The sequence below is a fragment of the Rhinatrema bivittatum genome, chromosome 7 (genome assembly GCF_901001135.1).
Source record: "Rhinatrema bivittatum chromosome 7, aRhiBiv1.1, whole genome shotgun sequence".
NCBI classification, from domain to species: Eukaryota; Metazoa; Chordata; class Amphibia; order Gymnophiona; family Rhinatrematidae; genus Rhinatrema; species Rhinatrema bivittatum.
In genome coordinates this window covers 177,095,390-177,217,285 of record NC_042621.1, presented here as the reverse complement: position 1 = coordinate 177,217,285, position 121,896 = coordinate 177,095,390, and the positions used below count along the sequence as shown (strand labels likewise).

The following is a 121,896-nucleotide window of genomic DNA, read 5'->3' as shown; positions in this document are numbered from 1 at the left end:
TTGTAAAATTCAAACATCCTAATTAATTAATTATATGCACTGATATATAAAACCAAATGCCTTCACTTTCTATACCAAGTTTAATGAAAATGTCCATAAGCCCAAGCATTCAGAGACATGACACTTAATGGGCTATATTTTCTACTTCTCAGGTTATGTTATTAGAAATATTTAATACAAAAATACACAATACCCAAAATATGAATGAAATATTTTTATTAAATACAAACAAATTAAAAAAGAAACATGTTTACTATATACAATAATCTATTCCCATAAAGACAATCCTACAATATTTTTTACAAGCATTTAATAATGTGCAAATTATACAATTTTTCAAAAGAAACTTTCACAACACATACATACATACCCATTGTTTCGCCAATGCCTATGGCTTCATCGGGGATATTGACATATATGCTTCCTTACATTAAAAATGAGCTTCTCATATGTTTACAATATCATCATATGTTTGTATAATCACAAAATTTTATTAAGAATACCTAAAAATGCAGAGGCAAATGTTTACCACATTAAACTGGTTTCAAAGAATGTATATGCAGTTAGCTGGGGTTGATGCACCGATGATAATATCAGTTATTCAATACTTTGTGGTCCATTCCCCTTATCATTTTGGTAGCCCTTCTCTGTACCTGCTCCATCGCAATTATATCTTTTTTGAGATGCGGTGACCAGAATTGTACACAGTGTTCAAGGTGTGGTCTCACCATGGAGTGGAGTTTGCCTTATAGTTTGCTCATATTATTGATTGTTTTATGTTTTATGTTTCCCTTATTTTTGCTCAATGTATCACTTATTATTTTCATGTAATTCACATTGTGTCTTACCTAGGAAAAGGTGGAAGATCAAATTAATCTAATTAAATAACATTTATAAATGTAGAAAATATCACTAGCTCCTCTCCTCTCTTACTCCTTTCTTTCAGCTGAAGACTTCCCGCCTTTCTTATCCTTCTCTACCTATACCAAAGTGAGGCAGATGAGTTACTTCTCTGTCTCTGACTCTCCATCTCTTCTGGCTGCACTGGAGCACATGGTATCTGTTCTTTTCGGTTCTTCTCTTCTTTGGCATTGGTGGAGCAGGTAGCTTCCTTTTCTGGATTCTCTCTCTTTCAGCAGCAGTGGGGCTGGTGGTTTATCTCTCTGGCTTCTCTCTCTTCTGGTGGAGCTTGAAGTCAGTGGTTTGCCTCCTTTTCTATTCTTTATTCATTTTGGTAGTGAAAGGGAAAGTGGTTTCCACCATTTCAACTGGGAGTCATAGTCCAGGAGGCTTACCTCTGTGGTTCCTCCACAGGAAGGAATGGAAAGGTAGAGGCAGATGGCCCTACTCAGCTCTGCCTCCTTTTTTCCTTGAGTGGGTGGATGAATGTAGAAAGCCCAGCTGGGCTGGTTTCTCTTTGGAAGTCATTTACTAAGCCATGGCATATTACCAAGTATTACAGGTTTGTGAATCCCACAGTATTTTTCTCAGTGATAAAATACTGCCAGGAAAAATATCATAAAAATCGAAAGAACTGGTAAGGTATGTGATGTAATAACACTATATCAAAAACAGGAATCACATACAACAACGTTATTATTTATAATCGGACGGGTTTACCCTCATAAGTGAGTGAATATTCATATATACCAGGACTGGTGTTTCAAACACTCAAGCACTTTAAAATTTATGTGTAAGCACTCATGAAATAATCACAGGGTATCCCAAATTCTCTTTTTTTGTTAATTTTTCAATTTTTAGAGAGTCCTTCTGTTGCATAACATGTTGAAAAAATGCCGTATTGAAATACATATACACTGTTCCTTCTTAATTTTAGCGAAGGTAAGCTTTTTTTGCAGAGTGAACTATTAACACCACTTAGGTATGGAAAGGTCTACTTATCTTATCTTTTCCAACGTAATGAACAAGCGGCTCCTCAGCCTTGTTCAGTCAATGCGCCTGACACCGCTGGTGTTTCGAAAAACTTCTTCAGGGGCCTTAAAGTCTGAAAAAGTGTAACGAAAATACATTAAACATTCATGTCATCGATCTTCACCAAACACATTGTCCAAAGACTTACGAGTTAGAAAAGACGACGCCAACTCCTATAGCGTACGGCATAGAGCAGGATCCGCCATATTGAAGCTGACATATTTGAGGCTACGTACTGCCTCAAAAGTAACCAATCAGAAAGAGTCTCAGCAAAACACAAAGAATTGATTGGAAAAAACAGCCCTTTAAACGAGTGATGTCCACTCGATGGATTCATTCATGCCGTGGGGAAATTCCGAGCCCAATTTAAAGATCCATCTTTGCTCCTTATAATTCAGTAAAGATTTCATGTCTCCCCCCTCTACTGGTGGCAAAGACTTGATCCAAAATAGTCCACCGAAGATCGGGGAACTCACGGCAAGCTGTCAAACAATGTATTACAATAGGAGCTTCCATATTGCATGTGTTCAATCTACTTCTGTGTTCTCTCAAACGTATTCTGATGGGTCTTGATGTACGACCAATGTATAACAAAGGACAAGAGCATTGTATCAAGTACACTACATCACGGGAATCACAATTAGTGGAAAATTGCTTACTGTATTCCAAATCTGTGAGTGGATCTTTCCAGGCCCCACCTGTCATAGCGAACTGGCACATATCACAGTGCCCACAAATTCCATGATAACCAACGGGCTGTGTAGAGACAGACATTGGAAGCGCTGCTCTTACTAAATGGTTTTTAATATTTTTGCCTCGTTGGAAAGAGACAAGAGGTGGTTCCTTAAACTCAGGATGTAGTTGGAGTACATACCAATGTTTATGGATACTTTTGACGATCTCTGGTGCTTTATTAGTAAATTGCAAAACATATACATCCCGAGGTTCACTGTCACGTGATTGATATGTAAGAAGTGCCTCTCTAGGGGAATATAGGGCCCGTTTGTATGCTGTTCGAACTGGATGTAATGGATAGTCTCTCTCGAAGAAACGTTGCTCTAACTCGTATGCCTGAAATTTAAAATCTTGTAATGATGAACAGATACGTCGCAGACAAAAAAATTGGCCTACTGGAAGCCCATTTTTAAACGCTCTCGGATGAAAGCTCTGATATTTCAAAAGGTTATTTCTGTCGATATCCTTACGGTAGAGAGTGGTATGGAGTTGGTTGCCATTCTTGACGATCATAACGTTAATGCACTCAAGCGGAAGTTAGTTTTTCCAATGATTTCTGTTTTCCAGCAAGACATCTATACATTTAGGAATAGGAATAATTCCTAACATCATGTTTGAGTTAGACGTTGTCCTTTGGTTATCTATTTTTATTTTTTCTTCCTTTTATAAAGGCTATTTAAAAGTTTTATTTAAAACATTAAGACATTTACATTTATAATTCAGTGTATTTGTCTAATATATTTATTTATGTAACTATTGTTTAAAAAGTTCTATTTATCTGTTTGTTCAAAAAGTTATTCGTTATATGTAATTGCTCCCAAGCAAACCTTTTAATAGTTCTCTGTAAACCGATTTGATTTGCATATAATGTAAGAAGACCGGTATATAAAAAACATAAATAAATAAATAACATCCAAAAAGGATAATCGATGATTGTCAACCATTGATGTGAATTTGATATCACTGTCTATGGTGTTCAACCATTGCAGCAATTGCTGTAGCCCAGGTTGATCTGATGTCCAAATGAAAAAAAGGTCATCAATGTATCGAATCCACAGATGTATATGCTGAAAAGAAGGGGATTCATAAATCATCTGTGTCTCTAACCTGTTCATTACAAGATTGGCGATGGTAGGAGCAACTGCAGACCCCATGGCGATGCCATGTATTTGGAGAAAACATTTGTCATCAAATGAAAAATAATTCCGCTTAAGGACCAATTCAGTCAATTTAAGCAAAAATGATGGAATGCGGTGAACTGCTGAAGTCAAAATATCTTGTACTACGTCTAATGCCACAGTGTGAGAAACATTTGTGTACAATGAAACAACATCCATAGAGACTATGCCCCAAACTTTGCCAGACAAATAATTTTAATATCGACTTCTGAGTGCAACTAATTTCCTGGTAAAGGGAAGAAGAAATAATTGGATCTCTCAGTGCATTAGGGGGCTGATGCAATAAAGTCGCATAGAAAGTGGGCACTGAACAGTCAGCACCCACTCTCTTAATGCGCCCCAGGTGCCCCCAAGTGGGGAGGGGGGTGCCATGCAATATTTAAATTAGAGGGTCACGTTAGCAAGGATGCGCTTGCGTGACCCTAGCGCATCCTTGCTAACGCGAACCCAATCGGTTTTCGTGACTGCCGTACACCGGTCACAAAAACTGATGCCGAGTTTATCGGCGTTGGTTTTCCTTACTGGTGGACAGCCACAAAAAACAACTGGCAAACAGTAGTCACGAAAATCAACGCTTCAAGGGCGGTTTGGCTATTGGGGCTTCAGGCATGCTCTGGTGGGCCTCTCACATTGGTCCCATGATGAAAGGCAGCAGCATGACTTCTGAATTGGTTGCTTGCTGTGCTGTGACCCTGCGTTCTGGTGAGCGAAGGGCCTAAAGAAGCCGCCGGCAGCCAAAGGAGGAGGAGGAAAGGATACGGACCACTGCCAGAACCAAGGCCGAAGAAAAAGAAGAGCGACATGGCAGTGGGCCACCACCAAAGCCCAGGCCAGCGGGTCCGAATGAAAAGAAGGGAGACTGGGCGGTGAGCAGCCGCTGGAGCCCAAGCCAGCGGGACCAAAGAATGAACAGAGGCACAATTGTGTGAGAGAGTTTGGGAGCTTGTTTGTGTGTGCTTGTGTGAGAGAGAAAGTTTGGGAGTCTGCTTCTGTGTGTGCCTATGAGAGAAAGAGAGAGAGAGAGTGAGTTTGGGAGCCTGCTTGAGTGTGTGCCTGAGAGAGTCTGAGTTTGGGAGCCTGCTTGAGTGTGTGCCTGTGTGAGAGAAAGAGATGGGAGCCAGCTTGTGTATGTGCCCCTGTGAGAGAAATTGGGAGCCTGCTAGCATGTGTGTGTATATGAGAGAGTGTGTGCATGGATGTGTGTGAAAGGGGGAGGAAATAGAAAGTTTGTGCATCCCCCTCTCTTCTGCTAATAATCCAAGTCAATCTTAGGAAGACTGGAAATCAAATATTCCCAGGTACGTAGTGTAGTGACATTTTTTTTATCCTTATTAGTTTTAATTATTGGGTGGTGTTTGATATATCTCCCAAACACTAATAATATTTAAAAACATCAATTAAAAAAAAAATGTATGTATTCCATATTCAGGCACTGAGTGGCTCGGCAAGTTAGCCAGGTAAACTAATCTGGTTAACCTAGCCGGGATATTCAGCGGCACTACAACGCCACTGAATATACCCAGCTATCTTAAATTTATCCAGCAAACTTTAGGACAGCCCTGTGGCCCAACCAGAGTTAGCCGGATAAGTTATCTGGCTAACTTGACACCTATCTGATCTGCCCATTCCCTGCCCAAGTTATCTGGCTAAAATCTTAGCCAGATAAGTTACTTATCCAGCTAAGTGGTGCCTGCTGACTGTAGCCAGATGTTCAGCGGCATCACTTAGCCGGATAAGTAGACTTATGCAGCTAAGTTTTTTAAAATATTGGACTCTAGGAGTTTTCATTTATTGAATATTCTGTTCATCTGCTGTTTTCAAATATTTGCTCTTTGTTTAGTATGGTTTTATTATTATGTTTTATATTTCTTGCTTTTATTGTTTGATGTTTTTTGAAGAATGGTAAGATTTCTGGTTTTCATATACTGTCTGGCTTATTGCAGTTTCCAGTTCAGTTTTTGTCTGAATGTTTTTTTATACTTTATTCTCTTTATTCTGTATTTGATGAAAGTCTGTCTGTATTCTGCCTGTGCCAGACCAATGTGAGGTTTTTTGTTTGGGTATAGTTTGTGTAGGGATCTATAGCAGCTTGGCTGGTTCTTTTTTCTAATAGGAGATGTACTGATGTTTTAGGGCCTGGTGTAATATTTGTAGTGTTACTTTTTCATAGGTAGGGTTGTTACTGTGAGTGCTGGCTGTTACTGCTGTTTTGATATGGGAGGGTTTACTATATTGTAATCGTAATTTACTTTACTCGTGGCTTTCTTAAGGCCCAGCCCATACCCAACATGTGTTACAATAGGGGCCTAATACCATATGAGTTCCAAATATTTCTTTTACTTTTTTTGCAGGTTTTTATGTCTGACATCACAGCAGTGCATGTAAATATAGTTATTTCAGAAGACTAAATGACCTTTTTCATGTAAAATCTTATTACAAATGCATACTTTTCAATTGTCTGGGTGGAGCTGGGGATGCAGGGCTGAAAGGTTTGCCTAGGGTACCTAATACCCTTGCAGCAGTCCTGGCTCCACATGGGAAAGCAGAATTCCATCTGGAGCTCTGCTGTCGTGATCCAGGTTCTCCCCAGTCTCTGCTGCAGCAGAGATGCATTTAGTCTTGGCCAGGGCTTAATCTTCTTTTTCTTAAGCCTTGGAGGAAGCAGGCAGTGGATCACTTCTGGTCTCTCCTGCCTAGGCAGAGCAGAGCTTAGGGAATCATAAAAACAGCAGACTGTGTGTCACAAGGTAAAGTGAGAGTATACTGGAGTGGGAGAAATCTTGAGAAGTGGAGGCAAGCTACTGTCATAGAAAGGGAGGGGGTGAACGAGAAGGAGATGTCTGTGTAGTATTAGTGAGGTTTCTGTCTGGGGTGGCTGGGCTGAGCTTTTAGAGGGGTAGCAGGCTGTGGCGGTGCTGGGGCAGGGAGGAACTCACCGAATGAGCACAAGAGAAGCAGCACAGCAGCAAATGTCTTTGTGTGTGTTTGAGCCACTGGCTGGCATTGTGGTCGTCTCATTACTTGGCAATTGGCTCAAAAGCTGATTGGTTGGCAAGACACTTTACCAGACCAGAAATCCAGGATATATGATGGATGTAACCAAACTTGCATGGATGGAAGGGGATTGCAGCTGCTTGCTCACCCCTGGTCTAGGATGTGCTCTACTTAGATTTTTAGGAAAAAGGTGAAATTTATGTTGGAGATTTTTTGTCTCAGTTCTGTCAGGCTCTAGGTCACATGATGTACCTCTCAAGGATTAGCTCAGTGTGCTTTTGGGAGGTGCTGAAGCAACTGTTGCATAGAAAGCACATGAATGAGTCACATTCAGATACCCTGGGGGCCAATTTTGAAAAAAATTCCTTTAGGCTATTTGCCTGCAATTTGTCTCTGCTCCCCCCAAAAGGTAATGAAGATAGTTCTCAACTCTTAGGCCTAGCTTCTGTGAGGAATGATGGCAACAACGCGAATCAGAACAAGCCTGCCTCTTGGAAATCTCATCATTTATCTCAGCTGCGAAGAACAGAGTAAGTGACTCACTTTTCTTCAGATGAACTATTCAGGATTTTGCCTTAAATGAATTCCCATGCGGACAAGAAAAGGTTGTTTTTGCTACTCACTGCCTGTTTACTGTGGAAGTGGAGCTTGTCATGGACTCTTCATTTTTGTGTTTAATAAATCTGGCATTATTGGAACCACTAATCCATAGTGCGGCCTGAGCTCTTTGTTCCAGGGTTTGGGTTCATCTGAGGTGCAAATGCATGCGACATGGTCTTAGCCCGAAGAAGTAATTTCACTTACAGGCCGATACACTAAAATGCGCCTAACCGAGCGCATTGTTTAACACGCGATTGGACGCACATTTTCGACGCGCCTCCACTACCCCTTATACTGTAAGGGGTTTAGCACATCAAAAACGAGCGACCAACCCCCCCCCCCCCCCCAGAAACTAATAGCGCTCGTCACATGCAAATACATGTTGATGAGGCTATTAGTCATTCGCTGGGATATAGAAAAATAAATGTGCCGCCGATCCGCACATTTAATGCTCAGAAATTGTACAGAAAAGCAGAAAATACTGCTTTTCTGTACACCCTCTGATTTAATATCCTAGCGATATTAAGTCGGAAGAACCAAAAAGGTTAAAATAAATAAATAAATAAATGTGCTGGCCGGTCAGGGTAGAAAAACGGATGCTCAATTTTACCAGCGTCTGTTTTCCTAACCCAAGGCTGTCAGCAGGTTCGGAAAACCGACGCTTGTAAAATTGAGTGTTGGTTTTCTGAACCCCCTGACAGCCACATCTCCTGGGTTTCCGCTGCTAAGGGGGCGCTAGGGACACGCTATTATCCCTAGCACCCCCTTTTTAGCGTGACCTCATTTAAATATAGTATCGTGCACCCAGGACTGGTGGCTGGGCGCGCGTTGGGAGAGCGGATGCTTAACACGGAGCACTCGTTCTCCCGCGCTCCTTACTGTATTGGCCTGTTAGGGAGGCATCAGCTTATTCACAGAGGGAAAGGTTTCCCTGTTCAGGAAAGATCACTCTCTGAGCCTGGTCCACTGCACCATCTCCTCGATGACTTTCAGAGAACCCCAGTAACTAGTGAAAGGTTTGGACTTGCAGCAACTGGTTACACTTTATGTACCTTAACAGGGGTTACATTTATACAAGTATAATCTCTGCTAAACTATTGTGCTGGTTTTCTTTTTATTAATTAGCTGATATAAACTACTAGCAATGTATTATATTTTGGACAAACATATTTGGGAGTTATGTGAGCCAAACCAATAACTGTTGCGCGTCCCGCTCGCACCCAGCCCACTCCCGGGCTCGCTTACTCTTCTTCCTCACCAGCCAGTCCCGGGTCGGCCTCCCTCAAGTCTGCTGCCAGTTCCACTCGGCCTCGGCGTTCCGTGGCGGCATTCCCCGACGCCAGGCCTCACGGCGGGGCTTGGCGTCCTCTGTGGCGTCGGCCCCGCCCCTAGGCACACGCGCAGAATGACCGGCCTCTTAAAGGGCCATGGGCGGGTCCCAGCTCCGCGGTGCACCCGGATTGATTCCTGTATAAAAGGAAGTGCCTCACTTCACTTCCTTGCCTTGGCAATTGGGTTGATCACCTAGTGATAGCAAGTTTGCCTTCCTGTGTTCCAGTCTCTCTGTTCCAGTGTCTCCTGTGTCTCCAGTTCCAGCGTCTCCAGTGTCTCCCATTCCAGCATCTCCTGTGTCTCCAGTTCCAGTGTCTCCTGCTCCTTCGTCTCTCCATCCCTGGTAGTACCCTTCGGACTGATCTCACGGTACTGACCTTTGCTTGTTCTTGACTACTACTTGATTGCTGCCTGCCCTGACCTCTGCCTGGAACCCTACTACTCTCTGATCGCTGCCTGCCCTGACCTCTGCCTGGAACACCGACTACTCTCTGATCGCTGCCTGACCTGACCTCTGCCTGGAACTACGCACGGACAGACCTCTGTTACCGACCCTGCCTGGCTGACCATTCTACGCCAAGACTCTGGCATTGCTTCTCGCTATACTCTGACACTCTTTTCTGGCCTCCTGCGACCTCCGGACTACCTTGCCTGAACACCGACCGTGCACCCTTGTTCATGGTGGGCACTCCCTTGAACTCTTTCTCTAGGAGACCCTGCGAGGCCCACCTAAGACCAGGCGGCCTGGGTAACCAAGGGCTCAACCTGAGGGAACCCCAGGTTGCTATTGACGAAGCTCCAGCTAGCCTCTGTCTCCGCTTGTGCTCCGCCTCCTGGTGGCAGGCGCCCTCCGGGTCCGACTGGAGGGCCGTACCAATCCTGCACCAGGCCAAGGGTCCACTCCCAGCGCAACAATGAGTAACAAAATGTACATATGTCTACATGTTATTTAAGCAGTTATTCCAAACTGAGTGGTGTTTCTTATATGGTAATGACTTAGTAAGGTTAACTTCTTGCCAGGCTGCTCTCTGCCAGACAACACCAGTTCAGGCATAGATAATATATATTATATAGTATACACAATTCGGTTTCTTGAAAGCTGGCAAAGACCCAGGAAGTGGTGGGTGAAAGAGGGTTGCAAATATTACCCATCACACTCATGAACCTTGCTGCACTGCCTTGAGACAGCATCCTGTATCTATAAATGTGACCCACGCTATCCAGTACTGCCTTCCAACTACATATATAGTCGGACACAAAGGACAATTGGGTAAAGAAGTTTAGACCTGTAGGGAAAGATTTCTCAGGATTTGTTTCAAACGTGAGCTGATTTGCTTTTCCTGCACAGAGGAAATTATCTGCTGGACAAGGTCATATTGGAAAGATTTGAAATCAGCTATAAAGATTTTATAGCATGTCAGAAAAATTAAGTACAGGTCAGGAGTCTCTGGCAATGTTGCAAGGCTGCTGTATCATGCCCCATTCCTTGATATCAGTCCAATGTGGCATGCATTTCTTCCTGGAGTCTTAGCACAGCTGACATAGTCCATTTCTAGTTGAACTCTAGGAGGCCTAGGTACTAAGCTACAAAGATTTTTCACAAAAGGGGCCAACATGCAAAAAATTGTGCAAAATAGCCTGAAATTCTTAAATGTTGCAGAAATTTTAGAATTTTGCACTTGTTTTCTTACGTTGGCTCCTTTTGTGAAAAATCTTGCATAATTGCCTCCTTGCAAGTAGTAAACCCTAGTTGTATAGTCTGCTACACGTGAAAATTTAGTGAAATTCTGAGCTGATGAACTACTGTGATGCAATATCAAGCAAAGCAGCACATTAATTCAGATTTAAGCAAAAACTGGCATGCAGATATCTTGGCTAGCCAGTTTTTACAAAAATGATAACTACACCTCAATGAGGTGCAGTTTATGTTTTTCAGCTGGCAAAAGTTTATAACGGAGCTTATTTGCATCTCCAGTAAACTTTCATGGAAACTGACTGCTAATCTGTGGAAAATCCTGCAGGTTAAAATATTAATCTTTAGGGTTTAATTCTTCTGATCCTGCTAAGAACATCTGAAATGCCATGCTGGGTCAGACCATGGTCCATTGAGCCAAGCATCCTGTGTCTCCAGCAGTGGCCAGTCTGGGTACAAATACTTGGTGGATCCCATACAGGTTAACTCGGCATTAGTAAAACCTATAAAGCTCCAGATTCAATCCTTTTATTCTGGCTGCACTGTTAGTATGTTTGATTTTTATGCAACAGAAACACTGGAAGGCTTTTCCCAGTACACAGACCCTAGATATCTAAGTGTTATGCACCAGAATCTACTTTTTGATTACAGCATATCATTGTGACCACTTTATTTCTTTCCATCTGTAAGACACACATTATATGGACAAGCGCAAAAATTTTAAAATGGCTAATTTTATTCTTGCATGTTTACAAACATGTTATAACAAAAGTTTGCCATGACAAGTTTTAATCCACCAACAGTGGGGGCAATCCTAATATCAATCACATCAAATAACCCACAGTAAGAAAATTTTTCTATTTTTATAATTTTCAATTTGTTTAATTTTCAATTTTTTTATATATGTAATTAACTGGATTCATCACACTTATGTATCCTACTGAAATATCTAAAAAAATTTTGAAAAAATGTTTAAAACGTGTAAAGTGATGCTTCATATAACTTCAGGGGCACTATCCAGTGTACCTTACTTGGGCCTGGATTTATCAAAATGCGGTAAGTACCGCATGCGATAGCAAAAGGGGTGTATAGCTAAGTTAGCACAAATTGTGATACCCTTTTCAGATTCTGTGATAAGTGCCAACCTGTTGTATTTCCTGCATTCAACCACTGGGGGACCATTGTTAATGGTCCCAGACATGGGGAGAGAGAGAGAGAGAGAGAGAGACTGGCCATAATGTCATGGCCCATAGGTATGGGCCATGACATTATGGCCCATACCTAGTAACTCGAGGTGGGGATTAGGTAAGAGTGTAGGGGGTTAGGGGCCACTTTGACATTCTACGTGACACCTACGAACAGAACAGTGGTCTCTTGTGAAGATTTGATGGCCTTCGGAGTGAGGAAACTCACTCCAAGATGAGATTTGGGCAAGGTTCTCTCAACCTAGCTTGATGTTACCCAGGTAGAGAGTCCATCAAGCTAGGCTGAGAGAACCTTGCCCAAATCTCATCTTGAAGTGAGTTTCCTCACTCCGAAGGTCATCAAATCTTCATGAGATCACTGTTCTGTTCGTAGGTGTCACGTAGAATGTCAAAGTGGCCCCTAACCCCCTACACTCTTACCTAATCCCCACCTCGAGTTACTGTCCACCAACAATAACTGTTGGTGGACAGAGAGGCACAGTTCACATTAGCAAATCTGTTACATCTGTAAGAACCCCTAGCTTCTGATTGGGGGACAAATATATGTCCTTAAGAGAGTCTCTACCGTCTCTCAGTTAACAAAAAGGAGTGGAGTAGCCTAGTGGTTAGAGCAGTGGGCTGAAAAACAGGAAAGGTAGGGTTCAAATCCTACTGATGTTCCTTGTGACCTTAGGCAAGACACTTCGCTCTTCATTGCCTCAGGTACAAATCTGGATTGTGAGCCCACTGGAGACGGAATTCCACTTTGAAGTATCACATAAGGTGGAATTAAAAAAAAAAATAGCATGGTCCTGGTTAAATGGGAGGGGTTTTTAAACTTTATATAAGGTAGAGGTTCTTGTACCTGCCATAAATTAGCATGCACTGCCTCCAAAGCATGCAAATATTATCTCATGCATATTCATTGTGGATATCCTGAAAACTTGTCTGGCTAGAGGTCCTCCAGGACAGGCTTGGGAAAGTCTGATATAAGAGTTCAAGGTGGGATCCCTAGAGAGGAGAGGGGAAAAGGAAGAATGCAGTTGGGAGGGGAAGGAATTTAACCTTCCTGCTAAGTAAGGAGTAGCAGTCAGTCATTTTAGTTGACCCAAGAAAACTGTCTGGTACCTAAACCTGCAGCGAGAACACTGACAGCAGCCCTGGGAGACTGATCATCCTGGCCTGAGGAGAGGCGAGCCACCCTCACTTCGAGGACTGAAAGTACAGAAAAAAAATATCTAACAGGAAAACAAATTCCATCTCTGCCCCCAAAGGTTTCCTGCAGGCCAGGGAGTTCAAGGAACCCCTGGAGCTTGTACTTGTGACTGCTCTGCGTTATGTAATGAATTACAATTCTGGAAGAAGTAGTTTTGTCAGCTCATCCAACTTTGCATCTTGCATCAGCACATTTTTGTTTAATTGGTGTGAAAAGTGCTCACTTATTTGACTGTTATTCTATTTCTCAAGGGCACTTCCCCCCCCCTCCAACTACCCAGACAAAACCACTGGCGCTAGGCTGTCTGGGTTACAGCAGTACCCATTTGCTTCAGTGAAGCCCATTTGCCAGCTGGATTGGGGAACAGGATTATGCATCTCTTGGCAATTTTGCAGTTCATGCACTTCCCAGCATAACCGATGTTCCTCTTCTACACCAGCTGTTCCTAAGGGCAGATGTTCGGCTGTACACGATCACTGCTGTGTCTGAACCCGAGACCTTATTTACACTCCTCACTATTTCTGCCTGCCCGGAGATGCTCCTGTGCTGCTGCTTTCCCCACTCTCACACCTTTTACCCTTTACATATATTACTGTGGTCTTGATTTTATTTATTATTTATTTATTTATGTAAATAGTTTATAGACTGCCTATCACCATTTCTAGGCAGTTTACAATTTCACATTCATAAAAATATAAAACATAACAGCAAACAAGGTAACTAGGATTAAAACCATAAAAGTTAAAAGTCATAAAACTACCGGTATTTAAAATTAAACAAATCACAATAAAACAGTGAGAAACCATGAGACAGATAAACTTCAATTTATATATATATAAATATATATATATATATATTTATATATATATATAAATTACTGTGTCATTGTTTTTGGTTTTTTTTTTTTTATCAAAAATTATACTTTAAGAATAGTAGCAAAACCCGCTGCACTCCCACCTGGACAGTCTTTTCTTGAATGGACATTTCTTTATTTCTTTGATATGAGCTCATAATTTAAATGCAAATGTGATCCCATCCGCCATGGTGATCATGCTTATGTTCACTCTTGCGTCTCGGAGGATCTTCTCATTCAGATGCTGGATGGCTTGCCAGTCCATGTCCTTTTTGTTTGGCTTTAGAACTTTACCATTCAACAAAACCTGTGGAAGAGAGCACCAGGAGACAATTTGTATGTTCAGGTTGGATCAGATTTTTCCCACCACGGCAGGTGTGCTGCATACAAAGGTTTTGTGGGCTTTCAGTTCCAAACGGATTAGCAAAGAGTTCTGCTTCTGAACAGAAATGATGCCTTAGTACATTTGCAAACTGACAGAGCAAAGGACAAGATAGTTCCTCGTGGCAGGCAATTTATAAGGACAACTTCCCAAGCCATTTACCTGGGTAAAACGGCTTGACTGAAAAATCGCCCTCTTCCACCCAGGTAAAAGAATGCATGGGCTTTCTTTCCCAGCAGCAGGTGCTTTTGTCAGGTTAAAGAGAAGGTAGCTTAGAGGTGTTGCTTAGATCGGAGGAGTAGGGCGGAGTGCTTGTGCTTGACATTTCAAAAGAACAGGTGCCTCTAAGCTGCCCACAAAAACAGCAGGTGGAAAAGTATGGGCCGCTTTAAGCATGCGCACTTTGCAGCTGCAGATTTTCCAAAGGGGGGAACAATGCGCTGTTTCCCTTTGAAAACTGACTGCAATGTACATCGGCTAAAGCGCCTGCATAGAATGCAAATAACATGGGCTATTCAAAATGGCCTCCAATATAACCATTCTGAAAAAAGTAATCTAATATTTCTTTATCAGACTATGAGTAAGGAAATATGGATGATATGGCAGTTTTTCTTCCCTGATACACGGGTTCTTGTGGAACTGTATGAAAACTACAAATCTAGTATACTACAGAAAGATTCTTGGCAGGGCATATAGTACACATAGGGCCAGATCTTAAAATGTACGCCCGATTTTATAACATGCGTGCGCTGCCGTGCGCATATTATAAAATCCAGGCTCAGCATGCGCAAGGGGGTGCACACGTGCACCTTGCGCGTGCCGAGCCCGAGGGGAGCCCCTATGGCTTTCCCCGTTCCCTCCAAGGCCGCTCCGAAAGCGCGTATGTTACGCGCTTGGCCTTTGAAAATCTGCCCCACAGTGTGCAAGGGGAGTAGATATGGTCTACAGCAGGGGTGGGAAATCTGGTCCTCAAGGGCCCTGTAACTACTCAGGTTTTCAGGATATCCCTAATGAGAAAGATTTGTATATAGTTGAGGTAGTGTCATCCACATCAATCTCATGCCTATTCATTAAGGATATCCTGAAAATTCAACCGGTTAGGTTGCATTGGAGGACCACAGTGCCCACCCCTTTGTTTACAAGTTAGTTTACAGAACCAAGATACAGGTGAAATCCTGCCTCTGATTCTCTGTCGGCATGGGAAAGTTATTTTATCTGTGAACCAGTTGTCTTAATCTGGCTTTCCCAATCAACAAATTTTAACAAAAAAACACCATTATGAATACAGTAAATGAAGATGTCATGTCCTGCTGCATTTCATTCTTGATTATGATGCTTTACCTCACCAGCAGTCACTCACTCACAAGGTTCAGCACTATCGTCAGTGCTTTTTAATATTTATTTAGCTCTGATTGGAGCTCTTCTTTTTTCCTTGAAAGTCAAATATTTTATATATGTCGACGACATCCAATTTTTTTTGCCATGTGGTGTAAGTGGTGATGTTCCAGAGGCTTGATTGCAAGACATAGTTAGTAAGTTGCAGGCATTGTTAACAAAACATGTCTTATTTTTAAGCATGCAAAGAACTAAAATTTTGTAGGTAGGTAAAGATTTTGATATGAAGAACCAGGGAACAGTGTGGCTTTCTAAAGACCTAGCCATTCCAGTCCACTCTGAGGTAAAAAGTTTGGGAGTGCTTTTGGACTCTCAATTGTCTATGAGGCCTCAAGTTTCACATATTATGAAAACATTTTTTTATAAACGTAAAATGGTGCGCCCATTGAAACATTTTCTACCTTTGGCTTTTTTCTGTATGGTTGTGCAAGCCTTGGTTTTAAGTCATCTTGATTATTGTGGTGTACTGTATGTTGGGCTTCCAGAAAAGTTGATGTGTTTCCTGCAGTTGGTACAAAATGCAGCAGTCCGAATATGACAGGTTATCTAGGGAGAACATGTAACCCCCAGTATTGAAGAACTTGCATTGGCTCCCAGTTAAATTGAGAGAGTGTTTTAGATTGGTGACTATTATTTTTAGGCTATTGAAGAATCCCTCTCCTTGCATATTAAGGGACTATATTGATCTATATACCCTCGCGAGAGTTCTGAAGTCAGAGAGTACTAATTTGTTGGTCATTCCCCCCGTTAAAAAATTTAGTGGAACCCAAATGAGGGCAAGAACAATTTTCTTAGCAGCAATTGCTGAATGGCATAAGTTGTCAGTTGTGCTTCGGTGGGAACAGGATTTAAAGGTGTTCAGAAAGGCTTTTAAGACGTTGTTGTTGGTTGAGGTATTTGGTGAGGCAGCTTGACACAAATTTTATGATTTTGCACATGTATATTTCATGTTTTAAATATGTTTGTTTTATATGTTTATTTTATGCTGTATATAATGTTTTTATTGTATTATTTCATTGTGGATGTTCAATTGTAATCTGCGCTGAATGTATTCTTTGGAAGTAGCGGAATATATGTATTTTCAAATAAATAAATAAGGCTGTAGTGACCCTTAAGTGAGCAACAACATACTGTATAGTCTGAGGGACAATGGTACCAGAAAAATGAACTCTGTCTAAAATAGAAGCCAAAGTACCCTAAAATATTTACAGTTCCTGAAGTACATACATAAAGAGGAACTTTCAAACATGCGCAAGCACACCCATATACACAGCTATATGGAAGCGCGTGTGCATGAACATGTATTTTATATCGTGTGTGCAAATGCATACACACTGTATGAATTATGCATAAATCTACCCAAGAACGTGTTCACGTGTCAAAAAAATACATGGCATTATTTTAAGCATAGCTAGATAAGTTTTGACTTATCTGGCTAAGTAGTGCTGTTTAAGACTTATCCGACTTTCTTTACGGAGAGTGTAGCGGATGCATTGAACAGCCTTCCCATGGAGGTGGTGGAGACGAAGAAAATATATGAATTCAAGCAAGAATGGGATAAACACAGAGGATGTCTGAAGGAATTAACTGTTGGGTGGATGGGCAGACTAGATAGGCCATATGATCTTTTTCTGCCGTTTCATTTCTAGGTTAAAATATCCCCAATAGATGATTATAATACATATATGATCTATTTGCTTCATATTATGCCTTTTGTTGCCAGCAATAAATGATTAAGGAAGTTTAAAGAAGCTGTGATGATATTCCAATTTGAGCTGAATGGACACTTAGAGGCTGCTGAAAAGTTGAGTTCTCACATTTCTTATACTTACGTTATCAATAGCTATTATTCCCCCTTTCCTCACAAGACGAATACATTTTTCGTAGTACTCATTGTAACTCTTTTTGTCAGCATCAATAAAGGCAAAGTCATAGGTACCAGCTTCACCAGCAGCCAGCAATTCATCTGCATATGAAACAAAGCTGTTAATCTCCTGTGTTTTCAAATTAGCCCATAATGACAGTTTTCAGTGTCTTATTCCAAAGCCAGGAGGTCTATAGTTGGAAAATAAATAATTCACAGAAAGCTGTGGACTTTGGACAAATACAAAAAATATTAATCTATAGTATAGGCTAGTTCAGCTGCTATTATTCAACTGCCCTGCTTCACAAGGAGCTGCCCAAATATTTCCTACAGCTGCTGAAAAACTGCTCACAAATACCTGCAGAATCCTATCAATTTGCACTGTAAATGCAGATACAAAATTACTCTAATGGATAACACTGGCAAGCATCATTACCAGGTTAGGTAACTATGGGCAAATAGAGTTCCACTATGATCTTTCAGCACACACCACAACTTTTCAGTCTTGATCATTATTAGAAGGCCTGGATTAAGGAGTTTTGTGACCCTGGGTAAAACAGATCTTGGAGAACCTTTCAGTTCACAACTAGGTGCAAACTGCCTTCAAATGCACTTCTCTCTAGCCTGGCCCTTCACTTTCCCAGCTACCAAATCTGTATCTCCTGGAGCAGGAGTCCTGGTTGACTCCACTCTTCAGAAGCTATAATCTTCTATTCTTGCCTGCACTTATTTGCTTTCATCTCTACCACTACTATGGCTGGGGTAAAATCAAGATTCTCCAATATTAGTAAGGACAAAGGAACATTTTATATATAACATATATATTGAAAAAAAGACGGGAAGAAACATTCGCATCCATGCATACTGACTTACCAAGTGTTTCAACTGCAGGTTTAATCCGCAAGTCAATTTTATGCTCCACTCCTGCCTAGAATTATGAAAGAAAACTTCCTGAATGCTGGAACTAGTTAGGAACAGAAAACATAAGGTCACTGTTTTGTACAACTTTTATAAATTTATGGAAGTTCAGTGGAATCTTAGGTTCTTTATTAAATTACCGTATATGGAAAAAATCATTCTCTCAAACTCAAATTATTTTTCCTAAAACTAGAAAAAAAATCTAGAACAAAAAAGTTAAATTTCTGAAAATAAATTTTCATTAGGAGAAGAATAAGTACACTTTGGTTTTCATATATTTGTCCAATGGTACTCTTAGGAGGTGATAAAAAATACTTGCTAATAGATTTTAAAAAATTTCAGTGTGAAAACATCTGCATCAGACAAGAATGACAAAACTGAAAGTTTCTTTAGAAAAGGCACATTCAAATGGAAAAGAGAGCTCAATGATGTACTTTGGAGAGACACTCTTCTCCATCTAGCTCATAGATTTGTTGGTTTGCAAGCCGAAATTACAATTTCATCAACTACATCTGCTCTGACTCACCCAGCTGGATTTAGGGAGAGAGAGTTGCTAATCTCATCTCAGCGGCACAATTCTTTACAATGTGATGGAATTCACGGACTATCTACAAACTTTGAAACCAAGGGATAGAGCTGCAAACCACAGTTTTGCATCAATTGAGTTTGCCTATATTTGAAACTATAAAGAAATACAGCACAGGTATTTAAGACTTTTCTTTCAACCACTTGTAGAATACATTAAAGCAGATAAATTTGTGACCACATTTTTGTAAGGAAGTTGCAGAATTGTGTGCAACACTAAACACGGCTGCAGCCAAGTGGCTTGCATTGTCTTTTGAAATATATTGGGGCTGATGAAATAAGCTGCAACAGACCTACCATGGGTTTGTGTGCATAGTATTATGCATGTTTTTCTGCGCTAATTTTCTGCGTGTATGTAATAACACGGTTAGCAAAGAAAAAATGTACCCACAAACCCGCTCAAAGAGCAGTGGCTGGTTTAGCTCGAGTCCATGCTAATGACATGAAAAGGAGGCAATTAACTATTCATGGGCAATGCAGGGAGCTGCGCTGGTGTCATGGGGTATTTTTAAGTGGGTTTTTTAATGCCTGGGTCAAGGCAGGAGTTAAGTGTAAGTGCCTGTCTGGAAGTCAAACAATTAAGCAGCAGAAGCCAGAAGAGATGTCAGAGAGGGAATAAGGCACATGTCAGAAATGCTGAATGCTTTTGTAGCTCAAATCTCTGCTGCATTTTCCCCATTCACCCGCATCCACCATTATAGCTCCCACGTGGTTGGTGACGAATCATGAAGGGGTTAGATATTGCTCTACCCACCTTCAGTTCCACTCCCAGACCACTAACTTACTACTGTCTTAAAAGCTTTCAACCGAGAATCAATCATGGATCACTACATTAATGCAGGTTTATGCACAGTTTATTGCATAGAGAACTTCAGCATGCGTTTTAACAAGCATATCTGCACGGATATTTCTTTTGTGCTGATTTCTGCATGTATCTCATTTGCATGCTGTCCCCTTATTACATCCGACAGAGGAACCAGTTTTTGCCATGCGTGCTAAAAAAATACACGCAGACAACTAGCGCCGATTTCACTGTGGATCTTATTACATCGGCCCCTTTGTGTGTTGAAAATCAGTAGAATCAATGCCACTTACTCATGAAGGGCCTAGTCACCCTTCCTTGATGGGTAATTTGCAATAATCCAAATGTTTTATTAGAATCTTGGTTGCTGGAACAAAGATACATGTCTCAACATGCTATAGTTTTCCAAATATAAATGTCCATCAGAGATCTCAAGTCTTCATGAGGTTTCCATGAAAGGGGCTTCTTCAACCAGAAGAAATGGAAATCGTGAGTGGTGTGTGATCCTGAAATGGATCTTAAAGCTAAGACATAGCTTTCTAGGTACTATTTTCGAAGAGATACTACATTTCAAGGAACAAAATGAACAATCCTCCAAACTTTCATGACCCTCATTACAGGGCCAACTACAGCATCGACACTACGGTGGAATGGGAATGGGAAGGGGCAGGAAAGCATCCACTTATTGGAGTGAGGACTCGGTTCAGTAATAATCCTCTCTTTTTTCCACCCTCCAGTGTCATTCTAAAGATTAGCCCTCTTCCCCTTCCTCCTGTCCTTCCCTCTCCCCAGCTTACTCTATGTACCTGTCCACCCCTTCTCCAGCTTAATCCTTGTTCTTCTTTCTCTCCCGCTCTCCAACTCAAATCTTGGTCCTCTCTTTTTCTTACCACTTGTTTCATGGATTCAATGGAGCTGATTCTTCCAGAGGCAGCAGGTTTGACAGTGGTACCCTATCAACAATCAAGCTGCCTTTAGAACATGTGCTCAGCCGAAAGGACTAAGAAAGAGAGGTAATCTACCTCTCCATCCCCTCCCTATTGATACATTCTTCCAATCACACAGGCAGTAGTAGCCCAGGCAAGTGCCATGGGGAGGAGGGGGCAGGTCACCTCAGGGTCAGTGCAGGTGAAATGTCTTTGTGCTTCCCCTCTCTTCTACACACTGGCTCACATAACCCAGCTATTCTGCACCTCACCAGTGCTCCTGCTACTGACTTAAAGTTATCAGATTTTTTTTTTTTATATCTCTTTATTTAGGGATGTAGCAAGAAATGACATCACACAGAAAGCAAAACAGTAACATCATGAATACCAATAATATAAACATAGAATACAAATGAAATAAGAGAGAGAGAGCGCTGTCAATTGCAGGATCAAAACTGTGGAGTACGTTACCATCTCAATTAAGGCTGCAACAGGATAAAAACAAGTTTAAAGCTGAACTTAAGACATGGCTGTTTAATGCTGCTTACATTGAAAATGAGAAATAGGCATGCACACAAGCTTACTATCTACAGCTGTTTTCTTTTTCTTTTCTTCTTCTTTTAAAAATGCTAGAAACGCTAAATTTGTGCTTTTGGTATTTTTATCGATTTAATACCTGTTTTACTATACTTTACTTTTAATCTTTATTTTAACAGCTAATGTGTTTTTGTAATTTCTATTCTTTTAATTATTTTAGCTGTTAATTCTTTGATGACTGATTGTAATTTCATTGCTTTTATGTATTTATTGAAATGTTAACCGCTGTGAAGGCTATGCTGAGACAACGGTATATAAATGATAAATAAACCTTAAACCTTAAATACCATATCATGAACAATATAATGAATGTAGGGTTAAAAAGGTATTCAAGGCAAATATGCATCACTCAATACATTGCCTCCCCTGCCAGTGCAGCTTCCATATGTTATCGTAGGCCTCCTGCTTGTTGAGAAGCGAGAAGGAAACCTTTTCCATTGTAGCGATAGCTACCACTAATTTCCAGTGAGTAGTTGAAGGAGATGATTTCCAATAATAAGCGATAGTGATGCGTGCAGCATTTAATAAATGAATAGCAAGGAGTTTAGTAGTTTTATGCAAAGCAAATTCATCCCATCTACCCAGCAAACACAATGAGGCAGTATGTTGAAGAGGATGACCCAATATTTCTCTAATCATCAGGTCAACCTGCTGCCAAAAATCACCAACAGTGAGACGGTTCCACCACATATGGAAATGAGAAGCAGATTCAACACAACCCTGCCAATGTAAGGGGCTAGATGCACTGAATTTAGAGAAGAACATAGGATGTCTATATCGTCTATGTAACAGGAGAAACACTAACGGGCCGATACAGTAAAAAAACGCGGAAGAGCACTCTCCTGTGCGCGCGATACAATAAATACATTTATTTAAATTAGCGCGTCCCTAGCGCCTCTTTTTGGACAGGAGCGGCGGCTGAGCGGGTATGACAGCCGACGCTCAATTTTGCCGGCATCGGTTCTCGAGCCCACCGACAGCCACGGGTTCGGAAACCGGATGCCGGCAAAATTGAGCATCCAGTTTTCAACCTGCGAGCCGCGGGCCTATTTCAAAAAAATTTTTTTTTTTTTTAACTTTTTAAAACTTTGGGTAGGCGCTAATTTCTGAAAATAAAATGTGCGGCTTGGCTGCACATTTTACTTACTGAATCGCGCGGGAATACCTAATAGGGTCATCAACATGCATTTGCCTATTGCGGGCGCTATTAGGTTCAGGGGGGTTGAATGCACGTTTTGGACGCGGTATTACCCCTTACTGAATAAGGGGTAAAGCTAGCGTGTCGAAAACATGCATCCAAATGCCGGCTAACAGTGCGCTCCGTCGGAGAGCACTGTACTGTATCTGCCTGTATGTTACCAGATTTTTGTCAAGCAAACCTGGGGTACTTGTTCCCATAGTACTAGCAGTTTGTAAGAACTATGGGAAATGTTCTTTGGAAAAATTGCTACCAACTTAGTCTCAGGAAGGGCAGTAATGATCATGGCTGTGTGGTTTACAGTCCCTGTGTGGTTTACAGTCCCTGTTCTCAAAGGGAGATTCCTTGCAGAGTTTCCCTTCGAAAAATCCAGCTGGTGTGTACAATATTTCCGTTTGGTTCTGCAATCAATCATACTTACCAAAGTAGATTACTGTAACTCGTTGTTGCTTGGGCTCCCAGCTGTCACCATTAAGCCACTTCAGATGTTACAGAACTCAGCCGCCAGGATTTTAACGAATACTAATAAGAGGGATCACATCACACCTATCCTCTACAACCTCCACTGGCTTCCGATTAAATATAGAATCATCTACAAAGTGCTGACCATCATGCACAAAACCCTCCACAAACTTGCTCCAATCGATCTCACCTTCCAGATTCACCCCAATACCTCCACAAGACCTAAGAGAAGAGCTTACTAAGGTACTCTCTTTGTCCCTCAAGTTAAAACTTCTCTAAGGAACAGGGCCTTTTTTCCGCAGGTCCCATTCAATGGAACATTCTCCCACCAGACCTCAGACAGGATCCCTGCCCAATCTCCTTCAAGAAAAAACTAAAAACCTGGTTATTCAACCTAGCCTTTCCAGAAACAGCATCTTAGTTAACACATTCTCTCCTCTTTTCGCAGCATATCTCTGCTCATTCCTCACCTCAAGTTTGGCTTGTTTTATTTCTGCTTTCATATTTCACTTTTCATTTTCTCTAACTCATTTCCCTTGAAGAGACCTCCAGTTACCCTTTGGTCTTATTCTGCCTTTTTCTTCCCTTTTTCCTATCATTCTACACTTCATCTCATTTTCTTCAACCTAATTGAATCTAAGCCCAATTTAATGGAATCAATCGCTTATTGTGACTTTTATTGCTATATAATTCAAATTGTTTTTCCAGGTTCTTCCAGGTTAATGTTCATGGTTCTATGTATAGCCTACAGGCAAGTTTACGTTCTTTGTAAACCGGTTTGATTTGTATCTAATGCAAAAAGATCGGTATATAAAAACCAAAAATAAATAAATAAATATCAGAGCAAGTGCAAAGTATGTGCCTTAAAGTATGTATGAAGATTTGAATACGAAGCCTCTGTATATTCGTTGTTTCTCCTGACATGTACTCATCCCTGAATTTAAGCAGGTAGAAGTATAAGCGCTATCGGCGGTGAGGTGGAGAATTAAAATAAATGCATGTCTACCCACAGAAAAAGTTTTGATTATTGCCCCACCAAATGGGTAACATTTTGATACTTAAAAAACATTCTTTAAATTTTATTATTAAAAAAATTTTAGTGACCCAATTTAACTCATCTGGGCAGAGCCAGTGCGTCCCATTAGGTGAACTAGGTAGTCGCCAACCATTAGAGGGCACCGAAGAGCAGCCATGTGGGGCCGCGAGCGGAGCCTATCCTGCTCGCTTCAGAGAGGAGTAGAGACTCAGCAGGCTGTGAGCGGTGCCCATCCTGCTCATAGCCCAGAGAAGCACACACTCAGGGGGCCACGAGTGGCATTTCAGCGAATGAGGTAGGAGTTGGGGACGGGATCAGGGGGGTGGTGGGCGCAAGGCAGAAGGTTCGCCCTGCATCTGGGACATGTCCTGTCAAGCTGAAAATAGACAACAGAAAAAGCCCATCAAATTCAGAATTTCTAGAACATAAATCTTCTCCATGTTGGTTATTCATGCAGCCCAAAAAAGACCTTGTGTGTAGTAATTTTCTTAGGCTGTGCTCATCAAATATTTATGAATTTGTGTAACCGCATCAGCAAGCCAGACGACGGCAGTGTTATGACTTGCCGTCCGGACCACTCGTCATTTGCGGTATATGCACCTTCTATATATTGCAATCAATTCTTTCAAAAGTGCGATGTGTTCACCTTCAATATATTACAATAAAATATTTCGAAAAACCATAGTCCCAACAGTGTATAAATTTCATCTGTTCCTCAAAAGGATTTGAAGAGGCTACAGATGAAATTTATACACTGTTGGGACTATGGTTTTTCGAAATATTTTATTGTAATATATTGAAGGTGAACACATCGCACTTTTGAAAGAATTGATTGCAATATATAGAAGGTGCATATACCGCAAATGACGAGTGGTCCGGACGGCAAGTCATAACACTGCCGTCGTCTGGCTTGCTGATGTGGTTACACAAATTCATAAATATTTGATGAGCACAGCCTAAGAAAATTACTACACACAAGGTCTTTTTTGGGTTGATATGCTGAGGTGAAGAAGGCTGTTTTTTGGTTCTTTTGTATTTAGTTGGTTATTCATGCAGACCATAATGCTTTGAACTGGATCCCAAGATTCTTTATATCAATTAATCAATAATCTCAGACACTACAATAGTTTTCTAAACTTTGATGTCTCTGGTTTTATTTCTTGCTCTGTGTCTCCCTTTTTTTTCTCATCCTCTCTTCCACTTCTCTCTGGCTGTTTATAGTCTCTCTCTGGTATCTCTCTTCTCGTTCCTTTATATTTTCTATTTCTGTTCTGCTTCTCCTTTCTTTGTCTCTCTTCTTCAGCAAATTCTTAATTCATTTCATTCTCTCTTCTTCTACCTCTTTTCCCTCTACATTTTATCTCCCTTCCCTTTCTCCTTTTCTATCTGCTCTTCTCTACTCCCTTTGTCCTGCACTCACTAAAGGCTAGAGGATGGAAATGAGGAAAAGAGTGCATGGGGGTAACTTGCTGGTGCGGCAGTTACTACCCTTAACCAACAAGCCTTCATCCTGCTCATGCAACTCCATTATTTCTCTCTGCTTTAATGGCAGGGGGAAAAGGGGAATTGGATTCAGCCATCAACCAACAACGGCCCCGACTTTTACAGTCTGGGGAAACAAATGAGCATGGGGGTAACTTGCTGATGCGGCGGTTACTATCCTTTACCTATAAGCCTGATGCTTTTGATGCGACTCCAACATTGCTGTCTGCTTCCATGGCAAAAGGTAATGGAGGATTGGATTCAGATGGCAATTGAGGGCCCTGACTTTTATGGTCTGGGAAACTGATAAGTATGGGGATAACCTGCACGGCACAGCAAATACAACGATAAGCTTACTAGGAAGACTGGATGGACCATTTAGTCCTTTTTCTGCCATCGTTTCTCTGTTTTCCTTTTCTCCTGTACTCTTTCCATGCCCATCTTCTTCTTGCACATTCCTCCCTTTCCCCTGTGCTCTCTCTCGCCTCTTCCTTCTGCTTTCACCACCCTCCCTCTCAGAGCAGCAGCCCTACGGCAACTACGACAGCAGGTCAGGCCTTGATAGCCACACAAAGAAAACGAATCCCTGGCACGTCCTTTGAATCACTTTGTATTTCTCCTATGTACTAAGAAAAAGCTCTTGACTCGCTTTCTGTCTGTATCTCCGACAGGACCCTGAGCTGGTTTAACTCTCAGCTCTCCCCTGAACCCAGGGCTTAGGGAGGGAGGTTAAGGTTCCCCCTGGAAATGGAGAGGCTGGGGAAAGCTACAGATGCTTATCTAATGGACCATTCTCTTCCTTTGCCTGCCACTGTCACTGGAGGAGGAAGTAAAACGTTTCCCCATTTAAGTCTCTCTTTTCCGTTTTAACATTCCATCGACTTTCCTTTGCTGTGACTCTCTAATTGTAGCCCCACGGTTGCCGATTTCTGAAAGGACCCGGCAACACTCTTTCCTAACCGGGACAGCTGGGAGTTAAACTTATCCCGCTGACAGGAGCTTGGAGGACAGAAGGATTTGGAAATGCCCCCCTTGTCCATTCATGATGCCAGGTCTGCCTGTGTACGTCTGGCTTTATATATTTTTTTATGAAAAATATTCAAGGTTTAGCCCCTGTCCCGGTCAGTTCTTGGGCCTTGGGGGCAAATGGGGAGGGTCATTGCCCAGGCCCGGCCTCATGTCCTCTCAGCACAGGGGAGAAAGAAGCAGTTTTTCTTCTCACAGGGGTTCTTCCCCCACACCAGTCCAGAAGTCTCACAAAAAACACCACATGGATTCCAAGGTTGTTCAAAAATAAAGTTATTACTCTCACTGATAGCTGGGGAAAAAAAAAAATCAAAGTCCAGAACATTACACAAAAAATAAACTCAGTCTCTTTTCACAAAACGTTTCAGCACAATTCCAAACAGTCAGCTCACTCGGACAAGGACTCTTCTTCCCTGGGAGCCCTCCAGTACCTGCTTGGTATGGCAGCTACTTCTTCCTTCAAATAAATCTCTCTTTTTAAATCAGCTTCCTCTTTGAATCACTTTCATAGGATTCTTCTCTCAATAGCAGGCCAGTTTCTTTTCCTTCAAGAACTCCCCTCTAGAAACTACACATCTCAGGATGCACTTCCCTCCCTCCCTCCCTCTCTCTCCTGGGATGAATAAGGTATTTCTCCTAATCTCCTCTCCGTCCAGTAAAAGCTAGGACCCCAGCCCCTCTCAGGTCCAGACTTTATTCTGTCACACTTCTCCAGAAATCCTCCTCTGGCAAAGACTCATCTCCCCCGGCTTTCGTTGTGGAGGGACCCAGACCCAACGATGCCCCTCTGTGAAAAAAGCAGGCATACAAGGCTCCAAGATCTGGAATCCTCCACATTCAGCTTCTGCACTCACGTCTCAATTCTCCTCCTGTACCACATGGGCAGGAGTTTTTATTATCTCGCAGGACCACTTCCCTAACACAACTAACACTCTGATCTCACAACAGGGGCAGGGTCTGATTGAGACCCCCCTAAGGGAGAGCACTCAGACCAGCTGAAATCTCTGCTGATGAGTTGTTTTTTTTTTAGCAAGGGGCAACAAGCTGGCAAAGGGCAGAAATGTGATCCCTTTACACCGGGGTACAATAGGTACAAAATCACACAGGCGTCAATTGAACAATTTCAGACCTTCTATGGGAGCTGAAGTTTTAAACATACTTTAATCAGATGTTTATAGGTACCTCTTTCCAAAATGGTATCCCAATACTGACGTAGTCATTATTCACCTCGCAGCCAACCACTTTGCCATCATCTGGCAAAGCCAGGGCCATGTTTAATGTGTTATAACCTGTAAATACACCTACAAAACAGAAAACAGAAGTTGGACACTGAAGCAAAATTAGTTTCTGTATTCCTTAGCTATTCTACAATGGTAGGTAATATCTGTGCTATGCACAGAGCAGGAATTGACTCCATAATGAAGGGAATGAACTACCCAATCACATGGCAATAGACAATTAACAATGCTGATTTTCACATGAGACATTAAGTAAATCTTATCATTTTCCCATAAACCAAATGGTCCCTGTTTGTGTATCCACATGTCTATATTTATTTTTATAGGTCTATCTTACTTTTGGACAAATTTTATTTGTAATGGGGGAGGGGATAGAATCAATGAATTCTGAGGTTCAAACATCATACCACTGTTTTCAACAGTCTCTTAAATTAAGAAAAAAGTTCCCTGCTATGAGATCAAACTACTTGTTCTAGGTCAGATTGAGTTTAGAACAAAAGGAAGACTAAGTTAAGGTCTCCCAAAGAAAACCAGAATCACAGTGAAAAGCAAGTGATTCATTTTGCAATACAAATCAAGGCCTGTATTGATATCAAAGGGTGCGGCGTCTGCACCAAAAGCCATATGAGATGAGACTGAATAACCTAATGTTGAGATTACTTACCTGATAATCTCCTTTTCCTTAGTGTAGACAGATGGACTCAGAACAAGTGGGTATAGTGTGCTCGTGCTAGCAGTTGGAGACGGATCTGACGTCAGCACGGGTACATATACCCCCACAGGAAGTGAAGCCACTCAGTAATCTTCCTTGCAAAAGCTGTTATGGATATATGTGTACTGACCGATCAATTAATTAGTGAAACAGGATTCCCCATACCGATTGATAGACGTTGGAGACCGCCAGCGTTCCCAACCGGAAGACGTCGACACCTGGTAGAGTGGACGCATTCATGTAAGAAGTGATAAGGCTTACCTTGAATCGGTGAAACCCATGTATACTGGCAGCCGGGCGGGATGCTGAGTCCATCTGTCTACACTAAGGAAAAGGAGATTATCAGGTAAATAATCTCAACATTTCCTAGCGTGTAGCCAGATGGACTCAGAACAAGTGGGATGTACAAAAGCTACTCCCGAACTGGGTGGGAGGCTGCCTGAGGACCGCGTCGGACTGCCCTCGCAAATGCTGTGTCCTCCCTGGCCTGGACATCCAGATGGTAAAATCTGGAAAAGGTATGGAGGGAGGACCATGTCGCCGCCTTACATATCTCCGCGGGCGACAGCATCTTAGATTCTGCCCAGGAGGCTGCCTGCACTCTGGTAGAATGAGCCTTGACCTGCAGAGGCGGTGACTTCCCGGCCTCTACGTAGGCCGCTCTGATAACTTCTTTGATCCAGCGGGCGATGGTGGGCCGTGAGGCCGCTTCTCCTTGTTTCTTCCCGCTGTGAAGGACGAACAGATGGTCCGTCTTTCGTACTGCTTCTGTCATTTCCAGGTATCTGGGCAGTAATCTGCCGATGTCGAGATGGCGTAGCAAACGCCCTTCTTCTGATTTCTTCAAACCCGCCGTGGTTGGCAAGGATATGGTTTGGTTGAGGTGAAATTGTGAGACTACTTTAGGTAGGAAGGAGGGAACCGTGCGAAGATGGATAGCCTCAGGAGTGATTCTAAGAAAGGGATCACGGCAGGACAGCGCTTGTAGCTCCGAGATGCGGCGTGCTGAACATACCGCCAGCAGGAACACCATCTTCAAAGTTAGCGAACGGAGAGACAGGCCCCAAAGGGGTCTGAAGGTGGATCCCGCGAGGAAATCCAAAACGAGGTTGAGGTTCCACAGGGGCACTGGCCACTTCAGTGGCGGACGAATGTGCTTGACTCCTTTCAGGAAGCGGGACACATCTGGGTGCGTGGCAATGGTCTTGCCATCCCTCCTGGGACCGTAGCAAGACAGTGCAGCCACCTGAACCTTGATGGAGCTTAGGGAGAGACCCTTCTGAAGCCCATCCTGCAGGAAATCCAGAACAATAGGGATAGTAGTCGCATGTGGATTGGTGCCATGAGTGTCGCACCAGGCTTCAAATACTCTCCAGATCCTTATGTAGGTGAGGGATGTGGAAAACTTGCGAGCTCGGAGGAGTGTGTCTATCACCGGCTCCGAGTAACCTCTTTTCTTCAGCCTAGCCCTCTCAATGGCCAGACCGTAAGAGAGAATTGAGCCGGATCCTCGTGGAGGATGGGACCTTGACGAAGCAGGTCCCTGAGAGGAGGCAGGGGAAGGGGTTCCCCTGTCAGCAGTCTTCTCATGTCCGCGTACCAGGGTCTTCTTGGCCAGTCTGGTGCCACTAGAAGAACTAGGCCCCTGTGCCTCTGAATCTTGTGTATAAGGGCGCCCAGCAGGGGCCATGGCGGAAAGGCGTATAGCAGAGCCCTGGAGGCCATGGCTGAACCAGGGCGTCGATCCCGTGAGAGAACGGATCTCGCTTGCGGCTGAAGTATCTGGGTACTTGAGCATTGGACCTGTCCGCTAGTAGGTCCTTGTCCGGAGTCCCCCACTGATCCACAATCATCTGGAAGGCTGTGGGGGACAGCTGCCATTCTCCCGGATTTAGGCTTTCCCTGCTGAGGAAGTCTGCCGCTGTGTTGTCCCTTCCGGCAATGTGGACGGCGGAGATGTCCTGGAGATTCGCCTCTGCCCAAGCCATCAGCGGGGCTATCTCTAGGGACACCTGTTGGCTTCTGGTTCCGCCCTGTCGGTTGATGTATGCCACCGTGGTGGCATTGTCGGACATCACTCTGACTGCTCTGTTCCGCAGTCTGGGAGCAAATTGCAGGCAGGCTAACCGGATTGCCCGTGCCTCTAGACGGTTGATGTTCCACCCCGACTCTTCTCTGCTCCACCGCCCCTGGGCGGTGAGCTCTTCGCAGTGTGCTCCCCATCCGCTCAGGCTGGCATCTGTGGTGAGCAGAGTCCATGTGGGGGAGGACATCTTCGACCCCTTGCTCATGTGGTCGGACTGCAACCACCACCGTAGCTGGGTCCGCACTCTGGCTGGTAGAGGTAGATGCACGGAGTAATTCCGGAAGCGTGCGCTCCATTGAGAGAGAAGGGAGCGTTGTAGTGGTCTCATATGGGCCCGCGCCCAGGGTACCACTTCCAGGGTGGATGCCATGAGACCGAGAACCTGCAAATAATCCCAAGCTATGGGCCGGCTGGCTCCCATCAAGAACCGTAGAGGCGTCTGGAGTTTTAATCTTCTCTTGGTGGTGAGACTGACTTTGTCTGCCTGGGTGTCGAACTGGACTCCCAGGTATTCCAGTGATTGGGAAGGCTGTAGGCAACTCTTGCTCAGGTTGACTACCCATCCCAGGCTTTCCAGAAGGGCGATCACTCTGTTGGTTGCCCGATGGCTCTCCTCTCGGGATTTCGCCCTGATCAGCCAATTGTCTAGGTAGGGATGGACAAGGATTCCTTCCCGTCTGAGCGCCGCTGCTACCACTACAATCACCTTGGTGAAGGTCCGCGGCGCCGTGGCTAACCCGAAGAACAAAGCCCGGAATTGGAAGTGTCGTCCCAGAACCTTGAAGCGTAGGTAACGCTGACGATCCTGATGGATCGGGATATGCAGGTAGGCTTCTGACAAGTCTAAGGCCGTGAGGAACTCCCCTGGCTGTACTGCGGTCTTGACTGAGCGCAGAGTTTCCATGCGAAACCTCGGGACCCTTAAGTATCGGTTGACTGACTTGAGGTCTAATACGGGCTGGAAAGTGCCCTCTTTCTTGGGCACCATGAAATAAATGGAATAGTGCCCAGAATCCATTTCCCTTGCAGGTACTGGGATTATGGCTTTCAAGGACAGGAGCCTCGCCAGGGTAAAATCTAATGCCGCCTTCTTGTGGATTGGACACGGAGACTCCACAAACCTGTCCGGAGGGGTGTGATGGAAGTCCAGATAATAGCCCTCTCGGATGATGGCGAGGACCCACTGGTCCGACGTAATCTCGACCCATCTGGGACAGAATAGGGTTAACCTGCCCCCTATGGCTCCGTCCCCCGGATGGATCGGCTGATTCTCATTGTGAGGCGCGGCTGGGACCTGAACCCGAGCCGGCTTCCCTCTTGCGCTGCTTGGTCCGAAAGGTCTGGTTCCTGGCCTGAGGACGAGGTGCCTGGTAGCGACTCCTATAGGGAGTGAAGCGTTGGGAGCTTCTACCTCTGGAGGGCCTCGGAAAGATGTGCTGGTTCCTCTTGGACCTGTCTTCCGGCAGTCGAGGTACTGGAGAGGCGCCCCATGTGCTGGCCAGTTTATCTAGGTCGCTGCCGAACAGGAGAGAACCCTTGAACGGCATTCTAGTGAGACGTATCTTAGAAGGAGCATCGGCTGACCAATTCCGAATCCAGAGCTGCCTCCTGGCTGCTACTGAGGATAAAACCCCCTTGGCTGTTGTACGGACTAGGCCGGAGGCGGCATCCGTAAGGAACGAGAGAGCTGACTCCATGTCCGCTGCTGGATCATTGTTCCGGACCTGTGACAAACAGGAACGCGTCACCACTGTGCAGCAGGTTGCGATTCATAGAGACAGAGCTGCCACCTCAAAGGTTTGTTTCAGGATGGCGTCCAGGCGTCGGTCATGAGCCTCCTTGAGGGCCGCCCCCCCCCCCCTCCACTGGAATGGTAGTGCGCCTGACCACAGCGCTAACCAAGGCGTCCACCTTAGGGCACACCAGCATATCCTTGTTTGCTGGGTCCAGGGGGTACATGCCGGACAGGGCCCGACCCCCTTTGAACGAGGCCTCCGGCGCATTACACTCCAAATCTATCAGCTGTTGCGCCACTTGCAGGAAGGGGAAATGGTGGGCTGTGGGACGAAGACCCTCCAGCAGGGGGTTCTGCGTAGATGCCTCCATGGTGCTGGGGCCTGGAATAGCCAACTCCGTCAGGCACTGAGAGACCAGGTCGGAGAGATCTTCCTTGGGAAAGAACCGCCTCATAGTTCGATATGGCTCTATCCCCGAGGGAAGTTCCCCCTCCTCAGGGGGTTCGGACTCGTCCTCCGAGATATCAGGGTCCACATGAGCCGGACTGCCCGGAGGCTGGTGCTCACGATAAGGGCGAGAAGGTCCGGGGGCAGGGTCAGCTGGAGCAGCAGCGGGTCCAGGACGGGAAGCCGACTGCATCTGTACAAAGGCGTGGATCCCCTTAAATAAGTCCACCCAGGAAATGGAAGCGGTCTCCAGCCGTCGGGGTACCAGGTCCCCCGGGATTCCTGGCTGTTCGAGACGGCCCGCTAGATCCAGGGTGGCCCCTGGGGAACTGTCGGTAAACTCGGTTGAGACTGGTCCTGGCCCGAGGCTCCCACTGCCTCCTCACATTGGGCACAAAGGGAGTTTGTCTCCTCGCTCTGCGTGGCTCTAAGCTGGCACTCTGAGCACATGCCAAGAGCTTTCACACCGGAATCAGGAGGTGCCGCCTCTAGAGACACCGGAGCATTTAAGTGTTCCATGGCGCCGGCGCTTATGCTGTCAGCAATATGCGCTCAAGAATAATATGAGCCCAAGAACAATATGCGCTCAATAGTATGCGTTCAGCAGTATGCGCTCAATACTCAACAGTATGCGCTCAATAATATGCGTTCATCAATATACGCTCAATAATAAACAATATGCGCTCAATAATATGCGTACAGCAATATGCGCTCAATGATAAACAGTATGCGCTCAATAATATGCGATCAGCAATATGCGCTCAATAATAAACAATATGCGCTCAATAATATGCGTACAGCAATATGCGCTCAATGATAAACAGTAGGCGCTCAATAATATGCGATCAGCAATATGCGCTCAATAATAAACAATATGCGCTCAATAATATGCGTTTAGCAATATGCGCTAAATAATAAACAATATGCGCTCAATAATATACAATATGCGCTTAACATACGCTTAGCAATATATATGCTGCATTGTGCGCCTATCCACAGGCGCCTATCCATGTGCGCCTATCTGTGGGCGCTCAATACCTGAACAAGGCAGACAAATGGCAACCTCCACAGCGTGCCGCATGCAGGCAACACCGCCGATCCTCGTACCACGGAGACCAAAAGTAAGAGATGTACGCCTTACCTGATCCTCGGCGCTTCCCGGCTGTAACCCGGGCGGTCTCCGGCTGCGGGGGGAGAGGGGAAGTACCTTCACCGCCGCGCTCGAGGAAGTGCACCCGCTGCCTCTAAGCCGCCGAACTCGTCTCGCTCGGGGCTAAGTCCACGCCGGGACCGAGGCGCCTCTCAGCCAGGCCCGAGCCCTTCTCGCTCGGGGGCTAGATCCCTGCCGCGATTCGGCCACTGGACCGAGGCCTAAAACCTCCGAGGGACCACGGAAATCACCATGGGAAACTCGACTGGGGGAGGGACCTGAGGGTATCACCGCAGGAGTGCGGGGCTCGTCGTTTGAGAAATTTGGAAAGTAGAAAGTAGTATTGGAAAACACGCTCAGCGAGCGTGCAGGCTCTCCAAACTGCTTTGGAGACGGAAATTACTGAGTGGCTTCACTTCCTGTGGGGGTATATGTACCCGTGCTGACGTCAGATCCGTCTCCAACTGCTAGCACGAGCACACTATACCCACTTGTTCTGAGTCCATCTGGCTACACGCTAGGAAAATATATGTTATCTTAGAGGAAAAGGGAGATGGAGATTTGAGAGAGGCATTTAAATAACTTAAAGGTATTTAAATAATGCACTAGAAATAAACCTTTTCCAAAGGAAAGAAACCTGTAAAACTAGGGGTCATGATATAAAGCTTCAAGTGGGTAGACTCAGGGATAGCCCTGGATTAACCATTAAGCAAAATAAGCACCTGCATTGGGCACCAAAGGAAGGGGGGAGAACCAAAGAGTGTGGAAAAGCAAGTTTGCTTATCGTAAACGGTGTTTCCGTAGATAGCAGGATGAATTAGCCATGCTGTCGTGGGATCTGTCAATCAGGTCCGGGAGGCGGAGCTTTACCAAGCAGAGATTAGATTTTAGCTCTCTGCGGCTGCGCGTATGTTCCCGCGCAGGAAAGTAACAGATTCTCCTCAGACTGTGATTAAGCTCTATTGTAGTCGAAAGACGGTGACTGCCAGGGAGGAGGGTGGATCAGCATGGCTAATTCATCCTGCTATCTACGGAAACACCGTTTACGGTAAGCAAACTTGCTTTTTCCTGTCGATAGCAGGCCTGAATTAGCCATGCTGTCATGGGAGTCCCAAGCTCCCGATCACGTTGGTTATGCTATGTATGTTTGTACGTGATCATGAACAGTGTGGCAGTCACTGTGTACCAGAGGATAGAGATTGGAAGATTGCGTGCCCTATCTTCGCATCAGCGGCTGCTTGTTGATCAAGGCAGTAGTGCGATGTGAAGGTATGGAGCGAAGACTATGTAGCTGCCTTACAAATGTCTATGGGTTGTACATGTTTAAGGTGTGCCAAGGAGGCCGCCACTGCTCTAACTTGATGAGCTTTGGGAACAGAATGCATCTGTAGCTTCTGTTTGTCGTAACAAAATTTGATGCACTGTGCTATCCAGCTGGAGATGGTGTGTTTAGCCACCGGTAGTCCAGGCGCCTTTGGGTCGAAAGAGACAAAGAGTTGAGAAACTCGGGAGTCCGAGTTTGTTCTTTCTTTGTAGTATGCTAAAGCTCTTTTGCAATCTAGTGTATGCAATAATTTTTCTCTGTCATTTGAATGAGGTTTAGGGAAAAAGATGGGTAATTCTATGGTCTGATTGAGATGAATTGAGAAACCACTTTTGGTAAGAAGGACGGGTGAGTTCGGAGAACCACCTTTTGGTGATGAAACTGTAAATACGGAGAATAATGGACCAAGGCCTGTAATTCACTGACTCGTCGTGCTGATGTTATTGCAACCAGTACCACCACCTTCCATGTGAGGTATTGAATATGTGCTGAGTCCATGGGCTCAAACGGGGGAAACATAAGCTGTTCAAGAACTATGTTGAGGTTCCACGGAACTGGAGGTTTTGAGATTGGAGGACGAAGGTGAGTTAACCCCTTGATAAAACGAGATAGTAAGGAGTGATTGGAAATAGGAATATTGTTAAGTGATCTGTGATATGCCGCTATGGCACTGAGATGAACTCTAATGGATGATGTTGCAAGACCAGCTGTGTACAGTCTATGTAGATAATCCGTTAGAAGTGCACCAGGTCGAGTATCGTTTCCATTTATAGCTATAGTTTTTCCTTGTTGAGGGTTTCCTGGATTCTAACAAAATGGATTGTGCCGAAGTGGAAACTCCCTGTTCTGTTAAAAGGAGCCTCTCAATCTCCATGCTGTCAAATGGAGAGATGAGTGTAGCGGGTGTAGAAACGTCCTTGATCTTGGAACAGAAGATCTGGACGACTTGGTAACCGAATGGGGTCCGTGATGGACAGTCGGAGAAGGAAACTGTACCACGGTTGCCTTGGCCAGGCTGGAGCTATGAATATCACTTGAGCTTTGTCTGCTATGCACTTCTGAAGTGTCCTTGTTATGAGTGGTATGGGGGGGAAAGGCATACAGGAGGCCTGTTGTCCATGGAATGAGGAAGGCATCCTGGGCGATCCTGAACCGACTTGGTCTTATCGAGCAGAATTTGGGAATCTGAGCGTTGATCTCTGTTGCGAAGAGATCTATCGTAGGCATCCCCCATTGCATGAAAATGTCTTGGGCTACCTCTGAATTGAGTGTCCATTCGTGAGGATGAAAGATGCGACTTAGCTTGTCCGCTCTTGTTAACTTACCTACTCCTGTAGGTAAGTTGCTTGCAGATGTATGCAATGTTGGTGAGCATGTTTGAAGATTGTCAGGGTCTCCTTGCAAAGGGACCATAAACCGGACCCTCCTTGCTTGTTTATATAAAACATTGCCACTTGATTGTCTGTGTAGATCATGACCCTACGGCCCTTTAAGTGATCTTGAAACACTTGTAATGCATTTCGAATTGCTCTGAGCTCCAATAAATTTATCTGTAGGGTCTGCTCGGAGATTGTCTATAACCCTTGGGTTTCGTAAATCTCGAGATGTGCTCCCCATCCCTTGCGAGTCGCATCTGTGGTTAAAACTGCGTTGTGAGGAGGAGGACTGAATAATGCTCCTTTGGACAGGGTGGAGTCTAGAAGCCACCATGTTATGTCCTGTTTCATCTTGGAGGTCAACAATAACTTCTGTGTCAATGGTTGTGAGTGTTGTTTCCATTGACGTTTTAGTCTCCATTGCAGGCATCTCATGTGTAGCCTGGTGTTGGGCATAGTGAAAATAGCCGCCGCCATGTGGCCGAGGACTACCAAATTTTGTCTCGCTGATGGCCTTTGAGTGTTGTTCAACGAGTAGAGAAGTTGACGTAGTTGTGTTATTCTTTCTGTTGGGAGATATGCCCGGTTGCGAACAGTGTCCAGGCCTGCTCCTATAAACTGTAGTCGTTGTGTTGGTTGGAGATGTGATTTCTGAAAATTGATCACTAGTCTCAATTCCTGTAAGCACTGTATCACCCATCGGAGGTGATCGAGTAAGATGTCTGGGGTCGAGGCTATTATTAGCCAATCGTCCAGATATGGAAAGATGGTCATACCCTGTTGTCAGAGATGAGCCACTACCACAACCATGCATTTGGTGAAAACCCTGGGTGCAGCCGATAGTCCAAAGGGGAGAACTTTGTATTGGTAGTGTTGATGACTGTAGCGAAAGCATAGGTAACGCCAAGAGGATGGTTGGATTGGAATATGTGTGTAAGCATCTTTCAGATTGATGGAACACATCCAGTTATTGGGTTGAATCAGAGGTAGGATCGATTTCAACGATACCATCTTGAATTTCTCTTTGGTCAGGAATTTGTTCAATTCCCGTAGATTTAATATGGGGCGAAGGCCACCCGACTTCTTGGGTATGAGGAAGTATGGGGAATAAAACCCTGTTTGTCGGGTCTCCGGGAAAATCCGTCGATTGGCCTGCTGTTTGCGAAGCAAAGCAATTTCCTTCCCCAGTTGTGGTTGGAAGCTTTGACTCTTTAGAGTGGAAAGGTGAGGTAGTATGGGTTTTGTGGTAAATTGGAGTTGGTAGCCATGTCGTACTATCTCTAAAACCCAGTGATCGGTTGTTATTCTCTCCCAGACTGCCAGGCAAGAATGAATTCTGCCAGGTGGTGCTTGATGTAGTGGTGGTGGCTGGGTTATTAAAAAGATGGAGTTGCTTTTACTGCAGTAGCTGGCTGTTGTGTCTGCTGTCTCTGGTTACCTGGCTTACCCCTACGTTGAGTCGGGTTGTTTTGTTGCGGCGGAGGACACTGGTAAGATGGATACGTCTGTGTACGAAAGGATTGATAAGACCTGTAAGGTCTACGGGCATAGAATTGTCTACGAGTAGATCCCACATAACGACGTGTGGTCGAGTAGTGAGGTTGTGATGTTAAGGATTGGACTGCTAGAGCCTCCTCTTTTAATTTGCTGTCTGTGTCTTGAAAACGTTCTCCGAACAGGTTGTCTCCTGTACACAGGAGGTTCGTTAGTTTCTCATGTAAATCTTCTCGTATCGTACTAGAACATAACCATGCTATCCTACGTAATGTGATAGCTGTTGCAGGCGCCCTAGAAGATGTTTCAAATCCCTCATATATAGATCACAGAAGGTGTCAAGAACACTCCTCCATGTCATGAAGAGGCGGTGGTACCTGATCAGCCGTCGAGGAAAGCATATCTTTTGTGGCTTGTATGCACTCATATAGGTTTTGTACCATATAGAATTGATCGTGCATAATGCGGGCTTTCAATATTGAGTTGTGGTACATCTTCCTGCCAAACTTATCTAAATATCGGTTGTCTTTGCCCAGAGGATATGAGGTATGCGACTTTACTTTTTTGAATCTTTGCATTGCAGACACTACCACAATTGAAGCATGTGGTAGATGTGGCATAGAGTAAGCTGATGTTTTTCGCATACGAAACTTTATATCCGTTTTCTTTGAAACCGCTGACAGAAAGTAAGGTGTTTCCCAAGATTTCTGTAAGAAGGTATGCAATAGTTCATGTGGTGGAAGAGATGTTGGCTCTCCCGGAGTATCGAAAATCTTTAGGAGACCAAAAGTTTCTGATCTAGGGTCTGTCTCCTTTTGGACCTCAAGATGCAATATCGTGCCCAATTTTTCTAAAATTTTTGGGTATGTCAAGTCCTCAGAAGGGGAATATGGTTCGTGTGGTTGTTCCTGTGGATCCTGCGCCGATCTCTGAGGCTCTGTCGGTATATCAGATCCGATGGCCTATGTCGGCTCGGCAAGTCCTTATCTCCAAGCCTGGAGGGTTGAGGATCCCACGACGATGCTCGTTTTTGAGATGGAGCTGTAGTTGTCGAGGGGCCAGGTGAAGAATGAGCCTCCGATGGCTCCGAAAAACTGAACAGTTTCAGTGTCCTATACGCCTGTTGTTTTTGGGCTCTTGGGGACATTTGGGCACAAAATTCACAATTTTTTAAATCGTGCTCTGGCTCCAGGTATTGGTGACATCGGTCATGTCCATCCATGACCGACATTACCTTGCCACAATTACAGGGTTTAAACCCCGACTTTTTTGACATTGTAAGAAAAATAATAAAACGAGGAGAAATCAGCCCTGTGTGCGATCCCGCTTGCGGAACAAACAGACTGAGGAGAATCTGTTACTTTCCTGCGCGGGAACACACGCGCAGCCGCAGGGAGCTAAAATCTAATCTCTGCTTGGTAAATTTCCGCCTCCCGGACCTGATTGACAGATCCCATGACAGCATAGCTAATTCAACCCTGCTATTGACGGGAAAAATGTTTATTTTTTTCTATTGCCTCTAGTTATAAGTAAATAATTTGCTTATAATGCTTATTGCTATTTAGTGTTAAATAAATAAAAAAATTAAAAAAAGTTTATATTTGATATAGTTGTAGGGTCTGGCCTAGAAGAAAACTGAATTTTTAACCTCTTATTTCACCTTCAGGACTTACTGAATCTTAATGTCTTGTCAGTTAAGCAACGGAAGGGCTGAAGGGGCACCATTGTTGGTCTGTGCTTAGGGCGTCAGGTCGCGTTAATCCGGTCCTGCTCAGGGACTATGACAGGAAATATTTTTTTCATGGAGAGGGCAGTGGATGCCTGTAATGCGCTCGCAGAGGAGGTGATGGAGACAAAAATGATAACGGAATTCAAAAAGCCATGGGATAAACACGTACTCGTTTCCTGTCTATTTCTCTAACAAGACCCTGAGCTGGTAACTTTCAGTTGATCCCAGGGTTTAGGGAGCGAGGTTAAGTTTCCAGTTTCCTGGAAAGGGAGAGGATAGGAAAGTTACAGACACTTTCTCATGGACTCAATCTGTTAACGAAGCACTAAGTTAGTCTGCACAGTGTGGCAGTTCAGCCCAAAACAGCAGTGAAAAGACTGCATTGTGCTTCCAAGAAGGCATAGGAGTAATTTGCATGGAGCAACAGTTACAACCCTAAATACCTTGCTGGGCAGACTGGATGGGCTATTTAGGTCTTTTCTGCCATCATTTACTATGGTACTGTGGGGTAGACACCAGTAACCCTAAAACAGGATGTGTATCATGAACATTTGGGTCTATTACTGCACACAGACTGAACCAAAGTGCAAGCCTGAAGAGGAAGACAAAATGGAGTTTTGTGGCCATGTGATATTTTTGGCAGACTTTTTATAAGACTGTTTTTCACACAGAGGAGAAAAGAATGTGTTTGTTTCTTCTTATCAGAGAGCTGTCAGCACCTCCCAAATGAGAAGAAACCTTAGACCAGAACTGAGAACATGTCCTCGGTAAAGACTGTGTATCCAGCTTGAAGCCAGCCATGAAGCGGCCATTTTTTTAACACCTGCGATTTGCTGATGAACTCTAATGAGCCTAAGAATATTCCTATGCACTGAGACATTGATGACATTATCTGCATCCCACCAATCTTGTACCTATAGCAGATGGCAATGTCCAATCCGGAGCAAAGTTGGAACCCTATGGAGCTGGATATCCAAAAGACATTCTGAGTTACATGGGAGGAGACAGACAGATGAACTTTAATGTCAGACAGATGATCTTGGATGTCTGACATCGTTTAAATGAACTTTCTGCAGATTATACCTTTGACCAAATGTTTTTCTTAACCGTGATTTCCTTCACGGACTTCTGGAAAATGGTCTGACAGCTGTGATTCCAGAAGTGATTGTGCTGTCACTACCATTGTGACTTGCAAGCTAAAGACTGAGATTTACTCAACATAGTTGCACATTAAAGTGCATGCAACTGTTTATCAGATTTACCCTGACCAATTAGTGATTTTTACCTTGCTGTGGTCATACCTCACAGAGACATCTGTGAAATTTTGGGGTTTTATCTGTCATCCAGGATAAAGGGAAATGGATCCATTCCCTTGGATGTGAGGCAGCATCCTGTTTCAGGAGTGACCCGGGATGGACGCAGTACTTCAACGGGTGGGAACACTGGTTCAGATTGCTTCACAGCTGGGGTTTTCTGGATTGCAATTGCATAATTTTGAATGCAAGTTAAGCGTGAATAGTCTATATTCTTTGCTTATTGTATATGACAGTGCTCACACTGTAAACTAACATCGAAATTGTAACAAACAAAACCCAAAGAAATAATTGTACCTTATTATCCTTATTTCTCATATATGCTGCTAATAAAAGAATTAACTACTTCATAAAAGTATCTTGAATCTGCACCCTAAAATCACTGAATTTGTATCATAAGATTGTTGGTTAAATCTGATAATCTACTGTAAGATCTCTTCTCCGAGATATCCTTACAGATGGAGGGTCCTGCAGATGTTTAGGAGATATGCAGATGTTTGTGCTGAGGTTTGTTTGTTTAAAATAGCAGACGTTCCTGTTAATTCAACAAATGACATCATTTTGGTAAAGCAATCCACTGACACTTATTTCATAGTGTACAGTTGATGGTGTTCCACATGAGATATTGTACTCAGATGTATACTGAGGTTTTCTGTTTTAAAACAAGCTTTTGTTAAAGCAACAAGTAACAGTACATTGTTTGTTACAGTATCTGCTGCTCCCTTATTTACAGTGTGCCTGTATTGGTTAATTAGTCTTACTCTGAGTTACTGGCAGTTTGATAAGAAAGATATTTATGATCTCAGTTAGACTGAGCTGTGTCAAAGCGAAAATAACTTCAGAAATCTGTACACTTGTCTTGGTCTCTCCACCCAGCAACCAAAAAGACATCCTTCAGGACAGTATGAAGTCAGGTTAAGAATCATCTGCTTCTGTGATGAGTGCTACAGGCAACAATATGACAATAAAGAGGACAATTTTCAAAGGCATGTATCTGGGTAGATTGCCCTGCTTGAGTATGGTCCCCCTCAAAGTGGCTAAAAGCATATGGGGTGGATTTTAAAAGGCCGGCGCGCCTAAAGCCCCGGGACGCGCGTAAGTCCCGGGGCTTTCAAAAAGGGGCGGGAGGGCCTGCTTTCAGCAGGCGTAACTTTGCCGACAAAGGTGTGGGGGGGGGTTTTTAGATAGGGCCGGGGGGGTGGGTTAGGTAGGGGAAGGGAGAGGAAGGTGGGGGGAGGGTGAAGGAAAGTTCCCTCCGAGGCCGCTCCGTAATCGGAGCGGCCTCAGAGGGAACAGGCAGCGCGCGCTGGGCTCGGCGCGCGCAGGTTGCACAAATGTGCACCCCCTTGTGCGCGCCGACCCCGGATTTTATAAGATACGCGCGGCTACGCGCGTATCTTATAAAATCCAGCGTACTTTTGTTCGCGCCTGGTGCGCGAACAAAAGTACGCGATTGCGTATTTTTTAAAGATCTACCCCTAAGTGAGGGCTTTCACAACTTGTGTATTTTTGGCTGGTTTAAAAAAAAAAAGTGTGTTTACATCGGGGAGAAACCAGCATGCGTACATGGACTCTCCAAATATATGCATGCTGCTTTACCCTCGATTGACCTACAGCTAAGCAGGTATGCCACTTGTACATGCATACTTGGGCTTATGAATTCAAAAGGGAACTACTCTGTTGAAAACTGCTCCCAAAATGAAAATTATATCCATTTCCCCCAACATACTCCTTTACTAAGAGCTGCATAGGAGGCAGTTCTTAAGGGGAAAAGCGGGCATACTTGTATTTTCTTAATTGGTCTTTTGATCAATATGAAGGATACGTTCTCACCTATCTCAATTACTTTCTTGGCACTGATGAGTTTTGCTAGGTTTGCCATGAGCTGAGCTTGATCACAACACACCATCATCATCCCCTCTGGTTCTTCCATGGTACGCTTCAAAAGAAAACCAGATGCAAATATGAGCTAATGCGAGAAACTGGACTCAACCTTATAACTTATTGGGCTAATGCTGAGTACCAGAGTTAAACCCAAATAAATCTCAAAAAACGACCACCACAGCAAACAGCGATCCAATAGAATCAAAAATCAATCAAGAGCAACAGAAGCTGCTCTGTCACTGCAAAAATATGTTTTACAGTAAATTGCTTAACAGATTACTTTATATGAATTCAATGATGCTCGGTCAACCTACACTCTGTGGAGCTATTAATTTTCAAAAAAGATTTTTAAGAAAACTGAAAATATATTTATAGGAGGAGTGGAAGGTTTCATATATAGTGTAGGTGTCCCAGCACCAATATACGATTGGTTATAATCATCAACCTACCACCACCTCCAAACAAACAATTTTTTTTTTTTAATTTTTTTAGTGAATTGAAATTAAAGTCTCAATGATATTCAATGGCATCCGTGGACTATTAGGTGTTTACCTTACTCGCGGGGAAAACCGATGTGATCTTCAAACCACTGTTCAATTTAAAGCGGGTGCATGAACGACTTCCCAAGTCTGTTGGTTGCTTTTAGATGTAGGTTGACCGAGCATCATTGAATTCATATAAAGTAATCTGTTAAGCAATTTACTGTAAAACATATTTTTGCAGCGACAGAGCAGCTTCTGTTGCTCTTGATTGATTTTTGAATACCAGAGTTAGCCAGATAAGTTATTTGTCTAAGTTAACATTGTCCCAGAATCCCTCAGAACTCCTCCATTTTATCTGGATACATTTTATCCGGCTAATGACTTAGCCGGGTAAAATTTATCCGGTTAAGGGGGCTTTAAAAGCTGGACAGTAAAATACATTAAACACTGTACCCTTAAACATATGCTCAAGGTCAGCTGTGAGCAAAATTAACAGAATTGGGCATCCATATCATGAAATTAGTTTCATATTAGTCACACGCAAAGAAAAGAAACTCAGTAAAGAAAAGACAGTCATTTCTGGCTAACGGCCTGAGCACAGTTTGATGAGTAGAATATAATAAGCAAAGGAGCCCCTACACTGGAAAAAAACCACAATTCTGTGCTAAATCAAGACAGCCAGGCCCAAATAATTAGACACTGGCAACTATGAATTTTTGACTGACACCTAAGTTCTTAAAATATATTTCTATCCCTGACAGCAATACTCTAGATTGGAGAGGGTGAGGAATATTTGTCACTCCCTCCTCATCAACTGATGTGCTTATGGAGCCTAGAGTTAACCAGTTCTGTCTCTTGGAAAGCCTGCCAAGCATCAGGTTAGGGTGGGCTTCTGTGGCCATACCATAAAAAGCAAATGTTGTATCTGTGGACCCTTGGGCTGAGGCAGGATTGGCTCTACCTGTAGGGAGAAGCCCTGAGTGTTCTGTCTGCGGGTGGACCTAGGCGAAGTAGAGACCAGTCAGGTCCTTCACCTATACCAGTTGTTTCCCTCAGGTTGAGCCTTTGGGTGCCAGGGCCGGCAGGGTTTAGCTGGGGTCTCTGCTGATGGCAGGGGAGAAGGTCCATGGTAAGCTAGGTTGAAGGCAGGAGCCAGACAGACTTATTTGGGGTCCAGGCAATGGTCAGAGGCAGGCAGCTGTCAGTCATATCCAAGGTCCAGGCCGAGGTCAAAACAAGTATCCATCCGAGGAAAGAGAAGAAGGGACGGAGACGGACAGACAGGGTGGACAGGAACAGGCAGGCAACTTGGATGAAGCAGATGGGGACGAAGACAGAAGACAAACCGAAGATAGTTGTATGAGGACTGAAGACAGGTTGGAACGAAGATGAAGACAAGAATGGAATGGAGACTGAAGTCAAAGCTGGGACGAAGACAGAAGGCAAGGCTGGGAAGCAACATGCACTACTAGGAAGTAGCTGAACCTGTTGCTGAGGCAAGTTGCTTTTGGGGAGCTACCCTTTTATAGGGCTGTGTGGGTAATATCATCTCTAGGGGCTACGGGGACTTTCTCGCCGCGGTCCCTTTAAATCTCAGGAAGTGGTGCTTGTGCGCATCTAGGCAGAGGCGAGGCGTGCGCTGTTGGCAATGTCCCACTGGCGGCATCCTGCTGCATGGCTAACTGGTGGCATTTGCCGCATTGGAGAGGGACAGAGTTGGCCTGGCTGGAGGAGGCAAGTCTGGCGGTTTGTGAGAGCAGCCCGTAGATCGCCGAATGCAACAGTAAATCAGATTTTGAATGGGAAAACACATTTGTATTTAACCTTTAGCCAGCTGAGAATCTCTGTTACTGGTCTACGTGCCTTCCTCTTGCATAATGTCGATGTAGATAAATAATTATATATCTGAATGGACTTCCCCTCAAATATTGTCTGAAATACTGTTCTCAATATTTGCACTATTTCTTTATCTGTAAATGGGTGACAGGTCTCTGGGGAGATTGGTAGGGGGCATGCCAAATGAATGGTGGGCTATCTCAATTACTATTAGGGATGTACATTCGTTGGTCGATTTGTTTCATTCGTTTCAGCAGTATGCTCGTATCTCACAAATGGAGAGTAGGTGCGCAAAACTGATGGTATGCGTGTATGTAGGCGGCACATCCCTGATTATTATTTCCTGGGGCAGAATCTATACATAGGTTTTGAAAGTTCATCAAAGTTAGTCTAATAAAAAGGTTTCACCTATTAGTTGACTCTTATTCAAGTGGAATACTTTGCTTAAACTAGTAGAAACAAACTGACTTGCCGGCTTTTTGCACTCTTTCTTGCCCTAGTTTTGCCTGAGACTTTAATTTGGCTCTAGAGATCACACCAATATTGTTATGCTCAGGCTTGTGAAACCTTGGGCCAATGGGAGGATGGTGTACCTTAGGAGGAAGATCCGTAGGTTCTCCCGTCGGGTGGCGAGGCAGAACAGAAGATGCGACCAGCTGACCCTCGGCACTGGAGACTGAGGCGACTGTGGAAGCAGATGAAGAGTCGTGACGTCAAGGAGAAGAATGGAGTCTTCACCACTAGAAGTTCGCGGTCCCCCCAGGAGGAGCCCGTAGGGACCCGGACCGCTGGGACTTAGGTGGACCTTTGAGAGGTCAAGGAGTCAAGAATTCAGTGCAAGGGCTAACTGGAGCTTCACCCCTGGAAGCCTGCGGTCCCCCCGGGAGGAGCCCGTAGGGACCCGGGCCGCTGGGACTTAGGTGGGCCCTTGGAGACGATGGTCCAGAAGAAGTCTGAGGTCACGTGCCAGAGGGTCGTCGCTTACCAGTCCGAGGTCGTATACCAAGGGATCGCCACTTGCCAGTCCGAAGTCACACACCAGGAATCACCGCTTGCCAGTCCGAAGTCACACAACAGGAATCACCGCTAGCCGATCCGAAGTCACACACCAGGAATCACCGCTAGCCGATCCGAAGTCAGGAACCAGGAACACCAAGACAAGACAGGAACAAGGATCCGAAGTACAAGACTCACCGAAGCAAGCAGACCTGACTACGTGGGACATTGCCAAGTCAAAGAATGAGCAGAGGAAGCCTCCTTTTATACTTCCTCTGCTCTGGTTCATTGGAAGCAGCTGTAGGTAATTAAAGGGCTTAGGTCCCTTTAATTCTAGTGAGGGGGTGCGGCCTTGCGCCTAAGATGGCAGTGGCCATCTTGGATTCCCGGCCCGCGGGGGAGGCCACCCGACGCCGCGAGGAGGGAGCAGGGGACGGCTCCCGAGCCTGGAGATCCCGGCAGATGCCCGCGCCGGCGCGCAGAGGCCCACAGCCCCCAGCATTCGCGATCCACCTGATGCTGCCGCGGCAGCCCGCCGGCCCAGTCAGGTAGGAGGACGCGGTCATGGACGGTCGCGGAACACAACAGTACTCCCCTCTTTATGGCGCCTCCCCGGAGGCCTGGGTTTAGACGGATGGTCTTTATGAAATTGCTCAAGCAAGCCCCGGTCTAAGATGTTGGCCAACAGCTTCCAGATGTTTTCTTCGGGGCCGAACCCCTCCCAGGCTAACAGGTTCTCCCATTTCTTTTTATGTTTCCTCACATCCAACACCTCTCGGACTTGATAGGTGAGGTCGTCTTCGGAGGCAATAGGTTGGGGAGTTGGAGGTATACTAGAAGGCCAGGATAGTACCAGAGGCTTCAAGAGAGAGGTATGGAACGTGTTGTGTATCTTGAGCGAAGGTGGCAACCGCAACAGGTACGATACTGCACCGATTCGTCGAATGATGGGAAACGACCCAATGAATCGAGGTGCCAATCGCGCTATTGGCAGCTTCAGGCGGATAAACTGGGTGCTCAGCCAGACCTTTTGACCCGGTCTCAGAGACGGGTACGGCCTCCATCGCTGATCGGCATACTTTTTCGCCACCTGTCTGGCTTTAATCAATGTGCGCCGTGTGGAGACCCACAGACGATGCAGTTCGTCTGCTGAGAGTTGGGCTACTGGGGACGTGATGGAAATGGGAACCGGCAGCAGCGGATGTGGCTGCTTCCCATAGACTATCTGGAATGGTGATGACCCGGTAGCCGTGGAAAGATGCGAGTTAAGGGCAAATTCCGCCCAAGGCAGCAGACTTGCCCAGTCGTCCTGCTTCTCATTTACATAAATCCGGAGAAACTGCTTTAAGGTTTGGTTCGTTCTCTCAGCTAGACCGTTGGTCTGAGGGTGATAGGCAGAAGTATAGTCCAGAGTGACATCGAACTTCTGGCAGAGGGCCCTCCAGAATCTGGCAGTGAATTGAGGGCCTCAGTCCGAGAGAATACTCCTTGGTAGGCCATGCAGCCTAAAGATATGCTGGACGAACAGCTGGGCCAGCTGTGGTGCGGACGGTAACCCTGGGAGTGGCACGAAGTGTGCCATTTTACTAAACCGGTCAACGACCATCCATATGACCGTGTTGCCACTAGATAATGGCAGATTGACCATGAAGTCAGTCGCCAAATGGGTCCATGGTTACGAGGGTGCAGGTAAAGGCTGAAGCAAGCCTGGGGTGGAACCGGGGATCCTCTTGTGGCGAGCACATGACTGGCAGGACTCTACTTAAGCCCGGACATCTTTGTTGACCTTCAGCCACCAGTAGTATCGGCGCAGGGTCTGTAAGGTCCGGGATTGTCCCGGATGGCCGGAGCAACAGGAGTCATGAGCCCACGCCAGGACTTGTTTCCGCAGGTGCGGCGGAACCAGAGTTTTCCCAGGAGGGATGGTCGTGGTGGCGGCCAGTAGGACCCGTGATTGCTCGATGATAAACTGAGGGTCATCAGGGTTCTCGGTGGTCTCGAAGACTCATGACAAGGCATCTGCCATGAGATTCTTTCCGGCAGGGCAACAGCGCAGGACAAAGCTGAAACTGGTGAAAAATAACGCCCAACGTGCCTGTCGAGGATTGAGTCACTGTCGAGGATTGAGTCACTGGCCCGGTACTCAAGGTTTTTATTGTCTGTGTAGACCGTAAACTGGTGCTGTACCCCCTCTAGCCAAGGGCGCCACTCTTCTAAGGCTACCTTTATAGCTAAGAGTTCCTTGTCACCTATGGCGTAGTTCCGCTCTGCTGGACAGAACTGGTGGGAGAGGAAGGCACACGGGTGTAACTTATGACTTTCAAAAGTCTGGCTCAGAACGGCGCCTGCGCCTTCTGAGGACGCGTCCACTTCGATGACAAACGCCGCTGCGGATCCGGATGCCGAAGGCACGGTTGTTGTAGAAACGCCTCCTTGAGGCGACGAAAGGTGGCCTCCGCTTCCGGAGGCCAGTTCTTGGGATCCGCGGCTTTTCGGGTCAGGGCTGTCATCGGGGCAACGATGGACGCATAGTGAGGTATGAATGATCGGTAATAATTAGCGAAACCCAGGAACCGTTGAAGTGCCTTTAGTTCAGACGGCTGTGGCCATTCCCAAATGGCCTTCAGCGTCTGGGGGTCCATACAGAAACCCTCGCTGGAGATGATGTACCCCAGGAAGGGAAGGGACTCCTGCTCAAAAAGGCACTTTTAAAGTTTCGCATACAGTCTGTGTTCTCGGAGTCTTTGCAATACTTTGACAATGTGCTGATGATGAGTGGCCAGAGAGTCCGAGAATATCAAAATGTCGTCCAGGTACACTACCACGCACTGATATAAGAGATCGCAGAGTATCTCGTTCATGGTGTTCTGGAACACCGCCGGAGCATTACAGAGCGCGAACGGCATCACTAAATACTCATAGTGGCCGTCTCGGGTGTTGAAGGCCGTCTTCCATTCATCACCCTCCTTGATACGGATCAGGTTGTAAGCCCCTCGGAGATCCAACTTGGAGAAGATCCTCGCACCTTGCAGCTGATCGAAGAGCTTGGAGATGAGGGGCAAGGGGTAATGGTCCTTGACCATTATAGCATTCAGGCCCCGGTAGTCAATGCAAGGGCGAAGTCTTCTGTCCTTCTTTCTGATGAAGAAGAACCCAGCCCCTGCTGGGGACGTTGATTTCCAAATGAAGCCCCTCTCCAAGTTTTTTTTGATGTACTCTGTCATGGCCTGCGTCTCCGCAGGCAAGAGGGCATAGGTGTGCCCCCGAGGAGGCTCAGTGCCAGGGAGGAGGTTGATGGCACAATCGAATGATCGATGAGGAGGAAGTATCTCGGCCTTTTGCTTTGAAAAAATGTCCGCGTACGAGGCATAGGGGGCTGGCAGGCCTTGAAGACTGGTGGAGACAATGGAACAGGAAACTGGAATCACTGATTGGAGGCATTTGCCGTGACAGTTCAGCCCCCAGCGAGATAGCTGCAAGGTCTTCCAGCTGAACTGAGGAGTGTGCTCCTGAAGCCAGGGAAGGCCCAGGACAAGCGGATGTATGGAATACTCCAAAACATAGAATGACATCTGCTCCCGATGAAGGATCCCAACCCTCAACTGGACGGGAACAGTGGTGTGTGTCACACGTTCCGGAAGAGGTTTACCTTGGATCAAGGAGATGACCAAAGGACCTGGAAGACGAACTTGTGGGATCTTTACGTGTTCCACCAGGCTCTTCATAATGAAATTGCCGCCAGCGCCGGAGTCCACCAGGGCTAAGGTGTGGAACTCACCATCAGCAGATGTTAACGCCACTGGTAGCGTTAGTGGAGGTGCAGGTGAAGTATGGCCCAGGAAGAGACCTCCTTCAGGTCCTAGGCCCGGAAGTTTCCCGACTGCGTCGGGCATGTGGCTAATTGATAGCCCACTGCGCCGCACTAAAAACAAAGTCCTTCCTTAATTCACCGCCAGCGCTCCTGTGAAGAAACTCTCCCATGGCCCAACTCCATGGGCTCCTCGGCGGGTGTTCGAAGGGCTCCCGATGCGTCTTTGGAAGAAGGGGAGGGCCTCCTCGCTGCCTTTACTTCCGGAAGGCGAAACCGCATGCGACGATCCACTCGATTGGCCAAATCTATCATGCCTTTGAGGTCGTCCAGGAGTTCCTTTGCTGCTAGTTCATTCTGAAGGCGTGAGGATAGCCCCTCCAAGAAGATCCCATGGAGGCAATCCTCTCTCCAGTTTAGCTCCGCGGCCAGGGTACAGAACTCTGTTGTGTATTTGGCCACTGTCCGAGTACCCTGTTGCAACCGGAGTAGTTCTGAGACAGTGGTAGGTTTGCAGACAGGCTCATTAAAATCTGTCGGAAAGCGGACAGAAACTGGTTCAAGTTTCCAAACACCGGGTCTCTTCTCTCCCATAGGTGAGAGGCCCAGATCAAAGGCTTCCCGTTGAGCAGGGACATAATGTAACTGGTTTTGACCAGGTCACTAGGAAATTGAGCAGGCAACAAGGAAAAATGGACCTGGCACTGGCTAAGGAATCCCCGACACAACTTCGCATCTCCGGGAGTTGCGTGGGAGTTGCTTGTCCAAGACCGCACATGGTGGCCTGCATGGGGCCCTGAGGAGTAGAGCAGCCCCCCGGAGCCACAGGCGGGGATGTCAGAGTGGGGTTCATGGGCCTTATTGCTTCAATGCATTGGTTCAGCCCCTCCACTGCAGAGACAAGGGCATCCAAGGTCTTTTGCTGATCCATCAGGCGCTGGGCCATTCCTGGAATGGCCTGGCAGGCGGATACCTCCGCCGGGTCCATGGACTTGGCAATCTGTTATGCTCAGGCTTGTGAACCCTAGGGCCGACAGGAGGATAGTGTACCTTAGGAGGAAGATCCGTAGGTTCTCCTATCGGGTGGCGAGGCAGAACAGAAGATGAGACCAGCTGACCCTCGGCACTGGAGACTGAGGTGATTGTGGAAGCAGACAAAGAGTCGTGACGTCAAGGAGAAGAATGGATTCTTCGCCACTAGAAGTCTGCGGCCCCCCCAGGAGGAGTCCGTAGGGACCTGGACTGCTGGGACTTAGGTGGACCTTTGAGAGGTCAAGGAGTCGAGAGTTTGGTGCAAGGGCTAACTGGAGCTTCACCCCTGGAAGCCCGTGTTCCCCCGCGGGAGGAGCCCGTAGGAACCCGGGCCGCTGGGACTTAGGTGGGCCCTTGGAGACGATGGTCCAGAAGAAGTCCGAGGTCACGTACCAGAGGGTTGTCGCTTACCAGTCCGAGGTTGTATACCAAGGGATCGCCACTTGCCAGTCCGAAGCCACACACCAGGAATCACCGCTAGCCGATCCGAAGTCACACACCTGGAATCACCGCTAGCTGATCCGAAGTCAGGAACCAGGAACACCAAGACAAGACAGGAACAAGGATCCGAAGTACAAGTCTCACTGAAGCAAGCAGGGATGTTGCCAAGTCAAGGAATGAGCAGAGGAAGCCTCCTTTTATACTTCCTCTGCTCTGGTTCATTGGAAGCAGCTGTAGGTAATTAAAGGGCTTAGGTCCATTTAATTCTAGTGAGGGGGCGCGGCCTCGCACCTAAGATGGCAGTGGCCATCTTGGATTCTTGGCCCACGGGGGGGGGGGCCACCCGACGCCGCGAGGAGGGAGCAGGGACAGCCCCCTGCCCGGAGACCCCCGCGGATGCCCGCGCCGGTGCGCGGAGGCCCACAGCCCCTAGCACGGCCCCCTAGCATGGCCCGCCGGCCCAGTCAGGTAGGGGGACGCGGTTGCGGACGGCCGCGGAACACAACAAATATCACATATAATCTCATCCACATCATATTATAATATGACTATTAGCTGCACACAAAATTTTCTTTAGTGAAGAAAAATACTAACCAGTTTCAGCTTCTTTAGCATGGGGTGCTCCCTTAGGGAATGCCTCAGTACATAATCTGTCAGTGGATCATCCTTTTCACCTAAGGTCTTACGCAATTTTTTAGTCCCAAAATGCAAAGCTGTACATTTCTTTCCTAAGGCAGACAGAAGAAAATCATTATTTCAAAAATGTACTGATTCCAATAAAAAGGCCTCACCTACAACTTGTTTGTTGACCCTCACTTCTACATATTCAAGTGAACAAACAGCAACCCTGGTCTAAAAATCAGATCTACAAGTCCATGCATGCACTGGGACAAGATTAGCCTGTTCTTCATGATTTGAAGAAGGCGTCAAACAATTCTGCCTAGGTTTACTGATGGCTCATTTTTTTCAGTAGGTGAGCCATTCCTAGTTTTACTTCATTGCAATACATGTAGAATGTGTATAGCCCTTTCTTTTTTTTAAGTGAATGAGAATTACAAGTTGAAGCCTGTGTTGCAGTGAACCACATCTGGATCAGCCTATCTTGGGCAAATGGAGTCAGGTGGTAACTCTATCTATACTTGCTTGAGTATAAAACTGATGGTAACCTTGAATTTTGACCAGAAGATTCCCTTTAATTCTTCTATTGCTATTTAAGCTTATGTCCCACTAGTAACTCTTGTGTTATGCAGTGGATCCTAAAACTAAAGGATGGGATTCTCTAACACACTATCAATGCAAAGGAAAAGCCATACATGCAAAACACACATTTCTTCCTTAAAGGTTCAATGGTCTTGATGCATGGAGAGAGAATGGCCTCTGAAATAAACATAGCAACAAAACAGTGTCCAAATATGAATCATTCTGCTCTGCTCTTCAGCCCCTTCATTTTTAAATCAACCTTCCCACCAGTGTTGATTCTGGAGCACAAACTTGACTAAATGCCTTGGGATGAAGATGAATTTAGGTTGCATCTTTGCCCAGGAAGTCTGAACCCCACAGAGAGTCCATTTGCTGAATAGCTGCTCTGCTGTTGGGCTCTTGTCAGTTTGTAGACTTCAGCAATAACATGACATTAAGGGCACAGAGCAAAAGGAGTCAGCTGAGTCATTTTTGCCAAGCTTGAAATTTACTCAACACTTGAAACACGTCAGGGCATAGCACTCTACACTTTCCAACAGTACTATACACATTCTTCAGAGAGACTCTTGCACCTGGAAATGCTGGTTTTACACGACGTTATTGCAGGGCTGTACCACAAGAGTTTTAACCAATATGGGAGAACCCCCTTTTGACAATAAGATCCAGAAATGGGTGAAGGCAGCACATTTTAATTGCACACAGCAGGGGATCCCAAACTCAACCCTCAAGGGCCGCAATCCAGTCGGGTTTTTGGGATTGCCACAATGAATATACATGAGATCTATTTGAATGCACTACCTCTGTTATATCCTAAAAATCTGACTGGGTTGCACCCTCAAAGACAGAGTTTGTGAATCCATGGCATATATTTATTTATTTATTTAACACTTTTTCTATACCAACATTCATGATACATATCATGTCAGTTTACAAGGAACAAGGGGTAATAACATTAACTTTATCATTGAACAAGAGGCAAAGTTACAATAAACAAGGTAGAGTGAACTTGGGAGCTGAGGTAGCAAGAGGCTACGGAGAAAGGAAAAAACTTAACAAGCGGTAAATAGGAGATGCCTGGATATATATAGAGGGCCTGTCTAAGTGGCTTTTATTCATGGTTCAGACCCGTTGATGGAAGGCTTGTAGGAATAGCCAGGTCTTAAGTTTTTTCCGAAATGTTAACAGGCAGGGTTCCAGTCTGAGATCTGGAGGCATGGTATTCCAGATGGCAGGTCCCACTGTCGAGAATGCCCATTCTCTGGTGGCTATATGAAGGGTGGCTTTAGTTGTGGGGATGTGTAGGGTTCCTTTGTACACTTCTCTGATGGGTCTTGTAGAGGTGTAGAGTCTGAATGGGATCTGCAGGTCGAGTTGGAGCTGTTTGTGGATGGTTTTGTGGATGATGGTGAAGGATTTGTGTAAGATTCTGTAATTTATTGGGAGCCAATGTAAGTTCCTGAGGATGGGTGTGATGTGATCAACGCAGTTGGTGTTTGTTAAGATTCTGGCAGCTGCATTCTGGAGCATCTGAAGGGGTTTAGTTGTGGAGGAGGGGAGACCCAAAAGGAGGGCATTACAGTAGTCTATCTTGGAAAAAAGCAAGGTTTGGAGGACTGTCCTGAAATCTTGGAAATGTAGACGTGGTTTGAGTCTTTTTAGCACTTGTGGTTTGAAGAAGCAGTCCTTGGTAGTGTTGTTGATGGATTTCTTTAGGTTCAGACGGTTGTCGAGGATTACTCCGAGGTCTCTTACTTGCTGATCATGGTATTGGTAGGGGTCTGTGGAAGAAAGTTGGTGTGATTGGAGGAGATGATGAGGAGGAGTTCGGTTTTGGTTGCATTAAGAACCAGGTTTAGACTGGTGAGGAGGAGGTTGATGGATTGGAGGCAGTTTTCCCAGAATATGAGTGTTTTTGTAAGAGATTCTATTATGGGGATCAGAATTTGTACGTCGTTGGCATAGAGATAATGTTTTAATTTTAGGTTTGTTAGCAGCTGGCAGAGGGGAAGGAGGTAAATATTGAAGAGGGTGAGAGACAGTGAGGAGCCTTGGGGAACTCCTAATGATGATTTGATGATAGGGGATTCTTTATTGTTGATTTGAACTTTGTAGCCTCTACTGGTGAGGAAGGAATCGAACCATCTGAGGACCGTTCCTGATAGACCAATGTCAGAAAGGCGTTTTAGAAGAATGGAGTGGTTCACGGTATCGAATGCGGCTGAGATGTCTAGAAGTACTAGAAGGAAAGAGTGCCCTTTGTCTAGTCCCATGATGATGTGGTCTGTGAGGGAGATAAGGAGGGTTTCCGTGCTTAGCGACTTGTGGAAGCCGTGTTGAGAAGGGTATAGAATTTTGTGCTCTTCTAGGTAATCCGAGAGTTGAGTACTGACCAGTTTCTCCATAAGTTTGGCAACGAAAGGGAGGTTAGAGATAGGACGGAAGTTGGTGAGTTCTCTTGTGTCTAGGTTTGGTTTCTTTAGGAGTGGTTTGAGGGTGGCCATTTTTAGCGTGTCTGGGTAGATTCCTTGTGATAAGGAGCAGTTTATAATATCGGCCAGGGGTTTGGAGATGGTGTCCGGGATCAGTAACAGTAGTTTTGTTGGGATGTGGTCAGATGGGTGGCTAGTCGGTTTCAGTCTCTTTAGTAGGGACTTGATCTCCAAGGCGGATGTGGATTCGAAGGTGTCTAGGATAGCTCCAGCATAAGATGATGTAGTGAAGGGTAACTGAGGAGAAGTCGTGTTGGTGGGGAGGAGTGTTAGTATTTTGGAGACTTTTTTCTGAAAGAAGAGTGCGAGTTCGTTTGCCTTGGTTTGAGCTTGATCATCTGGGTTGGCTGGGGCAGTGGTTTTTGTGAGTTGAGAGACATAAGAGAACAGAGCTCTAGCATCGAATCGGAGGTCAGGAATTCTGCTGGCGTAGAAGTCTCTTTTAATACGTAAGATGGAGCTCCTGTAGCTGTGGAAGGTATATTTATAATCGGACAGAGTGCTGTTGCAGGGGGCCTTACGCCATTTGCATTCTTTGTGTCTGAGGTCTTGCTTCATCTTCTTAAGTTCAGGCGAAAACCAAGGTTGTTTTCCTAGCATGTAGCCAGATGGACTCAGAACAAGTGGGTATAGTGTGCTCGTGCTAGCAGTTGGAGACAGATCTGACGTCAGCACGGGTACATATAGCCCCACAGGAAGTGAGACAATTCAGTAATTTCCGTCTCCAAAGCAGTTTGGAGAGCCTGCATGCTCGCTGAGCGTGCTTCCAATACTACTTTCTACTTGCTAAAATTCTACAGAACAACGAGCCCCGCACTCCTGCAGTGATACCCTCGGGTCCCTCCCCCAGTTGAGTTTCCCGGGGTGATTTCCGCGATCCCTCGGAGGTCTATGCCTCGGTCTGGTGGCCGAATCGCGGCAGGGACCTAGCCCCCGAGCGAGAAGGGCTTGGGTCAGGCTGAGAGGCGCCTCGGTCCCGGCGCCTTGGAGCTGGTCAAGCAGCTCTGGGATCAACGGGAGAGGATAGCGGTCCCGTTTCGTGATCGCGTTGAGCCCTTGGTAGTCGATACAGGGCCTCAGGGAGCCATCCTTTTTGCTGACGAAAAAGAATCCGGCCCCGGCGGGTGACTTTGACGGGCGAATGAATCCTTTCGTCAGATTCTCAGTGATGTACTCAGACATGGCCCGTGTCTCTGGCAGGGACAAGGGGTATACCCTACCCCGCGGTGGCATGGTTCCGGGCAACAAGTCGATTGCACAGTCATATGGACGGTGCTGCGGAAGGATTTCTGCTTTCGTCTTCGAGAAGACATCGGTAAAGTCCTCGTATGGAGCTGGAGGTCCAAGGGCGGAGTGCAAAAGCAGGAGTGCTGGAGGCTTGGGAACCTTCATACAATGCGAGAGGCAATAGGGACTCCACTTAGTGATTTGCAAAGTATTCCACTGGATCACAGGCGAGAGCTTTTGGAGCCACGGAAGCCCCAGCACCACGGGGTGTCCAGCCTTTTCAAGAATCAGGAAGGCTATCTCCTCCGAGTGGATTGCCCCTGTGCAGACTGTGATGGGAGCCATGGCAGTCACTATGCGGCCTGGAAGGAGCATTCCCTGAATGGAGGTAATTCGAAGCGGAACCTCTCGTTTCTGCGTAGGAATCCGCAGTTGAGAGACCAAGTCTTGCTGGATAAAATTACCTCCGGCTCCGGAATCCAGGAAGGCAATGGTTTCCAAAGATCCTCCGGGAAATTCCAAGGTAATAGGTATCATACGCTGAGGAGCTGTGGCACAACCTAGGAGGAGCTCCTCCCGACCTCCTAGGTTCTGGAGTTTCCCGCACGCTCCTGGCAGTGTGCCAAGAAATGGCCTTTCTGACCACAGTAAAGGCACAAGCCCATCGAGCGGCGGCATTGTCTCTCCTCAGGGAAGAGCAGGGCACGTCCCAGCTGCATGGGTTCAGAGGCAGAAACATCAGGACGGGCAGGCCTGGGTGAGAGCAGCGGGCGTGGAGCAGGGCTGTGCTTTGTCGTGCGTAACTCTCGTGCTCGCTGTTGCAGGCAGCGATCAATACGGGCAGCCATGTTAATGAGGGCATTAAGATCTTCCGGGAGATCCCGGGCGGCAATCTCGTCCTTGATGCGCCCTGACAACCCTTCCAAGAAAATGGCTTTAAGGCTATCGTCCTGCCAACCTACTTCCTGAGCGAGAGTTCTGAAGTCCATAGCATAGTCCACCAGGGAACGAGATCCTTGGCGAAGCTGTAGCAAATCCGACATGGCGGAGGCCTGGCGGGCTGGTTCGTCAAAGGCTTGGCGAAAGTTGGTGACAAACTGCTGCAAGTCATCCAAAGAGGAGTCATTATGCTCCCAAGGGGGGAGGTCTACACCAAGGCCTTTCCATCGAGCAGGGAGAGAATGTATGCTACTTTGACGGAATCCGTGGGAAACTGCCGGGGCAATAGAGAGAAGCGCACGAAGCACTGGTTCAAGAACCCATGGCAGATCCTAGCATCTCCAGCATAGCGAGCAGGCGGCGGCAGCTGAGTCACGGGTGAAGCTGCATCCTCGGGTCTTGGACCCACAGCAGGCGAAGAACGAGTATCATGGGCATCCATTCGAGCAGCCAGTTGCCCAACGGATCCGGCCAGGACATCCACGTACTGTTGTTGCTGTTGTAGCTGTAATGCCAACCCAGGAAGATCCTGGGGTCCTGGTACCTCGGCCGAGTCCATGGCCTTGCAATCTGTTGTGAATGAGCTGTTTAGTGGACCCTTGGGCCGACCTGTGAGAGACTGGGGAGAGGTGTACTATAGTCTCTAGTGAGTGACAGGTCGGGAGGCGGGTACCAGGCAGGAGCTGGACGAGAGCTTCACCCTGGAAGCGGGAACTCCCCCGGGAAGAGCCCGTAGGAGCCCAGCCGCTGGGACTTAGGTGATTCACCCTGGAAGCCAGTACTCCCCCAGGAGGAGCCCATGGGAGCCCGGCCGCTGGGACTTAGGAGATCACGGCAGCTGGAACTGGAGCGGACAGGCAGGGACTGCAGCAGGCTGGAACTGAAGCAAGCAGGAGCTGAAGCAGAACTGGCTACTGGAGCCAGACAGGAGCTGAAGCAGAACTGGCTACTGGAACCAGACAAGAGCTGAAGCAGGACTGGCTACTGGAACCAGACAAGAGCTGAAGCAGGACTGGCTACTGGAGCCAGGCAGGAATGGAAGCAGGACTGGCTACTGGAGCCAGGCAGGAGCTGAAGCAGGACTGGCTACTGGAACCAAGCTGGAACTGAAGCAGAACAAGTTACTGCAAGCAAGCCAGACAGAAGCAAGACTTGGGCACGGAGTGAAACAAGTCTCAGGCAGGAACAGAGTTGCTAACGCAATAGCGCACTCCGGGGCACGGGACAACAGAGAACCGCAAGGAACCCCGTTGCAAGGCAAAGTCCTGGGCTCCTTGGCGGCCTTACATAGGCCGCGGCGTCTGACGTCATGGATAGGGCAGAGCTTTCAGTGGCGGGAAACGGCCTTCACAAGTGCGGCTTGCGTGCGCGCACCTAGGGGGAAGGCATCCAAGCAGGGCTTCTCGGCGGTGTTCCCCCCCCCCCCCCCCCGCGGGGATGCCGCGAAACAGGGCGCAGACCCTCGGAGACGAGCCGGGACCAAAGAGGTAAGGGCCCAGTCGCGGCTGCCACGACTGGGACCGCAACATTGGTTGTTGAAGAAAGCTTTCCCACCTTTCATGGGGAAGGGATTTTGAAAACTGGTTCAGTTGGAGGAAGAAGAGAGATCAGAAGTTACATTATGGATAAAGAGACCACTTCTTTTGTTGTTATGATTTTTATTTTGTTGTTCATGATTTTCGTGATCCTAGCCTGGATCTTGACTTTTAAGTTAAGGTTTTTTCAGTTGAACTCTGTGGTTTATTCAAGATAGTCTCTTATTTAAGAATATTAATCTACTGGGAGTATCTACTGACCAGAGAGAGGGAGCTGGGGTGATAATTAACCACTGACTGAATTACCCACTACAGCATCAGGAGTCCAGGAGGCTGAAAACCCCCCACCCCATCCCCCTCTAGTGGATGAACCCTGGCATTCCCAGAGGCTATTGTGTATGATGTTGATAGAAAATACAAAGAAAGACCTGGACAGTAAAGAGAAGCCCTGGGAACTGTGTACTCCCCTTTATTCAGTACCCCCCACACAGGGAGGGTTACACAAGGAACCATCTGTCAACATATTTTTAGTTTCTCCCATGATTTTCTCCCACTTTAACCCCATCATGCCTGGGTGATTCAAGTTCTTATGCTGGCCAAGGACATGAGGGACAGTATCCTCTTCAGCAGGTTTAGGTCATAAAATCTAACACTTGTCAGAGACATGCATCAACAATGAGACATGTATCAACAATGAGATCCATATTCAGTGCCACTTAGCCGGATACGTTTTGATAAGTGGCGATGGTTGAACATGTGCCCAGTATCAGTGGCTGCCAGCTGGCTGGATAACTATTTATCCAGCTAAATAGCTGGCTAAGCGATAGGTGGGATGAGGGCATAACTGGGAGGAGCTAGGTTAGTCCGATAAGTTATCTGGCTAAGTGTCTGGTCATCCAGCAGACTTGTCCTACAGTTAGCCAGATACATTTATCCAGCTAACTACCTGAGCCGTACGGGGGCTGAAATTAGACCTCAATATTTCTTACGTGTTTTATTTTCTTTGCTTAAATGTATCATTTAGTGCACATTATTTTTATAAACAAAACAAAATACTATTTAGTGTGGGATAGTGACACATCGGAAAAACACAAGGAGTATCCCCAAACACTTACACAACAGCCATTTAAGGATGGGAAACTGAGTTCAGGGCACTCTGAGTACTGGGGGATGGGGCCTTTTCAGGTCATTTAAGGGGTAATTTGCATGGAAGATCACCAACAATGCTCCTTCTGCAGAACGTTTACATTTTTACTATCTCTTACTTTAATATAAACTATGCAGCATTTACTAAATATAGATAAATGTAACCTCTGGGCTAGTAATCCCAAGAACCACACCTCAAACACAGTCCTAAATGTTCTAATCCTCCCATGTTGATAAAGATATCTGAGTGTCCAAGATTTCCTGGGTGGGGGTAAGATTATTCTTCCAGGCTCTGTGCACTGCTTTAAGTCAAATCCCACCATATAGCTCATTGTATATGGCACTGATGATCTCTTATTTGCAAACAGGATCAATAATCACACTGGAGACTTATGGTTTCCACCATTACTTTTAGTGTTGAATTATGTAGTTGATGGAAAAGTTCTTTACAGTTTTTAGTATTCCCAGAACAAGATGTACAAGTTCCAATGTTTTTCTTTAATAAATTTGTGACCACTATCACTCTTCAATTTTTTCTAATGTTCACTGAATGTTAATAATCAAATTTAGGTATTCTTCTGTCCAATCAGGTAGTAAGGGTCACTCCCTCATAATTGATGGAAATATCTTATTAGTCAATTTGGTATCTTCCATGGAAAAATCCCAATTGTCCTACCTTTTCTGAGGTCCTTCTCACCTTTCATCCACATTGCTGGTGGTATCTGAGGGGTACCAGTCTTACTCCTCTTCTCCCATTATCTCTTTGAGATGGTAGTGAACCTCAGAGTGGGTCCATGAAGTCTCCTTCTCCCTATGGATGACTCGTGTATCATCCATCCATCTTGGAGGAATTTGGTGATCTTATAGTCCTCTTTCAGTGAAAGGCTCCCTACCTCTTCATGTAGAAAAAAAAGGAAAAATATCTGAGCCCCTAGATCCTGGGGTACTCAGCAAAAATCAAAAAGGGACAATCCATACATACTCAATTATGGAAACCGAGGAGCTGCAGTGGTGGTGGTGGGGCGTGTGGAATACTTCCCCCTCTGGCAAAGAAAAGGTTTCCAAAAACATGGTACTCAAATGAGTAAAGGTACTCTGTCATCAAATCTTTGCTCCAGGTCTCAGCCACAGAGACCTGGGGTATTCACTGGAAACTCACCATCTAAAAGTCCCACATGGGGGAGTTAATCCTCTCATAGATACTAATTCTGTTTCCTCCCCTATTTTAGGAGATATCAAATATTTCTGGTAGAGAACCTTCAGGCTCTCTATACAAAGTTTAGAATTTTGCAGTTTTTCTTTTATTCTACTGGTGCACTGTGCACACAATATCATAACTGAACACAGCACAGTGGGCTGAAACAACGATAAAGCCAAGGTCTGGGAGAGTGTGTAACACTCAAAGAATTTGTTGCACTCATTGGATAAAGAACTTGGCAGAGACGGGATAAGACACAAAATCCATCAATATCTGCAAACACAATCCCATGAAAATCATGAGGCAAACATTTAGGGTGAAAGGACATGAGAAATTGCATTGTACTCAGGGAATAAAAGTGGCAATACGGAGGTGGAGAAGGGAGCCGAACCAGGAAGTGGCCGGGACTGCCTTTTTGTATTTCTGAATTGATTGCCTGCTCCGGGGGTAAGGAGGAAGCCTAGCCCAGACGGAATTCGCATAACCCCGCCCACTGATGTCATCGTTGAGGGCCGCATAAAATCGACCCTTTTATGGTGTCTCTGTGAGGTGGAGGAGAAGGGAGCCGAACCAGGAAGTGGCCAGGACTGCCTATTTGCATTTCTGAATTGATTGCCTGCTCCGGGGGTAAGGAGGAAGCCTAGCCCCGACGGAATTCGTATAACCCCGCCGACTGACGTCATCGTTGAGGGCCGCATAAAATCGACCCGTTTATGGTGTCTCTGTGAGGTGGAGGAGAAGGGAGCCGAACCAGGAAGTGGCCGGGACTGCTTATTTGCATTTCTGAATTGATTGCCTGCTCCGGGGGTAAGGAGGAAGTCTAGCCCCGACGGAATTCGCATAACCCCGCCCACTGACGTCATCGTTGAGGGCCGCATAAAATTGGCCCATTTACGGCATCTTTGTGAGGTAGAGCAGAAGGGAGCCGAACCAGGAAGTGGCCGGGATTGCCTTTTTGCATTTCTGAATTGATTACCTGCACCGGGGGTAAGGAGGAAGCCTAACCCCGCCCACTGACGTCATTGTTGAGGGCCGCATAAAATCAGCCCGTTTATGGCGCACAGCTGCCATGGGCGCGTGCGTCGCCCAAGCCATGCAAGCCTAAGGGGCGCGCGGCTTTGCCCGGGAAAACTCCCCTTCTAGACTCCTCCACCTCTAAAGTAAGTTAATGTATTTTTGTTGGCTTTCTTTCTCTTAAACCTCCATATAGCAGTAACAATTATAATTAAGCTGGGAAGTTTTGAATGCTCTCAGAGATTTCTAATTGACCTTTTCTTTGCTGGTATATAAATATGCCTCATACTAAAAGGAAGGGCAAGCTGAGGGAGGCAGCTGCAACATCCTCCCCAGCAAACCCTTCTCAAGTAAAAATTGAGAGTTTTTTCACTCCAGTCCTTGAAAGAACCCTTGAGGAAAGCGCTGAGATTCCAGTTATGGAGCAACAACTGGATTCACCTGTTTAACCAATTTCACTCAGCCCAGGGGCTCCAACAACTCCCTCACCACCCTTTTCGGCCAGCTCTGGGGAAAAAGCTCATTCGGAAAAAGGAATATCTCCTGAAATGGCAGGAGTTAATAATGCATTATCTCTGGATGTGGAGAAAACAAATAAGGAAGAGCAAAGAGTAAAAGCACTGATGGGGGCAGATGAGAGGCTCTCCAATAAAATCATGGAAGTGTTAGATATTGGAGATACAGAATCAGCCAGCATACCTCCTACTAAAATTTTAGAAAAACTTTCAATAATTACACTGAACTCTTTGGTCAGCAATTGTGAATTTAGAAAAAGCTATATCAAAGCTAACAAATGTTATGATGGAAATGAATAATCGGGTTTCAAAAACAGAACAACAAATTGAAAAACAAAATCTACAATTGGAGGACTTGGAACAAAAAGTATTAAAAATTCAGAAAGTTCAAGCTGATATAGTTCAAGGGGAAATGATTCAGATGAAAAATCTTGAAAGACTAGAAAATGAATCTAGATATTTAAATTTAAGAATTATTAATTTTCCACCGATAAGATTATATCTTTGCAAGATCAATTAAAAAAAATATATGAATGAAATACTAAAAATACCGGCAGAAGCCACTACTCCTCTTGTAAAGATATATTATATTATGGTTAATAATGTGATTGAAGATCAAACATCTCCACTGAACGTAACTGAATTACTTGAGACTTCTAAGGAAGAGATTGTGGAAAAAAGAGGCACTGTGTTAGTAAAATTTGCATTCCCCTCAGATAGGACACAGTCCTTAGATTGTTTTTGCGTAATAGAGCTGTTAAATTTCACAATCATCAGATCTGGATCTATCCAGATATAGCCAAGGTCATTCAACGTAGAAGACAACAGTTTCTGGCTATGAGACAGTTAGCTACACAATTGGGAGCCCAGATAGTAGTGAGATATCCCTGTAAATGTTTAATGAGCTTGAATAATGAAAGGTGTATATATATTATAAACCAGAAGATCTAAAAATGTTTCTAGAAGCTAAAAGGTTAGTGGGGAGTACTGTTGGCTAAACGTTGCCATGTATTAAAAGTAAGAGGGCTTACTTCCCATTTCTTAGAAATAGTATCTTTTGTTAGGAAATAATGCTCCTTTATTATAAATTGTTTACTGCTAAAATTTCATGGTAAATAGGTTATCTATTAGAAATTGTAATTTTTATTGGAAACAAATGGATGGTTGAATTAAAATCTATATTATTTTATTTAATTGTAATGGTGTACTATCCAATGATATTTCTTTGATTATATTTCAAGAAAATAGATATCTGTATTTCATCTTGTCATTGTATGTCATAAATATTTATATATTCAATAAAATATAAATTACAAAAAAAAAAGTGGCAATACTATTCTAATTTGGTTCAGAAGCTGGATTATTTGCCCATCTCGGTCAGAACCCTCTCTATACATGATCGGTGAAATGCTATAGGAGGCTTGTGGCTTCCAAATAGATGCCATGTAGTCTCTCTATAGGGATTTGTAGCTTGTTCTGTTTGCCCAGTAGGTGATGTATTAATGTTCTAGGCCCTGGTATAATATTTGTATTGCTGCCTTTTCATAGACTAATTTCCTGTTGTTTGACTCCTGAGATTTAGTGCTGTTATGACATGGTATGGCAAGGTTCTAGGTGTCTTTTTTTTGCGCGGGGGTTTGTGTTACTTCACAAGGTGTATGGCAGTGGACGGTGTTTGGTTTGCTGTTATTGAGATGAGTGTGTGTGGAAAAGAAGAACTGAGTGAGTGTGCATGTGCATGAGAGTCTGTTTGGGGGTGAATAAGAGTGAGTGTATGTCTGAGAATGGGCATATGTATATGTATGAAAGAAAGTACGGGAGGGAACATGCAAGTGTATTAGTGTGTATGTGTTTACAGTGGGCCCTTGGATTACGAACGGCTTGAGTTACGACCAACTCGGGTTACGACCAACATTTCAGGTTTCGGGTTACAATCAAATTTAAGGTTACGACCAAAATTTGCAGTTTTGACTTACGACCAAATTTCGAGTTACGACCCGTGCCACATGCGTGGAATTTTTTTTTCGCGGATTGGTTGCAATTGGCCCGTTGTTACTGTCTATCGCATTTTTTTGGTCTTGGAAGGCAGGACTTCAACAGAGATTGGCTGGCTAGTGTTGCTGCTGCTACCTATGGGACCTGTTCATTCTAGCCACACGTGGGCAGACCCGGCACGGAAATGCAGCAAACAACAGCATCGGGGGACAGCACTCAGCTGGCAAGGTACAGAAGAGTTTCTGGAGGGCCATAGATGTTCTCATAAGTGATGGGGAGGGGAAATGAGTTTCTGGAGGGCCATAGATGTGCACAGAAGTGGTGGGGAGGGGGAAAAGAGTTGTTTTTGGTTGTACACCTTTTTAGATTTCTTATTTTTTATTTATTTATTTCTTCTCCCTGCAGAACACCAAAGAAGTGTTAAAAATGGCCCCAAAGATAAAGAAAGCAATCACTATCGAAAAGAAGAAAGAAATTGTGCAGAAATTTGAGAGTGGCGTTCGAGTGACCGATCTCACTCTCATATACAGCATGTCAAAACCCACCATTTCGACAATCTTACTAAGAAAAGATTTGCACAAGGAAGTTAGTGTGGCTAGAGGTGTCACTCAAATTAGTAAGTCACGATCAACAGTGATAGATGAAGTAGAAAGCCTATTGCTAGTGTGGATAAATGAAAGGCAGATGGCAGGTGATTGCCTATCTGAGTGTCTAATTTGTGAAAAAGCTAGGGCTATAAATGCAGATATCGTAAAGGATAAGCTATTAACAAGTGAACATGATGAAATATTTCGTGCCAGTAAGGGGTGGTTTCACAATTTTAAAGCAAGAACTGGGGTTCATAGCGTAGCCAGGCATGGTGAAGCTGCCAGTTCTGATAAAAAGGCTGCTGAAAACTACATACCCCACTTCAAAGCAATGACACAGAGAAATGGCTTTTTCTGTCAGCAAGTTTTCAACTGTGATGAAACTGGACTATTCTGGAAGAAAATGCCCAAAAGAACATACATTATCCAGGAAGAAAAGAAAATGCCAGGCCACAAGCCAATGAAGGATAGGCTAACCTTATTGGTATGTGCCAATGCGAGTGGTGACCTCAAGATAAAGTCTCTCTTGGTTTATCATTCTGAGACCCCTAGAGTGTTCAGAAAACAGACTGTCATGAAGAATAGGTTAGGGGTCATGTGGAGATCTAACAGAAAATCCTGGGTGACAAGAGTCCTTTTTCTTGAGTGGATAAGGGAGGTTTTCTGTCCTACTGTACAGAAATATCTGGAGGACAAAGGCTTACCACTCAAGGCTCTCCTCATCATGGACAATGCTCCTGCTCAACCACAAGACTTGGAAGATGAGTTGGCTGAAGAATTCCCATGGCTCACAGTAGAGTTCCTCCCACCCAATACAACTCCTCTACTACAGCCTATGGACCAGCAGGTCATAGCTAACTTTAAGAAGCTATACACCGAGGAACTGTTCCAGAAGTGCTTCCAGATGGTTTCAGATACGGATTTAACCCTTAAAGAATTCTGGAAAGAACATTACAGCATCCTTTCATGTATATGGTTAATAGAGAAATCCTGGGCCAATGTCTCTCAAAGGACATTGAGATCTGCCTGGAAGAAAGTGTGGCCTAAAATTATAGAAGAGCGAGACTTTGAAGGAGAGGAGCCTGAGCCTGCAACTGATCCTGTGGTCAATGACATTGTCACTATAGCCGAATCCATAGACTTGCAGGTAGACATTGCTGATGTTGAGGAACTGGTGGAGGAACACTCAGAGGAACTGTCTACAGAGGAACTTCAGGAACTTCTGGCTGAGCAACAGACAATGGCAGCTGAGGAGCTTTCTGAAGAGGAGGAGGAGGAGCAACAATCAGTGCAGCAAATTTCCTCTTCTGGAATTAAGGAATTCCTGAAAAAATGGACAGAGCTACAAACATTTGTAGAGAAGACCCACCTAGTCAGAGGAAAAGCCAATCATTGCATTCACTTGCTTAATGATAATCTCATGTCATACTACAGAACAGTGTTGAAGAAAAGACAGAAACAGACAACCTTAGACCAGTTTTTAGTTGCGAAAAGGTTGAGACCAAGTGAGCCAGAAGCAGGTCCTAGTGGGCTACATACCCCCCCCCCCCCAAGTAGAGAAAGGACACCAGAGAGCCAGATTCCAGATGTTCGAATGGAATGGGACTCTCCTTCCGAACAATAACCACCTTCCATTTTGTCCTCCCCCCTCCTCCCTTCCTGAAAACCAAAGATGTCAACTTTTAAATAAATAAAAAATAAACTTGAATTGTTGTTTCTGGTAGACTAAGCACATTTTATAACTTTTTGGTGAGTACACTAGGGAAGTATTGGTGTTTCTGGTAATTATAGACCTTATACAACCATTTTTATTATAGAAATGGTTAGATAAGGGGTGCTTTTGGGAGGTTTGGAACGCATTATGGGTTTTTCCATTATTTCCTATGGAAAAAATAGTTTTGACTCACAACCAACTTGAGTTACAACCAGCCCTCTGGAAACAATTGAGTTTGTAAGTCAAGGGTCCACTGTATATGTATGAGAAAGTTTGTGTGCATGCTGCAACTGGTACACACGTGCATGCTTCCGCCTCCCCCCCCCCCCCCCCCAACATACACAACAATTTTAGAGTGACTGTAACTCAAAGGTTCCAAGGTATGGTTGTTGTAAGATACTCTGGTTGGGCTTAGCAATAGAGCTTATGCAGCTGCAGCCTCTTGAACCCTAATGGTTATCAGTACAAGAGTATCATAGTAACATAGTAATGATGGCAGAAAAGGACCAGATGGCCCATTCAGTTTGCCCAGCAAGCTGCTCTATGCAGGATATCCTCATGTTTCTCTCAAGGGTAGTAACTGCCACTCTGTGCAGTAGCCCCCAAGCCCCCACTGCTATTATTAGCAACAGTAGCATGGGATAGACTTAGTTTTTGGGTACTTGCCAGGTTCTTATGGCCTAGATTGGCCACTGTTGGAAACAGGATGCTGGGCTTGATGGACCCTTGGTCTGACCCAGTATGGCATGTACTTATGTTCTTAACCAAGTTAAATGTCAAACCCATTACAAATTACTGCTAGCAACAGTTTTACTGGGTGAGGAACCTTCTTGATAATTCAGACAATGTTGCTTGACGTTCATTTCTTTGGGACTTGGCCATAGAAGCAGTCCTGTACGTTTCCCCCTTATGTCTGGGTGTCAGTACCCCAGAATGTAAAAGTCAGGGCACATATAGTTTATCTGTATCCAGTTCCCCTTTTTTCCACCCTCCGTCGAAGTGGGGAGCGATGTTACATTGCATCAAGGCTATTGGTTGAGGATAATAATTTCCATGTCTTCTGTTAAGGGTAGTAACTGCCACTCCATTCAGGTTACACCCATGCACCCTCTTCTTCATTTCTGTCCTCTAGCCTTTAGGGATACACAGTGTTTATCCCATGCCCCCTTGAATTCATTGACTGTTCTTCTCTTCACCACCTCCTTCGGAAGGGCATTCCAAGCATCCACCACCCTCTCCATGAAGAAATATTTCCTGATGTTGGTTCTGAGTTGCCCCCCCCCCTGCAGTTTCATTTCATGACCCCTAGTTCTACTGTTTCCTTTCTGACGGAAAAGGTTCAAAGTTTGTGCATCATTAAAACCTTTCAGGTATGTAAAGGTCTGTATCATGTCTCCCCTGCAACTCCTCTTTTCCAGGATATACATATTTAGATCCATCAGCCTATCCTCATAAGTTTTCCGATACAGACCCACACCATTTTGGTCACCCTTCTCTGGACCACCTTCATCTTGTCTCTATTCTTTTTGAGATATAGTCTCCAGAACTGAACGCAGTACTCCAGGTGAGACCTCACCAAGAACCTGTACAAGGGCATTATCACCTCCTTTTTTCTGCTGGTTATTCCTCTATCTATGCAATCCAGCAATTTTCTGGCTTTAGCTATTGTCTTGTTACATTGCTTCGCTGTCTTCAGATCGCCAGGTACTATTACTCCAAGATCTCTCTCTTTGTCCATACATATCAGTGTTTCATTCCCCATCATATAAAGCTCTTTTGGATTACCACACCCCAGATGTATGACTATGCACTTCTTGGCATTGAATCCTAGCTGCCAAATCTTTGACCACTCTTCAAGCTTTCTTAAATCACTTTTCATTCTCTCTACTCCTTCAGGTGTGTCCACTCTGTTGCAGATCTTAGTATCATCCCAAACAGACAAACTTTACCTTATATCCCCTTTCATAATGTCACTCACAAAGATATTGAACAGAATCGGTCACAAAACCGATCCCTGTGGTACTCCGCTTAACACAGTTCTCTCTTCAGAGTAGGTTCCATTTTCCATTACATGCTGTCAACCAATTTCTAATGATGCTGTCTCAGTCAACCAGTTTGTAATCCACACCACCACACCATCCACAAGCCTCCTGTGTGGGACTGAATCAAAAGTGTGGCTAAATCCAAATAGATCACATTGAGCACTCTTCACTGATCCAATTCTCTAGTCACCCAATCAAAAAATCCATAAGATTGGTCTGACAGGACATTCCACTCGTGAATCCATGGTGCTTCGGATCCAACAAGACACCTGATTGTAGATAGTTCACTATCCTTTCCTTCAGCAGAGTCTCCATTAATTTTCCCACCACTGAGGTGAGGCTAACCGGCCTGTAGTTTCCAGTATCCTCTCTGCTATCACCCTTATGAAGAGGGACCACAACCACACTTCTCCAATCTTGCAGCACCACTCCTATTTCCAGGTATCTATTAAACAGGTTTTCAGGGGACCTGTCAGCACATCTCTGAGCTCCCTCAGTATCCTAGGATGTACCTCATTTGACCCCATGGCCTTGTCCACTTTCCATTTACTTAGTTCATCCCATACATTCTCTTCTGTAAATGGAGTTTTGTTTACCCCATCCCCATCTACAGTCTTGTCAACCAGCAACAGTCATTCTCCATTTCTTCATTTCTCTCCTTACATTGCTCCTTGTCACCTTTCAGGTTCTCTATACTACTTCGGGCCTTCCTTCTTTCTCTGATATACTTGAAAAATGTTTTGTCACCTTGCTTTACCTCTTTAGCAATCCTTTTTTCCATTTGATCTTTCGCTTTCCTGATTTCTTTCTTTGTCTCCCTTAGCATCATTAGATATTATTCCCTCTTTTTAGAATCCTTGAACACTGTTCTTTTTGCCTTTATTTTGTCAGCCACTTCCTTTGTGAACCAGATTGATTTGTTGCCTTTGTAATAGCTTCTTTTAATTTGGCCCACTAATGTTCTACCTCACCCCATTTTCTCCCAGTCTTCCAGTTCTTCTTCCAGTACATCCACATTTTGACAAAGTCTATATTTGTAAAATTCAAAACTTGGGAATTTGTGTGACTTCTCTGTATCCTGTTCGCAATATCAGACCATACCATCTTATGATCACTGGGCGTTAGGTGGGCACCTACCTGGACATTAGAGACATTATCCCCATTTGTGAGCACTAAATCGAGTATAACACCCTCACTTGTGATTTCCAATACCATTGGTTTGAGCAGAGCCCCTTGAAAGACATCTATTATCTCTCTTCTTGTAGATTCCACACAAGGGATACTCCAATCTACATCCAGCAGATTAAAATCTCCAGTGAGCAACATTTCTCCCTTCTTTCCCACCATTTGCATGTCCTCAATCAGATCTCTGCCCAGTTCTTCTGTTTGAGAAGGAGGTCTGTGGATCACACCAGTAAAAATGGAAGCACCATCTTCTTTTTTTAGGACAGGCCTCAATGCTTCTTCTCTACCCCACGTTCTTTGCAATTCAGTTACTTGGATATTATTTATGACATAAACAGCTACTCCTCCTTTTCTGTCCTTCCTAAACAAGCTATAGCCAGGGATGGCTGTATCCCAATCATGAGATTCAGTGAATCATGTCTCCATAACAGCAATAATGTCCAAGTCTGCCTCCATCATTAGGGCCTGCAGGTCTGGAATTTTATTGCCCAGACTACAAGTACTTGTGGTCATAGCTTTCCAGCTGCTCTTCCTAGTCACCTTTTCTGCTTTTTTGAACTGATTGACAGATGACCTGCCAATTTCACTGGCCACCTCCTGCCACCCCTGCTCTCTAGTTTAAATGCCTGATAATGTATCATCTGAATCTTTCACTTAGCATCTGCTTCCCCTACTATATAACCTTTTACTGCTCCATACATGGCCCCAGCTGTGTATGGAGCAGAGTAGGAGTACACATAGACTGCAGAAGGGGTTGGGAACAGCAGCAGTGCAGTAGCCTCTCCCAAGGCTGCTTCAGTGTTAGCAATGCATATGGTGCCTCTATTAAACTGACTGCAAGTAGCAGAGGAGACAGCAAAGGCATGGGAGAACAAAGAGGGGGAAGTAGAGAGCAAAGAAGAGGAAAAAAAAAAGCAAACACTAGGAAGAGAGGAAGAGAGGAGAGGAAACATAAGGGATGGATGGGACTGAAAAGCAGCATCAGACAACAGGGAGGAGGAGCGAGCTGATGCTGGAGGGAAAAACTGGGACCATATATAGAGAGAAAGGTCGAAAACAAGTACAAGCAGATTTACAGACCTGGAAACTCTCCGAGTTTCAAATAAATTCCTGGGACTCCAGAGAAAGACCAGAAAGCTCCAGAGCCTCATGCCCCGCTTCTACTGGACAGTGCTGAATCGCAAGCGGTGGAGAACAACGCTGCCCTCTGCTTCCCACTCCAGCCCCTCCCTGGCAGGGTCAGGAAACAAGAGGGAAGGGGTTGAGGAGGAGCCTCAGACAAAGCTGCAGCAGGGAGGAAGAGCGAGTGGTCTTATGGGGCTGCTGGAGGAAAAGCTGGGGCCATGTACAAAAGAGGGATGAAAAGAAGCAAAGGCAGACCAGGAAAGTGAGAGCAGCTGTGAAGGAGGAGGAGGAGGAGGAAGAGGGGGGAGGCTAAAAATCTAGGAGAGAGAGGAATGAAAGAACTAGTACTCAGTGTTTTCTGGTACACTTCATTGTACCAAAAATTGCCTGGCAGATGCCCCTCTTCTACAGTTTGGTGTCACCAGTAAGGTAGGACTCTTCCAGCTTCCTTCCGCTCCTTAGGTCATTGCTGCATTCCTAGAATTCTGCAGAGAACTTCCATATTTTGTGCAGAAGGTGGCTGCAGTGAGTCAAACAATACCTGCATCCAAAGCCCATCTGGACGACAGCCAAGCAGTTTCAGCATTGGCCCCTTGCAGCCAGAAGGAGGCAGGTGGCATCATCAATATTTGGTTACGGAGGCGGGAGAAAGGCAGGAGGAAGCATCACCATCAGCCTGTGCAGCCTGGCAGAGAGATAGGTGGTATCTGCTTAGGCAGTGCAGGTGAAAGGCGGGCCTCGTCAATCTCCCACGCGATTGCTAGGATAGAGGCAGCATCGATATCAGGGTCAGCCATGCAGGAGGAAGGCACAGTCATGTAACAGTCAGCCCGTGCGGCCCGGCAGAAAGCTTCGGCTGCACGGGCAAGTGGCAGGCTACATAATTGTATGTCCTGTGCAGCCTGGAGGGAGATAGGCAGCGACAGTGGCTTTGACAGAGGCAACAGGGTGTCAGATCTTATAGGGTGGAGGAAAGAAAGCCAGGGGTGGAGGATCAGATGTGGGTGAAGTGAGAACAGAATTGGGAATGGAAGACAGGAGGCAAGGAGCCAGTATGAGCATGGAGGGGGGATACAGGGAGCAAATAAGGGTATGGAGGAGATTGGGCTTGGAGGAATCAGGCCTCAGGGAAGAGAGCGAGCACAGAGAGTGTTGGGTCTAGGAAAGGTGTTGGGGGAGAGTACAGAGGGTGTCAGGACAATGGTGTAGAGTCAGAGCGAAGGGGATCAGGCTGGCATATAGATTGCAGGAGGGAGGGTCAAATTCTGGGAATGGAGGGCAGGGGGCCAGGGTGAAGATAAGAGTGGAAAGGGCTGAGCCTTGGGCAGGATGGGGAGGGGAGAGAGATAGTGGAGAGCAGAGGATTTGAGGCCTAATTTTTATATACTGATCACTCAGTACAAACTTACTGGAACTGTATACAGCAATCATTAAAACATACAAATAAATCAAGGGCTGATTGAAAGAGGTCTGGCCAGGGGAGTAGGGAGAGAGGGTGGGACACTTTTACAGTGTACTCCTTGGGGAATTCTGCTCAAAATATTTAAAACTCTACATCTTTCAGTAATAACTTTTCTGTATTACATTTTAAATTAATTACTTAGACTGTGATGTATATTATGTTTTTTGACCAATATAAAATTATGCAGAATTTTAAATTTTGGTGTGCAGAATTCCCCCAGGAATAACAGGTGTATCAGCACATAAGAGCAATTCCTGCCACTAATGCTTACCACTAATGCTTCCTGTTTGTTAATGATCATACAGAAAGCTTGCTCTGATTATTAGGCAGTGTCACACCATTCACTGTACTGGATAATGTGATTGTGGGTACTATATGAGCTGAATCACAACACCAATAACCCTTTAGACAAATGATTCAGAAACAAACAAACAAAAAAAAAAAACCCCTTCTGAACTTTGCTCCATAGCCCTGTACACGATAGTGTTTTCCCTTCCGGCCTGGCTCGCCAGCACCGTTCAGCTGCAGCATATCAATGTATAGTCAGCAGCATCAGTGATGTGAATGACGTATAAACACCCATGTGATTGAGGCACTTACCAATAAAGACCCCCGCAGCAAAAGCAGCTCCCAGGACAGCGGTGCCAGCCAGTGCTTGCTTTGATATGCTGAAAGCAGGCATTGCAATGCGGCGTTAGGGCGAGAACAACGACCGAGGAAAACAGCAGTGGCAAAATGTAAACCTGAGCGATCGGTGAATGGGGCCTATCTGAATACGTTTAATGATTTTTCAGCCTGAGTAGCACGTTTACTTTACTGAGCACAGTAAGATTTCCTTATCTATAAAGTCACATGTTTCCACCAAAACTTTTCCCTAGTCATGTGACGCAGAGAGCCAATCAAAGGAGAGTATTAACAGATACCTTTCTCAAAAGAATTGATCATATCATGAGCACTTAGTGACATCTAGAGGCAAAAAAGAATAGAGCCAGACTTCACGGCAAATAAAATAAAGGCTTCTTCAATCCTTATTTTAAGGGATTTCTTGTCCTGGTTTCAGGGCTCTAAATCCCAGAATGTTTTGGGACAGGAGTTAAAATCCAGGACAGTGAGAAAAAGTGATGGATGGTCACCTCAGCGTAAATCTTTTTGAATGAAGGCGGATACAGTGCTGCTGTATCTTTTTACAGGTACTAAGAGCATACAATTCTCCCAACAATTACTGTTTTTCTACTTTATTTTCTCCAAACTGATTCTTATTTGAGAGTGCTTCACTGAGACACTGAAATTCTTTCTTACAGGAATATTCAGAAAAACACGCGGGAGAGCAGGCGTTTGCCCGCTCTTCCGGCGCTCGCACAGGCCACGCTCCTGGGCACGCAATTCAGGAGGGTGGCCTATGCAAATGAGGGCCCGCGGTAAAAAGAGGCGCTAGGGACACTAGCGCGTCCCTAGCGCCTCTTTTTTGACTGAAGCGGCGGCTGTCAGCGAGTTTGACAGCCAATACTCAATTTTGCCGGCGTCGGTTCTCAAACCCGCTGACGGCCATGGGTTTGGAAACCGGACGCCGGCAAAATTGAGTGTCCGGTTTTCAACCCGCGAGCCGTGGGCCAATTTTAAATTTTTTTTATTTTTTATTTTTAATTATTTTAAACTTTTAGGACCTCCGACTTAATATCGCCATGATATTAAGTTGAAGGGTGCACAGAAAAGCAGTTTTTACTGCATTTCTGTGCACTTCCCCAGCGCCGGCAGAAATTAACGCCTACCTCTGGGTAGGCGCTAATTTCTGAAAGTAAAATGTGCGGCTTGGCTGCACATTTTACTTTCTGTATCGCACGGGAATAATTAATAGGGCCATCAACATGCATTTGCATGTTGCGGGCACTATTAGTTTCGGGGGGGTTGGACGCACGTTTTCGACGCGCTATTACCCCTTATTGAATAAGGTAATAGCACGTCCTGTACTGTATCGGCCCGTATGTTTGTATGTGACAAATCACACCTATTCTACTGATTTGATCTGGATTATTGACTGTAAGGCTGGTGAAATTTTCAGTGCAGCACTACAGCAGATCTCTCTGGGAACTCTTCAGTCACATACACCAGCACAGATAACAGGATATGTTAAATTTGTCATATTAAAAAGCGCATCTGGCACATGCCGATTTTTTGAATTGTGGGTAATATGGATAATCAGGATGTACATCTCTCCCTATATCCGCCCTTTTACAAAAGAGTCACCAGACACACAATAAAACACTACTTCCCCCTGCTGTGACAACTGAAACCCCCATAAAGCGCAGTTGCTTACCTGTAACAGGTGTTCTCCTATGACATCAGGATGTTAGTCCTCAAGTGGGTGACATCATCCGATGGCGACTGGCACAGAAATCTTTTGTCAAAGTTTCTAGAAGCTTTGACCAGCACACTGAGCATGCCCAGCATGTTGCTATCTGCACGTCCACGAGAGATCCCTCTTCAGTCTTGTAATATAGATGAAAAAATACGAGCGAAAAAATTAAAACAACAAACCAAAAGGAGAACCCAACTCCGTGGGGAGGCAGGCGGGATTCCTCAAGACTAACATACTACTGTCCTAGGAGAACACCTGTTACAGGTAAGCAATTGCGCTTTCTCCTAGGACAAGCAGGATGGTATGCTCACATGTGGGTGAGAACCAAGCTCCAAACTGTCTCTGGCCTCCATAGGTACCACAACAACCGACCAAAGTGCCAATGGGTACAACAACAACTGTGGCGCCGTGGGCCGAAAAGGGATTGTCTGGTTCCCACAGAGCACGGAAGGAAAAGTTGGGTTCAGGACTGGAACAGGTTGCGGAGGACAGAATGACCAAAGGCACTGTTCTGACGCCCGTCCTTGTTCAAACAGTAATGAGCCACAAACGTGTGAAGAGAACTCCAGGTTGCGGCCTGGCAAATCTCGGCAACAGGGACTGCGTGCAAATGAGCTACCGATGCTGCCATGGCTCGCACAGAGTGAGCCTTTACTCTTTCGGTGAGCGGGAGGCCTGCTTGCTGATAGCAAAAGGCAATGCAATCCACCAACCAGTTCGGCAGGGTCTGCTTACCCACTGCCCTTCCCAGTCTGATGGAATCAAAAGATACGAAGAGCTGGGTAGACTGTCTGTAGCTTGCTGTACGATCCAGAAGGAAAGCCAAGGCCCTTTTGCAGACCAAGGTATGAAGAGCTTGCTCCCCCGAGTGGGAATGAGGCCTGGGGAAGAAGGTGGGTAACATGATGGACTGATTAAGGTGGAAGTCTGATACCACCTTGGGCAGGAACTTTGGATGTGTACGCAACACCACACGATCACGGAAGAACTTCATGTATGGTGGATAGGTCACCAGAGCTTGAAACTCACTGACCCTATGAGCTGAAGTAATCGCCACCAGGAACAAATCTTTTCAGGTGAGGAACTTCAGGTCGCAAGACTGCAGCGGCTTAAAAGGGGGTCGCATGAGACGTGCCAGGACAATGTTGAGGTCCTAGGCTGCGACAGGAGGCCGAAGAGGGGGCTTCACTGGAGGAGGCCCCTCATGAGCCAGCCTACCAGAGGTTACGCGAAAAACTGGGGTGCCAGCGACTCCCCGATGGTATGCACTGACAGCACTCAGGTGGACCTTGACTGAGCTGGTCTGAAGCCCAGACTCGGAAAGGTGCCACAAGTAGTCCAACAGCTGAGGGAGGGGGCAGGAGAAGGGATGCAAGCCATGCCCTGCACCCCAGATGAAAAATCTTTTCCACTTCAAGCTATAGGACTTTCTGATGGAGGGTTTTCGGGATGCCACCAGTACCTGAGAGATGCAGTCCGAGAGCGCCAGAGGCTGAAGGACTATGTGCTCAACATCCAAGCCATCAGGGCCAACTCCTGGAGGTTCGGATGGCACAGGGTGCCCTGAGTCTGAGAGATGAGATTGGGCACTGTCCCCAGCCGGAAGGGGGCCTGCACTGACAAGTCCTGCAGAAGCGGGAATCAGACTTGATGTGGCCAGAAGGGCGCCATCAGGATCATGCTCCCACCATCCTGTTGAAGCTTCAGCAACGTCTTCAGCAGGAGCGGGGGGGGGGGGAGGGGGTACGCATGTAGCAGACCTCTCCCCCAGTAGAGGCAGAAGGCACACAGGCCGGATGTCTGTCCCCTGACAATAGGGAGCAGAACTTGCTCACCTTGTAGTTGTGAGGGGAGGTGAAGAGGTCCACAACCGGTGTGCCCTAGCAGCAAAACAGCTCGGCTGCCCCTCCCCCCCCCCCCCCCCCCCCCCCCCGGGTGGAGGGACCACTCGTGAGGTTGAAAGAAGCGGTTTAAGCGTTCTGCCAGAATATTCAGATGACCTGGCAGGTACGTGGCATGCAGACACATCCCCTGCAAGAGGGCCCAAGTCCATACTTGCACCGCCTCCAGGCACAGCAGGAATGAGTCGTGCCTCCTTGCTTGTTGATATACCACATCGCAATCAGGACTTCCTTGGACGACAACTGGTCCCTGAAAGCTCACAAGGCGTACTGGATTGCCTGAAGACCCAGGAGGTTTATCTGACAGTGGACTTCGGAGGCAGTCCAGAGACTTTGCATGTGGATACTGTTCACATGGGCTCCCCAGCCATGAGGGGAAGCATCGGTAGTGAGAATCGCCTGGGGCAGAGAGATTTGGAAGGGAAGTCCTTTTTCCAGGTTGGAAAGATCTTCCCACCAGTTTAGAGACACTCTGATTGCGACAGGAGATCCTAGAAAGCTTGTTACCACTGGGACTGCAAGGTCCATTTGGCCCTCCTCATGCAGAGGCGAGCTAGAGGGATCACATGGACAGAGGCCACCATGTGGCCCAGCAGGCAGAGAAGAAGGCGGTCTGGTACCCTCCAGCTCCTCCGGATAAGGGTAGCCAGTGAGGCAAGGGTGATTGCTCGGTCCCTGGGCAAAAAAGCTTTTGTCTATGCCATGTCCAGTCTGGTGCCTATGAAGTCCAGCTGAGGAGACGAGCAGAGATGAGACTAGGGGAAGTTGATAACAAACCCTAAAGCCTGCAGCGTCTGCACTGTCAAGGCCAGAGCATGCAAGGCTCCTAAGCGGGAGTCGCTCTTGAGCAACCAGTCATCCAGGTAGGGGAACATGTGCACTGAGCGACATCAGAAGTAGGTGGCCATCACTGCTAGGCTTTTAGAAAAAAAGCAGGGAGCTGATGCCAGCCCGAAGGGCAGCACTTTTTACTGGTAATGTGCTTTCTCCACCACGAAGCAAAGGTACTTCCGGTGGCTGGGGAAGATAGCAATGTGCGCATAAGCACATTGCTCGAGGGAGCAAAGCCAATCTCCTCCTCTAAGGAGCAGGAGCAGTGTGCATTGAGAGACCATCTTGAACTTTTCTCTTACGAGAAACTTGTTCAACGCCTGGAGGTTGAGAATGGGGCGAAAGCCACCATTCTTTTTTGGAATGAGGAAATACCTCGAATAGAACCCTTGGCCCCACTGAAGGTGAAGGACCGATTCCAACACACCTGGAGGGTGGACGAACCCCACGATGGTCATGGGGGAGAGGTCTCCGGGAGCCGACTGAAGTTTAGACGGTACCCCTGATGGACAATAGTGAGGACCCATCAGTCCGACATGATCTCTTCCAGCGATGGGCGAAGCTCAAGAGCCTGCCTCCGACCAGGGGGATCCAGCATCAGGGGTACGGTCAACTGTCCTTCGCACCTTCACCGCCAGTCAAAAGCCCGTGGCTGGGGCTTGCTGGGGTGCTGGCTGGTGGCACACATTGCTGGCGAGGGCGGCCTCTAGAGTTGGTGCGAAGCATGAGATCTCTGGAGGTTAGAGGATAATAATTCCTCTGTCTGTAGAAAGGCTTCCAGGATCCTGGCCTAAAGGATTTCCTGGCCGAGGACGGGGCGTCAGAAGCGTTAGCGGAAAGCTGTTGAAGGGTGCCATGATGGTCCTTCAATTGCGCTACCGCATCCTGGACTTTATCCCCGAAGAGGTTTTCACCTGTACAGGGGAGGAGAGATCGGCTAGCTTGTCTTGGACCTCCAGCCAGAGCACAAAGGCTCTGAGCCATGCCATTCTCCTGGCGCTGATGCCAACCGCAGCTACATAGGCCGCTGTCTCAAATACATCATAGGTGGAATGCACTTCATGCTTCCTGGCCTCAAGACCCAGCAGGACAATGCTGCTGGGGCAGGCCCTCTGTGAAATCCTGGACCTGTTTCCAGAGACTGCAGTTGCATTGGGTCATATAAAGCTGGTAGACGGCAATGCGGGCCACCAGCATGGTGTCTTGGAAGATCTTCCTGCCCAGCGCATCCAGTTCCCTGTGCTCATATCCCAGAGGGGTGGAGGCATGGATGCAGGAGTGCTGGGCCTTTTTCAGGTGGACTCCACATCCACCGACTGGTGGGGGAAGTGCCACTTCTCAGACCCCATGGCCTTCTGCACCAAGTAGGTGGCTTCAGCCTTTCTATTGATGGGGAAGTTAGAAATGGGGTGCTTCCACATGCGCAGGAGGAGGTCCTTGAAAATGTCATGGATAGGAACTGCCACGATCTCCTTATGAGCATCGACGAACTGGAGAACCTCCGGCATCTTATGTTGTGCATCCTCCTCAGTGAGCAGCCATGGCCCTGACAAATCTTGCAAAGGACAGTTCCTCGGGGGGGCAACAGGCGCTGTTCCTTCGGAGGGAGGGCTTTGAGAGGGGGTTGTCCGAATAAACAGAGGACAACTCCGTAGAGTCATCACCCCAAGGGTCATAAGGCCCTTTCTCCTTACTGGAACCAGGGTGCCATGGGCGAGGTCCGTGGGGGGCATCAGCCCTGGGCTCCAATGGCTTCAGAGGCTTCAAGGGCACCATGGGAATCAAAGGGTCCCCTGGCATCGAGACCGTGGGAGGCCGGAAGGACCCGGCAAGGGCTCGGGGAACCGTGGTCTAGGAAACACAGTACCGGCCATATTTTCCTCCTCGGAGGACCCGAGAATTGGGAATCGCTCAGGTGGAGGGCATCGGTGGTCGCTAGGGAACCAAGGGTCCCTCAGGCACTAGCTACATCAGAAGGGCACCCAGGAGGACATCCAGATGCTCCAGCAGGGGTGCTAGCATCAATGGCGGAGGCTCAGGCACCGGTATGGGGCCAGTGGCACTGGCAGCTCAACACTCTGGAGAGCTTTAAGCACCGCGGACTGCACCCTGCGGTCCAATTCCTCCTGTAAGTCCGGAGTGGCCAGGACTGAGGGAGGGGAAAAAGGCATCACAGGCTCTTCCTTGGGTCTCTGAGGTGGCATGGTGCCCTGCACCAGTGTCAGTGGGGAATGCCTAGGACAACCGGGGGCATCAGAGTATGGGGCCTTCAATGGCTGGTGTCACTTTGGTGGCAGCGTGGCAGTCGCTGGTGCCGCTCCGGACCTGGTCCTGTGTGTTGACGGTGACCGGTGGCGTTGCTTGTGGGATCTTCCTTGGTGCTCAGCGCGGTCTTTCCCCAGCACCGAAGCAGAAGTTCCCGATGTCTGGGAGAGCGGGGAAATCATCTATGATTTATCACCATCCCCACGATCCTTGGAGGTACTGGCAAGAGGAACAGCCAGGGAAAGCATGTCAAGGGGCTCCCTGTGACCTCTCGGCGTTGGACTTTGGGGCCTTGAAAAGTTTCTCCATCTTATTGAGGCGTGCCCAACGCCTTTTGGGGGTCATCTGGTCACACAGATATCACTAACGGACGTCGTGCGAGGCTCCCAGGCAGAGGTTGCAAACCTCATATGGATCTGTGATGAACATGGTCCGTTGGCACTGGGGGCACTGACGAAAATTGGTCGACGCCATGAAAAAGCTACCTGGCGTGGTGGTCGATGACCTGCGGTCACCATATGGTGAAAAGTCGGGAATCGACCACAAAGTTGGAAGAAAGGTAAGAAAAACAACCTACCACACCAAGGAGGCACTGACTGCGAAGGGGGACCCAACGAGGAATTTGGAAAAACTCGAAAACTATCGAGAAAAGAACAAGAAAATTGAGAACTCCATGAACCATGAGGCAACTGCACCACAGAAAAGAAGAGTCTGAAGGGGGACCTTGGGTGGATGTGTGGATAGCAGCATGCTGGGCATACCCAGAGTGGTGGTCAAAGCTTCTAGAAACTTTGACAAAAAGTTTCCATGCTGGGCTCCATCGGATGATGTCGCTCACATGTGAGGACTACAATCCTGCTTGTCCTAGTAGAAAATAAGCAACACACAAAGGAACTTAAGGGCAGGTGGGTGGGAAGCAGCTCCTACAAGAACAACAGGCAAGTGAAACCTTCAGCCTGCTGATGACAACCCCTCCCCCAAAATTTTCCCCATTTGCCTCCCGCCTTAGAGCTCTGCAACCAATCACACCATCAGCCACCCAACAGTTTCCTTTAAACTAGACCTACTGACCCTCTATCCTAACCGTCAGGAAACTGACAATCACCCACCCAACCCCTTCCCCCATCCATGAGCCACCCAAGGTGAGCCTGGCACCCACATTACCTTGGGCAGCCATGTACTTGGCCTGCCCGCCTTCCCATAATATTGGTAACCAGGACGTATACCTCTCCCTGCATCTGCCCTTTTACAACAGAGTCACTAGACCCACAAAAAAACACACTAACACCTGAGTGGACTCAAAACAGGCTGTAGCTTTAATACAATACATAACCAGAAGCCTGAGCTGGCTGTACACCAAAAATGACTAGCCTACAGTGATCATTCACCATCACCCAGCAAGATGAATACCCCCAGGCCACTTGGCCTGCAGGCCACCGGTATTTTAATACCACAGCTCCCACGACCCCTGCTTCAGCACAGCAAGGAGCCATGCATGGAACAACTGCACCCAATTGTTCCATCCCACCAATTTCCAGACATGACCATCTAGTCAAGTCAGCAAACCATTCAGTATACCGCTGAACTCAAAATCGGCTCGGGCAACCCACCACAGGCACAAGTAGAAGAACTATCTTGTGACCCTCAAAGATGCGGCCATGATTCCTAACTCAGCAAATCCTCCAAGGTCTCCTGAAATTAATTCAGAAATAAATCCAACCCAATAAAGGATAAATGAACCCCATCAGCTTGAAAAAGACCATTATTCAGATCCCAGTACCATTCATGCTTGATGTGATGACCCCCCTAATAAATCCAACCAAGAAGCAATCTGCTGATTAGCCTTTGCCTGACTACGCCGCAAAATTACCCTGTCCATTTCAGAAGGCCTTGCAATGATGTCCAACCAACAAATTACTGCAGCAGGCAGCAATACAGAAATAGACAGTCCTTTCTTGCCATGCTGATGAATCTATGACTAGACATCTTACCCCAATCATTCCCTCCCAAATGAATAATCAGCACCCCAGGCTGACCAAACTACTCCAACCCCAACCGCAAACAAGGAATCAATTTGTCCCACAACATCCCTGTTCGCCCCAACCTAATGAACAGTTACATCATGCTGAGTCAGGCCCAGATGCGTCCCATAAGGATGCTTGCATGCATATCTACACAATGTAAGAATGTCCAACAAACCATGCAATCCACCCCCAACATGCAGAATCTGAAAAGAGAAAACAATTAGTAAACTAGGAACACCTCACCAGGTCCCTGGACATACATAACCCTCAAAAGCATCCAATTTCCAATGCCCAGTCCTCTGGATCATAGCACCAGAAAGACCTGACCGAGCCACTGACGTCACTGCCCTAATTCTAAACGAATGAATACCAAACTGATCCACGTCCAAGCTGAGGACTGACAAACTTGAGCACAAAACCATCTTGAATTGGTACTTTGTCATTGAATGAAGGTTAGCATGCACCACAAACTGCGACCCACCCACCAGACAAATCTGACTGTAACTGGACAGGTACGCAAACCCAAACTGCCTGAAGTACCACGAAAGCACCTCTTGCTCCCTGATCTGTTTTAGACCTAGGAATTTACAAAATAATCAAATCACTACAAAACTTCACATGCTGAGCCTGTAAACCCGTCCAATCTGCCCCCGTGCTAGCTCTGGCCTCCAATTCACTAACCCGAAAGGCCCTGAAAAAGGCCTGTCAGAATCCTTGCTGCAGTATTCTGTAAAAGTTGGAGTCTTCTTATTGATATTTCAAATATTTGATATTTTTTATACAAAGCATTATAGTAATCTAAATGATTAATTATTGAGTGAATAACTGTAGCTAAATCTTTTATTGTCAGAAAAGGCTAAAACTGGAGGATCTGTCTTAGGCAGCACCACATCATCCCAGCCCCCATAACTAGGGGCTGGGGTGATATGTAGAGGAATAAAAGACTATACTGGAAAGATGGCCTGCATCTGGCAGAGCATGGAACCATGATCGAAAGTGGATAGTTCAGAAGCTACATTGGCAGAAGTTTAAACTAGCCAAGAAAGGTAGTGAATGGAAGCCAATTGAATCAGGTTGTCACTCTCAAAAAAACAGCTGAACACAGTAGAACAAACAAAGAAGTTTGTATCACACAAGGCTACCTACAAATAAACAGGAAGGTATGGGGCAGATATGAATATACACAGAAGGAACATTAGAGGAGATATATCTGGAAGGCTATGAACACAAATTCTCATAGTCTAGATCCAGGCTTGCAAGTTATAATGGCAGAAGCAGACCTAGGTACTGTTGCTGTCGCAGATATATGTTTCAATCAGTACCGTTGGGATACTAGGTTATGATCTGGAAGGCAGAAAAAGGAGAGGTAGCATTTTACATTAAAAAAATATTAAGTAAAATGCAAAGGGCATGGGGAAAAGAGGAGGCACTGTGGGTTATCCTAGAAAGAAAAGATGACACTTCCATCTACACCAGTAATTTATAGACCTCTGATATGGGCGGAAGATCTGGAGGGACTTCTAGTCAGTGACATACAAAAGGCTGCAGTGAAAGGGGAGGGGCTGCTGGTGGGAGATTTAATCTGCTGGAAATGGATCGGTGCAGTAGTAGAGAGATCCTAGACTCTATTCTAGGGATATTCCTCAGACAAATTGTAACAGCGTCCATGACGGAAGGAGTCATATTGGATCTGCTACTTACAAACAGGGACTGTGTTTCTAATATTCATTATTCAGATAGGTGGTCATCTGAGCTTCAGTGATCATTAGATGGTATGGTTTGATGTAAGAGCCAAAGCAGAAAGGGGACAATCAAAAGTTAGAATCCTGGATTTAAAGGGAACCAGCTCTTTTTTAAATGGGGGAATATTTTAATGAGGTATTGTCAGGGTAGAAACATTTTAGTGAAGTAGAAGAACAGTGGACTAGATTAAAGGAGTTATAGCCAGAGCAACAAAACTTTATTTTAGAAAAATAAATACAAGGACAAGGAAATGAAGACCAGCATAGTTTATAAAGGAGATTGCTGTAAAAGGGTAAAATGATTAGCATTCAAAAAGCACTAAGGAGCTCAGAAAAGGGAGACCAGAGAATACTTATTAAAACTGAAAGATAGTGTGTGACAAAGGGAAAAGCAGGATTCTAGGGTGGTAAGGTGAAAAGGCAGGACTTTTATTCAGGTATGCCAATGAAAGGACAGAGGTAAGATTGTCACTGAGAGGAGAAAAAGAGGAAGGTGTGACGGGGGGCATATAAAGCAGACATTTATAGAAGAAGAGGTTGGAGAAGGGTTATCTGGCATTGGCAGAGTTACATACGGTCATGGGTAGATAACACCCGATTTAAAAAAGAGAGCATTTATATAGAACTTGCACTACTGAAAATGGCCAATGTTATGGACCATGGGATAATCCTAGGGTATTAAAGGATCTCAGAGAGGCTCTGGTGGTCCACTGACAGATTTGTGATGTGGTGAATATCTTTTGGCCATAAGTTTTAAAAGTCCTGAATGGGGGCACATTCAGCCCTACATTAGGATACAGTAGAAGGACAATTATGAAATCAGCATTCTTCAAAATAAAAAGAAAAGCTGGGCATCATCCATCATGTGCCCATCGATTCAACGAGTTTCACATTTACATCTTTACAATTTACTATAGAATTTCAACGGTAAAACATTCTAGAAATCAGAAAGTGACTTCTACAGAATAAATGGGAAGAGATTCAAAGTTCTAAATTAAGTTTCATTTTCTTTAGCCACTGATTTTCCAGTTAAATCATCCAGTTGAAAGTCAGTGATAATACTGGAGGATTACTGACTGTGATATTACATTTCTTCCCCTAATAAAAGTAGTTTGTGTCACAATATAAAAACCCAGGGATGGAAACTTTCATGCTGGTGTGTGCGCCGGTGCATGCCCAGGGATGTGGCCATTTTATAACATGCATGCCTATATTCGCACATGTTATAAAATAGCTTCACCCTCCACACAGGTGCACCAAATTTGAAGTGGGTGTGCTCCTATCCACATAAATCCCACTTCTACTGCAAAAGTCGAGGAATTGTAAAAGGGGCTCATGTCCATACCATTGCCAGTTTCACCAGTTCATCCACCAGTTTGCTCAGTTAACAGCTAGGTCCTCCAAACCTCCCCTGGTTTGGTTGTCTACACTCTCCCCAATTACCCCAGACCCTTTAAACCCTGAGAATTGGCTCTTTCTTTTTCTTTTTAAACTTACACCTCCTCCATAGCAGAAGTAAACCTACATGGCAGGGGATCTAGGCGTGCCCAGGCACATAAATATTTATGCGCACATCTCTTGGCCACGCCCTGAAATGCCCATGTTCCACCCAGACTATGCCCAAGCCCTGCCCCTTTTTGAAAACGTTTGAGATGTGCATGCAGGAGGACATACTAGTGCATCTGGGTAGCTTTTAAAATTCAGTGGGCCCACTCAAGCCCGACTTGTGTGCATATCTCCCGATTTTGATGCTTGCTGGGCTTTTATAATTCATCTCTTAATCAGCAATTTTAATCAAGCATGGGCTGTGATACATGAAATTTCCTTTTTATTGATTTTTTTTCTCTCATATTAAAACATTTTTTGCGTCTCGTTTGGAAAAAGACATTTTTGTCCCTGGGATAGGACACTTTTAGACCAGGGCTGGATTTAAGATTTTGGTGCCCATAGACAGAGACAAGCTGTACTGGTAGAACAGGGCTTACCAAACCTGTCCTGGGGATCCCACAGCCAGTCGGGTTTTCAGGATATCCACAATGAATATGCATGAGATAAATTTGTATGCATTGCCTCTGTTTTATGCAAATCTGTCTCATGCCTATTCATTGTGGATGTCCTAGAAACCAGACCTATTTGTGGCTTTGAGGGAGTTGGACACCCCTGCCCCAAAGCAAGCAGAAGAAGGATTCTCTTTGACTTGGATATTTGATGCCTTCAAAATTTGGTGCCCTAGGAAGTTGTCTATGTTGCCTATGCCTAAATCTGGGACTGCCTTCTACCCTAGTCCCTTTCAGACTCAAAAACTGAGATCACTAGTAATATTCCTTTGGAAATTTGTGACTGAGCTTCCCTTTCTTTATGCCTCAGCTTTGAATTTCCAAATTGGAACGAGCTTGTTTTGGGCACTCTGAGCCTTCATTCACAGCTACCTGGGGAATCTTGCCCTATTTTATATTCCCTTCCATTTCACTTAGGTAAGTCATTGCAGGGATGAACCGTAGACAGGAGCCATGGAGCGGGGCTTCCTCTGGAGTTTGGTAATGTGAAATCTGAGTATGGCCACTAGGTGTTGCTGTTGAACAATGGCTGAGGCTTCCTTCCTTCTGGGCTATGCCTCTGCAGCATACTCAGCTCTAGCCCCAGCCCCAGCCCCATCTCTGGCTGGCCCAGAGAGCACTGCCATGAGCCATTGGGTCAGGCATATTCTGTTCCATTTTTAATAGCATCAAGAAAAAATAACTTTAGTAACAGAGAAGCAAGTAGATGCTTGCATGTTCAAAAACTTCTATCAGAAATTTTTAAAAATATTTATATATTTCACTTTGGACATTTACAGCTGGTTTAGGACATTTTACTTTTAAAACTCATGTTCTAATATGTTTAATTATTTGCCAGATTTTCTCCAAAGGCTGGTGTTATCTTTTACAGAAGCTAGAATCCATATATGCAAATTCTGAATGCTTAACCAGGAATCATCTGCCCATTTTTCAGTCTTCCAGCGATCTCTCCAACATTAATAACAAGCGAGTCCAAAATATCATGTTACCTGTTACTATTCCTCTTTGCTCTAATTAAAGCACAACTAATAGTTTTCTATTGTATTCTCAGGCATGTTCATTTTTAATGTACTTCTTGTAGTAGTTTCTGCTTAATTTTGTGGCTTGTTTTTTAACCTGTACATTTTTGTAGCTTTAAATGAAGTCATAAAATTAGATTTCTGGTTATCAGGCACCATCTAGTGGTTACAGTCAAAAATTGCATTAAGGGTGACAAAACGTAAACTCAAAGGAACAGGTTGCACAGTACTGCATCTACCTGGGTGATAGTTTGTGGAGTTTTAACCTGTTTGTGAGCTTCATCAGATTATGAGATTAGATTAAATTTTTATTTGTTTGAAATGATTCCAAGTTTTTATTTCTTTTAAAGAAAAAAAGACACCCACATGCATATACATTGCCCATATGGTAATAGACACACACATAGGAGTTGAGTTTATTTATTTATTTATATTTATTTATCGCATTTTTAGCACAGTTCTGAAAATTGAGAGCAATAGTGTGAGACATCAAAGCTTCAGTCTTAGCTATTGACCATTCATGCATCTTTCATGAGAATTTGTACTACAATTACCTTTAAAAAAGACAAAAATATCAAAAGTAAAATAAATCTTCCATTGCTCACCTCATGCTTGGTTTGATTAAAAAATAGACTGGGTGGTGACTATGAGTTTAAGGGCTTCCATTAGGGAATTTAAATAACAAAAGCTGCAGTCACAGTGTTAGGTTGTGGCAAAAGCAGAAAGAATCAGAGCTGACTGGTAGGGAGAGAGAGAAAGAACAGCAGTAGGTGCTGATTCATTTCCCATCCGAAAGGACACACACAAAAGAAATGTCATTTTGTTACTGTCATTTTGGCATACACTAAAACAGAAAAAAAACACCCCAAAAACAAAATGAAACTGAACTAAAAAAAAATCCCAAAATAAATAGAAAATGAAAAGAAAAATGAAACAAAAGGGTTTTTTTTTGGCATGCACACCCTTATTGGCACCTACAACTGTGAGGGGAAACTACTGTAGTAACATCATACGATATTAAATGACAACAGACAAAGACCAAGATAGTCCATCCAGTCTCTCCAGGAAGGTGTTTAGGGTTATAACTGCTGCTCCATACAGGTTACCCACATGCAGAAATGTTGCACCAAAAGTTTCTTCATTTCCATTTTCTAGTCATTAGGGATCCTGTGTGCTTATCCCATGCCAGTTTTAAAACTCATGATTTGATATGTCTAATTATTCTCCAGATTTTTATCAGAAGGCTGATATTACCTTTTACAGAGCTTTGAGTCTGTGTTTGTAAATTCTAAATGCTTAACAGGGAATCAGCTGCCTGTTTCTCAGAGTCTCCCAGCTTTCTCTCCAACTCCCTAACATTAGTAAAAGGCGCCTGCTCGTGGCTGCATCCACTGTTCCTGACAATTCATGTAGAGGCATAGCAGATACAGAAGGCAAGTGGGAGGAGTAGGGGGAAGTTGCAGACACAAAGGAACCGGGCAGCCCGGACACCTATGGTTCTACCCCGCCCTCGCCCAGCTGGACTCCTCCAATTACACACACACAAGGAAAACATGACACATAACTTGGATGAAATGATCGCTGCCATTTATAAGAGTCTCTAACAGGGGAGTCTAATTGAGGCGCCAAGTCCTTCCAATAATGCCTGCATATTGCTGCCGGGCAGGTGCCAATAACACTGACTCTTTCCGCCAAAGCGGAATTGTGGGGGTCTCGCTCCCTGCGAGCCCCTGGACAGGAGTCGTGACCGCCAACACCAGAAGGGATCTCGGCCTGACCGCCACTCAGCAAGCCCCGCCGGAGCTCCTCCCAGAGTATCCAGCCATCAATCTGTCAAGGCCCTGAACCCCGGGCCCGACATTAATCATCCATGGCCAAACTGAGTGGTGGCCCCTAGGCCACTCTTGTCCATACTAGCACCTCCCAGCTTCCTTCCAATGCCTCTCAAGTTACAATAGGCTTTCTTGGACTCGGTCACCATTGCCGTGACAGAATAACAAACAATAAACTTGCTACCTATCAATTAGTTCTGGCTAACACAAGGGGGGTGGGGAATCAGCTCTGCTTTAGGGGCCGAGGAGGAAGAGGCTGAGTCAAGGGAAGCTGGCAGGTTTTAAATATCCTGCCGACCGCCACTGTCCCGCTGGAGGCATCACACGCTCCCCTGGCTAATCGGCTGGCTTGGCGTCGGGGCACGTTTTGATGATGTCACCACTCCCGACACTGGACCAACCTGGAGGAGCAGCATCAGCAGCAGTGCCGCTGTGAAGAGCATCCCTGCGCTCTGGTAGCACGATGTTGACGCCATTATCCACATGGAGGGATGGGGAATGAACACCCCTACCCTGGCGCACCCGAGGTAAGGCAAAGCATGGTGGAGCTGCTGCCCACACGGTTGCATTAGGTACCCAGTTATTCGCAGCACCAGCACATCCATGCTGGGGGCCGCCCATTAACCAGGCAGCTTGGACACCCATGGTTCTACCCCGCCCCCACCCAGCCTAGCTGGACTCCTCCAATTACACACGCAAGGAAAACATGACACATAACTTGGATGAAATGGCCACAGCCGTTTATTAGAGTCCCTAACAGGGAAGTCTAATTTAGGTGTCAAGTCCTGCCAATAATGCCTACATACTGCCGCCGGGCAGATGCCAATAGCACTGACTCTTTCCGCTCAAGCAGAACTGTGGAGGTCTCACTCACTGCAAACCCCTGGACTGGCGTTGTGACCTCTAACACCGGAGGGGGTTTCGGCCCGGCCACCACACAGCAAGCCCCTCCAGAGCCCCTCCCCATGGATCCAGCCATCGATTCATCAAGGTCTCAACCCTCAGGCCCGACATTGATCATCCATGGCCAAACTGAGTGGTGACTCCTAGGCCCCTCTTGTCCATACCAGCACCTTCCGGCTTCCTTCCAATGCCTCTCGAGTTACAATAGGCTTTCCTGGACTCGGTCACCGACGCCACAGGGTCCCGGCATGCGAAGGCAAGGAAGTACCCTTCCGCCCACACATGACAGGCTCCCCCCAAACAAAATGTCTATGGCTCATGCATCAAACTAATGAATAACCTCTGAATAGTTTGTAGAAATAGATCATTTCTCAACTTTGACAAGTGTACTCCGTTCAGAGCATACAATTCTGCACAATGTCCTTCCACCTATTCATGTCTCAAATGATAACCACCCCAGTGATGGATGGCTTTGGCTACCTGCCAATTGCACTTAGCTTGGTACCTTCCCCACCATCCAGCACACATCATCCTTTGTCGAGGTATGATTTCGGACCAGCAGATTTTTGAGGACAGCCATGATGAGGAAACAGAGTGAGGTCGATGCCATTGTCTAAATTGTTGCCACCAAGGTATATGGTGATAAGGTTTGGCGGTGTCAGACTCACTCTTCCCGACTGCAGCACAGGCCAGAGCTGGTGCCAATGCATGCCTCCTTGACCCATCCATTTGATTGTCCAGCCTTTTCCCGAGGTCGACCCCAAATTTCCCACTCATTGCCCTTTTCTGGGAGTGCAAGATGAATGAGTGGCCAACAATCTATGCAGAATATCAGACAGCAGCTGTAAGTGAAAGGAAAACGTATATTTTAGCGGGTGCCCAACCTGGCGCCAGCGCAGGGGAACCATTGACATGCTTAATATATGACGCATAGGCTTCTGACCTTCATCGGGATACCGGCGTGGTAGCACTGGAAGCGGCTCTGATGTGGAATGAGTGAGTGCTGAAACATTCGCTCTGAAGCCCTGCCTCTGTTAGGGCTTTCTTGAACACTGCCGAAAACTGGGAGCAGCTTAATGGGGATTTATCATGGTGAAGCAGTTCCCTTTTAGGCGTATGGTAAAGTATAGGGTCACGGCAGTGACCGGAAATGTCACCAAGTCTCTAACTGCTGTTAGTGTGATGACTTGACCACGGACCCCCGGATCAGTCTTAGACTGTTTCAGTCTTAGGTATAAGTTGTTGTTTGAGACACTGACATCCTTCCCCAGTAAGCCACGTAGTTGTGATGCATTCCGCAATGGTGCAGAAAACTCACTAATGCGCAAGACACCGAAGAATGCCAGCTCAAATGTGACCCAGAAGAGTGTAGTTTCAAACTTGTCTGTAGTTATTGAGGGCAAGATGCACCAAAGCCATAACAGTAGGTCATGGGACAGTGGTTTCTGTGTGTCATGCCGAGGCAGGGACTCCCTGGCCCAGTCTAGCATCACCCTTTTTACGGTGAAATACTGCTTCTCAGCTGATACGATAGGTTATGTATAAGCCTGCATTTTCCTGTCTCCTTTTTGGGAACGACTGCTAGTGGGGACAGTACCAGGAGCTCCAAAGGATGCTCAGTGACGGCAATGCGCTCCAGCTGAACCTTCTTGTGTTTCCCCCTGACAATGTCAGCTAGAATGTGCGCTGAAGGGGCATTGACCACTTTAGCGAATTGAGGCTGACCCATGTAGGGAATAAGAAAACCATCTCGGAATTCAACACAGTATTCGCCCCTACTCTATTGGGATAATATGCCAACCAGGGAAGCATCGCCTGCCACTTTAGGGGGATTGGGGCGATAACCTGTCCCTGCCCTTGACTTATCATTTCACGTACATTTGTTTGCCTGGTGGGTTGCTGCACACCACATGCAGATGTGCTTATATCTGCAATCGGCAGCGGAACAGGCCCCTCGGTTGTATTTCCAGTAGACACCGCTTGGGCCTTGTGTGTACTTTGCTTGTCTGCTGCATGCCTGCTTGCTGCAAAAGGGCCGCAAACTCGCTTTGGACTCGAAAGCCTGTGTCATCATTTTTGTGAGTCATAGGCTGACATTTTGTCTTCCCTAAGACATGGCGGACTTACTGGCCATTCTCTCTCAAAAGGCCTCGTCGTAGAGCCATGTGAATCCGCTGAATTCTTTATAAGTGCCCAAAATAACATCCAAGTACGTGAACAGGGGCTGTACTGCAGCAGGCTCTGATGCACCACTACTGAAGCCATTTGCATGATTGCATGCATGTTTATAATCTCTCTCTGTGTGGGCTTGACTGCCTCCAGTTCCTTTCTCCTCTCCCACTTAGTCTGGGCCCCACTTCCTATGTCCCTCCAACAACTGGAACAAATCAATGTAGTGCCTGTGCCTGATGCGATATCTGAGGGTTTGGGGAATCAGTTCCCAAAGTTTGTGTTCTGTTTCCCGCAGCTCAGAGGGGCAAACAGTGTCCTCCCAGTCTAATCGGCTTGCCATAGATGAGGAACTTGAACTTCAGGAGAAAGAGGAAGGCAAGCTGGATGATCCGACACATGAGGATCATACCCCCAACCCTCCACCCGGTAGACTCCCATTCACACACACCCAGGCAGGCTCCCATTCATATCATCATCCCCCAGTCAGGCTCTCATTCACACACACACACAAACACAAATACACACACACACACACACACACACACACACACACACACAAACATACACCCAAGTAAGCTCTCATTCACTCACAAACACAAAACCCAGGCAGTTTCCCCATTGGGAGCAGAAGGGGGATCCCGTTCTGCTGCTCTTTCTTGTGTGCTGGCCTTTGCACTATACAAAATGTTTGCAGCTAGCACTTCCTCTATGCTGATCTCATGCATCGTGAGATCAGCACAGAGCATGTGCTAGCCACCAGAGTTTTGAATTCCGTAGGGCCAGCACACGTGGTGAAGCAAGCGAATGGGCTTTTTCCTGGTGGTGTTCTCTTCTCGGCCACTGGTGGGATGGAGTCCTCTTCTTTCTTTGACTGCTGGTAGGATGGGGCCCACCGGTGACCTCCTGGGCCTCACTCTCTTCCTGTCATTGGTGAGATAGTTGCCACCGGTAGCCTTGCAGGCTGCCTTCCCTCTTCAGCTGCTGCTCCACTGGGTGTGCTCATCTGGCAGCGCTGGGCCTGTTCACAGGGGCCCTGTGACAGGGCCTCTCTTCTCGGGCTGCCGGACAATGTTAAGTGGGTGGGCCTGAACTCAAAGTGGGTGGGCCATGGCCCACCCAGGCCCACCTATGACTACACCACTGGTCTGATCAAACCAGGATACTTCACCAGTATTCCAGTTCAGAGTCCAAGCATACCCTGCAGCAACAGAGATTCACCTTTCAACTCCACCATAGAGCACTCAGCCATTAAGTTGCCCAAACACTGAACCTTTCTCAGCAATCTCTTCATAAACCCACTGAGGACTAGTCTGAGTCTTTGGGAAGGAACTATGTCTTTGGCTAACACTGATGTGAGTTTACCTTTGTTATACTCTGTGGCCTCACTAGCAGGACAGCAACCTCTGACCTGGTGACCATGGTTTAAGGCCTGACAAGGACTTCTATCTTCACAAAGAACATGTAGTGCCTCTACGGGTTGGCCACTAGATGTCATTAGGTCCCTTTATAGAAAGAAATATAGAATGAATTATTAATGATCCTTCCATCCCCCCTCAGCCCCTTCCAACTTGGAGAGATATCCACTCACCCAGTTTAGCCCAGACATTTTAGAAAGTGGGATCAGTTTTAGAAAGCCTTTAACAGTAAGGATGTTTTGGTTTTATTCTCTGGTGAGGCCTCCCAGCCTCACCTTGCACCTTCAGTTTGAATTGATACCTCATCGTGCACTGCTTGCCAGAGGGTCCTTCTCACATTAATTACAGAGAGATAGATTTTTTAAGCTGGATTCCCTTTTTGGAAGAAATGGCTCTCAAACCAGAGGACCGAAGTCCAGTGAGCCCACTCTGTACCATAGGTGAGGCAAGCACCAGTGACAGATCCTGCTGAGAGAGACAATGATGGCTGAAGATGTATCCAGCTTTACCTTTAGTAGTATTTTTTGGACATGAACAGAGTGGGGAGGATTTTCTAAACCACTACTCCCCACAGGGATGCAGTGCTGGCATAGCCTGATCCCCTTTGACCTTTCCCCAAAAGAAGTCCACAGTAACAATACCTAAGGTTGAAAGAGCAAGACCAGGAGACCCCTATCAGATCTCCACTCCTGGGACCAAGATGAGCTGGATGTCCAGGTAGGATATGGAGTCAGGTAGGACTGTTTTTTGCTGTGAATGTGGGGACCCCTTCAACAGGATTCCCGGTTAGCTGCTAGGTGAGCTTTGCGCAATTAAAACCACCATGGGAACTTTACTCAGATGCCTGAAGTAAAGGACCTTGGTTTCTTGTCTCTTTGTCCTTGTGCCCTGTTCCAGCACAAAGTAACCAGGAGGATCGCTCCTGGTTACTTTGCACTGCTTGACTCTCCTGGAATCTGACCTTTCGCTTGGAACTTGACTCCAAAGATTTCCGTCTGTTCCAACCTTTCGCCTAGAACTCGTCTCTGAATTCTGCCACCTGGTCCGACCCACCTGGTCTGACCCCGATCTGGTCCCAGATCGGAGAATCCTTTCCAGCTTATCACCCTCATTCAGAGACCCCACGTAAGTCCAGCCGGCCCTGGCACCCAAGGGCTCAACCCAAGGGGAACATGGGCTGGTAGTGGTGAAGCCCCTGCGGGGTCTCTGCTTCATCCCAGCCTCGCCTTCCGACAGTGGGGACCTGTGGGAGTTCCTCCACAGGTGGTGTCAACTCCACCTCGGGCAAGGGATCCACCTTTCAGAACTGCAACAGTAAACCAAGGCCATGGATCCAGCGAAGGCTTCAGCTCTGCAAGCCATTCCAGGCTTGGCCAGAAGATTCTGGAGCAACAGCAAGTTTTAGAGTCCTTGGCGTCCTCCATAGAGCGTCTCAACATCCGCTTGGAATCTGTGGTCACTGCTCGTGCAGCTCCTCCACCAGCACTGACTCCTCCCACGATGCAGGAACCCACTCGCCAGGCGATTCCATTGCCAGCCCCTCCACGCTATGCCGGCGACCCCCGCCAGTGTCGGGGGTTCCTTAATCAGTGCAGTATGCATTTTTGTCTTCAATCCTCCTTATTTCTGGACAGCGTGACTAAAACCACGTACATCCTTTTCCTGCTGGAAGGCAAGGACCTGGCTTTGGCCTCCCCCCTGTTGGAGCGCGCTTCTCAGAGCTATTCTGGACAGTATTTGAGGATGACAGATGGCCGCTGGCTCTGACCTTCTACATATCCACCAAGGGGGACATTCTCTTGCTAACTATACGATAGAGTTCAGAACCCTAGTTTTGGAACTCCACTGGGAGGAGAGCTGTCTTCGGACCATATTCCTTGATGTGCTGTCCGCCAAGATCAAGGATGAGCTGGCGGCTCAGGAGCTCCTACTCTTGCATGACTCCCTCATCGAGCTGGCGACCCGGATTGACCGCTGCCAGCAGGAAAGGGCTCATGAATTTCAGGGCTCGAGAAGGCGCATGGTGATTTCTACTCCTCCACGGCCATCTTACCCCGCCTCCCGGCTTGCTCCGACCACCGAGGGGACAGTTGAAGAACCCATGCAGTTAGGATGAGGACCACTTTCCCCAGAGGAATGGGCTTCTGTTTCTACTGTGGAGGATCCGGCCACCTCATTGCTCTCTGCCCAATTCGTCTGGGAAACTCCAAGGCCTAGGTTACACTGGGGGCATATCCTCATCTGTTCCCCTGCTTACCTTGCTTGTGACTCTTTCCCTGGGAGGTCTCGAATTCCCCACATTGGCCCTGGTGGATTCTGGGGCCGGAGGAAACTTTATTCTGAGGGACATTGTCGAACAGCTGCTTATCCCTATCTGTCCATGCCCAAGACCCTTAACTCTCTCTTGCATCTGCAGAGACCCCCTTCCGGGGAGAATAACGCACCACACAGTACCCCTGGAGTGCCGCATTGAACCAGGCCATACGGAACACCTTGCCCTATATGTCATCCCGAAGGCCATCCACCCTGTTGTACTTGGCATACCTTGGTTACAACGTCACAACCCTCAGTTTGATAGGACATCTCTACAAGTAACCCGCTGGGGTCTCGCATGCCGTGGAACTTGCCTAAAGGGGTTGCCCCCTTCTCCAATTGCCTCTGCACATTGCCTACGCAATACAACCAGTTCGCCGATATGTTCTCCAAGAAGACTGCAGACACCTTGCCTCCACATCTAGACTTTGATTGCACAATTAACCTGGCTCCTGGAGCCACCCCACCTCGCGGGGGGGGGGGGGGGGCATCTATCCGCTGTCCATTCTGGAGACTTATTCCATGTTCAAGTATATCTGGGATAACCTTCAAAACGGGTTTATCCAACAGTCGACGTCCCCAGCCGAGGCCGGCTTCTTCTTCGTCGGCAAGAAAGATGGGACTCTATACCCTTGCCTCGACTTTCATGGTCTAAATGCCATTACCATCAAGGACCGGTACCCATTGCCTTTGATAGCTGCACTCTTTGACCATTTACAAGGAGCTAGGGTTTTCTTGAAATTGGACCTTCAATGGGCCTACAACTGGATTCGGATACTAGAAGGTGGTGAATGGAAGATGGCCTTTAATACCCAGGATAGCCATTATGAGTACCTTGTCATGCCGTTCGGACTTACCAACAACCCCACTGTCTTCCAACACCTTATAAATGAAATATTCTGAGATCTTCTCTATGAATGCATAGTGGTTTACCTAGATGACATCCTGATATTTTCCCGTGACCTACATATGCATTGACAGCACGTCGCTCAAGTCCTGCAACGTTTGAGGGAGAATCAACTTTATGCCAACTTAGAGAAGTGTTATTTTGAAATGCAGTCCCTACCCTTCCTGGTGTACATCGTCTTGAATCGCAGCTTCCAGATGGCCCCAACCAAGCTGAGATGTATCCAAGAGTGGCCTCAACCTAGTGGATTACGAGTTCTCCAGCTCTTCCTCGGTTTCGCAAACTACTATTGTAGTTTTATTCGGAACTTCTCTAAACTGACCGCACCCCTCTCGGCTCTAACTCGTAAGAGGGCAAATATCAAGGCGTGACTTCCCGAGGCAGAAGAAGCCTTCCAGGCTCTCAAGTTCCTTCCTGCAGAGAATTTGCCTCCGGCAACCAGACCCCAGACGTCCATTTACGGTGGAGGTGGACGTCTGAGGGAGTAGGAGCTGTCCTCAGCCAGAACGATGCCTCAGGAACCTCTCATCCCTGCTCCTTCTTCTCGAAAAAGTTCACTCTGGCAGAGCACAATTATTCTATCGGTGACATGGAGCTCCTAGCCATTAAGCTCGTGTTCGAGGAGTGGCGTCAATGGCTGGAGGGGGCACAACACCATATTTCGGTCTACACAGACCATAAGAACCTGGTGTATCTCCAACAAACCCAGCGTCCGAACCCATACCAAGCCCGCTGGGCGCTCTTCTTCACACTTTTCAATTTTGAATTTCGCTACCGACCAGCTAGTAAAAACATTAAAGTGGACGCCTTATCCCATTCATTCTCTGCTGAGGAAACGGAAGAGCCTATTCAATACATCATAGACCCAGCTTGTATCGTCCTCTCTGCCACCCTAACCGTCCTGCCAGGGAAAGCTGTGGTCCCTAAGAGACTTCGTAGTAAAGTCCTAGCTTGGGCACATGACTCCCAGGTTGCTAGACATCCAGGAAGAGCTCAGACTCAAACCCTCCTCCAACAGTATTACTGGTGGCCCAAGATGTGCATGGATATTCGGGCATACGACGACTCGTGCCCAGTCTGTGCTCAGCACAAGATCCCAGCAGGAAAAACGTGGGGGCTATTACAATCTCTTCCGATCCCCACGAAGCCATGGAAACACATCTCCACGGACTTCACTGTGGACCTTCCACCCTCTGCGGGCAGCACAGTGATATGGGTAGTGATGGACCGATTTTCTAAAATGGCACACTTTACGCCCCTACCCTGACTCCCTTCTGCCCCCTGTCTGGCTCAGCTGTTCATGCTTCATATCTTCCGCCTCCATGGAATACCGCAGCACATTGCATTTGATCGCGGTCCCCAATTCACGGCCAGATTCTGGCTCAACCTCTGCAAAAAGTTCCACATTTCCCTGGATTTTACCACTGCTTTTCACCCTCAAGCCAACGGCCAGGCTGAACAAACTAATCGTACTTTAAAACAATTTCTACGATTGTATGTGAACACCCGCCAGGATGACTGGGCAGCACTCCTTCCCTGGGCCGAGTTCTCCCACAACTCGCATCCCTGTACCTCCACTGGGGCCTCATCCTTTCAAATTGTCTTTGGAAGACAACCCAGGCCGTCCTTACCTCTGCCACTCTCCGTCCCTTTGCCTGCAGCCCAATTGACAGCTATACAATTAAAGAGGCTCTGGGCCCATACCCAGCAGATTCTTCTAAAGGCGGCTTGCACGGCAAAAACATTTGCTGATCAACATCGAAGACCAGCTCCCCGATTCCAACCAGGAGAGAAGGTGTGGCTTAGCACCAGGCACATCCATCTAAGGGTCCCATCTATGCGACTGGCTCCTTGCTACACTGGTCCTTTCCCGGTGCTTCGGCAGCTAGGTCCCATGACCTACCAGCTCCGCCTGCCAGCCACCCTGAAAATTCATAACTCCTTCCACGTGTCTCTTTTGAAAACTCTAGTCCTCGCCTGGCCTACTTGGAAGGTCCCTGAAGTTCCACAGCCTAGGGCGGAGGAGGAGACCATATACCAAGTCCGTGAGATCCTCGATATCAGGAAGCGAGGTTGCAAGTGGGAGTACCTTCTAGCCTGGGAGGGATTCAGGCCTGAAGAGAACTCTTGGGAAACTGCTACTAACATCCTAGACAAGGATCATCAAGAAATTCCACGCTGATCACCCATGAAAACCCAAGCCTTCTAGGGGGAGGCCTAAAGGAGGGGAGAACGGTTATGGCCGCCGGCTGCGGCATCCCGCGACCGGTGCGCACCACTTACCAGCATGGGCCTGATGTTCCAGGTTGTCTGGCTGCGGCGGGCAGCTGCCCCCAGCGTGGCTCCTCATGGCCATCCCGGCCGCTGCATGGCTAGGTCACATCTCAGGGCCTGCCGACATGCCTGCTCTCCCCATGCTGGCTCCTCCCCTGCCGGGCCTCTCTAGAGGCGCACGCGCATGTCTTCTCTACATTTAAAGGGACCACGACAGGAAATTGCCACAGTCCCTTCCACTGACCTCATCTGGCTCTGCTCCATTTAAGGCAAGGTCTGCTCCTCAGACTTTGCCTTGGTTTCTTGGCTCTTTGTTCTTGTGCCCTGTTCCTCCTCAGAGGGCTCCTGGAATCTGACCTTTCGCCTGGAAATTGACTCTGAAGATTGCCGCCTGTCCTGACCTTTCACCTGGAACTCGTCTCTGAATTCTGCCGCCTGGTCCAACCCAGCACCTGGGAGTCCGTCTTCTAGTCCTGACCCTCACCGGGTCTTCTGTTGTTGGGTCCAGGTCCGCTTTGGCCCTCGCTCTCCGCTTCAGACTGCCGCCCTCTTCTGGTCCCAGATCGGGGAACCTTTTCCAGCTTATCACCCTCATTCAGAGACCCCAACCAAGGGCTCAACCCAAGGGGAACGTGGGCTGGTAGTGGTGAAGCCCCTGAGGGGTCTCTGCTTCATCCCAGCCTCGCCTTCCGACGGTGGGGAACTGTGGAGTTTCCTCCACAAGTGGCGTCAACTCCACCTTGGGCAAGGGATCCACTTTTCAGAACCGCAACAGGACACCTACCTACAGAGAAATACTGATGTTCCAGCAATCAGATGTAACTTCAACATTATGGACAAATGGACTTTTATTTACTTACTGCCAAATCAGCAAACCTTATTTTAACACCCAGAGCCTGGTCCTGTCTAATTTGTCCCAGCGTCTCATCCCTTGGGATGCTGCTACATTCTACACACACTGAAAGCAAGACACCATGGTGTGGGCCATGAGTGAGAGCTTCCCCTCATAAAAAGAATCCACTATGGGATAGAGAATCAAGCATGGGAGTTAATTGCTAGCTGGAGTAGCCCTGAAGAAAATAAATATGTTTGTGTGCCCTTGGGATTTAAACACCCCCCCAGTAAGGGTTACAAACTTAAGAACATAAGACTTGACATACTGGGTCAGACCGAGGGTCCATCAAGCCTGGTATCCTGTTTCCAACAGTGGCCAATCCAGGTCACAAGTACCTGGCAGGATCCCAAGGTGTAGATAGATTCCAAGCTGCTTATCCCAGAGACAAGAAGTGGGTTTCTGCAACTCTACCTTAGTAATGGTTTATGGACTTTTCTTCCAGGAATTTGGCCAAACTTTTTAAATCACAGCTGCACTAATAGCTTTCACCACATCTTTTGGCAACAAATTCCAGAGCTTAATTATGCATGGAGTAAAAAAATGTTACTCTTATTAGTTTTAAATGTATTACCCAGTAACTTTATTGTGTGTCCCCTGATCTTTGTACTCTTTGAAAGAATAAAACAAACATCTATAGTGCCTTTCACAATATGCACATCTATATTATTTTCATCTAGTATACTTTCTCTTCCATTCAATCTAACTTCCTCTCTCTTTCTTATGTACAACTATACTTACAGCTCATCATTCAACTCATCTCAACTGCTATAGATTGCACTATACAACACAGTTCATACATGAAATAATGACCAAGAAGTAAAGTAATATAGTTGTAAAACAGGAAAATACACAAGTAAACTTTTAAATGTGTCCATGTTGCAGCTGTTTGCAGAGAAGTGTCACGTTATGGGCTGTAATTGTATTCCTCTCTCTGGCCTTTTGCTGAATTGGTGCTTGGGAACGAAAGAGTTCTCTGTCTTCTTCTGTTCCTGTTTCTCCTCATCAGTAGCAAGTTGTATGACTAAAAAAGAAGAGATATTTCAGAAGCCAATAAGTACCCAGGTTTTATAAAGACGAAAAGTGATTCTTCTATCCCGATTTCAGCTTTTTAGCAGAAAGTAGCAGGTTTTTAAAGACTTTCATCTGCTCTTTTTCATTTATAGTCTTTTGTAACCTGACAAGCACTCCAATGCTTGTTGATGAGAAATATCCCCATAGTATGATGCTGTCACTGCCATGCTTTATAGCATGGGTGGTAGCTGTAAGTGATATATATTTTATAGTTTGCTGCTGTAGTTTTATTATAAACAGTGTTTATTTGAATTGCTTTTTGGCATCTGTATTCTTTTGTTTGTATTGATAACAATGTTTTCTTTTTGATATTGTTTCTTGCTTCGAGATCTATTTGATTATTTAATTTTACACAAGTAAGAAATGGTTTAAAATAAATTAATACTTAAATAAATCTCTTTTTTTTTGTCCTGGTAGTTTTCTTCTGCTTCTTTAGGTTTCCAATTCAATCAGAACTAGTGTTGAGATCCCAGTACCATGAGTCTTTATGCACAACTACCCGAGAGACTTATTTTCCCTATTTTAATTTACTCCTTCCATTCTTTCAAAACCCTGCAAAAGTGCACCCTTCATCTGACAGATAGGTGTCACCATTGCATAATTGCTTGACTTCCCCCTCCCAGGAGCTATGAATGCTGCATCCACAGCATCTCCAGTCATGACCGGTTCCTTCAAATCTCTGCTGATAATATATTACGCTAATGCATAACTACAGATAAAGTCTGAAATTATAACCCCCAAAATCCTGACTTGTAATGCAAATGAAAATCGAACAGTGTAATGTATCCATGATTATCTCATTAGATAATAGCTGAATGAGACTTCAACTCATCACCGCAGAAGCACATGGAAAGAAAGCATTCACAGGTGCCAGTGCACCAATCCTCGCATTCAGACACTTTTCCATGCAGATACAATCTCACATATAGCAATGCAAACATTTCATACAGTAGAGACAATTATACTCACCTACTGGCTGTAGAAAATATGCCACTGCTACCCCCCACTGTGGAAAGGTACTGGTCAGATACTATAAAGCAAAACAAGGAAAGACAAAGAGACACCTCAAGCAGGCCCGGTGCGACTGGATGTGCACACCATGCATTTGCACGGGGCGGCACACCAGGGAGGGCAGCGGCAGCAGGAGAGGCCACGGGGCCGCTGGTGGAGCTCAACTCGCTGGAGGCGGTGGTGGTGGCGGCAGCAGGAAAGGCCGCAGGGCTGGCAGTGGAGCTCAACTCGCCGGTGGCCAAAAATGAATAAAGGCAATGGCAGTTTTCGCTTTTAGCTGCGCATGTGTGTACAGCTTTCTGGCTCCCGTCCCCCCCGCCCCCCCTTCGCAGAAATGTCAGTGGTGGGGCTGAAGAAAGAGTAGCCTGCAAAGCAATGGTGGAGCTCATCCCATCATGGCCTGAAGTGAAGAGGCTGGAGGGGGCCGTGGTGGAACCCATCCCACCATGGCCTGAAGAAAAGAAGCCACGTGCGCATGTGTATGTGTGTGTGAGAACCTGTGTGCATGTTTCTGTGTGAGAGCTTGAATGTGTGTCTGTGTCAGAGCTTGAGTGTGGGTCTATGTCAGAGCTTGTGTTCATGTGTGTGTGTTTGTGTCAGTGCTTGTGTGCATGTGTATGTGTCTATGTGAGAGTTTTCTGTGTGTCAGAGCTTGTGTGCATGTGTATGTTTTTATGTCTATGTGAGAGCTTGAGTGCATGTGTATGTATTGTGTCTGTGGAAAGCGTGAGTGTATGTCTTTGTCAGAGCTTATGTTCATGTGAATGTGTCTGTGTGAGAACCTGTTTGCTTGTGTGTATCTGTATGAGAGCCTGTGTGCAAGTGTCTGTGTGCATGTGTGTGTGTGTGTGTATGTGTGTGCCTGTGAGAGCTTATGTATCACATACAGGTTCTCACAGGCATGCTCACACACACACATAATGTGTCTGTGAGGAAAAGAGAGAAAGTGTGTAAGAGCATAGGCATGTATATAACAGATGGAGTGTGTGAAAGAATGAATATGTGTGTGTGTGTAAAGGTAAAATTTGTGTGACTCTACCTCCCCAATCCACGACAATCTCAAGGTGACTGGAAATCAAAAGATTCCAGGTATGCAGAGCAGGAGACTTTTTAATCCTTATTAGTTTTAATTATTGGGTGTAATTTGATGTTTCTACTATTTTGAAATATTTTATTGTTTTTTAGAGAAATTTTGGAACATATTTTAATTATTGTATTTTTTATTCATCAGATGTTTTTAAATATTTTATTGGTGCCTGGGAAATTTTGGATATTCTATTTATTAACTGGTTTGAAACATGTATTCTTTTTATGACTATGATTTTACTATTATGACTGATGTTTTATATTTCTTGATTTTATTTTTTAATGTTTTATTAAGAATGGTAATGTTTCTGTTTTTCCATTTTTGTTCTGCTTAAAGAGGCTGGCTTGTTGTGGGTTCCAGTTCAGTTCTTCTCAGGATGTTTCTGTTTATACTTTCTGATATCTTTATTCTGTATTTGGTCAGGGTATGTCTGTGTTCTCCTTATGTGGCAGACGTGAGGTATTCTGTTACTATATACTTTACCTGTAGTGATCTATAGTAGTTCTGTTTTCCTAATAGGAAGTGGATTGGTATTCTAGGGCCTGACGTATTAAGTGCAATGTTACCTTTACATAGATAAAGTTGTTACTGTTTTGAGTGTTAGCAGTTAGGGTTGTTTTGGTATGGGAGGTTACCATTACTATATTGTAATGGTAATTCCATTTATTCATGGCTTTCTGAGGGCCAAGCCCATACCTAGCACACATTATGAAAAATGTAATTGCATAGGAGTTCTAAATGTCTTTTTTTTTTTGCAGGATTTTTTGGTTAGTACCACAGTAGTGCATCTACCTTATAAATGGCCTGTGACCGACGGCCCGCAAATGCGCAGTAGAGCGCAGCTCTACTGCGCATGTGCGGGCAAGGATGTCGATCAGAAAAAAAAAATGGCGGTGGGGCCGCAGGAGCGGGAGGAGAAGCAGCGGCGCCGCGCGCGCGCGCGCGGTGCCGCTACTTCTCCTCCCCAGATCTGCTGGCAGATCTCGGGGGGGTCACTGCCGCGCGCGCGGGAGTGACCCCCCCGAGATCTGCCGGCAGGAGCGGGAGGAGTTAATGGAGCCGGGTGAGGGTTGCGGGAAGTCGCGCTTACGGCGCCGGGAGGAAATGGAGGTGGGTGAAGGGAGGGAGAGGGGGACTGAGTGAGTGGGAGGGAGGGAGGGAGAGGGGGACTGAGTGAGTGGGAGGGAGGGAGAGGGGGGACTGAGTGGGAGGGAGTGAGGGAGAGGGGGGACTGAGTGAGAGGAGAGGGAGGGTGGAGAGGAGTGGGTGGGGGAGGGGGGTGGTGAAGAGTGAGGGGAGAGAGAATGAGGGGGAGGTGAGAGACAGAGGGATGTAGCCCGTTTTAACGGGCTTTACGGCTTGTGTAAATATAATATGCATGTTGTAAGTGGTATTTTGCCTCAGAAGACTGTACTTTTGAATGTTCTTTTTTCAAGTAAAATCTGTTATAAATGCATAATTGAATTATGTGTGTGCGTCTGTAGAGAGTGTGTGTGTAAGGCTGTAAGGTTTGCTTAGGGTACCTAATACCCTTCCCTTGACCATGGGTTCCATTTGGGGGTATCAGTTTTTAAAAATATACGAGGGTAAATCAGTAAGTAAGTCACAAATCTCTCTACTAAGGTAATAAAACATATATCTGTAATGTTGTCATATTCCATAGATGGCAGCACCTTAGAAGTGCTTATGTACATAAATAGTTATTTAAACTGTGCATGCGCAGGGGCTGTGTACACAAGGAAAATGGCTGCTGTGTTGACAGATTGTACAGTCGAAGAACAACGTGCTGTTGTCCGATTTTTATGGGCTAAGGGCTTAGTGGCAAAAGACATTCATAAAGAAATGTATCCAGTATATGGAGAGAAATGTCTCTCGCATAAAGCAATTTATAACTGGACCGATAAATTTGCACAAGGACGTGCCAACGTGAATGACGAAACCAGACCTGGTCGACCTGTAGAGATTGCGACAGAGGCAACTGTGAAGCAGGTTGAAGAGATGGTTCGCGCTAACCGGAGGGTAACAATTGACGAAGTTGACAAAGAAATTGGGTGTTCTCACGGATTAGCATATTCCTTAGTGCACGATGCATTGAACTTTCGCAAAGTCTGTGCAAGATGGGTTCCCAAACAGCTGACAGAAGACAATAAGAACAACCGGATGGGTGTCTGTTTGGAAAATCTCTGCCGTTATACAAACGAAGGTGAATCAATGATGGCACATATTGTTACTGGTGACGAGTCGTGAATGCACCACTATCAACCAGAAGCGAAATGCGATTCCATGCAGTGGAAGCATCCACTATCACTGACACCGAGAAAGTTCAAGCTTGTGCCTTCTGCAGGAAAGGTGATGTTGACTGTGTTTTGGGACCGAGATGGGATACTCTTAACCAGTTTTCAGAAGCATGGTGAATCTGTTAATTCGGCTTCCTACTGTGCTACTCTATTAAAGCTTAAAGGAGCTATTCATAGAAAACGTCCAGATCTGGAAAAAAGAGGAGTGCTGATTCTTCACGATAATGCCAGACCACACACTTCGAATGAGATTCATCAGACAATTGCGAACCTGCACTGGGAAGTTCTTGAACATCCACCATACAGTCCGGATTTGGCACCCAGCGATTTTCACTTGTTTGGCAAACTGAAAAGCCATCTCGGTGGTAAACATTTCACCAGTGATGAAGAAGTGGAACAAGAGGTGAAGCGCTGGTTACGATGCCAGCCAAAAGACTTTTACGCAGAAGGTTTTGACGGACTTTTCAAATGCTGGGACAAATGTATAAATGTTCGCGGCGATTACGTTGAAAAGTAGTTGGTTTTTCCAGAAAAACTGTTTGTGACTATATTCTGTATATTTCACAGTAAATAATTCATCTTTTGCATTTAAATACATTTCATGAATATTAATCCCATGTATGTTTGTGACTTACTTACTGACTTACCCTCGTAGATTGCTGGAGGGAGTTAGGCTTTTTTGATGGTCACGGGACAGAGACTGAATGATGCAGGGGGCGGGGAGGGGGGCAGCACAGTAATTGTTTGCATGGCAAAATATCTAGCACCGTCCCTGACCTCAAGGATGTCAAATACAGGCAAAAAAGTAGTATCAAGAACTGTAGAGTGAATTCTAGAGCTATCTACAATTTAGAAAGGGATGGGCAAATTATGGCCTGCATCATCCGGCTCCATTGTCTCTTTTAAATTTGCAGTCCTACCAGATCACTGATGCTTTAGCTCAGAGGCCAGCTGTGGCTCTTGTCAAAGACATCAGCAAGAGGCAAGGGCTCAGTGTCACACGTGCTTAATAAAATGTGGACACTTCAGGTCTTTGCTCATAATATGGGTAGGAGCCAGGGATGGTTTCTGTTTCCCTCAGGTCTATTTTGCTGTGGCACCATCTCCTTCCTGCAACCTGACTCTTTCCGTGTTTGCCACTGCTTCCTAGAACGCTGGGGTGAGCAGTTGATGGTGGCAGGAGCTGTCAGGTATGCTTCCACCATTATCCCTCTCATTTCTGGTCCTCTCCTGCTGGTAGCAGCGATTATATCAGTGCTTTTGAGTTTGGAACCTGGACCACCTCCAATCACTGCATTTGCCACTGCCTCACTTTTCTGGTTCCTGAAACAGCTGATCAGCAGCAGGAGCTGTATGTATGGGCTGTATGTAGCCTGCTACTGCTGCCTCTAATGTACTTCTCCACAGACCCCTTTTTAAAAAAACAAAACAAAAAACAACGGGCTGCTTGCTCTGCAGCTCCTGAGGCTACCATGGTGAAGGGACAACTGCTGTCCCAGCTGAGCCCCCAAAGTGACCTGCTGCTTCAACCATAGAGGCTGCTTTTGAGACTTTCAGCTCTCCCCAAGCAACAAACAATGGTCACTGGACACCAATGAGCAAGTAGTCAGATGTTTTAGCCCCCTTTTAAAAAAAATGTATGAATATGCAAATGGAGGGGGGGGGGGGGAAGACAGTCTCTGAGGTAGGCTCTCAGCAACCAAGGATATAGGAGTGCTAACTCTGAGGATGGGCTCTGAAGTGCTCAGTTTAGAAGGATAGGGGTGGGCAAACTTTATTTTTTTTTTAACACAGGCTCCAACTCCCTGAGTTTTGAGGGGGAGCTCCCAGCCACTTGACTGGAGCTCTGAGGAAATCTCTGACTTCTGGCATAGGCAAGAGCCAATAATGTGGCCCTTTGTAAAAACAATTTGCCCTCCTCTGATGTAAAAGGTCAAGGGACCTATTTAATGAGACTGATTTATAAAAAACACGCAAAGCAATGTGATCCAGTACAGCAAGGTACCCACTCCAATATACACCAAAATAACTCAAAAGTATATAAAGGATGAATGATATAGTAAAATAAAGTTAAACATTAAAATTATTCCAACATTGCCTTATTTTAGCAGAGTTGTCTGCATCTGGGAATTTTAATATATCAAAAATGCATAAAAATGTGTGGAGATCATACATACAATGGAGAAAAGACAAACAAACAGAAAAAAAAAACATGCAAAGGATAATTTTTTAAGTTTTTTATATGGGTAAACAGAGATTTACCTACCTACCTCAATGTGACTGCAAGTACACATGTTGCTCCACAATGTGTGTACTTTACCCACATTTAAAGGAGCTGTCTTGGGGGCATGATAGGTTGGGGGAGGGGAGAGGATAATGCATGCAGATTGCAATTTTCAAGTCTGTGCTTGTTAACTTCCATGGGGAAACCCCCCCCCCCCCCCCCCACTTGCAATAAAAAGAGATGCAAAAATCTCTGGGTACTTTATACCCATGGCAAGTTTTAAAGTGCACTTTCTCTTTGAAACTTGGTGCAGAGTCTGCAAGTAAAAAGTACCTGCAGACGCTCTTCTAATGCGGACGATTTGAAAATTGGACCTCATAGCATAAAATGTCCAAGAGAGGGGTCTGTGGAATCACCGAAAGGTGTCCAATTAGGATCTGTAGAATCACAAAACCTTCTCTCCAGCAATAACGACAACATTCAGGGCCTTAGAAGTGGTTCACAGGCTGATCCTCAATAGCCGCTATGCCGGATCTATTCAGGGACACAGTGAGCACCAAGGATCATGGTTCAGTAGGAGATTACAGGAGGTGGGAGAGCCACTGCACCAATCTCCTATAATTCCTATTAGAACTAACTTGGAGGTGTGCTGACAGCATCTGTAACTTTCACATTAGTGGCGGTGGCTTTGGTCATCAAAGCATTCCCAGGTATAACTGAGATACTGAATCTGTACCACCCAATTTTCAAGCCAGTGAATGCCACGTCATCCCCTATTGCGATGGGTTGGAGCACATGGGATGGGTGGGAGTAGGCTGATGAAGGTGGCACACTATGGGGACAGCTATTCTTCCTCAAGGAAGCTGAGAAAACCAGTGCTGTAACTATCTTTGAAAAGACTGGCAAAGGGGAGGAATTTAGCAATGGAAAAAAATATTGTGGGTTAAAAAATTCTACAAGAAAGTAAAAGCATACATCCAATTCTGGCCCCCACTCTTAGGATCTGGCAGCAAGGTCTGACCTTCTTGGGTCTGGAGAGAGAAGTTATATCTCCTCTGGTTCCTACATATAGTAATTCTTGCATATCCAGGTATACCTTTTATTCGGCATTTAAAGACTGGAAAGAATGTGGTCTTTTCTATTTGGCTTAGCTTTGGAAGGAGGGTTTTTTTTTTTTTCGTCAGTTTGCTTCCTCTAGTGAAGAATTTGACTTTCCAGGGCATACTCATATAAATTATTTACAATTTCAGACTGCTTTGTCTACTTTTATGGATCTCTCTGTTCCATGCAGGCCTTTAAATGGTATGTAAAGATTTTTGGCTGACCCTGATGCATAAGCAAAGGGCACTATTTATTTATTTATTTATTTATTTAAAAGATTTTATATACCGTCGTTCATAGTTACATCACAACGGTGTACAGATAGATTATATCTAAAATAACAGTGTTATCCATAGTATAACACTTGATATATATGGATAACATATAAAGATAATATATTGATATATATGGATAACAGTGTTATCCATAGTATAACACTTGCAGGACACTTGAGACGTTCTCATTTATACGTTATAATTTTTATGCTCAATAAGACCTGTCAACTTAATTGTTTAAGTCTTTTTTTTTTTTTTTTTCTCCTTTATCTTTTGGTCATCAATGTTACAACGTTATCATTAAATTTTGAACTTATGTACACTGTTCCAAGTTTCATAACCTTGTTCTATGTAATGCCTTTTGGCAATTTTCATGTTCTGTTTCAATGTAAACCGATGTGATCTTTATTTCATATAGGAACACAGGTATATAAAAATCTAAAAATAAATAAATAAATAAATAATAAAATACAATAAAATCAACATTTATAAATAGCTACCTAAAACAAGTCTAAATCAGAACTTCATATCTATATTACATAACAAATATGGATCAGACTCTAGATGTAAAGGCTTGCTCAAAGAGCCAGGTCTTTAAACCTTTCTTAAATTTCTTAAATTCAGTTTCAAGCCGCAGCTCAGATGGTAAAGTGTTCCATGTATTTGGGCCTGCTATTGAAATAACTCTATCACGAACTAAGTCAAGATGAGCAGTATTTAATGATGGAACCGAAAGAAGACCTTTGTTAGCGGATCTTAAAGAACGTTGAGGTGTGTGCATGCGGATAGAGAAATGTAACCAATCAGACTTATAACTATAAATCGTTTTATGAATAATGCAGCAAACTTTGTATACTGAGGTATATTTGCCGGCAAAGATGGATCTGAGACTTCTTCGGTCTTAATAGATGCTTGGAATGCAGACCTCGGCATTAATATAAATGCCAGGGTGTGGAAACATATCTAGACCGCTACGCATAGTAGTTCTTTCTGTCTGCGGTGAGTTGAACTATTGGTGCGCACATTACATCGAACCAACCGTACTTCGCAGTTCTATGCTAAAATCTATCCCGAGTCCTCCAACAGATGCTGGAAAGAGTGCGGTGAGGAGGGTCCCTATATACATATGTAGTAGTGCTGTGTTGCGGTGCGACAGTTTTTTTGGGGGGGCTCTCTCAGGCTATTGCTGGCATCCTGGCTTTCACATTTATCTCACATTACATACGGGACTGCTGGCTAGATGACACGGGCCACTAGTTCCTCGTAAATATAGGCATTTGGTTGGTCAATTGTTGTTGGCCGCTTGCATGACCTTTGCCACATTTTGGAAGCGCACTCCTAGCCTAGATTGTTGGCATGCTCGGATTTGAAGCATAGCTGATATTGAACATCTTAGATATGCCCTTAGGAATGAATTGTTTAAATATCAAGCCCACTGGGGGGAAGGGGGGGGGCCTACCACGAATATCGTAGATCCCCGCAGGGCTAGATGCCTCTCACTGTCTTTGCTGCCCTCCCTCCCTTTGTTGCTATGGTCCTTGTTACCTTCTATTCTGCCCACGGCTTGTCTGTGCAGAAATGTTTCCTCTTGTTGTTGGAACATATGATAATTGTACTGTAATGCTATGTGAATGTTTTTTTTTGTAAGGTTTTATCTGAAATGTCATGTTACCTTGAATGCCACCTAAAATAGTCTATAAATAGAATGTAAAAAAAAAAAAAAAGAAAGTAAAAACATTAAGGAATAGATTTGCAGAATCTAATGTGATATAAATGAGGAATGATGAACAGCTAAGGCTGACATTACAACCAGAAGATATACTAGAAATGTGTAAGTACTATTTCCATGAGATCTATTCAACCCTGCAGGGATAACAACAAACAAGGAAGAAATAGATCAACTGGAACCATCTATTCTCTTTTCAGAAGTGGAAAATGTAAAGGGCTTGATTTTCAAAGCAAACTCTGTTTTCTGTTCATACGTGGTGCTTTGAAAATCAATTAGATGGTTGTACATGTAAAAGTACATCCGAAACTCCATTTCCAATGTACTCTTTCCCACACTAAGAAGAAGCATTCCAGGGAGTAGCGTCAGGGTAGGGAAAGCATTGAAATGCATGCATACTTTTGATTTTTGAAAGAATGCATGTAAATCTACATGCATAAAGTTACGCGTGATACCATGTAATAGGCATTGGTCAGCACCATTTTGAAAAATGAAATTGACAAGTCCTATAACAAGGGGGAGCACTCTAGGCCCCCACTGAGCCCCAATAACTACTTCTACAGGTATGGGGGAGTTGGGCATGGGGGTCTGGCTGATCACCTGAGACTCCCAGGGTGTAAATTTTGGGTAGAGAAAGGGAAGGAGGACGGGCCACTAGAAACCAGGTATTTGAAATTATGACAATGGGGGGCAGGGTTATAAAAGTTTTGGGGGGGATATTCCAAGGAATGGGGAACTTTGCAGACCTAGGGGGTTTATATTTGGCTCAAAGGGTGTGTGTGAACACTTGGTGGCAGGGTATCACCACGTGATATTTGCTACAATTTTTGGTTTCACTCAGAAGGCAGCAGGGAGGGTCATGGGGGTTTACATAGACCCCTGGGGGGAGGGATTCCTAGATTTTAGAAGATTATTTTATGGCCTCAGACCCTATAAGGTGAAGGCAACCTATGATGAGGTGGGCCACCATCACCCGCTGAGGTCCGTTGTGCAGTGAAATGTTTTATTACAATTTTCTCCTGTGATAAAAAATCACGCTGCACAAATGTTGCAATATTTTGTTAGGGAGGGGCAAACTATTGTGGGACCACCCCTCATGATAATTTGCACCTCCCGCTCTAAAATAGCGTGGCTTGATAAAAAACCCTGTAAGATGGATAAAATCAAATAAAGTATTAGGGGAGTTGGTACCCTTGCATAAACGTAAATATATATTTACACATGCAAAAGCCACCTCATCAAGGCCATCTGTATACCAACATTGTGGGGCTTATTTATTAAAAGGCATTAAAAATACCTTTTAACATTCATTAATATCCCACAGCGGATAAGGAATTTTCTAACAAGTGTTAAGCTCTTCATAAATCCTGCATTTGCGCTGGTAACATGCATTTCTGCAGGCGGTTATGCAAGTATATAATATCAATGGTAATGTATGCACTTTACTGCCCCAGCCGACAATTCTAAAAGGGGCACAATGTCCCAAGTGTAGGTCACCTTAGACATAAGTATACAAAATCACATAAAAAAAGAGGGAATGTATGGCACAAAATCAATAATATTTATCAAACCTTTTATTACCTTTTCACAAGGCAGCTGCCTCAAAACATCCATCAAAAATATTCACAAAAAGAAAATATCTAACTTAATTCAATATGTTACCTATATACTGTATATCTCAATGAGTTTTTGTATACTTGCATACAGTGGAGGCAGTGTATGCAAATATATCTCATGTATATTCATTGTGGATAATCTGAAAATGAGACCTATTTTGGGCTACTCATGGACTAGAGTTGTCTATCTCTGCTCTAAACTAAGCTCAGTTTGTTAACCAGAAAGAAATGTGCTTAAACGTATAGGAAGGAGAACCCTTGAAAAAAAAACCATGCAGGTCCTAGTATTCCATCATCAGCATTTGCTGAAGAAAGGAATCAATCTTGGATCTCTTACATTGAATCAGGCAGCTTTCCACTTCTGCCATCCAGAAGCTCAGTCAGGCAATGAATGAAATCATATGCGAAATATGGTATGAGATCCATGAGATCTCATACATAAATTAGCCCAATGGTTACTATAACCTTATTTCTATTTTCTTTCACCATCTCTAATGCTGCAATAATTTGATGAATATTATTCTATGACTAGATAAGATCATATACTTATAAGGTCGTTGTTCTTCTACAGATTATTGACAAGAGGTATGAAAGAGGAGACCTTGCCTCCTCTCTCTAGCTTTGCCCCCTTGATGTGATAAACAAATGGGGACAAAGTTAAATTTAGAAATAAACAGAGATTTTTAATTTGGTAAACCATTTTGTCAAGTTTAATTTTCTGAGTCAACATATTCATCTGTTTTTAGCCCTTGAAATTCTACTGTTTCTCCCACTATTTCCTATAGAGTAGAGGTGTGAAAATGTTTCAGAGCAAATTTCATGTCCTGAATTCACCCTGCCATCATAGCTTGACCGTGCTCTATGTGTACCTCCACCGTATTCCACTTGTTGGTAAACATTAGCCGAGTGACTTTAAATGTTTAAAAGGAGATAATGAAGCACATGAATAGTGTAATGAAGCTGATAATGTATTATACATTAGAAAGTGAAATGATCTAAAAACCTGCATAACGGGCATAGACACAGCTGGGAGCTTAGAAATATAGTGGTTGTTTTGATGAATCTGCTGAATCAGTCTTTGGAGTAATGAGTGGTTTTGGATTACCAGAGAAAGACAGATCTTGTACTTTCTCATAAAAGTAGTAATAGGGAAGACCTTGGAAACTACAGGGCACTTAAAGGTGAATTTTAAAAGTCTGGAGTGCACCCAAATCAGGAGATGCGCATACAAGTCGGGCTCATGCATGCCAACTGGATTTTAAAAGCCACCCAGATGCGCGTATCTCCCGCTGCATGGACATCTCCCTAGATGTAAAAAAGAGGCATGGTGTGAGTGGGGTCTGGGCGGGGCATGGGAATTTCGGGGCATGGCCAAGAGATGTGCGTGTAAATAATTAGGCTCCCCAGCGTGCATCCAGGTCTGCTGCTGCATAAGTTTACTTCTGCTATGAAGGAGGTGTAAGTTGTTAAAAAAAAAAACAAAACTCCCCCTCCCCCCCCAACTGCTTTGGAGAGGTTGAAAGGGTCTAGGGTAACCGGAGGGAGTGCAGGCTATTAAATATGTGGGGGTGTGGGAGGACCTAGATCTTAACTGGGTGAACTGGTGTGGTGAAACTGGTAAAAGTATGGATGCATGCCAATTTTAAAATACCCTGACTTAAGCGGTAGAAATGGGATTTAAGCATCTAGGCATGAACCAACTTAAAACTAGGTGCACATGTGCATGTGTTCAGGCTATTTTATAACATGTATGCATATGTGTGTGCAAATTATAAAATAAACCCATTCCTGGGCACACACCGACACACACACGCCAATGTGTGCCCACATGCTGCTTTGAAGGTTACTGTCCGAATCTCTACTAAAGGATAGGATAGTGAGGCATCTTGAATCCAATAGATTGGAGATTCCAAGGCAGCATGGTTTTAGCAGAGGGAGCACCTCTCAAACGAATACTTTGATTGGCTGACTAAAAGATGACATCAAGGGTATGCCCTTGATGTGTTACTTGCATTTCAACAGTGTTTTTGACATGGTGTTAGCTCAGGAGGCTCATAAATAAACTGAGCATGCTAGGGATGGGCCACAAGGAGGTTGACTGGATCAGAAACTGGTTAAGATTGAAACAGAGTGTACTGGTATAAGGAGTTCAGTCCATGGAAAGAAGTATAAATAGCAGAGACCTATCTGGTGGCCAGTTCTGTTCAATATTTTTGTGAGTGGCTATTTGCAGATACAAAGAGCTAAGAACTGCAATAGAGCAGACTCATTTCCAAGGGAGTAGTCAAGTCATAATGAAGAGCTTCGTCGCTGGTAGCCATCTTCAGTATAAAAAAGTACAATCACGCATTTGCGGTGTAGAAATCCCAGAGAATAGTATGTTATAGAAGGTGAGATAGTGATACACACAAATTAAGAGAGAGATCTCAGGTCATCATATCAGGTGAGCTCAAGGTAGAAAAACAGTGAGAAGAGGCAGTGAAATGCTAATGTGCATAACAACCAGTGGGAAAATGGAGGTGAGAATGCCTCTGTACAGGCCATTTAAATTATAAAATAGGGACTCCTGACCTGGGGCAAGACAGAACATGCAAAGAGAGATTGTATAATTCCAGCTCACTGCATGCACACTGAGTGTTAGAAACTCATAGAAAAGGTTAAAAACAACCTGGTAAGGAGCTAGTCCTGATAAAAATTCTGATGCTTATTAATGCACAGAGATTTCCTACCAATATCCCATCAAAACATTACACCAAAAATGGTGAAAGTTGCTGTACCTAGTCAGTCCTATATTCTTTCAATTACTGCTGTGCTATTTCTATTGTGAGATGCACATTAAAAGTATCATAAGCCATTCAGAGTACAGTTTTCAGTTTTATCCAAAACAAACTGGCTGGCAGGATCCTCAAGGCACAGAATTTTCTCTTTTTGAGTCATCCAGGTAACCATGGAAAATGCCAGCGTGATTAGGAGTTGTTCCAAAATGGAGGTAAGCCTGCAGCTGGTATCCAGTCAGAGTAGCAGAGGACACTGACTGCTATTTCATACCTTCTGCTGATATAGCTTTTGAATGAAGGAGTTAAACAAAGGGCCCCATTCTGTGAAGATGTGAGGTTTTTATAAGTTATATTTGTTACCTTTCAAAGACCAGTACTATATCTTTCCCGTGGGTAAACTAGACAGGCAATCATTTAGCTGCATACTCTTATGCTTTTGGAGTGAGATGTGTATGGCTGAGTCATTTTTTATTGTTCAACCACTTTAGACATGTTGTCAGCTCATGGTAATAGGCACACAAAATGATGGCATTAACACATGGTCCATTAAAGTCACAGTAAATGTGTAGCTGGCTATTCCACTCACAGTTTGAGAAGCCTTCCATTCATTGCTGCAGACATACATGCATAATGCCAAAAAAAGAAAAAGCTGTCTTACAGTTGAGAAATGAAAAAATAACACTTCGATTGGCAAGGTTGAATAGGAAAACTGTACAAAATAGCTGTGGAGAATCGGTGAAATTTGTTCTGCCACAACAAAATGACCAGATGAGAGGGAGTTTCTAGGAATAATGTACTGATTGTAAAGTGCAGACCTAGTCATTCATTCACAGCAACCAGATTGATTTTAAAGGTGGTTTAGAACATTACTACAGGGAGAGATCAAAGCTTTCAGTATAAAAAATGTGTAAGGAGTGGGTATAGAAACCAAGGATGAATTCTTTCTCAAAATACAGTTAGATATTACAAAGCACACTAATTTTGAGACTTGTTTGATAATTAAATCTCCAAAACACAGAGTCAAAAACGCGTGCGCAAAACTGTAAAGACAAAGCCAAGGAGTGCACAACCAAAAATTTACAAATATATATATATATATATACAGCCAATGTTCAAAATTTCAAGTGTATAAGCTGATATACAATATTCAAGACACAGCTGGTAGGGTTCAATGGACCATCATAACACCCACGCATGCATTCACAACAGTGTTGTCAATGGGTCATGTGTAATCATTGGTCCAAAAAGTTCATTTTTTTTACATTTTTTCTTTGCAAATAAAAAATGGGAAAATTATTTCCCTTTGCTTGAACGGCAGAACGGCGCCGGGTTGAAAACACCCGACATAATATAGTGTTTCAACTCCTGCATCAGGGGTGAAGAAATTGAAGCGGTGTCAACTTTATTTCTAAAAAGATAAAATGCAAAGTTAAATAGCAGCATGTAAAAACTTACAAATAGGCTGAGACAAAGTCTCCTACATTAAGTGAGTGACTGTGGTGCCGGCATTCAGATGCCACGATGTAAACACAGAGGCGGCTTAAAAAGCTGGTGGACGTGATTACGTCATGACATTGACAAATGAACTGAAATGACATCTGTCAAATGCATGAAAGATAAATCAAAAACAATGGTGCCACTCAATGTCAGTATTCAAGCCAAAAGAAGTAATAATGTTTAAAGAATAAATCCATCGTTGTTCTCTGCTGATTAAAAATTTATTCCGATCCCCTCCCCTCCAATCTATGGCAATCAGTTCCAAAATTGTCCATTGAATGTCAGCAAAATGATGTTGTTTGTCAATGAAATGTGGCACCATAGGAGCCTGCAACTTGCCAGTTTTTAGACAGCTTTTATGCTCCAGCAATTGTGTCTGAAATGGATGCGTAGTCTTACCAACATAGTGTAAGCCATAAGGGCACTGAAGTAGATATACCACATTCAATATTTTACAAGTTACTGTCTGCAGAATCTTGACACAGTGGGGATCAACAGATGGCTCTTGGGCCCTTATCTGAGATGCCAGAAGCTTCACAATCTAAGGGATCTGTCCCCTGTGCACCTCCTGCCCTTGACATCGGCACTGCTTGTGTGTATGCTTGGCAACTATTGCAGTCTAAGTCCCTGTATCATCAGGGACTTGGACTGAGCTGTCCCCGCCTTTCTTGTTGGTTGCCCTGCCCACTACCTGACGTTATCGAGGGCGCTTGGGCCCTTATCCAAGGAGAGGACACCAGAGGTGCCTGTGCCAGAGGGGTGCGCACTGGCATCGTGCTCCTTTGTGCACCCCTTTGTGCCCCCTTCGTGTGCACTTTGTGCTTTGTGCATCATTCATTTCTCTCTTTTTAATTTTCAGACATACCTATGGCTGATATCATTCATCATTCCATTTCAGCCATCATGATGCAAGGCCGCTATGGATCAGACTGCTTGCTACTTCGTAAGAAATCTCCCTCAGTATCTTGGGATGAACCTCATCTGGCCCCATGGCCTTGTCACTTTCAGTTTCCTAGCTCTTCCCATACATTCTCTTCAGTAAATGGAGTATCATCTACTCCATCTGATCTTCAGTCTTGTCAACCAGCAACGGTCCTTCTCCAGAGTCTTCTTTAGTGAACACCGAACTGAAGTATTTGTTTAATATTTCTGCCATTTCTTTATCTCTTTCCACACAGTGCTCCTCGTCACCTTTAAATTTCACTATACCATTTTGGGCCTCCTGTCTTTCTCTAATATATCTAAAAAATGTTTTGTCTCCTCTCTTTACATCTTTGGCAATTCTTTCTTCCGCTTTACTTTTTGCTTTCCTTATTTCTTTCTTCAACTCCCTAGTTTTAACAGATATTCTTCCTTGTGTTGCTTTTTTTGGGATCCTTTATACTTCTTGAATGCTGTTCTTTTTGCCTTAATTTTTTCAGCCACCTCCTTAGAGAACCAGATCAGTTTCTTTTTCCTCTTACTCTTCTTTACTTTCCTAACATATAGATTTGTTGCCTTCATAATAGCTCCTTTTAATTTGGCCCACCGTTGTGCCACCTCACCCATTTTCTCCCAGTCTTCCAGTTTTCCCTCCATGTACATCCCCATTTTGACAAAGTCTAGTTTGTGAAATTCAAAACTCGGGTCTTTGTGTAACTTCTTTGTATCCCATTTGCAATATAGAACCATACTGTCTGATGATCACTACTGCTCAAGTGAGCCCCTACCCAAACATCAGAGACATTATCCCCATTAATGAGCACTAGATTGAGGATCACACCCTTCCTCATGGGTTCCATTAACATTTGTTTGAGCAGAGCACCTTGAAGGGCATCCACTAGCTCACTACTTTTTGTGGATTCCGCAGAATGGATGCTCCAATCCACATCCGGCAGATTAAAATCTCCAACGAGCAACACTTCTCCTTTCTTTTCCAACTTTTGGATGTCTTCGATCAGGTTTCTATCCAGTTCATTCATTTGAGTTGAAGGCCTGTACATCACATCAGTAGAAATGGAAGTACCATTTTTTTCTTTTTAGGATGGTCCATAATACTTCTTCTTTCTTTATTTATTTATTTATTTATTTATTTATTTGAGTTTTTTCTATACCGGCATTCACGGAGTTCGTATCATGTCGGTTTACATAAAACAAGGGGTGATCAATAAATTATAAACGTACTTAACTATAACATGAGTATACATTTACAAAATATAACAAATTATAACAAGTGCGCAGAAAAAGCAGTTACAATAAAACAAGGATGGTTCTAACTGGGAGTAGAAGAAGAGGATGATAGAAGTTTAACAAGAAGTTTAACAAGAAGTAGAACGTGCAGTGGTTGGTAAGTCTGTATCAGTTTATTGGGTGATAATCAGTCTTGCTGTATTTGGCGGTCGAGCATCAGTCAGGGTCCGGAAAGGCTTTCATGAACATGTCTCTTGTAATTCAGTTGATTGTGTATTGTTTTTTACATAAAGAGTTACTCCTTTCCCTTTTCTGTCCTCTTTGTCCTTCTTTAACAAGTTATAGCCCGGGATGGCCATATCCCAATCATGGGACTCAGTGAACCATGTCTCCATAACAGCAACAATGTTCAATTCCGCTTCTACCATTAGGGCCTACAGGTCTGGGATTTTATTGCTCAAACTACGAGCATTTGTGATCATAGCTTTCCAGTTGATTGTCCTAGTCGCCTTTTCTGCTTTTTTGAACGAATTGATTTTGTTACTTTGTCTTCCCACTTCCTGTATTGCTTGGGGGTGACATTCCAATTTCACTGGCCACCTCCTGCCACCCCCCACTCCCTAGTTTAAATGCCTGATAATGTATGATCTGAATTTTTCACATAGCATCTTCTTTCCTGCCACAGACAAATGTAGACTGTCTTTACCATATAATCTTTTTTTTTCAATTCTTTATTTATTGCTTCTAAAATCATAAACAACAAATAATATAGCCAGTTACCATATCATAGCTTCTGATTGATATTTTATACAAAAAGGAAAAACAATCCCATATCAGTGTCTATTTTCTCAATCAGTCACTTATATTAGGCAAATACAAAGTAAAATCTTTATATTTCTTTGAGCGTGATTTTAAGGTTAAATGTACAAGGCAAACATTATCTAGGACCCTTACTTTAATATTTACTACCGGATTTATATCTCTAAAAGGGCTTTGAGATCTTCAGAATTTGTAAGTATATAGTTTTTCCCTTCTAATTTTACGATACATCTACATGGATATTTAAGCATAAAATAACCCCCTTTGTCAATTACCCCTTTTTTAAGTGATAAAAATTTCTTTCTCCTTAACTGGGGTTTTTTTTTTTTAGCAAGATCTGGAAATATCCATATTTTATCCCCATAGTATATTTCAGAACGATTACGAAAGAATGATCTCATCACATTATCTTTATCTGTAATGAATGCAAATTGGACCAACAAGGTTCGACGTATTACCATATAATCATTTATTACTCCATACACGGCCCCAGCCTCCAATGTATCCAAAACCATTTCCTTACACCAGGTTTTGAGCCTTTCTGCTTGCTGAGGTACCACATCACCTGATTGTTGGCCAGGCGATCTAAAAAAGGCAAAGAGCGTATCAGATCACACGGAGTTCCAGGGAATTTATCTGACACCTCACTTCATGAATGGACCATCAACCCTGGGTGCGGAGACCCTCCACATGGGCATCCCAACCCAGGTTGGTTGCATCCGTGGTGAGTACAATTTGAGCAGGGGAAGCCTGAAAGGACACCCCATCACCAAATTGGACAGATTCTCCCACCACAACAAGGAGTGCCGGAGTGATGGAGTAATACAGATACATACCCGAAGGTCCTGGAAGGTGTGGTGCCACTGGGCTTGCAGGGTCCACTGTGCCCTGTGCATGTGTAGATGAGCGAAGGGAGTGACATGGATGGTGGCAGCCATGTGTCCCAACAGGCAGAGCATATGGTGCGTTGAAACCTGGCAACTCTGAAAGATCACTCTCGCCAAGGACACTATGGTGAGTGCTCGATCCTGGGGCAGAAATGCCCTGGCTTGAGCTGTGTCAAACCTGGCACCAATAATGTCCAGCTGAGGCGACAGGATGAGCCTCGATTTCTGGTAGTTGACCAGAAAACCCAAGGTCTCCAGCACCCAAGTGCTGGGACCGCAGTGCTCCGTCCTGGGTGGTGCTCTTGATAAACCAATCATCCAGGTAAGGAAAAACATGCACTCGTAGTTGCCGCAGGTCAGCCCCTACCATGGTCAGGCACTTGGTGAAGACGTGGAGTGCAGACACCAGGCCGAAAGGCAGCACCCTCTACTGGCCGTGCTTCTCGCCCTCCATGAAGCAAAGATATTTCCTATGCACCTGAGAAATCTTGATTTGGGTGTAGGCATCTTTTAGATTGAGGGAGCAAAGCCAGTCCCCCTTTGCAGGAGAGGAATCAGGGTGTCCAGCGAGACCATCTTGAACTTTTCCTGCTTCAAGAAATTGTTCAAGGCTCTCAGGTCCAGAATAGGATGGAGTCCCCCTGTTCTCTTTGGAATCAGGAAATACCTGGAGTAGAACTCGCTCCCTCATTGCTGTGGTGGGATGGGCTTGATGGCCCTGGCCATTATGAGGGCAGAGAGCTCTGCCAAGAGTAACTCCTGATTCACTGAAGGGCCCCAAAAGGGACAAGGGTCAGTCTGGAGGGATGCCCTGAAAGTTCAACCTGTACCCTCGATGAATGATGGACAGGACCCACTGGTCGAAGTGCCAGCGATTTCAAAGAACCACAGCCAACCTCCAACCGGAAGGCCATCTGTCGAGGGCACAGGTGGCTGGCTTACACTCCCTATCCCATGTAGGACGGACTAAGAGGAAAATCCGCACGAGATTGATAGAACACAGAAGTATTAAAACTTCCAAGATTACAGCCCCGTTGGTTCAACACTGTATTCAGCAGCAGCATATGTTTACTGATTTACGTTGGTCAGTTTTGGAACAAGTACAACTCTGCCCTAGAGGTGGGGATATGCAGTCTCATCTGAATAAGCGGGAACATCATTGGATTTTCACTTTAAATACAATGGATCCCTTTGGCCTCAATGAGAAGATCAACTGGTACTCCTTGATTTAAATTTTATACTATTGATTTTGTGAGATGATTACAGTGGGGTCTTGAGAATCCTTCCTTCTGGTGAAGCCTCCAAAAAATTTTTTTTGATGCGGCACTGAGGGTGGGGATGGTGGTTGTTTTCTACGGTAGCTCCGAGTATACCTATTTTCCGCCAAGTCCATTGTTTAAAATGGATTAAAGATATGTGCAGGAATAGATATCTCTTTACAAGTAGGATCTACAGTGCAAAACTATAAAAAAACAAGATCGGACGTGATGGAAAACTTCTCTGGGTATTAAGCCTGTTTTGGGAGTACCTGTTTGAAGACAGTGGGTGTGTGGTTTTATTTCTTGGGTTGACTTTTTGAGTCGGAC

General features: G+C 45.4%; 1 protein-coding gene across 2 annotated transcripts; it reads right to left on the bottom strand.

The window, feature by feature from the left end:
• Window positions 1-254: 254 nt before the first annotated feature.
• Window positions 255-73,690, bottom strand: COMTD1 (catechol-O-methyltransferase domain containing 1). 2 transcript variants are annotated; one of them, XR_003857826.1, is made up of 8 exons: window positions 73,448-73,690; window positions 52,069-52,202; window positions 42,829-42,934; window positions 27,573-27,691; window positions 18,232-18,286; window positions 17,327-17,460; window positions 13,822-14,024; window positions 255-2,005 (listed from the first exon to the last, which is right to left on the bottom strand). XR_003857826.1 is itself a non-coding variant. In XM_029609520.1 (7 exons), the coding sequence occupies exons 1-7, from the start codon at window positions 73,527-73,529 to the stop codon at window positions 13,872-13,874; spliced, it is 783 nt and encodes a 260-aa protein (XP_029465380.1). In that variant the 5' UTR covers window positions 73,530-73,690; the 3' UTR covers window positions 13,750-13,871. The 2 variants fall into 2 exon arrangements, 1 of the variants encoding a protein (XP_029465380.1); XM_029609520.1 differs by lacking the exon at window positions 255-2,005 and having other exon boundaries at window positions 13,750-14,024.
• Window positions 73,691-121,896: the final 48,206 nt, after the last annotated feature.

Bases quoted from the DNA above. Each gene is read 5' to 3' on its own strand.
- COMTD1 (XM_029609520.1), bottom strand. From the start codon at position 73,529: ATGCCTGCTTTCAGCATATCAAAGCAAGCACTGGCTGGCACCGCTGTC. The intron at 18,287-27,572 runs GTACCTATAAAC...TCATAATTCTAG, and splicing joins GGATACCATTTTGGAAAGAG to GCAGGAGTGGAGCATAAAAT. The intron at 14,025-17,326 runs GTAAGTATAAGA...TCTCTTCCACAG, and splicing joins GAATAATAGCTATTGATAAC to GTTTTGTTGAATGGTAAAGT.